At 41.8% G+C, this 144,179-nt stretch overlaps 3 protein-coding genes across 4 annotated transcripts; all 3 read right to left on the bottom strand.

The window, feature by feature from the left end:
• Nucleotides 1–455: 455 nt before the first annotated feature.
• ACAT1 (acetyl-CoA acetyltransferase 1) lies at nt 456–21,789 on the bottom strand. Its single transcript, XM_063444911.1, has 12 exons — nt 21,674–21,789; nt 12,050–12,097; nt 11,632–11,749; nt 11,388–11,483; nt 10,538–10,638; nt 9,966–10,109; nt 6,590–6,740; nt 5,488–5,583; nt 4,779–4,892; nt 2,393–2,457; nt 1,616–1,773; nt 456–831 (listed from the first exon to the last, which is right to left on the bottom strand). Exons 1-12 carry the CDS (start codon nt 21,722–21,724, stop codon nt 711–713), a joined length of 1,263 nt encoding a protein of 420 aa, XP_063300981.1. The 5' UTR covers nt 21,725–21,789; the 3' UTR covers nt 456–710.
• Nucleotides 21,790–29,258: 7,469 nt separating this feature from the next.
• CUL5 (cullin 5) lies at nt 29,259–79,951 on the bottom strand. Of its 2 annotated transcripts, XM_063430170.1 has the most exons (20): nt 79,875–79,951; nt 63,289–63,398; nt 56,463–56,562; nt 55,226–55,402; nt 54,965–55,106; nt 52,717–52,862; nt 52,557–52,637; nt 45,475–45,568; nt 45,248–45,378; nt 44,449–44,556; nt 43,563–43,627; nt 40,868–41,000; nt 39,860–39,991; nt 39,180–39,303; nt 37,787–37,840; nt 37,433–37,608; nt 36,456–36,617; nt 35,001–35,119; nt 33,273–33,396; nt 29,259–31,866 (listed from the first exon to the last, which is right to left on the bottom strand). In XM_063430170.1, the coding sequence occupies exons 1-20, from the start codon at nt 79,893–79,895 to the stop codon at nt 31,672–31,674; spliced, it is 2,394 nt and encodes a 797-aa protein (XP_063286240.1). In that variant the 5' UTR covers nt 79,896–79,951; the 3' UTR covers nt 29,259–31,671. The 2 variants fall into 2 exon arrangements, with proteins under 2 accessions (XP_063286240.1, XP_063286249.1); XM_063430179.1 differs by lacking the exon at nt 37,787–37,840.
• A 21,088-nt stretch (nt 79,952–101,039) lies between these two features.
• On the bottom strand, nt 101,040–110,245 carry LOC134571662 (uncharacterized). Its single transcript, XM_063430158.1, has 3 exons — nt 109,729–110,245; nt 103,968–105,107; nt 101,040–101,820 (listed from the first exon to the last, which is right to left on the bottom strand). The coding sequence occupies exons 2-3, from the start codon at nt 105,076–105,078 to the stop codon at nt 101,234–101,236; spliced, it is 1,698 nt and encodes a 565-aa protein (XP_063286228.1). The 5' UTR covers nt 105,079–105,107; nt 109,729–110,245; the 3' UTR covers nt 101,040–101,233.
• Nucleotides 110,246–144,179: the final 33,934 nt, after the last annotated feature.

The following is a 144,179-nucleotide window of genomic DNA, read 5'->3' on the forward strand; positions in this document are numbered from 1 at the left end:
ACTGTCTTATTAGTCTTTTGTCACATACACACACACACACACACACACAAAAAAAATCATAGTGGAGAAGATATATGGTCCTCAAAAATAAAATGGTAATTGATACAATTAGGGTTATTCACCAAACCAGTAATTAATGGCACTAACAAGGGCATTTCAAATTTTAGACAAAAAGCCACAGCCAAAATTCTCTTTTCATTTCCTAACAAATCACTGTTTTGCAAATAACCCTGTTAGTTTGCAATGTGAACAGAGAAGAAACGAATGCTCAACTAAATTCTTATAAAACAGATCATGGACTCAAAAGATTTCTTCCAAAAATCAGGTTTACTGTGCGCTATTACAAAATAATGTTCAAAGGATCAAATCATTCTAAGGAAACATTAAAAGAATGGTTTGTCTGCCATCAGTTCTTAAATAATGTATGATGATGGTGTACGGATTAGAAAACACAATTATTATTTTTTTTTTAAAAACCCTTGAAAAGATCTTGACTTGAGATGCCCTTGCAGCAGAGAAGATGCAATATAGCAGCGATAGGTTTGCAGCGCAGACGTTTTGGTAGTGTAGATAAACCCTTGTAGAGCAGACATGTTATGAAAACAAACACAGCTTTATCCACTCAAAAAAAGTTGTAATGAACTGACAAGTGTAGAGGTTGTGACCGCACTCATTTGTAGAAGATTTCAGAAAGTCTTTAGCGATGAACTCTACAGCTTCTCAATCAGGATCGCAGAGGCTCCACCTCCACCATTGCAAATCGAAGCAAGTCCAAACTGCCCTTTCTTCAAGGCATGGGCCATGTGACCGACAATTCTCGCTCCAGACATCCTAGAGAGGCAGACAGGAGACAGAGTGTCATTAATTAACCACATACAGGTCAGGCAAACCTGCTTTACGGTGGCCTGATTAACTGCTGGCAACATCTGGACTGTTAGTCCTTTGCGGTAGATAAAGATGGAGAAAAATTCTGTTATGTGGATTGGGTACCCAACACCACTAAAAGAGAAGAGTGCTTAAAAATCACAGGGTCACTAAACAATCAGAATATACACCAGCAAAAAGGCACAAAAAAAAAATGATATGCTGGGTTCACAGGTGCTGAGAAATTTTAATGTGGAGAAAACAAAACACACAAATAATTTGAAAAAGTGCCCTATATCAATGTACAATGCCCCAAACACTACAGTTACACTTACCCTGTATAATAAACCCACAACCGGCCATCAATCGCTGTCCTCACACCCCAAGTAGGAAGATATGATCATTAGCATCTCTGGGATAAAAGTTATCCCTCTATGCACGTCTCATTGTGCACATATACAATTGTTTTGTGGGTCATTGCTGGGGCCACCCAGTATACTACACACAAAGACCAGCACTTCTTACAAACCCATCCCTGCAGTGGGATGCACACTAAGCAATCTCACAGTGTATGACTTATTCTAAAAGCTACATGCTGAATATTTGTTGATTGTCCTTTTTTATGATTTACTTTGCGTTTTATTTCAGTTAGTACCAAATACCATCCGCAAGGGTTCTCCCAAAGGCGCATGATTGCTTGTGCAATTTAGAACCAAATCTATAGCTTTATAAATTTATATGATTCCCTTACCCTATGGGATGCCCAAGGGAGACAGCTCCTCCATTAATGTTGACTTTAGTTGGGTCAATTTCCAGCATTTTAATATTGGCAAGGACAACAACACTAAAAGCCTCATTGATCTCCCACATGGCAATGTCTTCTTTCTTCAAACCTGCATATTCCAGAACCTCAGAAACAAAGAGAAGCCAAGGATATTTTACACAGGAACATGTACGGTAGCGGAATTTGATACAGGTTAAACCGTTACTTCGTTACATATATACATACACTGAACAAAATTATAAACGCAACACTTGTTTCTGTCCCCATTTTTCATGAGCTGAACTCAAAGATCTAAGACTTTTTCTATTTACACAAAAGGCCTGTGTCTCCCAAATAGTGTTCACAAATCTGTCTAAATCTGTGTTAGTGAGCACTTCTCCTTTGCCAAGATAATCCATCCACCTCACAGGTGTGGCATATCAAGATGCTGATTAGACAGCATGATTATTGCACAGGTGTGCCCTAGACTGGACACAATACATTTTATCGGCCATTTGAGTGCCCAGTCCCCCAATCGATCTAAATCACTCTGCAACAAAGCAATATCCTGCTCACATTTTATTATTTTACTGGGTTTTACCGAAACATTCCCTTCAATGCCTATTTCAAGATGTAGTTAAATACCTTAATACGAGGTGCAGATACAATTAGGAGCTAGGAAGTTCCATTTAGTCTGAAGACACACATAGCAGTTTCAATGTACTCTCCAAAGCCACTTTTATCATTAAACAAGCTTCTTCTTACCTTGGGAACAGCGTAGGCAGGAGCGATTGGGAAATCAATAGGGTCTACAGCAGAGTCTGCAAAAGCTGTTCAATAGAAAATATACATTTAAATAAAGTATGTACCCTACCTCATAGTGTTACTGCTGGAATATTTATCGGGTTATTCACTAAAGTGAAAATTCAAAACAAACTTCAAATTTAAGGCCAGAGTAGTCAAACTGAAAGCATAGCACACTTAGAGAATTTTTCCCTTTCAGCTATTTTGACCTTCTCATTTTAGTACATAATCCTGTTAATATTAATTGCTACTATTCCATTAGTGACTACACAGTCAAAATCAGTTTGTCTTAGTTGCCCTAGTTATGCAACAAGTCGTGGACAACTAAATTTAAACTAACTTGGCCGTGCACTTATAATCCATTTGGGGTTATTCTCAGTGAATACCCTAGAACAGGCATAGGCAACCTTTGGCACTCCAGATGTTTTGGACTACACCTCCTATCATGCTTTGCCAGTATTATGGGTGTAAGAGCATTATGGGGGACGTAGTCCACAACATCTGGAGTGTCCAAAGGTTGCCTATCCCTGCACTAGAATAACAAAGTATACAGCAATAAAACAAACGTCTGTGCCTATTGCATTTAAACCTGCCGAGTGGGCTAAGGTGCTGACATCAGCAGAATTAGAATGTAGGTAAGTATAAAACAAAGTATAGTACTTGACATTGGTACCATAAGCAGGGCTATACCATACATATTCACTATATTTTGCTTTGGGCTTATACTGCTATTGGGACATCCAAGTGTTTTATAAAGGTTTCTTTAATATTAAGCATTAATTTATCATTCATCCATTTCACTGATCAGCTCCTAGATACCTTGCACTGTATTATATAGTGTATTTTGCATTGTTTTTAAAGGTTTTGGTGAATCCCTTTTTCTTTTCCAGTTTTAGAGCTACTCCCTTTTGCCTTATTCCCTCTTTTTTCTGTATATTCTAACTCTGAATATCAGGATATTTGCAGTCTAAGGAAAAAACAGGGCTCTGTCAAGGCAGATTGTCTTCAGATCTGCTCACAAGATGCTCCAGTTATAAAACCCAGGATGGAGTGAGTGCCCACAATGAGGTAGCAGTGTTGTGGAATTATTAGGCCCCATAAATTTTTGTCTTAGGCTTCATGATTCAAGTTTTATAAGAATGCTTTGTTAGTAGAAATTGTGTGTCAGCGGAAATGTTAGGTTCCTGTTGAGTGAAACATTGTAGCAGCTAGTCTTAATAAAATGTGAAGTTACTAAAAGCCTTGAGAACTAACCTTGAGACTAACGTGCCAACTACTCAAAATGGCTGCCAAAGCCCCCCTCCCATCGAGTGAACTCCTCGTGCTAACAAGATGGTGCTGGAATCCGGAGGAGAACTTCATGACGACAGTAATGACATAAGATGGTACACCCAGTAGGGAGGGAATTTAACTAACCACTTAACACCTAAACCAATTAATAATGTTTACTTGTTGTTATCTTGAATTCTATAGTGATGTAATTATGCCTTTATAAAGGGTCTGCGCACCCACTTTTTAACTGATGCCATTACATTTCCTGAAGTTCTTTCATTAACCTGAACCTCGTGTCTCAGTGTGAATTTACTTCTGCGTGCACGCAACTTTATTATTCCTAATTTGGACAGGAACAGATAGTCATTCAAACTTATTGGTTTGTATAAAAGAATCCACTACAATTGTGGGGACTGAAGCTCTAAGCTTAAAGGGGAAAGTGAACCCCTTTTGCTGTATCAGTGATGAATGAAGCAAAGCAAAATAGAGATTTTTCATTTCACATAAAATGTTGCCACCAGCACTCACTGAAATTTGTTCTTTTAAACTGAACTCTGACATGTCAGGCTATGCGTTCTAACCCACACATGACTTTCTCTATTCAAATTCCACATGTGAACTAGAATAAGATTTAACTGGTGACAGACTCACAGCTTATTCACTAAAGGGTTCACATGTAAAGAGCTGGATGATATATTAATGGTCATTGTGTGAAAAATAAAATAATATATATATACACGTTTATTTTTTACACTGTGTGCCTGTCCTGGCACAACCAGAACACGTGCAGATTAATTAAACTCCTGAAGGGCCATGTGTGCAGCGGTTTTCAATTATTATTTCAGCCATAGAGAACGAATGACTTGTTACTCTCCTATATACGTAGAGTCGCACCCACCAGATATTTCCTTCCTATGTGTGTTTTAATAGAAAATGGCTGTCAGGAGTGTGCTGAAAACTCAGCACTATAGAAAGAGTAGCTTATTGATGGCTACAGTGGCTCGTGTCAGAAGACAGTGCTAAACGTTACACAATGTGTAAGAAATATATATATAAAAAAAATTAAAATACAAACCTACAATTCTTGCTAGCGGCTTAACATTCAGTTTATGAGCTGCATCTGAAGTCATCAGAACTAAAGCAGCAGCCCCATCATTTAACGTGCTGGCGTTAGCCGCTGTAACAGTCCCTGAAAGCACACATACAAATCACGAGTTTAACAGAGACACCAATGGATATAAACTTACAGCTTAATGTGACAAGATAGCACGCTCCGTGGGTGTATGCATGCTAGAAAATAAATACATTTTCTAAAACAGAACAGATTCAGATTTCAGTAAGAAGTTTGGGGGTGAGGGTATTATAGGGGGAATTCGTCACGTAATGACAGAAGCCTAACATTCTTCTTAAAACTAAATTGTGTTTGATGGTTTAAATATATTCAGTCGAGATCCCATAAACAATGTGTAAATCCAAATATGTTTTTGTAGGACTGTTAGTAAGGTTTTATTTTTTGGGTTACATTTTAAATACTCTTACCAGTTGAGAAGTCAAGAATTAAATTTGTCATCTGCTGTGTGGTCCTGGTTTATAAGACAGTTCGAGACGCAAAAGCTAACACAGCCCCTACCCAATTCCCCTGGGTCTGCCAGCCTGGCACTGTCTGATAGTCACATGGAATGTTGACTAATACGTAGAGGGCAAAAGTAAACTAGAACAATCAATGTTGTGGCTGTTGGCAATGAAGCATATTGAACATATTCACCTTTGACAATACAGCTTACCGTTGTCTTTTTGAAAAACGGTCCTGAGTTTTGGAACTTTACTGAAGTCAACCCGTTTATATTCTTCATCTTCTTGCACGATAATATCTGGTTTCCCTATAAGAGACATGTCAATATAGATTTACAAATCCCCATCATACACTTGTTCTCTAGGATAGCCTTGTGCATTTTTATTTATACATTTCTATGAAAGCGTAATGGTCTCTGCCTGTCCAGTGTCTCTCTTACATCCTTGTTGACTATTTGCATATGAATAGACTCATGAATATTAGTCTTGAAGAAGAAGAAAAAAATGTCACAGAGTACGGCTTTAAAATGTGACAGGGAAACGGCTTTAAAATGTGACAGGGAAACGGCTTTAAAATGTGACAGGGAAACGGCTTTAAAATGTGACAGGGAAACGGCTTTAAAATGTGACAGGGAAACGGCTTTAAAATGTGACAGGGAAACGGCTTTAAAATGTGACAGGGAAACGGCTTTAAAATGTGACAGGGAAACGGCTTTAAAATGTGACAGGGAAACGGCTTTAAAATGTGACAGGGAAACGGCTTTAAAATGTGACAGGGAAACGGCTTTAAAATGTGACAGGGAAACGGCTTTAAAATGTGACAGGGAAACGGCTTTAAAATGTGACAGGGAAACGGCTTTAAAATGTGACAGGGAAACGGCTTTAAAATGTGACAGGGAAACGGCTTTAAAATGTGACCGGGAAACGGCTTTAAAATGTGACCGGAAACGGCTTTATGCTGTGGGTATTGTAGTATGGTTGGGAGGAGGGATAATAATGGCAGAGGTTAAGTCTGACAACAGGATAAACCCATGTTCGCATTATATGGAATGAGCAGCTGCTCTCTCATTAGACCCTCTCTCGGGCGCAGTCTGAATTCCTCACTGGGAAATTAATGTTGACGGTGTTTTCCCAGAGAAGCAGCGTATATCATCCTGGTGGCCATCTGCTGCCCCTCAGTAGTTTCACCCTTAAAAACTTTGATGTATGCCAATACCGAGTGGCTCTCACAACCCAACTTTCTATATAAAATATATACACAATGAATGAGGCAGGCTGAGTACAAACACGGAACACACAATGTCCTTTACGTACCTTTCTGTGAAATGGTAACAGGGGTGATTTCGTTTGCAAGTAACCCAGAATCCCAGGCGGCTTTACTTCTGGTGTAAGAGCTAATGGCATAACGATCTTGTTCTTCTCGTGGAATGCTGAGCTTCTTAGCTGTGTTCTCGGCACAGTTCCCCTGTACAGATAATATTGAGGCAGTTTTCTTTAAGTAAACTGCTGTAAATTTAGGTCCTATAGCTTTAGTCACTTATTTGCTTCCTCGTTTCAGAAGACCTCACCGCAGAAGATGCAAAACTTGCAGCAAATGCAGAAACGGCTTTATTAATTGTATCTTACGTTTTTTTGCAAGCAAATTTTATCTACATAAAGCATAGAAAAATATATGGTAATCTCCAGCTGTGAGTGTCCCTTTATGCTCCTATTATTCTTGGAGGACCAGCCTTCCTTCTGCTATGTTGGAGTAATCGACACTATAGACCTATTTAGACTGGAAGCTTTGTAAACGAGTAATATACTAAGTCATGCATGCCTTTCTTAACATACCTAATATTGTGTATATGGGGACAACAATGTCCTAAATAGCACCAGCTACGTTCTTACAGTTAAAAATAAGATCAAACGCTAACAATATTTACAATAACCTTGGGAGTTTATACACTAAACAACAAATGGCGGCGACACGAAAACCAGAATGACTAAATTGAAGTTAAAATAGGCAAGCTATGACTAAAGATTATTAGCACAATTATCCAAATCAGCAATTTTTGCTTTCAAAAGTGTTTCTCGGGGGCGGGGCCTGGGCTTCATGGCGGCTGGACGTGCATCGTGGGAGCTCCGAGCTCAACTTGCTAATCGAGATGAATTAAAAGCACTCCAGCCAGGATACACAGAAACACAAGACACCTAAATCGACTTACCCCAGAAGCCAGCCGAGGTGCGCCCCCCGGGTCTGCCGCCCGTGGGTGCACGGAGCGTCCGACGGGAGTGAGGCCTAGTAGTATCGCCGGACGGGTGAGGCGGCCGATCCCCCGCTCTGCGCGACCTAGTGCCCTCCCAAACGTACAATACAGCCCTGCTCCCCACCCTGGACCGGTGGGGGAGATCCCGGTCCGCCCCAGCTTGTACCAAAACCGGTGGGGGTTAACCCGGTCCCCACTGAACGGACCTGCCCCTGTTCCAAGCGCTTAATGCCCGATCGGCGAACAACGCACCACACAAGATGGCGGATGACAATGCCACTAAGGTGCAGGGCAGACAATGGACCCAAGGCCAAAACCAAACCGCAAACCACATTGAGCAACAGCCTGACGAAAACTATCGGTGCCCCATAGAGCGATTCCTGCAGAGGCTTGATGAGCATCTCCAGCACTTCTGGGAAGCTCTTGACAACCACAGAGCCAGATTGCCACCTCAAACACCGGTGGACGTACAGGGGGGTGAGAGCCGGGAGACGAAGGGTGCCCCCTCGGGCCTAACCAACACCCGCATATAGACACCTCCTACGGGCCTACCCGGGCTGAGGGCCATCAGGTGTGTAACCCCAAGACATCGGCCACACCGACGGAGGGCGCCCCGCCGCAGGCGGCGGTACATCATCAGAGCCCCCTGCCATTCCCGATCCAGGGGGGGCCCGGACCATCAAGGTTCCCGGGTCCGTGGACCAGAGATGTCGGCCCATATGCAGGCCCGGGGCTACAGGGAGTCTCCTCACCGCCCCCAATGTGCCGCCACCTCTGACTGTTACCAGGCAGAAGAAACCACGGAGCCCAGAGAGAGCAGGACGCCACTCGGTTCCATGTACAGTAGGTGCAGCAGAGCACCCTCTGGGGGACCCAACAGCTACTCCCAGGTGGTACCCAGACGGGGGGTAGGGTGAAGAGCCTCAGCAAAAGACACAGCCTACATACCTGCCGCCGACCGCCTGCTACCCCAAGGGACTACCAAAAACCAACTGATACCCAAGCCCCAGAGGAGACAACCCAAGACCCACTGGGACTATCTCATGTACTTTCGGAATCATCTTCTAACCTAGCTTGTTTCACGCTATGACTTTTATGATGCTCTACATTACAAGATGTGCCACTAAACATATAGTTGCCTTGTGATAAGTGTAAGTGTAAGCTTTTAGTAAACTCACAAATGTCAATATAGAAAAAGTATAAATTAATTTTCTCCTTTTCCTTTTACTACTTCTGTAGTTTCTCATGGGTTAACCCCTATACGAGTGTATCCCCTAAACTTCCATCCTACTGCTTTTGTTCTTCTAATCCTTACAGGGTTTCAATACCCACCTCCTTAAGGGAGCATCACTATTCAGTTATTTTACTGATTAAAATGACTTCATACCTTCGCCCACAAAATACTCACTTGATTTAGCAAGAAATGTCAGTACTGTGCTCTGGCTAAGGGTACGAGTTTCCTGATTCTGTTAACTTTGTTAAGCCTTTGCTTTACTTTAGTCAAGATAATCAGAATGTTAGCCACAGAATGTAACCGTTAGTATCTAACCGAGGCTACAAACAATCCAGCGCACAAAAGCAAAACTGATAGCAAGTTAAAAAAGTTAAAACTGTTGTGTTATTATTCCCACTTAAGATTAGCCGAGTCTTCTCCACTCCAGTTTATTCACAATTAATACTATGTCAGAGACATCCCAGTTGCATGCACTTTTCGCGCTTACCCAACGTGGACTATATATTGTAACTTAACCTACCATAAGCGAGGACTTTGCTTCCTAGTTAAACAAGTTATATCTATTCTATTGTTGCATAATACTCGACAGGCCTTATAGGAAGCCTAGCATATTACAACCTTCATTAATTGTTATACCAGATCCTGTGTGACTTCTCATATTTCTAAGCCTAACCTCGTTTTATACAAGTCCAACCTAGCTTGCTTAAAATGTTTACACTAATGTTTATCCTAGCCTGTAATCGTATAGGCTTTTTGTGCAAAGCTGTTTTTTTTTCCCTCTAGTAACGTAACCTGTGCACTGACTCTCATGTCACGCTCTTGTTACACAATTAGCATGTACTTAACTGAACAGCCCTGTTTATATTATGTTTGTATAGTACAGGTTCTTCCCTCTTTGTCACTCTTCTAACATCTCTTCCCTGACATGTGCATCTTACTAACTCACTTACCTAAACGAGAACATAAACTGTATACACTATAGAACTCATTAACCTAAAAATTTGTGCTGTTTTACATATGCCATGATAATGTCTTTCACCAATGTCATTGTTGTACTTGCTCATGCTGTCGTGGCTGTGCAAGCTCTTTTGTTATAATATGCACAACAAAAATAAAGAATTAAAAAAAAAAAAAAAAAAAGTGTTTCTCAATTTGTTTTTCAGTGACTAAACCTTTGTATCTCACACGCACTACGGTTAAAACATACCATATGGAATTTGTTGTACACATCAGTCAGGCCATCTTTCACAATAAGGTCTTCCAGCTTCACTCCTCCGTAGGGTGTTGCTCCTCTGCTCATGCAGTAAGGCACGTTGGACATGCTCTCCATTCCTCCAGCAACCATCACATCCTGTCCCAACAAAATACCCAAAAGAATCAGTACTCAAACCGTTATTCCATTGTGGCTTTTGGGAATATCCAGTATATATTAAAATGATCTTATAATAAATGCATTAATGTTCATATCTGACCCCATAAACTATTTTTCAAGAAAATGACAAATATAGAGTGTAGGTATAGTTGAAGTGAACGTTTAGAATACATGGCATTCCATTTAATTATTTATACAATTTTAAATAGAAGGTGAAGAATTAACTAGACTTTACAGGCACTTAGAGGTAGCATACTGGGATAAATATCAACGTTATGGAGAGATTTAAGTAGTATTCCAAGTAACAAAGCCTTATAGCCAACTGGTTTCTCTAACTTTCTGACACACTGTTTACTAAAATGTTATTCTAAATTGCCAGGAAAAGTAGTAAAGTACAGATTGATAACCTGATTTCCACACATGAGGTTCTGTGCTGCCAACATAATGGATTTCATTCCTGAAGCACATACTTTGTTGATGGTGGTAGTAGGTGTTGAAATTGGCAGGCCTACAATAAAAGACGGGCACAGTGAGTACAGTGTAAGACGCAAAACTGATATAAGTACATGTTCAAAGCTCAGTGTTCGGAGCCGGGAAATATTGACACGCAAGCGTGAGGTTTCCAGTAATACAACAATTAATCGGTTTACAGTAGACATTTAAAAATAGGAACGTTTCTATTAGGGCATTTGAGACACGTGACAAATTCACAATCTGGTTTTTATTTAGCAGTGCAATGGTGCCTTTAATTAGTCATGAGCTATTATAGCACTGGAATAAATGATTGTGGAGGATTAATTATGCAATTCACTGTTCAATGTTCTTTTTTACATTGTGCTTGAACTCTGTACAGAAAGCTCGGGGCACAAACAAAAAATTAAATACTACTTTGAAAACCGGTAATTGTATCCCTAAGTAGTACCCTGATGTGTGTCACATTCCTAGGCTTCCATTTCTGGTGCATAAAAAGCCAAGCTTTGTTTCTCAAAAACAAATACATAAAATAACTTTGCAAACCGTCCCTTTAATCCTGTATTTCCAGTAATAAACAGCTAGCCGAGGACATTTAGAAAGGTTTCATTTCTCCCTGGACTGTGACCGCTAAAAGAAGGTGAAAATATATAAACTTTATTTTAAATGCTGTTCTGTTTTGTTCTTTGACTTATTTATTTTTCTATTTGCAGAGCCACTCTAAGACACCATACTAAAGTTTGATTCTGTTTAATTATCAATTTGCCAAGTATTTGCATAAAGCACCTGCTCCAAGTGTTGCTTGGCGTGTGGGGGCTTGTCCTTGTCCTGCTTGGATCACGTTGCCCATATATACTTCTTTCACTTCTTCTGCGGGAATACCTTTAAAACGAAAGAGTTAAATTAATAGTCCTTGCAGCAATATTACCTCCAGGTGTAAGAGTACAGCAGTCATACTCCCAGAAAGGTCAGAACAAGACTTCATACATAGTGAATGATCTTGCCAAGTGTATTGTAAACGCGAACATACCTGCTCTCTCAACTGCAGCTTTGATGGCTATAGAGCCAAGTTTGGTTCCAGGTAATGATGACAAGGACCCTTGAAATGACCCAATCGGGGTCCTTACTGCGCTTGCTATTACCACTTCCTAGTCCGGCAAATGACAAAAAAAAAAATTAAATATTATATATATATTTATTAGAAGATTATTAACATAAACAAAAATCCATAAAGAGTTACAGACATAATGTTCCAACTATGACCTTGTCCTAAAGGAACAGTAACTAACCTTGGCACAGAATTAATGCCATGGGGGTGGGGGGTGGTGGGGGGAAAGCACACACACAATTTTTATGAACAAATTCATAAGAATATTTCTACATTCTAAAAATATAGATATAAAATGACATAGTTGAATGGTAGGAACTCTCTCATGCTATATACTTACATTAATAGTGCGTTGGGATGCATAGCCTCTGTGTGCATATTTTAATGCCTGCGTAGAAAAACACAAGTAACAAAGATGTCACCCTCGAAATAGTTGAGTCACACCCCCACCCACCCCCCAAAAAAAAAAATGTCGATACTGTGATTATGGAAGATTTTAATTCTAAGACTTGCTCATTGACCAAACTGTACAAAAAGGACAAAAGTAATCTATATAAACCTGCTGAAGTAGAATGAATAATAAAGAGGCAGAATTGTCAGCCTAGAATGTGTTTTATCAAATTTCAGAGATACATGTAAAACAGATGCTGGTGCTCTGTAACCAAGCCAGTCAAGAAAATAATGTGGTTGTACACTGGTCTTAGCGCAATGAATAGAGCTTCCGGCTCTCACCAAGCTGTAGTGGAGACGGGGAGCAGTGCCCAGCAGACTGTGAGTAAGACGTCAAAATGGTTTTACTCCTTTCTATAGGGGTACCAGTGGTATGGGCATATGGGTGTTAAATGGTCAATTTGCATGTAAACAGGTTAATGTGAGCTAGAATTGTATTAGTTTTCTGTAATTTCCCTTTCTATGCAAGCTGAACACTTTTACACACTTGTACTGATGATCTATATAAACATTTGTAGTTAGTTTAGTGAATACAAGACCAGTCAGCTCTGAGAATCTTCTCTAGGTATCCGAGAATCAGAATTGCCTTGTAAAAAGCAAAATAGGTTTGTTTTTTTAAATCAGATGGAGCAGGTTTTTTTTTTTTTAATTAGTTTAGGATTTTAAACTCATACGTACATAGGAAGGTTAACTTTAAATGTTACTTTAGAAATGTATCAGCATTTATGAATTACTAGTCTGTACAAGGGGTCTTCTATAGAAACAATTTGGATCATTCTTTTTGATCTCTATGGATAGATAACTCATCTGTGATTATTATGTTGTTGTTGTTTTTTTTTTGTGAATTCCCTTACTGCCCTTTTCTGAAAACATTGTTATGTAATTGCTTATTCTTGCTTTATAACAGAATAGGAAACTTGACTACACACAAAACATTGGAGTTTAATGCACTAGCTCAAGTCCAATAGGAAAAATTGATTTCCAGCATCTTGATTGGGGCAGGAAAGGTGAACATTTTAACCCAAGAGCATGCTACGTACAGAATCAAACTTGTCAATAAGATACAATGAGGTTATGTGTAAAGAGCATTTTTTGAATGCATCTATTTTTCACATTTTTAGATCAATAACCTATCATTGGGGGGTTAGAGTCTGACCGCCATGCTGAGCAGTCGCATCAACCCAAAGCTCAAACTTCGACTTTAAGCCCCTAATCCTGTGATTTCACCGGGCAGCTCGGGCTAATTGCATACTACATGCCTCAGCACTCCCATGGGAGCACCAGCAAGGAACTGCAGACACTTCTGGCACAGCTTGCGGCCTCAGTGGTGGCGTGGGAGAAGCGGCCGATCTCCCTGTCCTTTGTTCCCCCAAACCGGAGCCTGAATCAATCGCAGACCACTCGGTATTCCCCCCTCCGCACAAGCTGCACATATCCTGGCACAGTAACCTGCAGCACGCCTGGAAAAGCTGACACCCACACAAAACGGCGGACGCCCAGCAACCGCATGGAGAACCCTCAAACTTCCACACGCTATTTGTACGAGCAGGAAACCCCCCCTCCCCCTGCAAATTACAAATCCTCAAAAAGGGGCCAGCATCCACCAACTACCTGACGCCTGTCGATAGAGGGCCCTCTGATATCCCAGAAGTACCTGCAGAGAAAAGCTGAGCATAAAGGCTTACCTCCCGACAATCCGCACTTCGCGGCTAACAAGAGATGGAGTCCGCTGTCGGCACCCGAGTATGGCAAGACAGTGAGGGGGAAGCCACGTCCAGATAAGTCCAATGTCCGCTACTGCCTTCCTGGCCTGGGGGCCCGAAACCGGAATACCCTGTTGCCTACCCCACATACTTGGAAGGTACAACACCACATTACAGCCTCCCGAGACCTCACTAGCAGAGCTGAGAGCACCTGGATGAGTGGCCAAAATTGGACTACCAGGACACTGTCTCCATCTGACACTAGTATGGTCAGCATGGGTATAGGGTGATAACCTGTGGCATCAAGGCAGGAGGGTCATGCTCACACTACAATTCAATCTAACTGCTGCCCTCCACACTCATCTTCCCAATGGGAAACTGTAATTAGGGTCCCTAACACTAGCTGAGCACAAGCTCCAGCATGTTTTTGTAACCATGTAGCATTGCACAAGTAATTTGCAATGACTCACTAGTTTGCCTTTCAGCTAACACACCAACCGTTGTGTACCTACTTGGCATACTAATAGCACCGCTAGACTATACTGCTCTACTTCTACATACACATAAACATTAGGCAGATACTCACACTGTTATGCCGCCAGAGTTTATTTTGCCTAATCTCACGTTAAAGCGGCACTGTCATGCCGAACTTACCTTTCCTCAATCTCTTCCTCTTGTCCGCCTCTCTCAGGATCTGTTTATTCTTTTCTTCCATTCTTCTTTAGTTTTCTTTAAAATTATAAGACAAAGTAGGGACTCTTTGCCTTATGGAGGATTCCTCCGCTTGACCAGCTCTGACCAGCGGAGGAGCAAAGTGTGCTTCATTTCCGCTGGTCAGAGCAATTTTCCCATGATCCCTAGCTTTCCTCCCAGTTCCCACAATGCTTCCTGTCAGTATTGCCGAAAGTCCTGTCACTTAGACAGAATGCCGGCAAAACTTCCGAATTGCATCCTAACAGAATGAGAAGAGTTTCTCCATTGGTGTTAGGATGCAATTCGGTACTTTGTTCGTATCGGAATTTCATTCTAATGAATGAAACTCCGATCCTATTCATTGCTGTGGCTGCATCTTGCAGCCGCTTAGTAGATAACTCCCTAATTCCCACGGTATCAGGGAGCTATCTACTAAAAGGCTGAAAGACCTGAATTGGTCTTGAAGCCAAATGTACTAATACTAAGTAAAGATTACTTAGTATTAGTAAATAATATGCCCCTACTCGCTATACCGCGAGTAGGGGCATGTCTAGTAAGCAGTGAAAACCCCCAAAAAAAACCTAATCGCCCCCCTGCGCGGGGGTTAAAGATGGGGGGGACCTACTGTCCTCCCCCCTGGCCCCCACCCCTGCGCGGTGGGTGGGGGCCCAAATAAAATAATAAGGGGGGGGGGGGACCTACTGTCCTCCCCCCCTGCGCTGTGTAGGTCCCCCCCCCTTATTATTTTATTAGGGCCCCCACCCACCGCGCAGGGGTGGGGGCCGGGGGGGAGGACAGTAGGTCCCCCCCCCTTATTGTTTTATTAGGGCCCCCACCCACCACGCAGGGGTGGGGGCCGGGGGGAGGACAGTAGGTCCCCCCCCCTTATTGTTTTATTAGGGCCCCCACCCACCACGCAGGAGTGGGGGCCGGGGGGAGGACAGTAGGTCCCCCCCCCTTATTGTTTTATTAGGGCCCCCACCCACCGCGCAGGGGTGGGGGCCGGGGGGGAGGACAGTAGGTCCCCCCCCTTATTATTTTATTAGTGCCCCCACCCACCGCGCAGGGGTGGGGGCCAGGGGGGAGGACAGTAGGTCCCCCCCCCCTTATTACCATTTATGTTTTTACAGTGAGCAGCCACAGGCTGCTCACTGTTTAGTGGACATGCCCCTACTCGCGGTATAGCGAGTAGGGGCATTGGGGAGATTTTAATCTCCCTTGTGCTATTATGGGGGTCATATTGACCCCCATAGAGTGAGGGGGGGACCTGGGGGGCTTATGAAGTGGTGGGGAGCACAGCTCCCCACCGCTTCTGTCTTTACATATTACAAGGAGGGAGCTGCACGTCGGTAGCTCCCTCCTTGTAATAAACTGATCGAACAAACGAACACTGATACACAGTGTTAGTTTGTTCGTCTGATTTTTTCTATTCATTCATTCGTCTGTCTGATGAATGAATGAATAGGTGAAATTCCCGTTCGCATGTCCAGGTGTTTCACTGGGCATGTGCGGGAATCTCACAGTCTGTGTAGTGTGGGTAGATGACGTGTCCCACAGGGACTTCACCTACCCACACAAAGATGGCGGCGCCCTGAATAAAGATCGGGGCAGAAGATACAGATTTAAAAATAGGTAATCTGGGGGGCTTAGGGGCATTTGGGGGTGACTAGGGGGTCAATTGGCGAAAAACGGGATTCGGCATGACAGTGCCGCTTTAAATATCTGGTTGATCACTTCTCCTATAATCTACAGATCTGTCTCACGTCTAGCTATAACTCTAGCCAGAATATGTTTGTCTCTCCCGATATGCTCCCCACTTTACTCAGCCTAATGTGGCACACACTAGTCTAGATGACTGTATGCTTAGCCTGATATAACCTATTGATTTAAATTGCCTTTATCTAGACAGTTCCTCCTTGTGTCAGAATATGTTATACCTAAAAAGCCATGTGGTCAAGCCAGCTTTATCTATGCTGGTTTAGTTATACTTTTGTTACTGGGCTTGACACAACTACATACCATGTTTATACTTTTGTGTTACTTAACTAAAAACAAGGCAGTTATTACTAGGAGTTTATGGTCTTAAGCTGTGATACACATATGCGATGTAATATTCCCTAACTCCTTCTCTTGTTCCTGTTACAAACAAATCTAAAGTCTCAATAAAAAAATAAAAAATAAAAAAATTGATAACCTATCATTGTACATGCATTAAAAATATAAATAAGAAATAAAATAATTAATTTACATTTTAAAAAAATAAAAAATCCACACAATTCAGAATTATTGGAATTAATCATTTTGTTGCATTAATTCCTCTATCACTGTGGCGGATTAGATAAGATTTAATTATTGCATACAAAATTGATTGTACATTTAGTTTCTCTTATTGTGTTCTTTATGTCAATAAAACCTAAATTTACAACAATATTAGCAAAACTTGAAGTGTAGGACTTGTCTCACGGCCACAACACCTGTAACTTTCTGCATTGTACATGGAATAAAAGATGTTAACATTTAGTACAGTTCTTATTGCCGGCACTCCCGTGTACACTCCACAATTTTAGTTTGGTGAATATTGTGTAGATATAAATGTAATGTCAATAAAATTCCCTTCCCCAATTTAAAAAAAAAAAAAGATCTAACTTGTGCTAGTTTTGTTTAACACTGAATCCTCGTACAACAGGCTGTTAACCTCAGGGGCTCAAATTCTGTAAAAAAAAAAAAAAAAAAAAAAAGTAAATAGGTATATTTACTCAGACTATTGGCTGCTTCCTAAAAAAGGTCTTTGACAGCAATAGAATTTTGTTATCTTGGCTGTATTACAGGTACTACACAGATCGATAGGAGATCCAGAACTGCAAGGCAAACTATGCAGAGCAGATGCCAGTACACACTGGCACACACAGATTGCATAAAGCACGGAACACACAGAATAGAGAGCACAGCAGAAACATCCGCACATGTGTTCAATTTTATCACAAGTCACAGACAGACTCAGCTAGCCGAGAGCCAAGGAACTACTGGAATTTTTCCAATGCAGAGTTCTTAAACAGAACCTTGGAAAGATTACAAACCTTTGCTGAACAGTTTGCCCCATTACTGAAAAAGAAGCCAGAAGAGGGTGTAGCAAACGCTCGCCGGTAGTAGGTCACTCTGAGTATAGAGTGATGTCCAGATCTCTGCTCATAAATACGTTAATATTAAGATCGGTTTAACCCTTTTGATAAAATGTAAAGCAAATACTAACCTTTTCTACTCATCTGTCCCTGTAAATAAGGCCTATGGATAATACTAACTGCTTTCAAGCTTCTAGCTATAGATATACCAAGGATCTGATCACAATCTAATTCTGACACACAGGTGTCAATATCAAGAAAAAAATGCTTGCCAAAAGATTAGCATTGCATACGGATGACTGCTGTAATATATATGTATATATATGTATATATGTTTAAGTCAGTTTTTCTATTACATCTGGACACATAAAATGCAAACCTCCAAACTAACACGATCAACGACAATATCACCGCACCCCTCTCTACTCTACCCACTCACACATAAACCTCTTTTCAAAGGAGGAAAATCAGGTAAGGCTATATCATGATGGGACAGACCTACGACTACGAGACATGACTCAGGATAACAAAATTAAACAGTTATCCTAAATTTTACCCAATACTTACATTACAACCAACACCTTCTACCTAAGGGCAACCGGGCACTAACAAGTTTTGAACAACTGTGCTACTCTCACTCGTTGACAAAAAAAGACACTCTCTACCATGTATACGCCGATTCGAGGGTCACAGGACTCTGTACTCCCTAAATTTACAACACGATGGGCAGACGAACTACAAACCGAAATTACACAGCAACAATGGCGATCTATCTTTTTGACAGCACACTCAGCAACTACTTCTACTACAGCTCAAGAAAGTAATTAGATCACCCGATGGCACTTTACACCTGCAAAAATTACATAATACAAAATACATAATACAACCACTGATTAATGCTGAAGATGTCACCACACTGAAGCCCACCACTCACATATTTGGTGGCAATGTCCGATAATAGCCAAATTCTGGAAGAGAATACACACTCTCATCCAAACAATTATTAGCATAAAGATCCCTTTCACGCCTACACACTTCCTCTTCCTAATGCTCCCCACAAGGCCTCAAAAAGAAGGAAACATCCCTGATCACCCACCTAATTATGGCCGCAGCACAACTAATACCCAAACAATGGAAACAAGTAAATCCCCCCTCGATCAGGGAATAGATACTGAGAGTGGAGGAGATTAAACAGATGGAGGAACAAACTTACGCTACAACCAGGAACTTTAGTAAATTCTCCCAAACATGGGAACCGTGGAATAACTTCTTAAAGTCAACTTCAAAACAGGACTATCTGGTCTACGATAACACCCAACACGTACACACACCCAGCCTTCTCACTCGATACACATCCATATCTGGGAATAGTTTCTTGTATGATCTCATAGCCACATTTGAAGGGCGCATAAAAAGTCCTTAGAACCACAATAGAGATCCTTTGACAGAAACCGTCCCCACACCTCCCACAGAAGTTAACACAAAACTAAGCTTTGCACTCACCGCAACAGCTCACCCTAGCTAAAAAATGTACTTGTTCTACACTAAATTATTGTAACCAAATTTTACTGTTTTCTACTAGCTTGGTTAAACCCAACAGTATTATGTACTACTATGTAACTTTGCACTTTGTAATGTCATCAATATATTTGTTGTTACACATGTGAATTCAAAAACAAAATTAAAATAAAAATTCAAAAAAAAAATTCAAAAAAAGGCAAAGCTATGCAATTAAGGGGAAAACAAAAAAAAAAATTAAAACACTAATCCTCTGTCCTTTAAAGTACTGGCCCAAGATTAGAAGAGTTAGAGATCAACATCTGGATATTCGGTTACTGGCGACCTATGCTCTAGTCTAGTACAATCAAACAGTGATTTCACATAGAACATATTCAGATTATTTATCCTATGTCTTGTCATGTAAACAACGAGAAATCTGCAGAATAGCATCTATATTGAGAGCAGACAATGAAATAGCTGTAATTCGGAGACTGAATAATTACATTTTAAAAAAGCAGTTGTGTCATTTAAAAAAATAAAAAAAGGGATAATTAAAGACACTGACATGTTCGAGAAGTTTGAGCAAAGAGTCTACCCAAACGGATCTCTTTACTTTACACAAACATGTTCTCAGGTGCAAAGGCTACTTATTTTGGACAATCCTAATTAAAATGCAGAGAGGCAAGGTGTCTCTAATATTACAAACCGGAGATAAAGAAGTAAATAATTACAAGATTAAAAAATAATAATAGATCTTCGTTTGAGAACTAAATGCTCATTGAAAAAAGCAGAATCAGTCGACCAATACACATAATTTTTTTTAGTTACTAAATAACTATTAATCCTGCAGAATAAATGTGGCAAACACAAAAAACAAACAAAACAAAAATCTATATTTAAAATAACTTACAAAGTTCTAATACATGGTAAATGGAATCCTATTGAGACAAAGGACACATGAGGGCATCTTGGTAACATTTGCCTGATCCGGGTCCTCACAAGGTGTCAATCCAGTTTATCTCTGCCTTAACAAAAGCATTGAAACCGTTAACCTTTCATTACACTTCAGGTCTGTTCCTCCAGCAATTACCTTCAATAATGTAAAAATATGCCAAGGTCACTGGAACATGCCAGTAAGCAGTGCCAGCCAACAGACGAGGACAAAGGGCAACTTGACCAAGCGGTCTGGGAACATATTAATAAAATTCACTTTCTGGCCTCTGCCACTATAGAAGGTGCCAGCAAGTCGATTTTATTACACATGCTCCCAGACAGTTATAAAAATGGATAGTATAAAATGTACTAAAATATTTTTTTTCTCAATGACTGCTTATAACAGAATGTTGTAACCATTTATTTGACAACACAAGGATTTACATCACAGATTGCGATGCTTACAGTGGTATTTTATACATACTGCTATGTCAGTGAGGTATAGCTGGGGGTAAACATCTGGATTACCCTTATGGGTCAGAGAGACCCTAGTCATATGCAAATGAACTAAACAGTGGTTTTATAGGACAATGGGAAAAAAATGGGGTAGGTATTGGCGTCTTCAGGCAGTTCAGTTTCCTTGCACTTAGCTAGGGAAGACAAAATGTTTCATGGGGCATTAAGCAAACTTTTCACTTTTACTCTTTTAATATAAAACAATGTAACCGTATGACTTTCAGAAGTCTCTACATTATGTGAAAACGTATGGTTTATCCTTTCAAGACGCTGGTTACTCCACATCAGCTACAGGACTAAAAGTCACCTATGCCTGAAAATATGTGTAGGGTCTTTTATTGTAATATTTGAAAAAGAGCTATTATTATTATTATTTATACCGCGCCAACAAATTCCATAGCGCTGTACAATGGGATTAAAGGATCTCTTTACACAGGAGTATCAAAGCGGGTGCAATGTTTCTAACTCAGGAAAGGGGGATCTTATTGTAGAGAACTGCTTCTTTGCTTAGCAAAGGGAGTTGGGGGAAACAACAAGCATTTGTTTAGTGTATTTTAAAACAAAATGTGTTGTTATTAAATTCAGGTTAACATGTAATAAAATAGTATTTTTTTTTATTGACAGTATATCTGTTAAAGGGAATGTGCAGAATGGATTTGTCAGGCAACCAGCTAATAATATTATTCAAGGAGTCCCTATTCAGGTAACGGGGCGAAGCATGTCAGGCAATTCGGAGTTAATTTCGGGGATTTAAATTCGGTAAGATTCAATCTATTTTTCTAAAATGACCTTTAAGGGACTGCCAAGAAACCCTCGCCAGAACATGACCACATTATTCTGCATTAACAAAATGTTAGAGAGCCACGAACATTTTAATAAAATAATTATTGGGGGGTCTTCTAGAGGGCTAGTGGATTTGCAAGGTGGCATGTGGGGGCTAGTGGCTTCCTATCCTGGCACACTGGCTCACTCAATGTATTACTGAGGCATTATGGGTAAAGGCTGGTCCCCTCCGGTATAATGAGCAGCATAGGGCTGTGGGTCACTCACCCTGGCGGAGTGGGCGAGCCTGGCAGCAGTATGGGGGGCACAGAACGCCATCTTCTACGTCTCAGCTCAGCTCAGCCCGCGCACGACGTGTACTCGAGTCACCTTCAGTCAGCGAACATAGCTTCACAGCGTCAGCCAATCAGAAGCCGAACTCGGCCCAGCCTCCCTCGCCGATTGGGTAGAACGCGCAGAGGGGGGCGGGGATAGCTGTCATTGACACGTGCGGTCTTGCGCTGCCCAAGGGAAGTAACCATAGCAGCGGGCGGCCATTTTTAGTAGGGGCATGCCAGTGAGCTGCCATGGGTACATGCAGGGTCCAATGCTTGGCTATAGTCTGCTATAAATAAATAATAGCAAAGTGAAAGCTATGTGGCCAAACCCCAAGTATGCCGGCACTGGCCTGCAAAGGGTTAATGTACTGTCATAGCCCAAACACTGTGATTTGCTACAGATTGTCCCCCTTTTTTTTTTTAGGGGTGTGAGTGGGGGCATGGCCAGGAGCGGGGCTGTGCTGAGAAATATTAGGTGACTTACTATTAATTAATGCAACTAAAATCTAATGTAGAACAAAACCAATGTATATTATTTACACAGTCTTATCTAATTTCTAAACACATTTAGTGTAGTTTAAAGACAAATTACTGAGAGTATTATTACTCTGGAGCTCTGTTATACACTCAGACCAGGCCTGGACTGGCCATCGAACAAACTAGGCAAATGTCAGGTGGGCCACGATGGCCATGGACCGAGGCCAACTGGGGAGATCCTTTCATCTCCCCTGTCGGCCCATACAGAGCCAGCTTTGCTGTAGGCTCTCAAGCCAGTGAGGAGATCAAAGATCTCCCTTACTGGCCTCCTGGCACTTAGCTCCAACAAGAGGGAAAGGGGAACCGGAAGGCTCTGGGTTCCTCTCCGGAGTGTTACTAACGCCCCACACAGCACAGTGCTTGCGAGAGGGGAAGAGAGTCAGCCTACAGCTACTGAAGATGCAGACTAAAGTACACAAGCCACTGCTGAAACACCAAGACGTGCACACAACATAGACCTTACCCATACACACCCACAATACGTCTCCACACACAGCACCCCTCACAAACTGTGCACCACTCACACAGCACCCCTTCACACACTGCATCTTTTATACTCACACTAATTCACCTTTAGACACATACTACATTACTGACCTACAAACTACACCCCTATGCACAATCTGGATCCCCTACACATGCCCAGCACCCATGAACACGCTTCATCTCTCACACACTGTTCCATTACACCTAACCCTTCACATACTAAATCCCCTACACACACTAGTTCACCTTTAGATACACACTATATCTCCTACATGCAAAAAAAACCCTGCAAATTCCATTCCATAAACAGACACGATCTACAACCCCTACACATTCACTACAGCGTCTGTGTACACAACTGTTGCATCTCCTATATACACACACACACACACTACAGCCCCTAGCCAAACATATAATACCACAAACAAAACAAAACACAACTGAAACTAAAACACAAACACCACAATCACTTCACTCTACACACGCAATCCCACAAGCCCCCGTCAAACACATTGTGACAAAGCTCCTGCCCACGAATGTTTGCCACAAACTCCTGGAGGAGTGTGGAAGCTGGCCTCCTGCCCACGGACTAAGGTCCAGGTCTGAGACCCTGTTCGGGAGTTACCCTGCCCAGCCGCTATTAGCAGCTTTCTCTTGGTGCCCCTGGTTTGGCATTTTCCATTTTCATGAATAGAACCAAACTCTAGCTCCTTGGCGGCCATTCGTATGAACAAATCCACGAATGGTCCTCAGCGGTAATTAGCTGCGAACGCTATAGAACTAATTTTGGCAGAAGAACTTTGTGGTTCCTGGTCACCTCAGCGGTATTTATCCGGGAATGTTATGAACCTGTTTTTTGGCATGAAGTGACCTTGCGGTACCTGGACAACTTGTTTTGGGGTTTTGAACCACCTAGCGACTGGCCAGGAGAGCACTTTTTGGAGGGAAGGGGTCTGAGATTAAGGGGAACAAACACTCCCTGAGAGCCAGACAGAGCACCCCATATTTTGGATGCAGGAGCTCCCGAAAGTTGACTGGCAAAAGCACCAAACATACTGGAACTATTTTGGTCTTGGACCACATGTGCGGCCGGTCAGAACTTTGCTCCTGTGGCATTTCAGCTACACTGCATGGATTTGAGCACTATTTGGACAACAGGGTCGCTCAGATCAGGGCTGTTATGGATGTATGACATGTGGAGTTATTATAGGTTTTTATTATGTTTTGGGATTCTTTTATGTTTTTATATTTTTGTGCTTGGCTCTCTGTTCCTGAGAGATAATTAGCTTACCGATCTTTAACTCAATTATCTCCCAGGCACAAAGATTCCTGGTAGGGGCTTGTATTGTATTGTTTTGAAACACCTTGCTGGGGGTCTGTTCATAAAAAGGCCAGGTTTGGCTCATAAAAATCAGTTGTTCTCCCAGAACTATGTGTCATCTAGTTACTGGAGGGGGAATGGGCTAATCCCTGCTCAGCACCTTGTTCTAGCTTGTGGAGGATTCAGCAGGGAAAGTCCTTCTAAGGACTACAGCTCCCAGGACTCTGGGAGGAAATAGAGCTAGTTCCCCTATCCTGTTCCAGGAGGAAGAGGCTCCAGGAGGATCCCATTCTAGCCACGGCGACAGGGGCAGAAGCCCTGAGGTTTTCCCAGAAGCATTGGAAGAGGGCATCCAGTCTAGACAGAGGGTCGCTGGCCGTGAAAGCATTGCATGATGAGGCCTGCCACGATTATGGGCTCACCTAGCACACTGCTGTTTGAGGTAGGGTGAGTATGTTTGTCAGCTGCTGTGGACGTGGGGACCGGGTTAAACCCCAGCAGTCCAGAGGGGGTGGGGGAGGTGATGCAGAGTTCAGCCCATGCGAATCCGCTGAGGAGTATGGCCGCCACTACCAGACCAGACCGTTCTAAGCCTCGATTTTGCAGGATTGAACTCTGCTGCTGGATAGTCAGAGTCACACCAGCAGGTATCCAGGGGGTCCCTGACCCTGTCAGGTAGCTGTAGAAGTCGATTGCACAGCAGGATCGATAATTTGCAGGAATTAGGGAGATTTAGATGGGGAGCCCTTTTGACATGCACCTGTTTATCATGACGGTCAAGCACTGTCCCCACTTGTTTTATTTTTAACAAAGGAAGACAGACTTTTTGATGGGTACACATTGCATTCTGTAAACGGTTACACATATTCAAACGGCAACCAATAATACAAAACTCCTTAGGCTGAATTAAGGAATAGTTATTCAAAACACAGATAAAATAATAGAAAGAAATAGGACACCATGTAAACTTTAATCGTTTCTTTTTATTTTGAAGGAAAATAAATTATACAACTTAAAAAATAAAATTCAAAAATGAAGCAGTACATTGCTGGACTGCCGTACAGAACTGCTACAATCTCAGACTGTACAACAGTATCCATCTGCTTGTAGTGGCACACATTCAAAATGGTTAATACTATATATATATATATATATATATATATATATATATATATATATATATATATATATATATATATATATATATATATATATATATATATATATATATATATATATATATGAAAGATCACACTCTAGAAAGTCAAGTATGCTTAGCACTCCAGACTACGTACAGTTTATGCATACAGAAAAGCATTTGTGTTGCAGTCAGCTTCACAGATGTCACTTGGGAACCACATAGAACGCTTGCATTCCCAGGTAAAATGCAGAACAGACTGTATACATATGGAATTAATCCTTCCTTAAAAACTGCCTATACCCCACCATATCAATATACTAAGAAAATTTGAACATGACACAATCTTTTTAGTGCATAACGGATAAATTGCGTCCTCATCCTCATTAATGCAAAATCCCTGCTGTTAATAGAAAACTCAATTAAAATTAATTTATAATGAGACTTCTTTGGGAGGGGAGGGAGAGGGTTGTAGAAAACTGACGACTTCCCATCTCTTTTTGGCTTAATAGTTATTTAATAATTTCCTATTTACTTTTGGGTTCACAGGAAGACTCTGGGCACCAGCATAATTTAAGTGCATTTGATTGGTTATGGCCTCATTTATGTCATTTCACTCCATTTGTAAGTCTGTTTAGTTTTGCAGCATAAACCTGTACACTTAACCACAATCATTTTTACAAAGCATCACTTCCTGTAGTTGACCAATGTGAGCTGGGCTGCTGACTTGAGCACTGTCCTCTGATTAGCTGTATAGTATTTCAAAGCTGTACTGGGAAAGAGTACTAATAATAAGAGGACAGTGATTGGCTGTGGGGTGGAGTGAGGTCAATTGCTCAGTTAAAGCTTAAGTAAAAAATATGGCTCTTACAGCCGGCATCTTCTCAGATCATCTGATGTGGCTATCTCTGAAAGGGCACAATGTATAGATTAAAGTTGTATACCTACCTGCAGGTGGCTTAGTTATCCACACAATTTTTTTTATGGTATGTCCTTATTTAGGATTTGAGTAAAAAGAAGAAATATAATAACAGAACCCAGTATTTATTAAACTCTCATTCTAATTCTGACACGTGGCAGAAATTCTTCACAAATTATGCTGCACTCCCAGTAGGTTCCGAGAGATTATTCCAAATTCAACCAGAGAATCCGGCCGGGATCAATCTACGGATTATAGCATGTGATAACGTAACGACAGCAGAGAGTGCTACCTGTATAATCTGTAGCCAGCCCATTCAAAAGAAAATCTAAAACACTTACAACTTTATATACAGAAATATCCATTCCCTGCTAATATGAAATTCTGTCAAATTCACAGTAACATTCACATGAAATCTCACTTTCCATAATGCGGAACATTAACATTTTTGTGAAACTTAACAGATAATATAGTGAATAATTGAACAGTAAACATTTTAGTTTGTTCAATTTTGTTTTGGGTCTGTTAAATCTATTTTGATCAGCCAAGCCACTAACAAGTATCCTCAAAGTAAAACTTTATTAGAAAAGTCACAACTAACTCATAATAAAGACCCTAACCCCCCCCCCCCCCCCGTTAATCTAAAACCATTTAAAAGACCAGCAGCAGCTCTGCCTTGTGTAGATCATATGACATCTCGCGAGTCATCATGTAAAAGCATAAAGGATTCAAAATTCATTAGAACTATCACTTTTCTGATAATTACACCACTGATTAAAACTTATAGTTCTGTCATATGATATAGTGTTTTATTTTAAAATGTATATTAAATATTTTGCAATTGGCACCAGAATCTTGCTTGGTCTTTGCATGGCGAAACACATTGCGAATGAGGAAAAATTTAAACATTTTCATTTTTTCTGTATATTTTCTCTTGCAGACTGTTCGATACAAAGGACAGAGCTACAACAATAACTTATAGAGAGCTAAAATGAAAAAGGTGTGGGTTTCTACCCATTGAAAAATAAACCTTTTGTAAACCTGTTCCTTTGTTGTCTAATTGCCCAAAGTAGTTTTTTTAAACTTGCCTTCTACAGCGCGTTGTCGCGTTTCAGGTACACTCACCAAATCAGAACTGATCCAGCGTCGTCATTAGTCAGCCTTGCTCTTTGTCCTGCCTCTGTTTGTGCCTTCTGTGACTGCTCTACGTCTGGCCCGGCCCCCCATGATGAAGCCGATGTGCTGGCTTCATTGCTAGCACATCAGTCCATTGAATGGAGTTTTGTCAGTCGTCATTCCTTCTTGTTCAGATGATGGCTTAGACAGGGCGGGGGCTAATAATGCTCATTATGTGTATATTGCTTGAAAAACTCATTTGCGCCATATACACAGGGTAAAAGAGCTTCACCTGCAAAAAAAGTTCTTCCTAAAACATGACGCTAAGAAATGGGCGAGAGTGCACCTGCTTTACTGCAACATGAAATAGCCAATGAGAACTACAGCGCTACGGAATTTGTTGGCGCTTTCTAAATAATGAGAACAGCCGAAACACAGCCTGTAGGCGTGTACTAAGGCAGACAACATCAGAAGAGACTCTATGCTGACAGTCACAGAAATCTATATGTTTCCTAGCGGTGTAAATTGTATTTTCAACTCCTCACAAATAAGTATTTATTAAAAACTGTACAGAGGTATATGGGATAAGGTTTGACTGCATAGAAAGAAACCAAAATTGCAATGTATAAGAATTTTCAGAGTACAGATGAGAAAAACATTTAATGATCCAAGAAAAATATCTTCATATGTAACAAATTCCATAATGGTATCAAATCTGTATATAAGCAGAAAAATGTGTGTGGGGGAAGGGGGAGTATATATAATGCACTGATCCACGGGTTACTAAACAACTGCAGGTGTTACAAAGCTAAAATACTCCATTAATAAGATCTCAATTTACATCATTCACGTGTGCAATAGTCTACGTAAAAAGGTTTACGCCAAGCACCATGACGCTTCAGTGATTTAACCTCCCCCCACTTATGTAGTCTCCTCAGCCCTCCCTATAGCAAAGGGAAATGACAGTTACTTTTAGGAAAACATATTTTTGGGTTGGAGTACCCCTTTAATGTACTTGTGTGTAGGGGTACCGATTTGTGGCAATAATGCTTCAGTTGCAAGATTTATATTTTTTGTCAAACATTTTTTCTTTTGAAAACAATCAATCAATCATGTTCTTTTGCTTTATTTTAACAGTTCAAGTGCAAACAGGCTTGTTATAAACATGAGGAATAGACTGCCATGCTACTGCCAGGTCCTTGTTCAAAAGTAGGCTTAGGACCAATGCAATGGAGCATCTGTTCACAATCCATATTGTGTCCCAGGAGTTGGGTAGGTTCGACTAAATGTTAATCCCAATGACATCTGTAATAGTAACTACTACTTAAGGACCAAATACTGTCTACAAATTATCAAAACAAAGTTCCTTAAAAGCTTTTTTCCTGAAATGATATATCCCATTCAGTTCCATGATCCATCAAACATTAAAAAAAAATTCAATCTTTGAAAATCCATCTAGAGACTTTTGGACAAAAGTCAATTTACTGAGCGATCTTGAGGGCCATTAAGATTAAACAAACTAAAAAAAAACAAAACCAACAAATACTATAGAGACTTGCCAATTATAAATAAGCAGAACATTTTATGCTGATATTAATTTACCATCAACTAAATTTTACAGTTGAGGTGCAGGTTTACGGTTTGTTAAAGGAACATTCTCAGCACCAGAACCACAACAATAGAGGTTATGTTGGCAGGAGTGCCCTGGCATCCCCCAAGTAAGTAGTCACATCGTTAGACTTCTTACCGGAGGGTCCATGAGGTTCCACTACCTGCCTCCTCATAGCACAAAGCACTTTACACCGAGCCAAGCCCAGCAGTGCAGGACTTGACTCATCGGCTGAAGCCAATAAGGGGTTAGCTCGGAGAGCGAATGGAAGCTAGCAGCAGTTTCTGGCTCTTGTGATGCAGGAAATGACATCCCCATAAGCAAATGGTTTTACTACTTACATTGAGCAGAGGCGCACTGTAGTGGTTATGGTGCTTGAGTGTTCCTCTAAGGGGTACATTTTTTGCTAATGAAGCGCTGTCCCTTAAACAGCTAGGAGGTGGCGTCCAATCAACTTTGCTACACAACAATCCATCACCGTAAATATCTCGAATTGTTTTCGCAAGCAGCTTCTGGACTGCAATATACAGAATACAGTAAGTAGCTGGTGATTCTAAAAAATATAGTCTAAAATCAACCAACAGACCAAGGATAGACAAACCAGTTCTAGTAACGTATAAACAAGTTTTGTTAGTTGTGTGAGATTTACGTGCAAACAGCAAAAATAAAAGTGCACACAGATTTAATTTATTAATATATATTTAAAGAGCGCCGTGTTGACTTTTCAATATGAATACATTATGTACATAAAATATCTACACATATATGTATATACACATACACACAGATATACACACAGTATGTGTTTATATGTATACATATATTTGTGTGTGTGCGCGCGCAAGTATATGTATAGATAAATACACACGTGTATAGATCTATATATTAATATATATGCTATATGTACATAGAACACATACATACATATAAACACAGTTTCTTTGTGATGGCAGTCCCCGTTGTATAAAAGGCGTTTGCTGTGTATTGTAGCATCACTTCTAAAATGACTAATGAAAAAAGTAAAAATATTTTTTTTTCATAAAGGTGCAGCATATGGGTGTATGAAATGGACCATTTAACTCTGTGTTTGTTTTTATACCCAGCTCCTTAAGGATATGGGGTATGAGGATTTCATATGAAATTGTATCTAGACGCACAAAACAATAATGTATTATTTTCAACTGGAAAATATTAAAGAGATAGTCACCTAAACAGTGCTTATGCTGGCAATAGATTTAATTTGACATTAAATCTCTTGGGTCGGCCTCCCTGAATATTCATGCAGCAAAATGTGCAAACTGAAATTAAAATAGTTTAACAAACCAATGTTACAAAAAGGGACAAATATATATTAAAAAAGCCATTTCTTATTTTGCCAGTACACTGTAGGACTGTTATACATTTACACAAACAGTATTTAGGTGATCAAAACCCTTGTAATATCCAAAATGAAGTAGAAGTCATAAAATTAAAAGGTTACTTAAACTCAAAACAATCTCAGTGTTTATATAATGAAAAAAAAATTCTTAATCTTTTATAAAGCAAACCAGTAATTTGCAGAATAGACTATTTTGGCAGGGGGCAGAGAGAGGAAGAAAGGTTGGACGGGATCGGTTAATTAAAAAAAAAGAAAAGTGCTGTTTTCCAACGGGCTTGCGTTATCTTTTTGAATGTTTTACAATGAACGTATGGAAAACATACTTGTGGTCAACATGTTTACTGTCACAAACCTCTAATTATGATATGCATAAAAGATTCACAACATTTACATATGAAGGATTGAGAGCTGATGTGAAATCAACACCAATACTCAACGTGATAGTGTCTTTTCTTAGGTGTCCATTTTTTTCCTTTTAAAACAAAACTACACAAAGAGCAGACTTCACCATTGCGTGGAAACGTGAAACCCCCCTGCCCATGGCTAAAATGCATTTGCATCAATCATTTACAGATAACTTGGATTGAAAAAGCTTGGAGAGTTCAATCCGCACACTGTGGTAACTATGGTTCTCGCAAACAGAGAGATCAAAAAGTAAACTTAAGATGTATTTTGTGCAATCCACTGTGGGCTTACACTGTGCCCTGCTCTGGGGTGAGCATGCAAGCCACTCACTAGTACAGCTGCTGTTGAGCCAGTTACGCCATCGTCATAGAAATCATGATGATATAGATTTAATAAAAAAAAAAAAAAAAAATTTAAAAAGAAAATCTTTTAACAAAAAAAAGTGATCTATTCAGCTGCTAGAAAGGTGTCAGGCCTCATGTAAAGATTAAAAGTTTTCTGTGCACCCGTTTCATTTCTGCATGACAGGTACATCTAGATCTCATACGGACCAATGGTGTTCCATACAGACACCAAAATGTAAGCCTTAAAGACCTTCCGGTGTCCTGATAGGGTATTCCCATTATTACTAGCAGCTTAAATTAGTATGACATTCCATGTCACAATAGGTCCTTAAAAGACCAGATTGTGATTACACTGTGAAATGTCAGAACTTAATGGGGAAAACCCAAAACACTGTTTCCGTCAAGACCAAAAAAAAAAAAAAAGAACCAAACTAAAAAAAAACAACCTAACAATAGTTCTTCAAAAAAATGTGTTTCCATTAAAACAGCATGCTGATAAAAGCAACATGGAGGAGATGCTGTCATGCTGGCAGATTGGCAAAAATACTTTAGTCTTTAGGTAAAGGTAAGGCAGGGACTGCAATATTTATGCAATATAAAAGTCTGTAAGAGTTCGCTTTCGGCATAAATATCTGAGGTGGCCTGCTCCAAGCACTCATTTCATGCTTTCGGTTTCGCTGGTTGGGGTCTCTGATTTATGCCATGTATATGAACGTGTTGATATCAGACTCATCTCTTCGTATATATTTGTGTTCTATAAGCCACTCAATCTGCTCTTTTATCATTTTCTTTTGGGGCAAGAACATGTTTTTCAAAATTTCTACAAGTTCGGTTTGAAGCTGGGCGTTTGTGATTTTCTTTCTCATCTTCATTATCTGAATGATAGCCTCCTAAATGGGGGAAGAAGTATAAGAGGATCAATAATGGAGGTGTTTCTTGCACATGTGTGGATAGTGAGAAAAAGAAAATAGATAAATAAAAAGGTGCTCAAGTAATGGTCCCTGCAAGCACTTTTCTTGTGATCAGGCCATAACTGTCACAGTTAGCAAAATAATCATTACATAAACATTTCATAGCATTTCAAGAAAAAATAAAATGCACCCAAAATAAATTGCAGGTTGTAATTGTGAAATGTTCCAGTGATTAATACAAATGAAATCAAAACAAATGCTAAACCCCTTAAATGACCACTATAGGCACCCAGACCGCTTCAGCTTAATGAAGTGGTCTGGGTGCCAGGTCCATCTAGGATTAACCCTTTCCGCTGTAAACATAGCAGTTTCAGAGAAACTGCTATGTTTACAAATGGGTTAATCCAGCCTCTAGTGGCTCTCTCATTGACAGCCGCTAGAGGCGCTTCTCACTGTGATTTTCACAGTGAGAAGACGCCAGCGTCCATAGGAAAGCATTGATAATGCTTTCCTATGGACTGACTGAATGCGCGTGCAGCTCTTGCCGTGCATGCACATTCAGCCAGGGATGTCAGAAGAGGGAGGAGAGTCCCAGCTCACTGGAAAAAAGGTAAGGGATTAACCCCTTCCTCCCCCCTTTAGGGCACTATAGTGCCGGGAAAACAAGTATGTTTTCCTGGCAATATAGTGGTCCTTTAAGGACAAAGGCAATTGTACAAGTTCTGACTAAAACCAAACCAAAATAAAACCTAGAATTTGAGCTATATGCTTGTTCAACCATAATTCACCTCTTTCATATTAACGGAACACTAGAAGGTAAGGAAAATATTATTTAGTGCCCGGAACCCACTTAAATAGTGTTAAAACTTTCCTTTATTTCAGTCCTGCACATCCCTGCTGGCGCTGAGCCCACCCCCCAGTCCGTCTCCTTGGCTGAGATCATCAGAATTTGCAATCTAAGCCAATCCAATGCTTTCCCATTTTTTGCAAATGTGTGTTAAATGGTTTATTTCCAGTTTAATATTTCCTGTACAGCAGTATCAGTGTTACTCACTTAATGTTAAATTTTGTAATCATAATTACAAAATTCAGGCTACAATTGTCACGTTGTTACTTGGACTTAATTTTGACATTGAGGCTACAGTTTGGTACAATTAGAAGTTTAGTGAATAAACCCAAGTCAAAAGGTATGAAGTAAAATTTGACAGCTTCATAAGCGTTCGTAAGGTACCACTAGAGAGAGAGAAAGTTAAATTCTGGTGCAGATCGCACTCCAGTGATGAAAATAAGTATTCTACAGCACATACCAAGAACATTTAATTTAGACAAATGTTGAGGTGAACTACACTATTAACAATTGTATTTCATGTGTTTCAATCACTCACCTGCGTTCTTAATATTCTCAGCTGCACAATGCCTTCATTTTCTTCCTCCCGCATCCTCTCAGTGGTCAGCTGCAAGCGTCCTATTAAGTTTATTTTCCCTCTTTTCTGAACTTTAGAATTTTTTCTGCCGCAAAAAAACAAAACAAAACATTTTCGATACAGCACGTTATGGTCTAATTGAGAAACCTAGGCCATATGTTACAACATAAATATAAATTTCTAGTAATCCCCTCTCACCAGTCCTGTCAATTTCCCAAAAACATAGAAGGAAAGACGAGACAGATGAGGTAAAGTAAGAGAGACAGAGATAGGAAAAGAAAGAGAGGAGGCAAAGTGAAAGACATGTTAGAAAGAAACATCACACATAGTTCAAGGACAGAGTGACACAAACAAACACAAATCCCAAGAAACTGACAGACGCACACAAAGTCCAAAAGGGAATGACATTGATGTCAACTCACAAGATGAGACCAAAACTATTATCGGTTTTACCGATATAATAGGCAGATATTCGGTATTTTCAGCAATATCGGTATCGGCCAATATAGATACCGATATTCCCGATAATACCTCCTAGGACCTCTAGGCTCATTACAAACCCGGCGGTCCTGGGGGGGGGGGTGTCGGGGGCGGGGGCAGCAGGAAGCGGTTTCTTACCTTTCTTGCAGCTCCTCCAGCTCCCCAGTGCAAATCATGCGAGTCCCGCGGCCGCAGAGCGTTGCCACGGGTTACCATGGCAATGCTCCGCATGGCACTAAGGGCCGTGAGATTTACACTGGGGAGCTGCAGGAAAGGTAAGAAACAGCATCCTGCGGGCCCCCCCCCCAGTACTTAACAAGCCACCGGACCACCAGTGAATACTATATCCCCCCTCCCTGGCAAGAAGCAGGGGGAACTAAAAATAACAAAAAACATTTAAATATAAAAAAAAAATTAAAAAAAATGCCCCCCCATTTTACACAAACTACCTCACTACACACTGCATTACATACACACATACTACACACTGACTACACAAACACACACTACATTATATATACACGCACACACACACACTAACTACATTATATACACACTACACACACTGCATTATATATACACACTTCATTATATATATACACACACACTCTGCATTCACTATATATACACACACTATACAAACACTCACTGCATTCACTATACACTCTACACAAACACACTCTGCATTCATTATACATACACACACTACACAAATACACACTGCATCCACTACACACAGCTCCCCTGTCTAAATACACTTCATCCACTACATTTGGCATGTATATTTTGTGCATTTACCTTTAGAATTAGTTTATTTTTTTCAAAATGGTAAATGTACAGAATATCGGCAAGTTATCGGCTATCGGCCTGAAAGTTCACAGATTATCGGCTCTAAAAAATCAATATCGGTCGATCCCTAACCAAAACACACACAAAACATTGATAAAGGCACAAAGCATTGACAGAGTATAAAAGTAATATACCCAGCGAGTGCATAGATCATTCGTTACAAGTTTGATTAGCACTATGTAAAGACGACAAACCACTAAACCAAAAAAAACTAATTTTTCTTCATTTATGTAGTTTCTTTGAAGGTGTCTATTCTGTGAATTATTGTCTCTACCATTAAAGTTCTAAAAATAGTTGTCAATCTTATTATTTTGATAAATATTCAACAGAAATAAATAAAAACAAGGAAAGAAATCTTACATTAAGCTGAACTCCTGGTTCACAGAGAAGAGAGTACTGTCTGTGAAGTCTTTCGGGGAGTTCACTGATGGTTCATATGATAAGACTTGCCGTTTTAGCTTTGGAAAGGCTACAAGAGACTATACAGGGACAAATAAGTTATTTTAAAAAAACACATATCCCTCTTTCTATAATAATAATAATAATAATAATAATAATAATAATAATAATAATAAAAAGGTTGAAATGCAAAACAAATAATTTGCGTATAAACAATACATCATAATCTGCTGACCTGTGTAGCTACTTAAAGTGGGCCTGTAAAAACATAAGTGGCTGACAAGCTCTGGAATATGTAAAGAATTCGATTTTAAAGTTTATATATATAAATGTAAACCCTTATAAAAGATCATTGACAAAGTAGAAGTTACGATTAAAAAATGAGTGCAATGAAATAGTTGTTATATGTTCTGAATTCTGCACCTGTCAGTCAGCAAAGACATAAGAAAAAAAAAAAAAATGAAATAATGAGGGAAATTTGTCAAACGTTTGTGTTTTGAAAAGTCGTGCCAAGAATGTAAAATCGAAAGAGTAACGAATGGTATGTTCCTGGTATTTCCACTATTGCCCAACTTGAACACAATACTGATAAATCTACACCAAAATGTCTGTTTATCCTCCTCTAAGGCAATGTAAACCTCTTGTGTGTAAGGGTTGATCTAGATTGCAATAACATTTGCCCAACTCGTTAATAATTTAAATTAAAAAAAAAAAAAAAAAAGAAGAAAAAAAAAAAAATTATTCAATGAAAAAATTAAAGAAGAGGATAAAAAAAAAAAAAACCAAAGTGAAAAAGCAGAACGGTCACGTCAAAAGAAATGACAGTTTCTCATTCACTCACCCCAGTAAATGCTATCGCAGCATTTCCAGGGTAAATAAAGTAAGAGACGCAAGTTAAAATTACATTGTTCCCATAGCTGCACGTCCGCACACTGGGTAATGATGGTGCAATTATCTAGCTAGGCATGTACGGAAAATTCTGTAAGCGTGCATGCAGGCTCAGTATTTTTTCCATCATGCAGTAACTTACGGTACGGTAGGGACCAATTTTTTTTACTTTTTTTTTGAGAAAAGCATGTGACATTGTGTACATTCCGCTTATGGTAAACATTGTCGAAGTTATGCACAGTTGGTCATTATACATCATATACATTTTTTTTTTTTTTTTTTTTTTTAAAGAAAGAACACATTTATCCCAACCAAACCTCTTAGCTATTTGGTTGTACTCAAAGTTCTGAAGAGACAGTTCCGGTTATCTTTCCTGCAATGTGGCAGAAGTATTCAGCCCACAAATAATTTTTCTTTTATTGCAACTGTGTGAACAGGCACTTATGGGAAATGCTCAATTTTCTCTGTTGACATAACAATAGGTGCATTTGGACAAGGTAGTTTGAATTTTGCTTTCTTTACACATACCCAAAGGGTCCTTCTCAGTTCTGCATCTGGTAGTTCTGTCGCTAGTTTAAGATTTTCAAAGGTGATTTTCTCCTTGGGCCTCTGGTTCCAAGCAAACAACACTGCCAGCTGGAAAGTGGTCACCTCCAAGTCATACTGACCAACCTCATTCTTAAATGTGATCTGCAACATTAAAGCAGTTTAATTGGGAATGTAACATTTTGTTTTGCATTTGTTCATTACTAGTATGGAATTACATCACAGCTATAAATAACATTAATATTTCTGTGAAACCTTAAAATGAAAAAAAAAAACTGATAAGATAAAAACCGCAGAATTTGGAGGAAGTTTTTTTAATGTTATTTTGGTCTAAAAGTTTAGATTCCTTTTCTGACAAAACGCGAGCGCACGCTTGTTGCCATCTACGAGTCATTTTCCTTTAGTTGAAAGCTTATGGAGGTACATAGTGAGTAAAATTGTTCATCTAATAATTACAGGATTAATTGAAATATATTTTAATTAAACATTAGGCTTAGAAGTAGGCAATGTAACTTGTTAAAAGGAATTGCAACATAAAATCAAGAGTGCTGCATACATCTTTAATAAAATATGGGTGTCAGTGGTCCTCTGCTATTTTGGGAAGGTTTGGAAACCAGGAAAGTGTATGCAGCCATTCATATCGCATGACGCCCAGTAATTGTAAATGTGCCCAACAAAATACTTTGCACAGGGAAGCATTAAACTAATGGAAGCTCTAATTAAATCTATGCATGCAGAGGTTTACGGCACACATTGTTGAGAACTACTCCACATACCGTCTTTCATAGAGAATATTTACCTTTCAGTTTTTTTTCCCCTCCGATGTTATAATTGTGCGCGCACGCACGCACGCGATAAACTTGCACTGGCGTTAGAAGCACAATTTCTACTGGAACATATATATTATTAAAGTAAAAACACCCTTGACTTGTTACTACGTTAACGGTGGAGAGACTCACAATGCCGTTGGACATGAGATGGTGCCAATGTAGCTTTCTACCACTATGGTTTTTCTTGTAAAATTCTTCTACTTCAGGAATGAGATCTTCAAGCTCAGTAGGAAGGGATACAAAAACCTTTTCAGAGCTGCGTGACCACGCTCCAGCATTTAAAATTTTAATATTCACAGAATCGGCTGCCAGAAAAAGAAACAAAGTTGGTGATTGCAATTCACTTGTCGACTACATAAAATTTTATCATATTCTAAAGAAAGCTATGTTTTACTTTTATAAACAGAAGTAGCAAAGCAAGCATTCAGGTAATATTGAAAACACAGTTACTATGCAATAATATAAATGGATATAAACACTAACCATTCAGCTTTCTTGGCCACAGGGAGCCAGCAAAGAAATATGCTGCTGGCCTGTCTGGAAGAAAAATGATTAAAGGGAAAAGATAGCTAAAAAAACAAGTTGATTCTAGCGCAAAATGGTAAAATGTTATAGTGATAAAACTGGAATATTCAAGGATACAGTTAAAATTTTTATGTCACTTAACTTGAAACATAGCCTAAGTTGTAGTAATATAATTTATGGATCAAATCTAAATGAGTGATTCGGTAAACCTGCCTGCTTTCTTTCACAAAGCTTATGTTTAGATATACATATATATTTTTAACTCTGTTAAACAGGGAACTGTAATGGAGTGGGGGAGGGGACACAATAGAACACACATACATACGTATGTACAAACACACACACACATACATACACACTCTATATATTAGGTACCAAAAAGACTGTGGTGAGACTGATACAACTCCCCATTGTGCAAATAGAAAGTACATTAAAGAAAAACTGTAATTAGGTTAATATTAATAAAAACATCTAAATTAAAATTATACATATATACACATATTATATTGTATCATATAGTAAATTATACCCCTTGGCACACATATATTCAAACAAACACACACACACTCTGACATTTTCAAAGCACATTGAGGAGCGTTATTTCTTGTGAAATTCACAAAACTAAACCTGCTCATGCAAACCTGAAAAGTAGAACACGATATTTGCATGCACAAAGCAAAGCTGTTCCTGGTATAGAGTTACTTTGATGTTTTTAAATTGGACTGTAGATTTTCCGTAGCCTGGGAAATACATTTCTCATCCTTGCACTTCTCCAAAGAGCATTTTACAGCAGGAATTAAACGCTACGAAATCAAGCTGCTTGTCCTGCATTTTCAAATCATAACATCATAATTTAACTTAAGAGTGAACATCATACAAGAAGCCACGTGTCATACTCCTATCTACATGAAGATGTCATTTTACATCAATAAGAGGCGATGGCTCAGAATTATCCACACTTCCTGTATAAGGCTAACATTTTAATGGTTTTGATAGTCTTTTCACCCAGAGCTTCCCGTGAACAATTCGTGCATCTGTAACAGGGCATTCCACATAAAGAAATTTAAATTTTCCAGTAAGAATAACCGTTCTACTGGATTGCTTTTTTTTTTTTTTTTTTTAAGGCCAATATCATTCACTAGTCTAGATTCCAATTTAGACAGAAAGCAGGCTCTATAATAAGGAACCAAAACAATATGCACACCTATTTCTACTAACTCAGGCAATTCGTTCAGTATTCATTGAGCTCCTATACAGTAGGCTGTTACAGTCTCGGACTGGAAGAGATCTGTAAAGGAGACTGGAAAGAGCACCAAACGGTACTCCTGTGTCATGGTGATCCAATGCATACCTGGCAAGGCCAATTTATTGTTTTTATGCATTTCTTTGAAAGCCTGGTTTAAATCTTCAGATACTTTAATGTCTTGGAACATTCTGGCAAGTTTGTTAACATAATCTGCAGGCATCCCCACTTCCTGTAAAATGTGCAAAACAGAGCATGTAACACATTAAAGCTCAACAAAAATAACTTCCAGATAAATAACAGCGTTGACATTTAAATACTGTAATAGTAAACTTTGTTTCTTGCAGTTTAAAGTATCAAACAAAATATAGTTTGATTGCCTCTTCTAGACTTCTTTGTTATTCACTCTGTGCTCTGGAGAGGCAATAAGGCACCTCTCCTTAGTAGAAGATCCAACCCTCCTCTCCACCCTCCACAACTTAATCAACAGGAGAGATGGCCATCCCACCCCTACTCGATCATTGATTCATTAATGTACTCTTTTTCAGCTCTGCACTCTCCAACTGAATTAGACTGTTAAACAGATCACTAATGTTGGCCCCCTAACGTGGATAACCCTTAAAAGCCCAACATCTGCATCTAACCTCACCATTACTCTGTCCTCTGTTTAAGTCACAGAATAAAGGTTTAAGGAGAGAGGCAAAAAAATAAAATAAAAAAATAAAAGATTCAAAACATGCAATGGCAAATTTTCCATAAATATCCCACAAAGTTATAGGTTTACTTACCCTCAGCCACTCCACCATGTTTTCTTCAATCTCACTGTCAGCAGAGATGTCTAGAATAAGACGCCTTGTAAGGTGAGCCTTATGATATCTCATGAACACATCTTTGTTCTGTACATACTTCAGCACCAGCAACTGTGAGCAACAGAAAAACTTCAGCCGCTATACTTTCACTTATACATTTAACCAATTTATGTAAGCAAATGTTCTCTTCAGTCTCGGTCTACAATATCCACGCAAGAATCACTTATTCAAAACTGTAGATTTCTCTTGCCTAGAACTGTCCACATTGTTAATGTGTCGGGTTACATTTTATTCAGACATTTTTTAATCTGGGCCAGAGCTGTGCACACGGAGAACCAAATTATTCAGAAATCTAGGTAAAAAGCTAGAATCAGAGTGTTTCAGGCAAGAACGTTTCTGTTTCTCATCTTCCACTATGTTCAATGGTAGTGACAAAATGTATTACCATTATTGACAGGGAGTTGACACCCTACTCCAGGGATTTATACTTGATAAAAGCAAGCATGCTAAATATAGGGGGTGAGTAAACAGATTACTAAAATTGTGGGAAGTGACAATTACCCTTTCAAGTCAAACAGGACTTCATCACATTGCAGTTGGACAAACACGCACTAAAGCAGTGGTATCCAAATGAGATACACCCTCAAAGGTTTAGATTAGGTTTAATTTTTTTTAATTTCCACACCTCTCCAATGCATCTTTATGGCATATAGTGGCGATAGTTGCATATGCACAATATATACACACTGCTTCTCAATGTGAAACATTTAATTGGACATCAAGCTTGATGACTATATGAGGATTGGGCAGGTATGATTATTTTGTCTCAGCAATGGAATAAAAGGTAAATATTATGTATACTATAGTATAACCATTTAATTTTTTATAAGAGGATGCCCATCAATATAAATATATGCATTGATGCTGCTAAAGAAAATAAAGAATGAAAAAACAGAACAAAATTACACTGCTCCTTTATGTACTTACTACTTCCTTCAATTTGGCTTCGATTTCTTCAGAAGTAAGCTTTTTACTGAGTGGAGTTTTTCTTAACAGCATGTCACAGTAGTTAGCAAGCAGTTCAGGACACTTGGACTCGGGCTGTGTTTTTAGCCCCACCCTTGAAAGTAAGAAGAACAGTCTTATTACAATATGAAAACGTTAAGCGCATCAGTATTAATTTAGCTGCAGGCACCTTGCGGTTTAGATGGAAACCAGACATGCATATAGATTTTATTTATAGATCACCAACAGGTGCACGTTATACATTACATTGGAAAATGGTACAGTGAGACTACCAGGATTATTTACTAAAGTGAGAATTCAAATTTCAAACCGTAGCTGAACTGAAAGCATTGATGGGTTGTGTTTTTTTTGGAAGTTCAGTTATTTTTCTCTTTTTTGTAATTCTTTATTTTCATTGTGCAAGTAGGTACATAACAGTATTCAACGCCACAACAGCGTACTTACGTATTTCTATACAAGCATAACAGTGGCAAGAGTATGTGCACATTTTTTTTTTTTTTTTTTAAACAAATAAGCAAGATCAATATAACAGTCTTAACCATGGTAAAATGTTACTGCAATGTAGTTTTGCTTGTGTGTAAATTAAGTTGCTTTGCTGTACACTACTGCAGCGTTTGAAGTGCTGGGACAGCTAAGTTAACTACAGCCTGAACCAAGAAATACTGTGCTCGCTGAGTTGTGATTAGGGGGTAGAATAAAAATGATGCTAGGAAACATGTATGGCCAACAAGGGTTAATAAAACCAGCTGGTTATCTAAGCGCACTTTCTTTAGAGGGCAAATATAATAAAGGAACACATTAGATATCACGTTTTGGCATTGAATAAACAAGCTGTGTGCCTAACATTATGCTTAAGAAAGTAGATAGTGGTGATTGTCCCTGAATATCCACAGGGCACCATATGATGTGGTTACCCAGTAGGCTGCTCAGCTGATGCCCCGCAGTGGGAGTCCGCAGGGATGCATGTGTCAGATGGCTTTTAAACAACAATGAGACAACAGGCTAAGCTTTAAGTACTCTGACTGACAGCATATGAATGATTAGCCAAGGTGAGTATTCAATACGTAAGCAGGGGTTTCACCAGCATTAAACAGTGGCATGATGCTTCTCCCAGTTTTTATAGTTCACGAGTGTAGCTAAGCAGATAGTTTGTCAGAGTGGGGTTTAGATAAAATCAAATAAAATAAAATAAAAATGCTCAGTGCCTAACCCCGCTAGATGGGCTTTGCTAGTATAGGTATACTGCGTTAGTACGCTTCGTAGTGTATCGATAGCCGACCACAAGGCGGAGCACAGATACTTTATGCTCTGTGTGTAGGCTAGGGGGCGGTGGAAACACAGGTTGGTAACACATTAATGGTACCCAAACTTTCTGAGTGCTCTGTGTGACTTTTATAATGCAATCACAGCGCAGGTTAAAGAGTGTATAAAGCTGCTGTGCCTTACTGTTGGATAGGTGTTCGAGTATCTGGGGTCTATCTAAGCCCCTGCTGACGCTTTTCCCAACTGCAAAAGGAAAAAATAATAATAAATAATAAATTCTCGGAGCTCCTGAATCTTGCGTCTGCTTGCCTCTGCTGTCAGGCTCCGCCCCCGGAAGTTCAGCTATTTTGACATTAAATTTGAAATTCACTTTGGATTCTCACTTGAGTGGCAAGCCCTGTGTATATTTTTCTAAATCCCTATAAAACACATAAGTGGTGTTTTAACAATTACATAACAGTAGAGAGGAGGTAACCGTTAACCGTGTTTGGTTGTATGTATATATTCAAACTGGCGTGGCTTAATCATCAGTAATGCATATCAACTGGAAATTCAGATCACTGAACATTCCATCTATCATTAACATTAAAAGGACATTTTAATAAACAACTTAGATACTTTGCCGTAAAAAGGGGTCTTCACTACACTGGGGCAAGCAGTGCTGGCAGAGTAAGCAGTGCATTGTGAGCAGATGCCCGGCGCATGATGAATTTTATGAGCGTGTGCCTATGTGAAACACTAAAACACAATGAAGGCTGAACTTGATGGACGCAAGTCTCTTTTCAGCCATGTAACTATATGTAGCTAAAATGTCATGGGAACCAATTTTTGGGTCTGGATTCAAAGATCAATAAAAATGGTGCAGATGATATCAGAAAAGCATATAGTTAAACATTCTCATTGTTACAGTTAAACATGAACAGTGTAATATTAGGAAAAAGGAAAAAAAAAAAACGACAAGCATTAGAAGATAGAGGAGTGGACATGAATGTTGCCCAGGGACACAATGCAGATGTTTAACCATATGAAAATGGTTAATCACTATAGGGCAATATCAGGGGACTCCAGATCCCATACCATCTTCAGTGAGATTTGGTTGTTATGGGTACGGAGTGGCCCTCTAAAACATAAATGTGTAACTTCACACTATATTCAATAAAATCTGAACAGGGGCAACCCACATTGCAATACTTAGCCTAAAATAACCAAGCCGTTAACATAGTGGAATTAAAGATTCACTTTGTTTAATTTACTTTTTACTCATTATGTAGTGGATGTACTCCTTCGTGTTTCACACAATTTCCTGGGAATATTTTACAAGATATTACAAACTGTTCCTATAGAAAAATATTTTAAACATAGTAATAAGCTGGTAGAAGAGGTTTTCCCTTACCCTTTCTGCTTCAGAGGCAACTCAAGTTTAAATATTGTTGCATCGTTCACAACAGCCTTGTATGCCTAAACAAACAAAAAAAACAAAAACACATACTGTTAATTGAGTTCTGCAAACTGAGGGCTCTGAACCAGTTCCAATTCAACAATGAAATCACTGAAGATTTCTGAAGAAATTCCAGGTTCTCCCACTTACACTCATGGCTCCATTTAATCTTTCACTAATTGCATTATTATAGTAACTTATATTCAATTTTTCTACAGAAACGTGTTATTTGATACAATCTGGACAGTGCTGGTCACTGGCTCAAAAAGTTCTCATTCATTTTGCAGTTAAAGCAGACACATATGTGGAATTACAGAGCAGAGATCACAGCCATTCCCTGAATGCCAAAATCAGTGTGATCAATGCTACATGTTGGTTATTCAACCGCTAACAAGCAGGCCTAGCGGTGGTGAGAAATCAAAATTTGCAGTACTGGAGAAGATGTGGAAGCAGGAGCTCCTAAACGACAGCCTGTGCCCCAATATTGTGCAATACAGTTCAGATTTCTTGAAGTTGTGGGCATAGAGTTAAATCTACTAAAGACAAAACCTGGCACCTTATTTTATATACATTTATTCTTTACATTAAATAATGTATATATTCCACGTAGCGAATCCTTTTAATAACCCTTTGAAAGCACTGGCACTTTGATAAATAAAAGAATGTGATTCTATTTGCTAAAGGCTCACATTTATAATAGTGCAGAAAACTGCACACAAGGAATAACAAAAAACACTTTAGTGACTTTGATACATATACAGTATTCAAGATATACCCAACTAACAAACAGGTACGAAATACATCAAAGTATAAACCAGAAAGCAAAGGGGATAAAAAATACCTTATCACGTGCTGTAAGGAATCTTGGATCATCCTGAAAAGCCTCCTTAACAAGCTTACTAAATCTGTTAAACAAGGTCAGCAATTGCTCAACATATTTCTCAGAATCCTAGGGGGAAAAGAAAGAACATTGAAAGGTTGCTTTAATAAATAAAAAATCCAGTGAAAATAAAACAAACATTTCTCACAAGAAAAATTGAATTTTAATAAAAATTAACATTTTAGGCTACTATAGATAAAAGGATATTTAACATTTACACATTGGAATGGGGTTTTTTTTCAAGCAAAATACCATCCTCAATAAAACAGAGTGGATGAAAAAACAAAAACACTGATAATTTTACCACTACAAACTTGCAAAAAAATTAATTTAAAAAAATGTACGTTCCCCAACAGTATTCAACCTTCCAATAAATCCAAATAGAAGAATGGACATAAACATTACAATTGATACAATCCAAGCATTTTCCTGGAGAGTGTGGGGAGACCTATTATTATCAAGCATGTCTTCCTACACTGTAACAGAGGATTTACTGACAACCTATTATTCAGGAATGAAAGAAGCTGGTACGAAAGCAGTAATTGTCACATTTAATAAAAATAACATCTTTAGGGGAAAAAAAACTCATGCAATCTGTGTAAAAATGTTTATTTTTTTATTTTTACTTTTGTTAATCATTCAGCAATTGGTAGTCCCTCCAATTGCTGTATGAAAAGAACTATGGGAATTTAAGTCTATTAGATGGAGGACAGCGGGGAGTATGGCAACTGACATGCAAGAAAACAATGAGATTACTTACAGTAGTAATGGTTTCTGCAGCTGCTACCATGTCCGCTAATCCAGCACTGACAATGTGCTCTTCCAAATCTTTTAACATTGGCTCAATTCCATTAGGAACTTTATCCATTAGAGAGAACATTAAGTGCAACTCTGGAAAGAGATATTTCCAATCAACAATTAGAAAACAATTCATGATATAACTATATTGTACAAAATAATTACAATAAGGACACACTTTGCACGTACTTTCGGTTTCGTTGCGCTTGATCATTCCTTGGCATTCCGCTAATATAGTCTCTTTGAAGGATGTCACAAGAGCATTTACACAGCACTCCATCAACTGCAATTTGGAATTCAGAGGTTAGCACATCATCCCAACTCATTTAATGTTAATATTTTTGCTGCAGAAACCCCACAATTTATTACCAAATGGACTGCTGGGAGGTATTAAGACAGAGCGAATGACATTTTTACTCACAGTAAATGTTATTTTCCATAGGTTTGGTGGAAGTTTGGTACTAGCCTTTGGTTTTGCCTCTGCTGTATGGACAGGGAGCAGATTATCCATAACATTTAAATTGTCCTTGGTTAGAACCAAAAAAAGAAGCTACAGCCAAGACACTGAATTCACGTAAAATACATTTATTGGAATAAGTGAGGGAATGTGTACGATTAATCCAATAGACATTTAGGAGAAATCGAATTTATGGTTTTCTATAGGGATAGCAGCAGTACTAAACACGGAAATTAAGACAATATTCTTAAAGGCGAGTCTCCACATGGAACAAAAGCTTTAAATCAAATGCACTATTCTTTCAGAAATTGTAAGATGTTTTGGAATGGAAGCATGCAGAAAATCAGTTTCCAAAGAGATACTTCAACTTCTCTGGTAAATTCAGCTAGCAGATGCCTTTGAGCTTGTACAAGAATGTGATGAGCTCCAAATCAATCCCCTTTGCAGCTACAATTTCCATTTGAAAATGTGCTGTGAGACTGCAATTGTGGAACAGATTGGAGAAGTGATGGTTGATGCTCCAATATCCTTTTCTTCAGAATCTAAAACCGTTCTTTTCTAGCTCTAGTAGTTCTAACAGCCAAGCCTGTCGAGTCGAATTTTCCAAAACACCCCTTTCGAAGAGAGGCGGGGGGGAGGTGCCATAATCTAGCTCAAACTAATTTAGCATAGAGACGCAAACTTCTTCATCTATGTAGCCATCAGATCCACTTCTGGATAACAAAAATGATCTGTTACAGCTCAAAACACAAAAGGGACAATCTGCTCAGTGAATCCACCAACCAATTGTCTTTCCCTTTGATAGGGACTGTGTGACATATCAACAGTTTTGTTAATAGAGCTGCCACATCTTGAAGTCTAAGTAGATATTCGACAAAAGTTTTAGTTTTCTGGGATGGCAATGGCCACATAAGTACCAAAAATAACTGCTTTTATTTGGGCCAAAGAGGCTGGAATAATCCTGTGCTAAGATGTCTCAGCATTATCAATTGCGTCTTTTAGGCTTGAAGTCTCCCAAATTTATGTCCAGCTGAGCAGCTGGGATATCTATGTATGGTATAGCTTTTAAGTGTTTATCATCCTTTCTGATAATTAATTCTTTATTTAGGTATAGCGTTTTGAATTCTGTGAGCATCAGTTCTTTACCTTTTGTATGAAAATTAAAGACTTCAGACTTTGTTTTTGGAGCACTTTCTTATTCCTCCACTTCCCTCTACATTGACACCTATTTCACGGTCCTCAGAAGCATTTTACAAGGCTACTGAACCTGATGTTGAAAGTCCACTGGATTCCTGGTTCATATTTCAACAGGCATGTTTTTTTCTTGTTTGCTTTAAATGTGCTTAAAACTAGTTCATAAATGAGTCAATTTATTTTTTAAACATTTAGCAATGCGGTTTCCCAGCTTGTGTACCGCAAATGTAGCCTGTGATGTAGCATTGACTTTCTGCTGTTTCTTACAGGACCGTCTACCTGGTGGATTAGACACCCTAACAGAATGATTTATATACTAAATGAGACATTTAAAACTAGTTTTCTTGCCTTTATAAAGCACCCGTAGTGTGCACAGGACTTAAGGGGAGAGCACACAGCAAACAGGAAAACCCCACCTGGTGGCTTACTCTGCTTAAAGTGTTTAAATATTCAGACCAACATTAGCACTTTGAATTGTTGTGTGAATAACGGACAATTGTATGTGCAATATACTCCACAATTGTGGTGGAACACATCTCAATCCACCTGGGAGGGTGGATATGCAATGACTTTAAAACAAGCACCGGATTTGGGTTGCTGCAAACATGTGCAGCTACAAACAGCCAGGAACATCAGAACCAGTCATCAAGGAATTTAGCTAACTGGCCCTTGTAGGAACAATAAAACACAAAACTAAACATTGGGACAAACTGCTAACTAGAATAGTCAGGGATGTTTTGGAGTAGAGTGTTTTCTACTAAAGGAGGAAGAATCCCAGATGGTCCTAACCTATGTAAATAAAACATTTAGAGATAAAGTGCTGCTTGTCTATGCAATAGCAAATCCCTAGAATACTGCCACGATTCATATGAAAAATTATAAAGGTCTATTGTGGTGGGATCGACCAACACCTACAGCAGATGGGGGGCGGGGCCTGAGCTTCATGGCGGCTAGACGCGTTTTAGGAGAGCTCCACAGCTAAACGGAGTAAAAAGCGACAATATAACGACCTAGCAAGCCAAAAACGACGGATTATGCAGCACACCCTACCCAGAACCCAGCCGGGGCACCCTGACTCCCCTACCTCTTACCCAGATCAAACTTTGGTCGAGGGATCTGTCAGGGCCTGGTGCACCAACCGCGCGGGTGAGACGGCCGCTCTCCCGCGAGGCACATGGCACCGCTTCGGCAAGGGGCAACCACGGACCCGCTACCCCCCCCTTGGACCGGTGGGGGTTATCCCGGTCCCCGCTGACCAGCCACAAGACGCACCGAGAAACACGGCAATCATACCTGGGCCTACTCGAGACGCAGCTCTCCCTACAAAGATGGCGGCGGTACTCCCACCTCGTGGCGCTGAACCCACTAAACTACAGGGAGACTACTCTGATAGCATCCAGCAATCTTTGACAAGACTGGATGCCTTGTTTGACCGCTTCTGGGCCTCTTTGGAGGTGAGAACAGCCACACGACCACCCCAGTCCCAGGCGGCAACCGGGAAATCAACCGGCCCGAAGGAGTGCAAGCCTACACTAGGCCCTGACCGCATAAGAACACATCCTGGAGTCAAAACCCCGCGAAGATGCACACACCGACCGAACAGACACCGCAGGAAGAGACACCTGCGCACCAGGACCCCTTACCTCTTTCCTCCTAGAAAGGACACAGGCACCTTCAGCCGAGTCTGTACCACGGGGCAATCAGCAGCAATGGGCGGAAGAATAGCTCCGCACTGCGTCCTCACCAGATGCACAGTGAGTCCCCAGCGAGCAACTCAGCAAAACCCAGCACGGAGGCCAAAACGACACGGCACCGAGATGGCCACTGCAAGAGACTCTCCCCCAGAGCCGCCAGGCGGAGTGGGCTGACAGCCAATAATAGACACTATAATAGCGGACATTGGTCCCTTGAAAGGCTACCAAAATCTTGCCTGCATCCACTATCCCTACCTACCATTCAGCAGTGGGAGACTCTATGCAAAGGGTATAGGTTAAACCTTACCAGTTTTTTAGGGTTCACCACCTTGTCTCGCTAGGTTACTACCCACGGGTATTAACCCCTTCATGTTACTCTACTGTGAGTGTGCCCTGCACACTACTACCTTATGTTATTAAGCCCAAATGGCCCTCACATACTTCTAGTTACGGATTCACTCTTGTATTGATCATAAAAATACACAAAATGTGCAATGTATGAGAAGCCATACCACTGTTACTGTCTGTTTGTTATCCTGCTAGCACTAGCTGTTATGGTGGTACAAATTCTGCCTGTTATCTAATGCACGATTTAAATAACGCCTTTTTTATTTAATTTTTCAATTTTTAAACAATGCATGTTTATATGTATAAAACTGCCTGTGTTAAATCCTGCTTAACATACGACAACCTTAGCGCGAATGGTTGCGCAGATCAGTTAATGAGACTACCTTCCTGCAATGGCTCATATGTGGGGTTGATTGACTCCTGGCTACAATTGATACCAGCTATTTGGGCACTGCATGCATTCCAGACCCATGTTAAGACACAAGCTTTTATTTTATGCCATACTAGCACTTTTCTTTTCTGCTTAGCGCCTAATAGCATCACGAGTACTCACGTGACAGCTAATATAGAGAGCTACTTACACAACAATCCTCTACTACTCACTGACACATACAATGTCTTGTCCTCGCACTAGCATCATACTACGCTCTCTGCACAAGTGGTAAGGTGCCCGTACAGTTAACTGCGACCCAGTGTTTTTCTTTGTTTTTTTTTTTTCACAATATGAAACTTAAGTCTAAACGTTGAGCATTGCCTGTTTGTCTAGTTTCAGTTACTTGCTAAGACATATCTGCCTGTCTAATTACTAATACTGAAAAATGTGCTGATTTTCTAAATGCCATGTAGTTATTATGTTGATTTAAACTTGCTTGCTTCTGCTGTCGTGGCATTGCCGGCATCACTGTACTAAGCTGCACAACAAAAATAAAGAATTCAAAAAAAAAAAAAAAACACCTACAGCAGATAAATATAGAGCTACTTCTCACAAAGAATAAAATGAATTCTTCACTTAATTATCAAAGACGTTTTGGGGGGCGTGGCCTGACTGTGAAGCTGTACAGTCGCACATGTTATGGGCTCCTGGGCCTGAATCAGGGGCAATCTGTGCAATCCTGAACCCTAATCTACTACAAATTGCTCTGCAGAAGCTGGCGACCTGGGGGATACCCCACAAACCTAGAATCCCTGTCGGGATGACCGACCTGAGGCCTGCACCAAGCAGGGCAGGGGAGAGACGGCCGCTCTCCCGGCCCACAAACACATGCAGCACCCACAACGCAAAGCTGCCCCCCCCCCCCTCAGGACCGGTGGGGGTTATCCCGGTCCAAACAGCCTCGACCAGCGTACCTCTGTGGATCTTCCACGCAGAAACCAGCCCCAACCACGCACCATGCCTACAGGTAGCCCGCCACACAAAAATGGCGGACGTGCAGCCTGATGGAGGAGAAAGGCCAGCGGAATGCAGCCCCAGCACAAGCGACTCACTTACCATCCGCCTGAACGACCTGTTCACAGCCTTCTGGGCACGAATTATGGCCCGGCAAGTGACAGAGCAGCAGCAGAAGCAGGAGAGCAGGAGCATGGGGGGCCAACAAGACAGCGCCGACCGGAGAGGGACTGGGCCACCCTCGGGCAAAGCTTTGGTAAAGTAGCCTACAAAACGCGATGCTAGCCCATCTGGGCCGACGGCCGTTAAGGGAACAAGCCCAGTGCATCAACCACACAGGCGGAGACCGCCCCGCCGAAGGCGACGCAACAACAACACCAAGGCCTCCAGACCTGTCCCGATAGGGAAGGATCCGGACCCTAGAGGTACCCGAGTCCGTGGACACAGGATGCCGGCCGTGCTACCGGCCCGGAGCTGGAGGGCGCAACCAGACAACTCCCGGCGGACCGACTACCAACGGGAACCCCCAATGCCGCAGACACGGTTCCCACCCCAAGGAAAGGGGTGACTACACAGCAAGCAGGCGGCCAGCCCCATGCTCATCACTGAACGCTGCCCGGCCACCTATAGCCACTGACTCTGCAGGACATAATTTCTCTTCCAGATGATTTCTCTTCCATGTATGTTGGTGACTATATCTGTGCTATCTCCCTCCCAACCCCTCCACATACATAAGCTATCAGGCTTACCACCACATCAACTGAGCTGCAGCTTATACCAGCTCTACATACCACCCTTGCCTGATCCCCAAGTAAAAGCGAGCAAACACACTCACGCAATACCCACGGAGGTTCATTAATCATAATCATTATCATTTAAACCTACACACACGCATGTTTCCTAATCCTGTGATTTAATTTCTTCTCTATGTGACATAATGGAAGTTTAAGCCTGTTCCTGAACCACTGATATTTAACGTTTTCCATGTCACCGTCTCATCAGTATGTCAGTACACCTGACTACCTTTAAGCTTGCCTATAATATAGAATTGTGCATGCCATTCACATGTCCCGCTTGTAAAGCGAAATATCGAGGATGTTGTCAACCACATTTAGCATGGCACACATCATGGCTCTACTTCACAAAAATAATCATTAAAAATATACCGGATATATCCAACCTGCTGCACAAGGCATCACACTACTTGCACAATTGTAAAGAAGATATTATAGTAATGTTAAATAAATTAAAATTGATGGAAAACCTGTCATTGGAATTAAAGTGATTTTTAAAGCAGAGAAAGAAAATCGAGATTTGCCCAGAAGTTAAACTTGAGCATTTAAAGTAACTATCAGAAATACAATTACCACTTTAGGAACTGCTTGCATTCAACCTGATTAGCATTTTTTTCTATTTAACAGTCCTTCAGCATGACGAGTGTAATTGTCACACAATTTGTTAAACACATCTCCATCCCACAGCGTAAGGGAGTGCTAAAAGCCAATCACATTTCAAATTAAATAGAATTTGGAAATATCCTCAAGCAGCTCAGATTTATTTCAAATTGTAATGCAATTCCCGCAGGAATCCCTTCTCAATATTTCTCACTTTTTAAAAAAATGATTCTGCCTGTTTTCAATTACATTTTAAAACAACATTATGATTACTGTGTTCTGTAGCCATCATAGATCATCTATGTCTGCATATGCAGTTTTTTTAAGTTTTGGAAATTTTGTACTTGCACACTGTAACGTACATCATTTTTGTACAAAACACACAAACAAACAAAAAAGTCACCTTCATTGGGGGGAGAATCAGATTACTGAAATGATATTATAGCTACATTTAGTTTGGTTAGATAAAATAAAAATATGAATCATGTTTAACCCCTTAGGGACCAAACTTCTGGAATAAAAGGGAATCATAACATGTCACACGTCATGTGTCCTTAAGGGGTTAAAACAGAAGGGAGGTTTTTTTTGTTAAGGTGGCAGCAGTAAAAAAAATCAAAAAAATCATTGAGATGATAGAGACATGCAGGAAATATGTTACTCACACGTTACATGCAGAATGATTAAGGCAAGAAGAAAACCCCATTTAAAAGTTAACTTGGAATGTAGAGTTCTTTGGAGGTGTAATAAATCCAGATTGTTAGTGATAAGTACCCTGAAAAGTGTATCTGCATACCCACCGCCTGCACGGAGTTACACTCCCGCCTTGTCTCTAAATATCGAAGGGCTCTCTTTTCTTCTTCCTTTAGTTTGGCGTCTGCCTGTTAACAAAACAGAGATTACAATCTAAACTGCTGCAATATAGCCTGGTGTAAAATAGCATAAAGGTGTTGGACTTACGTATTTCATATAATTTTGAACACCATTCTGCTGCAAGTAAGATGGAGCTTGGGTTCGATAAAACCTCTCTGTTGAATCTAGATAAGCTTTTTCAAAATTATCACGATATATCTGGAGCTTGTCTTCAGGATTCGAACACAGGTTAACTACAAGCAGAAAGAGCAACATATCACAAACAGGCATATACCAACTAAGCCTTAAAGGGATACTAAACAAAATTAGCTTAATGAAGTAGTTTTGGTGTATAGATCATGCCTCTGAATTTTTTGTGCTCAATTCTCTGCCATTTAGGCTCTCATAGCTTGCATTAAAAAAAATGGTTTAATTTTGGGTCAGATATTAACTTGCTATAGAAGTTTGTAACTTCTACTATATAAATTGACCTTTAATCACACACAGGAGCTCGAAGACTTAACAGAACAGGACATAAATTATAAATTAAACAGAATGCACAATAAAGGAAGTTTAGACAATAGATCTCTCTTCATTAAAATTTATATAGCGCCATCAAATTCTGTAGCGCTGTACAATGGGCATGCAAGGAGGTGCGACAGGGGCTGCATAAACAAAGTGAATTAACTCCCATGGTCTATACACACAAACTGCTTCATTAAGTTGGTTATTTGGGTGACTACAGTGTCCCTTTAAGTTAGCTTATTTGAATTAAAGGACCACTCCATGACCTTTGAAAGCCCCCCCATATTTTCCCGGAAGAGACTTTCAGTTTTGTGTACACGCACGCACCCCATTGCATGTGCACTTCTAAACATGAATAGCTGGTCTGAAGTCTGGGAGGGAGGCAGGTAACTTCCGTTAGTTATGGGGAGCTAACGGAAGTAGGAAGGAATCGTCCCTGGCTGTTTGATTCACAGTGTTCCCTAGTTAATTTATAAAAGTGATGATTTCTTTCACCTATAACGCAAGTGTTTTTTTTGGGGGGGGGGGGGGCGGGGAGGGGGAGTGGAGTGGTCTTTAAAAGAGAAAGGACACTTAATTCATGATTATTTCTTACTGCCAATACAGTTGCAAAACCATCTGCAATGCTATGCCAAACATAAATAGACAGGGGGGGAGCATTTAAAAAACAGGGGGTGTTCCCTAGTTAATTTATAAAAGTGATGATTTCTTTCACCTATAACGCAAGTGTTTTTTTTGGGGGGGGGGGGGGGGGGGGGGGGAGAGAGAAGGATTAATTTAAAACATTAAAAGATAATGTATTGGGAGAAAAATGTGTCCGTCTAAAACTTCACCTTTATTCACATGATTATTGTTAACTACAAAAATACAGAAATAATCCAGAGGGCAGACTCTCAGGAGTCTGCCATCACTTGAGCATTGTTAATCTGCTACATCACACAGTTTGATACAATATAGAAATCGGGATACAGCTGAGTATCTACGAAAAAAAAATAACAAATAATAGTGCAATACTGTTGATAATCAAAGAGAGGTGCCCCCACTAATTGTGGAACTCACAGACTCCAAATGTTTAAGGGGCCTTAAGGTTGCCATCCCTCTGTGGGAGGTCAGGATCCTCTGTACGTTGTTCGTATTCCCGGCAGCAATCAGGAACCAGGTCAGTAGGTATAAAGAATGTATTAGCTCCAAATGTGTTAAAAAGATTAAAAAAAGCAATTAATAGGTCACTACCCACTCCCTGTTCCAATTTCTTTATATAGGGATGTTCCTGATGTCCTCCAGTGTGTGTTGGGGGCGTTGTTCATTCCCCTACCAATTGCTCTCCGTTCAGGATAGCTGCCCGGAGTACGAACAACATACAGAGGATCCTGACCTCCCACAGAGGGATGGCAACCTTAAGGCCCCTTAAACATTTGGAGTCTGAGTTCCACAATTAGTGGGGGCACCTCTCTTTGATTATCAACAGTGTTACACTATTATTTGTTATCTTTTTTCTTAGACACTCAGCTGTATCCCAATTTCTATATTGCATCATATTTATATGAGGTCACCAACAGTGAAGTGACCTTGGGAAGCTGCAATTTCAAGCTAAGTAGCTTTATCCTTGTTTTACACTGGTGTGGTGTGATGGGATAATTTGTTGTACATCCCACAGTTTGCATGGCCCTTATTACCATGGCAACTATTTTCTAGGGAAACACATCTACAATCAACGGCACTCCATTACTTTTGTAAGTTATAAAAGCGTCATTTCTTTAATTAAAAAAAAATAGTGATAATAAAAAGAAGTACAAAACAGCACACTTGAAAGACAAACAAAAACACATACCATAAGACTCTCTAACTCCAATAACAAGCTGTGAATCAAATGCCTCTCCTAAACGCTCAGCGTGCACAAGCTTCATCGCACTGTCCTGAAGACGATTTTTTATATTTGAGAAGATAGACTCATTCCAGGTATCCAGCATTAACTACAATTTGAAGAAATAAAATTGGGAGAAGCAAAAACAGAGAATTTAAACAACTCAAGCAAACAACAATTTCACTGCAGCAAAGCATTCCAGTTAACTGGTGAGCATCCCTCGCTTACCTTTCGCACAATACTGTCTTCTACATTGGATTTCTTGTTGCTGCCTTGCTTGCCCATTAAAGTAATCTCTAGCTGACAGAAGGGTTTAGGTAAGATGTCGCACTGAGTGAAAAACTTCCGCCATTCCACAATATATGCTTTAAGTAAAGCCGTGTCATCTTGATGGCTTAGTACTCTCTTTAGAAAAAGAAGAAAAAAAAAAAAAAAAAAGCGACATTAAATACTGTAGACTTAAATATACCAATATAAAGGCATGGATGATATTTAATCAACAATGTTCATATTCAACATTATACTTTAGCTGTAATCCATACAGGAGCCAAGTCTCTGTGGGTATTTGACATCCTGTAAGCATCTTTGCTCCATGGTCTGTAGACCTGAAGGTGGTTTAGTAGGGTTGACAAGAAATGCTATATCAAAAATTCTGACTTTTAAAAATGTCAACAGTGAATCAGAAAAATCTCCAGGCATTCACAGTGTTCAAGCCATAGACAAATTTATTGGCTCAAAAAGGCAAAGCAACATTTCGACTCGCTAAGAGGTCTTTGTCAAAATTTTGCCTTTTAAAAATGTCAAGTCCAATTTAATTAATTGAATAATTATATATCCATTTTTCAGTAGTAGAACAAAGGGATAGCACACACAAAAATGTCCATAGTAGGAAAAGTCTGGTCACATGAGTCAAACAGCATTTTGCCTTGTTCTCACATAAGATAAGGCTAAATAAGACCTAAAACAAGGATTACAGGAAGACTCAAACCTTTTAGAGTTTTAGCTTATTCAATCTATTCACTACAAACATTATTAGCTTGGCATTCCTACAAACAACGTATAAGCAGCATGATTCCTTTTCTTGGCTGTGAATCTCTTCATACATTTTTCAGTGCATATACCTTCATGTAAAAATGTAACTTTTACCTTGTAGACAGCCTCCTCTGCTTTCCGGTCAACCCATCTAGGAACATAAACAACGCATAGAGGTGTGATATCCACTAGAGGTGTGTTAACCCTGCAATCATAACAATGCTGTATCTACTAACAGCCATGTTTTACAGTGCAGGGTTAAATCTAAAGGGCCACGACACCAAGACCACTTCATTGAGATCATGTGGTCTGAGTGCCTTTAGTGGTCCTTTAAAATGTAAAATTATTGCTCACAACTACAATTTTAGAAGCAATACCTCTTTGCACATCTCTGTAGAGAATTAGGAGTCATAAAATAGAAAAGGCCACTTACTGCTTGAGCTTGTTTTATAAAATCAAGGATATCTTCTTTTAATGCCTGATGAATTTTTGCAGGGCCTTTGTCATCCCACAGGCAAACTGCATGCACATCCCTGGGCACAAAATAAATAAAATTACTTTGAAACTGATACTTATGACTTAACTGCAGTTAAACAGTATGTGTGAAAAACATTTTTAATAAGTTAATGCTACACAGGAGTCCATAGCAGCCTTTTCCCTTTGTGCTGAGAACCTTTTTTACATCCTTCTTCCATGGTTCATAGAACTGAAGAGGAAATTAATTGTGGTTTCTTGACTTTTGTCTACAGTTGAATAGTTGTTAATTTTTGTTATCTTATTATTTATGGAAAAAAAAAAAAAATCATAGAACAAAGCAAATTATTAAAGGGACACTATAATCACCTGAACAACTTTAGCTTAATGAAGCAGTTTTGGTGTATAGAACATGCCCCTGCAGCCTCACTGCTCAATCCTCTGCCATTTAGGAGTTAAATCCCTTTGTTTATGAACCCTAGTCACACCCCCCTGCATGTGACTTGCACAGCCTTCCATAAACACTTCCTGTAAAGAGAGCCCTATTTAGGCTTTCTTTAATGCAAGTTCTGTTTCATTAAGATTTTCTTATCCCCTGCTATGTTAATAGCTTGCTAGACCCTGCAAGAGCCTCCTGTGTGTGATTAAAGTTCAATTTAGAGATTGAGATGTGGCTAGGGCTGCATAAACAGAAACAAAGTGATTTAACTCCTAAATGACAGTGAATTGAGCAGTGAAATTGCAGGGGAATGATCTATACACTAAAACTGCTTTATTTAGCTAAAGTAATTTAGGTGACTATAGTGTTGCTTTAAGGTTTTATAAAATGCCTTTATCAATAAAAATTGGAAAAGGAGGGAGACATAAGTATGGACAGGGACACTAAAGTCTAAAGATTCAGTGGTCCTTTAACCTCTTCAGGACGGAGTCAATAGTACACGTTCTGATTAAAACAAAATGTAAACAAAACCTGGAATTTGGCGCTATATGTCTGTTCACCTCTTTCATATTAAGTGCACCCGCATTTATTATACATCATTTTGTTCAGGAGAAACAGGGCTTTAGCTTCTCAAACTATCTATATATTAAACATAACTTATTATGAATAAAATAAAATAAACTATGAGAAATTAATATTTGAAAAAAAGATTTGTAGTTCTGCCTGACATTTTAGCTGTAAATATCATGATACTGTTTGCTTTTACTGCAATAAAATGCACATATTTGTATTCAGCAATGTCTCAAGAGTAAAACAGTACCCCCCCATCAACAGATTTTACGGTGTTTTGGAAAGTTAAAGGGTCAAATATAGCCCATTCCATTTTTTTCCCATTACAATTTGCCAGATTAGTAATGTTACCTTTGAGTGTGGTAGCCCAGGAATGAGAATTACCCCCATGATGGGATACCATTTGCAAAAGTACACAACCCAAGGGATTGCAAGTGGGGTATGTCCAGTCTTTTTTAGTAGCCACTTAGTCACAAACACTGGCCAAAGTTAGCGTTCATATTTGTTTTTGTGTGAAAAAAGCAAAAAACTAATATTTTCTAGGGAAACACATCTACAATATTTAGCCAGTGTTTGTGACTAAGTGGCTACTAAAAATGTCTGGACACACCTCATTAGCAATACCTTGGGTAGTCTACTTTTGCAAATGGTATGCAATCATGGGGGTAATTCTCATTCCTGGGCTACCATAAGTTCTTAAAGGCAACATTACCAAACTGGCAAATTTCAATGTGAAAAAAATGAAATGCAAGCCTTATATTTGACTCTCTAACTTTCCAAAACACCATAAAACCTGTACATATGGGGTACTGTTATACTTGGGAGACTTCACTGAACACAAACATAAAAGTGTTTCAAAACAGTAAGACATATTACAACAATAATATCGTCAGTAAAAAAGTGGTGTTCGTGTATGAAAAATGCAAAAAACTTAACTTTTACTGAAAATAACATCGTTGTAATACAACTTATCATTTTGAAACACTAATATTTGTTTTCAGCGAAGTCTCCCGAGTAAATTAGTACCTCCCATGTACAGGTTTTATGGTGTCTTGGAAAGTTACAGGGTTAAATATAGTGCTTGCAAATTAAATTCTCTGCCCTTTCTGCATGGGTTGTCAAGCACGTCAATCAAATTTTAATTAATAAAATCACATAATTATGCTAAAAGATTACTTAAATATACACGTAGAATTGTAATATATATACATATATATTTAAATTCTACGTGTATACTTATGTAATTATATATTTATCTATACAATATATTTGCGGTTATTTGTATTTTATATATAGATATATACATAGAATGTCATTCTAAGTGTATTTTGCTACACACATATACATATATACACACACACATATATTAATAACAAAATACAGTTAGAATGAAATTACATATGTATATATAATTTATTTTAAAATATTTTATTTATTCGTGTAATTATACATATATATACACACACATATATATATATATATATATATATATATATATATAAAATATCCCATATATGTAACTTCATTCTAAGTGTATTTTAATACTAATATGTGTGCTTATTTTAATATTAAAATACATTACGTATGACGTTACATCAGGGCTCGACAAATCCCAGGCGCCAGGTCGCCTAAAAATTTTGCCCTGGCGTCTGGGATGTGCCATCTCTCTAATATAATATTGCATGCGGCCGCCCGTGGGAGCATGGTGGAGGGCGGCCGCCCGCAGGAGCATGGAGGAGGGCAGGCCTATCAGTGTGTGTGTGTGAGGGAGCCTGTCAATGTCTGTATGTATGTGTGAGCCTGTCAGAGAGTGAGTGTGTGTATGTGTTGGGCGTGCAAGCCTGTTGTCATCGTAAGAGTGTGTGTGAGCCTGTCAAGAGACTGTGTGTGTGTGAGCGAGCGAGTCTGTCAAGAGTGTGTGTGTGTGTGTCTGTCAAGAGTTTGTGCGTGTAAGCCTTTTGTCAGTGTGAGTGTGCGCATTTAGGTACCTGCCCCCTCCGATAGTTTTTACTCACCTTTCCTCCCCCTCCCCCCCCCCATTTCCTCACGCCGTGCCAGTTATCCATCTTTATGATCTCAGCTAAGCCAATGCTTTCCCTTAGGAAAGCATTGGGAGGATTTTGTGCATGCGCAGCAAATGTACTAATCCGCATCTCCTCATAGAGATGCATTAAATTAATGAATCTCTACGAGGAACATTCAGCACCTCCATGCAGAGCTTGGAGATACTGAACCTGGGTGCTGCATGTGGTGCAGTAGTGACCGTCTGAGTGACTGTCACTAGAGGTGTTACTAAGCAATAATGTAAATTCTACCTTTTCGCAAAAGAGGCAGTGTTTACACTAAAACGCCTGCAGGGACAGGCTATAGACACCAGAACAACTACATCAAGCAGTAGTGGTTCTGGTGAATATAGCGTCCCTTTAAGAATTGCATTTTCTCGTTGAAAATGACTGGCTCCTAGATTCCAAACAAATTTGTCAAGCCCTGCGTTACACATGAGCTGTCAGACAGTCCCCCTGCTGGTGGGAAAGTAAAACTAAATTAAACATGTTTAAAATCAAGTGTGTATGTGTGTATATACATATATATATATATATATATATATATATATATATATATATATATATACACACATACACAGGTAGTTCCCGACTTTACAAACTAATTGGTTCCGAAGCCTAGTTCATAAAGTGAGAGTTCATAAAGTGAGAACTAATTTCCCATAGACCGCAATGTAATAAACATGGGTTCCGTTTCTGACCAAAATATTTTTCCATTGAAAACCTTAATTATGAAGTACGAATACAAGATGAAAGCATAGCAAATACATATATGTTGTAAGCACATTAAAATAAGACATACCATATTGAAATCTTCATAAGTTATCTTCCTTCTCAACCACATGTCGCACTTGTTGAATGTAGCACTGCACTTGTTTCTGGTTCGTTTAAGACGCTCCAGGTGTCTTATCCCCTCTCCCAGCCCATCCAGGTGTCTCATTCCCCCTCCCAGCGTCTCATTACCCCCTCCCAGTGGCTCATTTCCCCTCCTAGTGTCTTATTACCCCCTCCAAGCCCTTCCAGCTGTCTGCTTCCCCCGCTCAGTGTCTCATTGGCCCCTCCAAGCCTCTCCATGTGTCCCATTCCCCCTTCCCAGCCCCATCCATGTGTCCCATTTCCCCTCCTAGCCCAATCCATGTGTCCCATTTCCCCCCTTCCCTCCCTGTCCATGTGTCTATCCTCCCTCCCCTATTGTACCTGTCAATGTGTCTCTCCTCCTTCCCATTTGTCTCCCCCTTCCCTCTTGTACCTGCCCATTTGTCTCCGCCCCCCCTTCCTTCCTATACCTGCCAATGTGCCTCTCCCCCCTCCCCTTCTTTACTTGTCCATGTGCCTCTCCTCCATCCCCTCCTTTCAGGAGTCTCTCCCCCCTCCCATCCTGTACCTGATCACCATGGTACAGTACCCGGTCTGCCAGGAAGTGCTCTCTCAGTGAGCACTTCCTGGCAGACTGCAGTCCGCTCAGCCACACTACAACAGCAGCAGGAGGGGAGCAGCTCAGCACAGCACTCCCCTCCTACTGATCACCATCATTGTTACTCACCTTTGGCCACAAACTCTGCTCCTCGGTCTGCATCCACGGAGCGCCGCCGGCACAATATATCGTCAAAATAAAATGGCGACGGGTCCGTGGAGCGTTCGTAAAGGCGGGAGTACGTAAAGCGGGAGTACGTAAAGCGGGAAATGCCTGTATATATACACATACATACATACATACATACACACACACACACACACACTTAATTTTAAACATGTTTAATTTTTTTTTACTTTCCCACCAGCAGGGGGACTGTCTGACAGCTCAGACAGTCCCCCTGCAGGCAGATCCACAGCCAGCTATAGGGGGCCATGTGATCGCTCTTTGAGAGCGATCACATGGCCCCTTTGGGCCTGATTTGCTGTGGGAGGGCTGCCTGGGCTGTCAGGCAGTCCTCCCGAAGAGGATTGCGGCGGAGGTAAGTACCATAGACCTCCAGGGATAGAAAGCCGTTACGGCGTTCTATGCCGCCGCAACGGCTTTAAAGCCCATTTAAATGGGGACAGCATAGAACGCCATAACGGGGTTAAACAAGAATCCTGCTAAAACAGTATAACAACACCATCTACACACATTTTCAAACAATGTAAGGGTTTTCTACACTAAACTCGAGATTGCAGTGAATTGAGACCAAATTACAAAATGTAGATTAAAATAGCTGTATTGGAAAAAATATATATAAATACAGAAAATAGGTGAAATGGCGCTATACAAATATGTACATAAAATCCCAGTGCGTCAAACAAACCAACCCGTGTTTTTGTCACCAAAAAACACTTACATGTACAGAATTGGATAAAAAGAAAGGAGGTTTTGCGCACACATTGGACGTATAGTAAGTTCTGAAAGATAAACAACTTTCATAGGGCAATATATACAATCCCAATAATAATGATAAAAGGAGTAATATGAAGCACTCACACTTTAGAGAGCCATATAAGTCGGCTCTCTACTTTGAAGATACGTTAAGTATTTCCAGTAAAGTGCTCTTGTGCAGATTGGTCCCACCATCAGATTTCATCTGGATATAATCAGGAACCAGGATAAGTTGAAATAAAATACTTTATTCACAATAAAAGATAAAAAAAAAACGACTAGCAATATCTTTTTTATTGTGAATAAAGTATTTTATTTCAACTTATCCTGGTTCCTGATTATATCCAGACGAAATCTGATGGTGGGACCAATCTGCACAAGAGCACTTTACTGGAAATACTTAACGTATCTTCAAAGTAGAGAGCCGACTTATATGGCTCTCTAAAGTGTGAGTGCTTCATATTACTCCTTTTATCATTATTATTGGGATTGTATATATTGCCCTATGAAAGTTGTTTATCTTTCAGAACTTACTATACGTCCAATGTGTGCGCAAAACCTCCTTTCTTTTTATCCGAAAAAATATATGCCCAACTCTGCTATAATTACAAACAGGCTATTTTAGTTTAAATTGTAAAAAATAGAATTCCAAATTAAACAATTTATTTGTAACTAAACTCTGTAGTGTACTGCAATAAAAGATATTAGCCTAAAGAGAAAATTAAATGCATGCAATTACATAATTGTCAGTTCATCACATTTGTATTATTTTAGGAAGCTTAGCACACGTTGGCACAGGGCTCGACAAATCCCAGGTCGCCATGGTGACTTAAAATGGTGTCCTGGCGCCTGGGTTTTGACAGCCCGACCCCTCGGAGGCAGGAGGCATGGTGAGAGTGGAGGCGGGCAGGCTGGCATTATGAGAGCGGAGACGGGCCAACATCGTGAGAGTGTGTGCCAGTATGTCTCTGCAAGTTTGTCTGTGTGTGTGTGTCAGCCAGAATGCCTGTAACAGTGTGTGTGTGTGTGTGTGTGTGTGCCTGTCAGTGATTTTGTGTTTGTTAGTATGTGTCAAATCAGCAAGTGTGTGCGCTTGTCAGTGAGTGTGTCTGTTTAGGTGACTACCCCCCTTTCAATCACATGGGAAATGTGTTTTTACTCTTCTCTAGGTGCAATGGGCCACTTGACTGGATTTACCCCCCCCCCCCAGGCCTAAGGCTGCCAACCCTCCCTTGATTTGGGATACAGATATTTATCTAAATCCTATAAAACTACATTTGCACAGGAAAAAAAAAAAAAAAAAAGTCTGTATTACCAAATACAAAATAAACTGGAAACATTGGACAGAATTTTCACTTACGAAAACAAGTCAAACCATTGCTGCTTTGTGACAGATTCTTGTCTTAACAGCTTCAAAACTATGGGCCGCATGGAATCCCATTTGTCCTCAAATTGAAGGGAACCTTTATTCTGTAAGTAAAAAGGTAACATAATCAGAAATCAGCAAAACATAAGTAATGAAATTCCTCAGTTTCATGGTCCAGTTATTGTAACATTCAGTGGACCCTGTAAAACATTTTTTAAAACCAAGTTAAAAAATCAACATGTTAAATATAAAATAAAAATCAAAGGCATTTTCTTTCATGTCAGTTCCAACTAACTTTACTTTTCCAATGACTTATTTTTGGATAATTTGCAATAGATTTCAAACTGACCTGCACTAACTTTTTTTTTTTTTTTTTACCAAGAAAATTATTATTTTTTACCCTCCCCCCCAAAAAAATCCCATAACACGCAGAGAGGGTTCAGAAAACCAACAAATAAAAATACACACACACACGAAACTCTAGTGCAAAATAGTAAATACATTATAGCTCCAATATTCTCATAAACTTGTGGTTAAATGGTCTACCAAAAAGGCCAATTGCAAATGGGAGGCCAAGCGCACAAGGTATGCCACTTTGGGGCATTAATTAATCGTAAGTTAAAATGTGTCCTTCAACCATAAATGTGACCTTGGCAGAGTTAGTCACTGTCAAAATTGTTAATCGTGGAATAGGCTGTTCTCTCTAAAACTCAAACAATGATTTGAAAAACACTGGCAAAATAAAAATGCTGAGTATTGCTGGGTTCAGAGTATGACACTAATTTCTGAATTAGCCAATATCATGATTACAACAATGGAAAACAAAACATACATTGGGGAGTGTAACCATTCCTTTTTATTTGCTTTTAAAATGTCAAATTGAAGTAATTGTATTGAAGTAAATACTCTAGGCTGGTGTCTATCTGCTGCAACCATGTACTTTTTTGTGGCAGTTTTTGGTTTTGTAACTGCTATTAAAGTGCCAGCATACAACACTTTATTTATTTTTTATTAGCTTTACAAACAGCATTTCACTTGCAAATGAAGCCAATCTATTTTCAGTTCATCTTCTGTAGCTGCACTTTTTGTTGGATATTATAAGCAAAATACAGAGCAGCCACCAAAAATGTATTTTTATATATCTTAATCATACATGTATGACCATGTGTCCTAAAAACCCCTAACAATACAATCAGCAAAAATGAAAAAAGTTTGAGATAATGCTTTAACAAACATATTGTAAATATATCAGAATTGCTTTAATCACTAAAATCAGGCTAAATGGCTCTGCAGTGAGCTTAAACACTGGTTTTGTGACAATATAACAACTCACTATACTATACACCCCTAAAGCACTTCAGCTGTCTGAAGAGCTTTGGTTTGAAGAATGTGTTCTCTTTTTCCCCCCAGTCTACAAAAATAGACATTTGTTACATCCCCCTTGTTCATCACATTCAAACTTACTTCCATTTTTTTTTATTTTTATAGCTCAGTAGAGGCAACAATTGCCGAGAGCACCTGTCTTGAGAAGACTTCTAATTGAACTGTAATTGGGTAGTCTGAAATTGGACAGTCACATAAATTCAAGGCTGGGTTAGAAGGGGAGGGCTTTCCAAGGCTGCAGATACAGATTTTCAGCTTTTTCACACTGTTTTTTTTTTTTTTTTTTTTAACAAATAACCAAGTAAAAAAAAAAGCACAATTAACTACACGCATGCTTTCATTGGGGTATATCTAAGAAACAGTGTTTTTTTTTGTTATTTTTTATTTGGGTAGTGGAGTGTCCCTTTAATATGCCCGGTGTATTCGGTCCTGTCTGCATACCACTAAAGCATAGAAACACCGAAACACCTATTTTATCAATGATTCATATGTTCTAACTGGTCTAAAAGATACCCTGTACAACTGGGGTAATTGGCAGGAAGCTCTGCAGCTACGGTGAAACACCAGATGTCATGATGGTACCCAACGTTCAAAGAAAATGATTAAGTTAAAAGTTGCTTGATCAACAGGAAGTTGTAGTTCCAAACTTATTGGAGACTTACTTTTTATCGGTCATTGATCCACAGTTTGAGCAATCAACATTATATTTAGAGACCAAATGACATACCAGGTATGTCATGATATAATGGGCTTTGCCTAGCTCGTGTTTAAAACATCTCCCCAGACCAAAGAGACTGTTTCCGTTAGGAGAGCAATCGTAGCTCCTTTCTTGACCACACTGGCATGCTGCTGCTCAATGCAGACTTCCAAACTAAACATATTCTCCATACACTCCAACCAGCATCTTTGAACTTTTGAGCACACTACCCGTAGCAAAAGTTGGTCTATTGTAGGGCTTGACAAATATGCTTGGAATCTAGGAGCCAGCTAAGAAAATTAGGAACAATGTTGTTCTACATCAAAAATGCAATTCTTAAAGGGACACTATAGTTGCCAAAACCACTCCAGCTTAATGTAGTTGTTCTGAAGTCTATATCCTGTCCTTGCATGCTTTTCAGAAAAAAAGGAAGTGGTTACATTGCTGCCTAGTAACACCTGTAGTGTCTGTGTAGAATATTACTATGTTCCTATTTATAGTAGGCATGGAGTCTAATGGGTTAAAAATAACAGATGGCACGTTGCTATGTTGTACCATGAGAACTCTGGAATGTAGTAATGGGGGGTCTTGTCCTTATATGGCCAGAGCTATTCAAAAGGTCTGACATCATTATGGTCATATCTATATAGAATAGTGTACAAAGGACCACAAAGTCTTGCTGTTGCTTGCTGCTTGAGGTTAATGTCCAGCTGTTCTCCAACTATGTAGAGTCTAACTCTCCCTTCAGGAGTCCAGCAATTGCCATATGCTGTTGAATATCCATTATCTTGTTACACCCTTTATGGTTTTAGTATGTATCAGCAACTGTTAGAATAAACCTAAAGAAACCGTAAGTCATATTGCGAATTAGTACTTTTGGTTAATATAGTTTAAATTCACACTATAGTCACCTGAACAACTTTAGCTTAATGAAGCCGTTTTGGTGTATAGAACATGCCCCTGCAGCCTCACTGCTAAATCCTCTGCCATTTAGGAGTTAAATCCCTTTGTTTATGAACCCTAGTCACACCTCCCTGCATGTGACTTGCACAGCCTTCCATAAACACTTCCTGTAAAGAGAGCCCTATTTAGGCTCTTTATTGCAAGTTCTGTTTACCGTATTTATCGGCGTATAACACGCACCTTTTCTCCCTGAAAATAGGGGGCAAATGATGTGTGCGTGTTATACGCCGATATACCATATTTTTCGCTCCATAAGATGCACTTTTTCCCCTCAGAAGTGAGGGGAAATGGCTGTGCGTCTTAGGAGCGAATGTGAAGGTTTACTTACCTGTCTTGAACTGTGGGCCGGTGTTCAGCGCGCAACGCGGTACTGGAACTTCAATTTCAGGTTCCGGTTTCCAGCGGGACTGAAAGGAAGTGTGCACACTTCCTTTCATTCCAGCCGGAAACCGGAACCTGAAATTGAAGTTCCTGTACCGCGGTGTGCGCTGTGAAGCTGGCCCACGCTTCAAGACAGGTAGAATACTATGGAAAGGGGGGAGAATACTATGGAAAGGGGGGAGAATACTATGGAAAGGGGGGAGAATACTATGGGAGGGGGTGAAATTTCCTTCTTAAAATGAGGTGCGTGTTATACGCCGATAAATCCGGTAATTAAGATTTTCTTATCCCCTGCTATGTTAATAGCTTGCTAAACCCTGCAAGAGCCTCCTGTATGTGATTAAAGTTCAATTTAGAGATTGAGATCCAATTACCGTATATACTCGAGTATAAGCCGACCCGAATATAAGCCGAGGCCCCTAATTTTACCCCCCAAAACTGGGAAAACTTATTGACTCGAGTATAAGACTAGGGTGGGAAATGCAGCAGCTACTGGTAAATTTCTAAATAAAATTAAATCCTAAAAAAATTACCGTATATTAATAGAATATTTATTTACAGTGTGTGTGTATATAATGAATGCAGTGCGTGTGTGCGAGTGCAGTGTGCGTGTGTGCGAGTGCAGTGTGCGTGTGTGCGAGTGCAGTGTGCGTGTGTGCGAGTGCAGTGTGCGTGTGTGCGAGTGCAGTGTGCGTGTGTGCGAGTGCAGTGTGCGTGTGTGCGAGTGCAGTGTGCGTGTGTGCGAGTGCAGTGTGCGTGTGTGCGAGTGCAGTGTGCGTGTGTGCGAGTGCAGTGTGCGTGTGTGCGAGTGCAGTGTGCGTGTGTGCGAGTGCAGTGTGCGTGTGTGCGAGTGCAGTGTGCGTGTGTGCGAGTGCAGTGTGCGTGTGTGCGAGTGCAGTGTGCGTGTGTGCGAGTGCAGTGTGCGTGTGTGCGAGTGCAGTGTGCGTGTGTGCGAGTGCAGTGTGCGTGTGTGCGAGTGCAGTGTGCGTGTGTGCGAGTGCAGTGTGCGTGTGTGCGAGTGCGAGTGCAGTGTGCGTGTGTGCGAGTGCAGTGTGCGTGTGTGCGAGTGCGAGTGCAGTGTGCGTGTGTGCGAGTGCAGTGTGCGTGTGTGCGAGTGCAGTGTGCGTGTGTGCGAGTGCAGTGTGCGTGTGTGCGAGTGCAGTGTGCGTGTGTGCGAGTGCAGTGTGCGTGTGTGCGAGTGCAGTGTGCGTGTGTGCGAGTGCAGTGTGCGTGTGTGCGAGTGCAGTGTGCGTGTGTGCGAGTGCAGTGTGCGTGTGTGCGAGTGCAGTGTGCGTGTGTGCGAGTGCAGTGTGCGTGCGAGTGCAGTGTGCGTGTGTGCGAGTGCAGTGTGCGTGTGTGAGTGCAGTGCGTGCGCGAGTGCAGTGCGTGCGCGAGTGCAGTGCGTGCGCGAGTGCAGTGCGTGCGCGAGTGCAGTGCGTGCGCGAGTGCAGTGCGTGCGCGAGTGCAGTGCGTGCGCGAGTGCAGTGCGTGCGCGAGTGCAGTGCGTGCGCGAGTGCAGTGCGTGCGCGAGTGCAGTGCGTGCGCGAGTGCAGTGCGTGCGCGTGTGCATGAGTGCAGTGTGTGCATGAGTGCAGTGTGTGCATGAGTGCAGTGTGTGTATGAGTGCAGTGTGTGTATATGAATGCAGTGTGAGTGTGTGTGATGCAGTGTGAGTGTGTATGTGTTGGGGGTGGGCATTTTGATTATTGTTATTTTAATCATTTTTTTTGTTATATTATTTATTTATTTTATTAATTATTATTTTAATTTTGTTTTGTTAGATTGTTATTTAATTTAATTATATTTTTTTTATTTTATTATTATTATAATATATTTTTTTTCGTCCCCCCTCCCTGCTTGATATATGGCAGGGAGGGGGGCTCTCCTTCCCTGGTGGTCCAGTGGGATTGGTAGTTCAGTGGGGGGGAGAGGGAGGGGGGCTGCAGAGATGTTACTTACCTGTCCTGCAGCTCCTGTCAGCTCTCTCCTCCTCCGCGCCGTCCGTTCAGCTCTTCTGTCAGCTCACACTGTAAGTCTCGCGAGAGGCGCGGCTCTCGCGAGATTTACACTGGGAGCTGACCGATGTGCTGAACGGACGGCGCGGAGGAGGAGGGAGCTGACAGGAGCTGCAGGACAGGTAAGTAACATCTCTGCCAGCCCCCCTCTCCCCCAGTCTGTATTATGGCAATGCAAATTGCCATAATACATACTAATGACTCGAGTATAAGCCGAGTTGGGGTTTTTCAGCACAAAAAATGTGCTGAAAAACTCGGCTTATACTCGAGTATATACGGTATTTAAGGTAAATTACATCTGTTTGAAAGTGAAACCAAATTTTTTTTTCCATGCAGGCTCTGTCAGTCATAGCCAGGGGAGGTGTGGCTAGGGCTGCATAAACAGAAACAAAGTGATTTAACTCCTAAATGACAGTGAATTGAGCAGTGAAATTGCAGGGGAATGATCTATACACTAAAACTGCTTCATTTAGCTAATGTAATTTAGGTGACTATAGTGTTCCTTTAATATTAACCTGGTGAGCCTTTAATCCAAGAAGATATACACATAAAATACTTATTTCAATAGCCAGGAATATCATACAGAAAACTATTTTATTACACTCCGTCCCTCAGATGACCTCTAGAAATGCTTCCTGGGTCAGGGCTGCACAGTGTGCAGCACCTAAGTTAATGCTCGCCATAGCGATGCATTGATTCAGTGCATCTCTATGAGGAAATGTTGACTAGCACAGCATGGCAATAGTCTCCCAATGATTTCCTATGGGGAAGTATTGAATTGCCTGAGATCATCATGATTGATCTCAGCCATGGGTTATGGGGGGCGCCAGCTGTGGATCGGCTTTCCCTGGGGTTCAGTGGGGCTGCTGTAATCTCCCTGCTCTGCTCCCCTGTACATTTAGTGATGCTGGGGCTGGAGTGACATTATATTCCATCTCCATGCATCACTGGTGGACAAGAGAGGGAGCAATGCAGGGAGATTACAGTTCTCACACCGCCTCCGCACTCAGTCAGCTGCATGCCTGCCTCCTTCAGCTCTCCATGAGCTGCCTGCCAGTCACCTGGGGGGCTGAATGGGTTCACAAACCTCAGGCGTCAAGACAAAATGTCCTTGTCGCCATGGCGACCTGCCGCCTAGGATTTGTCGAGCCATGGTCTATTATCAATATACATATCTTGTCAGTTCAGTAGAGTGCTATATTAAAGGACTACTCCACACCCCAAAAGCACTTTAGCTTATTGAAGTGCTTTATGTATGAGGAGTACCCTTATTTAACCTCAATTTATAAAAGTGCTGATTTCTCATGGAAATCAGCACTTTTATAAATTAACCGAATGCGTGTGCATTCGGCAGTGTGCGCATGTGCACAAGCCGGCAAACAACTGCATACACAAGGATATCAAGTCACAGGCTTTTCAATGACTTGTGTTGTGGTCCTTTAAAGGGACAATAAGCAATGAAACTAAAATCTTGGTCCAGTTGGTATGATGCAGAGAAAAGGTTGGCAAACTTCTTTTCATAGCACTGTTATCTTTGTGGTTAATGCCTTGTATTGCTTGAACATTCCTTACTAACTTTAGTAGTTTGTGAAATAGCTTGATATAGAAAGGAAGCAAGTGGATTTGCCATTAAGGAGTTAAATCACTTTTGTTTCTGTTTATGCAGCCCTAACCACACCTCCATGAAAATGAAAAAATAAATAAAGGTTTAATTTTCAATCAGATATTAACTTTGTGATGGAGCTCAGAGTGTCTCGGTAAAGGGTCACTCTCTTTCAGGGCTGAATATATGGAGTGATCACAGATGACTCACCTAAACACTAAGACTTAGTAAGGAGTGAATGGAGAACAAGAAACTATTTTATACACACACAACTCAAGGTGGTCCATGGCTCAAACAATGTTAATCCCAACATGGTGCCTCTGAGCCTGGGAGATAACTATATCAGTAACCGCTAAATGACTCAAATAACTACGTCTTACATCTCTCCGCCTCCTTTTGGCAAAAAAGTGCCCGTCACACTCACAGTGTTGAATTGACAATCGGTTAAAGTTTTAGCTGACCGCAGTTGATTTCCAATATAATGGAGAGTTCCATGTAGCCAGCCTGAATGATAACTAGGAGAATCGTGGCTTTCCCTGCGAGGCTCAGCTACCGGTTGGATTGAAGTGAAGATGTTTTTCTGGGCTGTGCCTGGTGAAGGACAGGGGGAAAACCAGTGAGTATGACTAGCTTCTACGTAAGAAACTGTGGCGAATGTTTCGTGCTTAGTGGCAGAACTGCAGTTGTCTCAAATTTGCTTTAGAGGTTTTTAATCAACTGGACTGTTAATTGAAATGTAATCACACACACAGGAGTCTCCTGCAGGTTCTAGAAGGTTATAAACAGAGCAAGAGATAAATTCTAAATGAAACAATGTGCAATAAAGGAAGTTTAAACATTAGATATCACTTTAGAGGAAGTGTTTAGGAAGGTTGTGTAAATCACATGGTGTGATAAGGGCTGTAAACAAAAGTGATTTAACTCCTAAATGGCAGAGAATTGAGCAGTGAAACAGCAAGGCATGAGATGTACACCAAAACGGTTTCATTAAGCTAAAGTTGTTTTGGTGCCTGTAGTGTCCCTTTAATGCTGAATTATTAATACAGTTGAGGAGGGTCAGTTATGTGAAATTGCTGCTAAAAAGTTTAAAATAACACTGGATAACAGTGCCCGGGACTATAATCAGCACGCAGTAGTTATTATGCTGCCTAATATACTGCACACACACTATGTGAAAGGTATTTAACCCCTTAAGGACGAAACTTCTGGAATAAAAGGGAATCATGACATGTCACACATGTCATGTGTCCGTAAGGGGTTAAAAGGACCACTATAGTCACCCAGACCACTTCAGCTCCCTCAGGCGCGGAGCAGTGATGCCGGAGCCGGAATATGACATCATTCCGGCTCCGGCATCACTAAGAGGTGCGCGAGGTAGGTGAACAGGAGGATCACTGATCCCTTGTCACCTCCACTATGAGCCTGCCTGCCCATGTGTCTGCCAGCCCAGCAAACAGCAGCCCCACTGGACCCAAGGGAAGAAGCCATCAAAATGTAAGCAAATAATAAAAAAAAAGTTGTGAGTGTGTCAGTGTATGTGTTTGTTAGTGTGCCTCTTAGTGAGAGTGTTAGTGTGTGTCTGATAGTGAGAGTGTGTGTGTGTGTGTCTGACAGTGAGAGTGTGTGTGTGTGTGTGTGTGTTTGTTAGTGAGAGTGAGTGTGTCAGTGAGAGTTTGTGTGTTAGTGGGTGTCCGTTGGTGAGTGTTAGTATGTCTGTTAGTGAGCGTGTGTGTGTCTGTTAGTGAGAGTGTGTGTGTCTGTTAGTGAATGTGTATGTCTGTTAGCGAATGTGTGTCTCTCACACTGAGTGTATATGTGTCTCTCAGTGAGTGTGTATGTGTGTTTGTCAGTGTGCGTCTGTCAGTGAGTGTGTATGTGTATCTGTCAGTGAATGTATGTGTCAGTGTGTCTGTCGGTGAATGTGAGTGTGTGTGTCTCTCTGTCAGTGAGTGTGTATGTTTCAGTGAAAGTGTGTGTTGGTTAAACAGTGTGTGTGTGACAATGACTGTGTATCTGTCAGTGAGTGTATGTCAGTGTATGCATCAGTGAAGGTGTGTGTCAGGCACAGAGCGTGTTGGCTTTTAACAGGAAGTGAAATTTAGAAGGGGGGTGTCTGAGCTTTGTCATTTACTAAGTTACAGCTTGAGTGCAGGGACATAATTTGTATATATATATATATATATATATATATATATATATATATATATACTGAACAAAATCATATAGGGAAGAGACAAACAAAAAGGCTATGGCGGGGAAAACATTGTGATTGAAAACCCCTTCCACCTGAAGTCTGTGGATAGTTAATACAACGTTTAACAAAAATCTGCACACCAGTCAAGCCATAAAACTGCTATGTTTACATTGCAGGGTTAATCCAGTCTCTAGTGGCTGCCTTCGTGACAGCCGCTAGAGGCGTTTCCCCGACGCTCAATGCGAAACACACATTGAGCATGCAAAACGTCCATAGGAAAGCATTGAGAAATGATTTCCTATGGGCGTTTTTATTGCGCGCGCGGCTCTAGCGGCGCATGCGGCTCCACTTGGGAGCCAACGTCGGAGGGAGAGGAGAGGTCCCAGCACTAGATAAAGGTAAGTGGCTGAAGGGTTATATAGTGCCAAGAAAAAGAGTTTGTTTTCCTGACACTATAGTGGTCCTTTAATAAAGTAAATGAAGATGGGATGAAATTAGGTAAACTAAAAAGATGATTTGGAACGTATCCCTAAATAACAAATTTGGGGCAACAATAGAAAACAGCAGGAATTCACTTGGCTTCCCAGATAATTGTTAAATCTTTAGAACTTTATCCTGAATTGTACTTCAGAAATAATATTAATAATAAAATAAATATATATATATATATTTTTTTTTTTCTCATAATGATGAAGAATCTTTACCAAAACACACACACATATATACACACACACATATATTGCATAAGCCTGCCACAACAACGTCAATGTACCCCAAAGAAACCTCTTGATTTCATATATATCAAACATAAGGACACATTTTGAAGCAATGACAAAATCAGACAAAAAATGACAAAATATGCACATAATTTTCAAATAAGATGGTTTTGCAGAAATAATTATTTTGACCTACATATTTAGGGTTGCATGTCGTTTAAGGAACACCATATATGTCTAGTACAAAAATAGTCATGCAGAGCTGCTATGTGCTCTTCTCTAAATAGATATGAAGCCGCATGCTTACAAACAGCATTTTTATGTGAGCACATCATGTATTTAGTGAACCTGTTAACGTTTGGAGGGTGTTTAGAAATTACACACATAAAAACAAAATCACAAATTTCAACAGTTAACTACATTCTGCTTCTAGCTATTGGAACAGCAGTGTGTTTATCCCAAATGTCTGTGGAGCAGGAAATATATATAGTATATACACACTGATGTTACCTATACATTACCTAATGTTTCTATCCACTACCTAAAGCACCAGAGAATTGAGTAGTAAGACCGAAGGGGCATGAGCTATACACCTAAATCACTTTATTAAAGGATCACTTTATTAAAGCGGTTTACCTGACACTATAGTACCCTGAGGGTGCTCCCACCCTCAGGGCCCCCCTCCAGTGGCGCTGAAGGGGTTAAAACCCCTTCAGCAGCTTACCTTATTCCAGCGCTGGGCTCCCTCGGCGCTGGTGACCTCTCCTCCCCTACCGGCGTCAGCGGAGCCGAATGCGCCGCGCATTCAAGCTGTTAATAGGAAAGCATTTCTCGATGCTTTCCTATGTACGCTCTGCGCGATGGAGGCATAATATGCCTCCCGCGTCGCAGATGCGCCTCTAGTGGCCGTCCGGAAGACAGGCACTAGAGGCTGGCTTAATCCCAAATGTAAACATAGCAGGTTTGCACCTGAAGGGTTAAAACCTGAGGGACCTGGCACCCAGACCACTTCATTGAGCTGAAGGTGTCTGGGTGACTATAGTGTCCCTTTAAGCTTAAGTTGTTTTGTGTTCATAGTGACCCTTTAACACAATAAATTGGATTGCTGGTCAATGGAAAAAAAGAATAGGTGTGCTGGTACCTTCTGATATTTGGTTGCTTCACTGCTACTGGCAAAACCAGGGTTAATTGTGTACCCTTCATTTGTTGAAAAGGCAGATTTAAAAAAAAAAAAAAAAAAAAAGAAAGGTATTTAATATATACATATGCACGTCAAACCTGTATTAATGGAGAAAATACATCTAGTAATTGTGTATTACTGAAAATAAGGCTACATCGCCTTAGACATAACTATCCAATAACTTTTTTTTTTTTTTAATTTCTTTTATTCCTTTATTTCTAAAAAGACAAAAATGGTCCAGGGATGCAAATACATGTCATTCTACAAAGATGAATGGGAATGTAATCAAGAATAAACTGCACATTTGTTGCTTAGTTCAAAGTGTATGCAACATACACACACAGCACACCCAATGTGTTCTCACATAGAATAAATATTGTAGTGAGTGAGCAGCTTAACACGCTCTGCAATAGACACAAAAAGTGGGGGTTTTTTGCACACCCACAAACAAATTTTGCTGGATGCTGATCTAATCGGTAAATCATTGACCAAGAGTAGAAACATATAATGTTATGGCAGATAAGAACCATTAAGCCCATCTAGTCTCCCCAATTTTCTAAATATGTGCATTAGTACCTCATCTTAAAGGGACTCTCCACTGCCGGTTCCTGCCTCTCTCCCTCCCACCCCCCATCCCATGCTGCTAAAGGAGTTAAAACCCCTTTAAAATCACTTACCTGAATCCAGCGCCGATGTCCCTCGGCGCTGGGTCAGGCTCCACCCACGTGCCTCCCACGCCAACGTCTGCCGGCGGGGGAGACCTAATGTGCATGCGCGGAAATTATTCAATGCTTTCCGATAAGGATTCTGGCGAAACTGGAGGTCCTCATGCATAGCGCGAGGAAGTCCAGCGTCGTTTAAAACACTTTTTGTGTTCTAAGAACACGGAAGTCCCTCTAGTAGCTGTCTAATAAACAGCCACTAGAGGAGGACTTAACCATGCTAGGTAATTATTGCAGTATATAAAAACTGCAATAATTACCCTTGCAGGGCTAAGGGTGGTGGGAGTTGGCACCCAGACCACTCCAATGGGCAGAAGTGGTCTGGGTGCCTGGAGTGTCCCTTTAAGTCTAGGATAGCGTTATGCCTATCCCACGCATGCTTAAACTCCCTCACTGTGTTAACCTCTACCACTTGAGCTGTAAGGCTATTCCATGCATCAACTATCCTCTCAGTAAAGTAATACTTCCTGAAATAATTTTTAAACCTTTGCCCCTCTTAAAAGAGTATATGGAATATGCACAGAGATTACGATCACACTATGTTCAGCATTTCATATTACAACACTGCACATGCAGACTCCAAGCAAGCACCATGACCACTTAAAAACACTAAAGTGGTCTATTCTTGCCCATAACTGGAGATTTCCACCACAGTGAGTAACCCCACAGTAAATGAGAACAAATTAAGCTGAAAAGTATTTAATTTGCAAACAAGGTTGATGACAACTTAAAAAAAATTACTAGGCTAATAAATGCATAGTATTTAATATACATGAATAATGTATTTAAAAAAACAAAAATAAAATATATTTGACATATGCAGCGAATGGTGATAAGAACAAACTGTTAAGATATATGGCACCAGCTGGGCAGTTGCCAATCACATGCATTTCATAGAAAAGCATGACTTAAGTGACAGCTATTAACTAAACCAACCCAGTATTTCTTAAAGAGAAGAAATTGATGTAAATCAGTGAGCCAGGCAGTGAGTTGAAAAAAGAACAGCACATCTCCCAACATGTCAAGGGAACAAACAGAGGCACTTTATTTTTAGGTATGTGAGTGGAGATGTGCCCATGGGCAGGCTATCCGAGACATTTTAGATGACTTGCCAATAACAATTAACAACTAAAATGTAATTAAGAACAGAATCTTCTTTACACATACTAATTTCTAAGCACAATTATTGAAGTTTAAAGGGACACAATAGTCACCAAAATAACTACAGCTTAAAGGAACACTATAGTCACCTAAATTACTTTAGCTAAATAAAGCAGTTTTAGTGTATAGATCATTCCCCTGCAATTTCACTGCTCAATTCACTGTCATTTAGGAGTTAAATCACTTTGTTTCTGTTTATGCAGCCCTAGCCACACCTCCCCTGGCTATGATTGACAGAGCCTGCATGGAAAAAAAAACCTGGTTTCACTTTCAAACAGATGTAATTTACCTTTAAAAATGGTATCTCAATCTCTAAATTGAACGTTAACCACATACAGGAGGCTTTTCCAGGGCCTAGCAAGCTATTAACATAGCAGGGGATAAGAAAATCTTAAAGGACCACTCTAGGCACCCAGACCACTTCAGCTTAATGAAGTGGTCTGGGTGCCAGGTCCCTCTAGGATTAACCCTTTTTTTTTTAATAAACATAGCAGTTTATACTGAGGGTTAATCCAGCCTCCAAAACCTCTAGTGGCTGTCTCATTGACAGCCGCTAGAGGCGCTTGCGTGCTTCTCACTGTGAAAATCATAGTGAGAGCACGCAAGCGTCCATTGGAAAGCATTGTAAATGACCAGCTGAATGCGAGCGCGGCATGCGCATTCAGCCGATGAAGTCGCAAGGAAGAAGGAGAGGAGGAGGAAAGCTCCCCGCCCGGCGCTGGAGAAAGAGGTAAGTTTAACCCCTTCCTCCCCCCAGAGCCCGGCGGGAGTGGGTCCCTGAGGGTGGGGGCACCCTCAGGGCACTTTAGTGCCAGGAAAACGAGTATGTTTTCCTGGCACTAGAGTGGTCCTTTAATTAAACAGAACTTGCAATAAGGAAAGCCTTAATAGGGCTCTCTTTACAGGAAGTGTTTATGGAAGGCTGTGCAAGTCACATGCAGGGGTGTGTGACTAGGGTTTATAAACAAAGGGATTTAACTCCTAAATGGCAGAAGATTGAGCAGTGAGGCTGCAGGGGCATGTTCTATACACCAAAACTGCTTCATTAAGCTAAAGTTGTTCAGGTGACTATAGTGTCCCTTTAATGTAATTGACCTGGTTAATATAGTGTGTCCCTGCAAGCATTTTAACATACACTCCCTTTTCAGAGAATTGCTCCTTAGGGACACCTCCAGTGGCAGTCAGACAGCCACTAAAGATGCTTTATGAGTCAGTGATGCACAATGTTCAGTGTCTCCACGCTTTGCATGGAGATGCTGAACATTCCTCATAGAGATTAATTGATTTTTATTAGTGATAATGCAGAAGGTCTTGATGGTAAGGTATGTCTTTTTGCTGATGATACAAAGATATGCAACAGGGTTGATGTTCCAGGATAGATAAGCCAAATGGCAAATAATTTAGCTAAACTATAAAAATGGTCAGAGTTGTGGCAGATGACATTTACTGTGGATAAGTGCAAGATAATGCAATGCAAGGTAATAGCAGTAGAAAGAAGGAAGTGCCCATGCCATTGTACAGAACACTGGTGAGACCTCACTTGGAGTATTGTATGCAGTACTGGAGACCATATCTCCAGAAGGATATTGATACTTTAGAGAGTTCAGAGAAGGGCTACTAAACTGATTCATGCATTACAGGATAAAACCTTACAAGGATAGGTTTAAAGGATCTTAACATGTATAGCTTGGAGGAAAGACAGGTGGTGGTGGTGGTGGGGGGGGGGGGGGGGATATGATAGAAACATTTAAATACATTCTTATCTGCCATCACATTCTATGTTTTTATAATTCAAAGCATCTCTATGAGGAGATGTTGACTGATTAAAGTGGCATTTCGCTCTGTCCCTGAACCACCTCCTTGGATAAGATCATAATTGACAATCTCAGCCAATCCAATGCTTTCCTAGAAGGAAGTAGAATGCAACTTTGTATTCCTATCACTATAGTATCCCTTTTAAAGGGGGCAATGGAGGCCTAGATAGTGTTTTGAATACCACAGGCTCAGGAATAAATGTTTGTATTCCTGACTCCTGACCCTATATTGGTTACCTAAAACCTCATTGCTTTGGAGCTCTGCTATACACTCAAGACACAGCAACAATATCAGCTGCTAGAAAATAGCGACAAAGGGACTTATGCCCAAAGTAGGGACTGTCTGTCCTAAATAGGGAAAACTGGGATAGAAGAGTATGGGACATGTTGGATCAGACTGTATACATAGCTTAGACTAGCAGGAGTAATAACAGTGAAATACCTGCAAGAGGAAAAGCTGTGTGTTCACTGTCAACATGCTGTCCAAGCGGACATCGAACACCAAAGTTACACAAATTCTTCAATTTCTGGTTGGTTGAGGCCACCAGCTGAAGGTGCAGCCCCACAGATTAGCCATTACCATTACAATAACAAAACACTGCACAAACAGGGTCCACAGATAACAGCCATGTCATCATTAATTTATGGTGGTTTTGGTGTGGCATGGGTTACCTACCGTGTGTGAATGAACTCAAATGAGTGTGTGAAAAGGAGTGTGCAGAGTGTGTGAAAACTAACAAGGATCTACAAGTACTATAGCCACTACAACACCACTGTCGTTCCACTCCCACATTAGCAAGATTTGAGCAGCAGTCTATGCTGCGGGTGCCTCAGGACCCTTGGACTGCTCAAACCGCTTAAAATCATTTACACTAGAAACCCAAGGGGATGGCACATAGTGGTTTTGGATGGCACATAGTGGTTTTGGTACCTAGACTGCCTATAACAATTAATCGGGTCTTTCAAAGTGTATTTTAAACAATTGCATCACTATTAAGCATTAGTGTTTTCTCTTCATTATATGCATGTACAACCCCCCCCCCCCCCACAATGCAATTAGATCTTGCCAGAAGGACAGCAGCATTTTTTTAAGTGAGTGTCAGAGTTTGTAGGCTGACCTGACACAAAAGGGGGGCACAGATGGCCAAACACTCCAGTTGTTGTAAAATGCAAGTCACAGGAAGCCCTGTTCTCATTCACAGTCTACACTAAGGTTGGTGTCAGTTGTCTTTAAAATACCTTTTTTTTCCCTTTCAAAAAAATAAAGAAATTGCCCCAAAAATGTAAATGATTCCAAGTAAAGCAGTGGCACCCCAGCTTCTCAGAGCTCCCATTTCCCATGATTTTCTACCAGCCATGTTTATTGAACAGAATCCGGTTACAATACTAGAGCTTTATCAGCCAGACAAGGGCTGGTGACCCTCCAGCTGCAGTGAACTACGTTTCCCATGATGCTCTGCCAGCCACTTCATTACAGGGTCACAGACAGTATGCTGGAGCTAGGGGCGATGCCAGGTGACAGCCAGCTGCCGGGGACCAGTAGGCAGGGCACAGACTAGCCCCGTGTGGCCGGTATCCGCCGGCCGGGGCCGGTATGTCACACAGGAAAGCTCCGAGCACAGCAATGGCAGCGCTGGGTCTCGCCAGCCTTCCTCGAGATTCAGAGGGATCCCGCCGCGAGTCCGGCCCCCGGGGGCCGTGTGGGTAACGAGGGGAGAGCGACAGAGAGTGGGGGGGGGAGGGAACCTTACCTTCAAAAGATTAGATGCCATGTTCCCTCAACTTGTCCTCCCGCGAGATCTTCCCTCCCAAACCCCGCGAGACCTCAGTCGCTCCGTCCGCCCCCCTCCTCACGTGATCTTCCCTCCCAAACACCGCGAGAACACACTTCCCTCCTCAATCCCCGCGAGATCCGGTGTTGGCGCGCTGGGAGCTCCGTTATAGCATTGCGGCGGAGAGGGGGGCTGATGGTTGATGGGACTGATTTTTATTTATTTTTTTTCTTAAATTTAAATATATGAATTTTAAAAATTAATGCTTTCAATTATTTTTTACAGCTTTCGTGCTGTGTTTCTGCTCATGGTTACGTGGGTCCAGTCTGACCTGTTAATTTATTTTTATTTATTTTTTCTTCATTATCAAATTAGATTTTTGTCTGTTATCTAATCAATATCAATAACATTGAAATGGTTCTGTTTTTGCTGGGATCTGAAATGTATAGATTTTTTTTTTCCAAATTTCATAGTTTTGATGTACAGTGATATAAATTGTTTTGTGAAAGTGCACAGTTTATTTTAAGCCATTCACTTATTTTTCTTATTTTTTTTATGTGTTAAGCCGTCAGTTAAATTAAATGTCTTTCAGTTTTGTAAATGGGGTTTGATGGATGTAAAAAATCCATTATATGGAAAATTGAATGTGAAGTCCAAATGGATTTAACTCCTAAATGGCAGAGGATTGAACAGTGAGGCTGCAGGGGCATGTTCTATACACCAAAACTGCTTCATTAAGCTAAAGTTGTTCAGGTGACTATAGTGTCCCTTTAATGCTTACTTCAGGGATGTACGATTGGAGATAGGAGCTGCTTTAGACCAGATTTTATTGGGGTTTATTTTTTTTTTTAACAAGATGTCCCATGCTTTTATTGTGATTTTTGTTGATGGAAACATATTGATGAAATTTGGTCTTTAAGATGGAGGAAGCCAAATTGTTGTTAACCCCTTAATGACGGACCAGTCATGCTAGGGAAGCATTTAATGACTGACCTGGTCCGTCATGCGCTAAAATTAACCCCAGATCACCGTGGTGCTGGTGATCGCGGGGTTAACACTGTTGCTGGGTACCTCAGTCAGTAGCAGACCAGCAACAGCAGATCGTGATGTCCCAGCGCATGTAATCGCTGTGACAGTCAATCACAGCGGTCACAATGCTGCTGGGATATCAGATCCGCCTCCCTCAACCAATGATTACAATCGGCATATGGGGGGAGTTGACCTGTCCGATCAACTGATGCAACCGTATTTGATCATGCGAAAGACCAGAGCATGGTATAAAAAAATGGGCATATATATAATGCAGACTACAATCCACAATGCCTTTTGTAATTTTTTAAAAATGCGAATGCTGAGCTTAAATGCTCATTTCTGGGCTGCTTGAGTGCCACAAAGGGCAATCAATGGAGCCTAGCAAAATAATGGAGGCAGGTCACTTCTGCTTCAGGATTCCATCAGCCACAAAAAAGAAAACGCCCCAGAAAAGGTGCAGGGTGTCTTACAAGAGGGGAGTAAGAGCCGAGACCAGTTACTACTGCCCTGATTGCCCCTAACACCCCGGCATATAAATACTGAAATGGACAGGTCTCCTAAATGGCACTGTAGCTTCACGAAATAGTGCCAAAGACATTCATTGGGGGTATTATTTTACTTAGAAGATTTAGCGGAGCATAATTTTGAGGCTTTGATCATAGTGTTCCAATTTAAATATACAAAATACCCAGCAAAAATGAAATCCGTATGTAAAATAAAAAAAAAATGCCAAAAATAGTTTTTGCCACTTACTTTGACATATATTAACGAAAAAATGGGGGAATGTTAAGGCACCATATGAGATACCCTGGAGTATCTAATTTTACAAATGGTAGGACTTTGTGTGTGGTTTGTTTTTTTAAACAAACTTCTATACTACCCCAAACTGAAACATAGGCCCATCAAATCTGTCTCAAAATTCTACTGTAAATATTGACATGGACAGATCTCCTGTATTGCTCTGTAGCTTCACAAAATAGTAGAAGACATACAATGGGGGTATTGTTGTACTCAGCAGATGTATCTGAACACAAAAAAAAGTTTTGTACAGGAATAGCACACACCAACTTTACGAAATACATATGAGAATATATTTGTTATAAGTGTGTGTCAAAAAAAAAAAAACCCCACACAATCTTACTCCAATATTTGGCAGAGCTTGGCGGTGAAATGGCTACGTAAAAAGTGTCAAAAAACCCTTGGGTAAATAGCCTGTGAGGTCTTCTTTATATAAATATATACTTTTGTGTGGCAATTTTGTTTTCTTTTATGGCTATTAAGCTTACAAGACAAACATTCTAAAATCGCTCCACATTAAAAGTTTATTTGACTCCTTGTATTTTGTGACCTGTAACTACCAAAAAAAAAAATTCTTAGACACATCATATATTCTGTAAATCAGAACTACTAAATTTATTTTTAATTACTTTCCTTAACCTTCACTAATTATGCACACATTATTATTGCAAAAACTGTAAAAAACAAACAATATTTTCCTTTTTTTAATAATAAGCATTTATATATGTATATATTACATCAAATTAAAGCCCTTTTTGGTGCAATAAATTAGTAAGATTCACTGTCCCCTCTGACGGGCCAGGTCAGACGAAACGCGCTCGTCAGGGGTTCATTGATTGCTGTCTCTGATCATGGTTTGACAGCATTACATTATACTTTTCCTTTAGGCATCTGGCATCCTATCCACTGACCATTAGGGTTTTCGGACAGTTCTATTAATGGGTTTTCGATGTAGGTACCCTCGAAGGCACCGAAGTGGGGGGCTTACAAGACAAGCATACCAAATTCTATAATCGCTCCACATTAAGTTTATTTTACTCCTTGTGCTTTGTGAACTGTACCTACCAAAAAAAAAACCTTAAAATCCCTGACATCATATATTCTGTAAATCAGAACAACTAAATTAACTTATTTTTAATTACTTTCCTCAACCTGCACTAATTATGCACACATTATTATTGCAAAAACTGAGGGGAATATTTTTTTTTCCTTTTATTGGCTTTTTAAAAAAAAAATCATTTATACATGTATATGTTGCATCAAATTAACCCTTAAAGGGACACTATAGGCACCTGAACAACTACAGCTTAATGTAGTTGTTCAGGTATTATCTATAGCTCCCTACAGGCAATCCAATGTAAACACTGTATTTTCAGAGAAAATACAGTGTTTACATTGATTGATAGACGGCCACGCAGGGCCCTAAAAAGGCCCTGTACACGTCAGACGTATTAAAATACGTCTGACGTGTTCAGGAGAGAGAAGGCACTGTGTGCGCGCCTTCTCTCTCCAGCCTGTCAGCGGAGGAGGGGGGCGGGCAAAGACCGCAAGCTGAGCTGTCACTCAGCTTGCGGCCGCGCGCATGCGCGGTAGTGCGCTCAGGACTTCAGAGGGCGGCATGAATGCCACCCTCTGAAGTATGTGCGCATGTGCGGCAAAGCCGCGCATGCACACAAGGGAGCAATGACGCTTCCAAATGGAAGCGTCTGATTGCTCCCTGCTCGCGCCCGCCTATTTCGTCATTTTGACGAAATAGGGGGCGAGGCTCCCGGCGCTGGAACCAGGTAAGTAAAATCTCTTCCCTGGAGAGTCCCTTTAAGGACTGGACTGTTTTTGCGATGTACATTTGCGACCAGGCCTCTTTTTACATTTTTGTGGTGTTTGTGTTTAGCTGTAATTTTCCGCTCTCTCATTTACTGTTCCTATACAAATTATATGTTGTTTTTTTCAGGACAAAAAGGCTTTCTTTACATACCATTATTTATATAATCTCATAATCTCATGTAATTTAATTTAAAAAAAAAAATGAAAAAAATAAGTTTTTTTACTTTTACTTGAAAAATCTTTTACTCATCTACAAAAGCGGAAAAAAAACCTGCTAAATAGATTCGAAATTTTGTCCTGAGTTTTAAAATATCCAGTGTTTACATGCTTTTTTGCTTTTTTTTTTTTTTTGCAAGTTATAGGGCTATAGGTACAAGTAGGATATTGTGGTTTCAAAACATAAATTTTTTTCAAATGTATTAATAGTGACATTGTAGCACTATTATCTGTCAAAATTCTCTGAATAACACCCCACATGTACATATTTTTTTTAAAGTAGACAACCCAGGGTATTCAATATGGGGTATGTCCAGTCTTTTTTAGTAGCCACCTAGTCGCAAACACTGGCCAAAGTTAGCGTTCATATTTGTGAGTGAAAAAGTAAAAAACTAAATTGAACGCTAATTTTGGCCAGTGTTTGTGACTAAGTGGCTACTAAAAAAGACTGGACATACCCCATTTGCAATACCTTGGGTTGTCTTATTTTGCAAATGGTATGCCATCATGGGGGTAATTCTCATTCCTGGGCTACCATACGCTCTCAAAGGCAACGTAACCAACCTGACCATTCAATGTAAAAATATTTGACCCATATATTTGACCCTGTAACTTTCAAAAACGCTATAAAATCTGTACATGGGGGTACTGTTAAACTCGGGAGACTTTGCTGAACACAAATATTAGTGTTTCAAAACAGGAAAACGTATCACAACAATTATATCATCAGTAAAAGTGCTGTTTGTGTGTGAAAATTTGAAAAAAGTCACTTTCACTGACAATATCATCGCGGTGATAGGTTTTACTGTTTGGAATCACTAATATTTGTGTTCAGCAAAGTCTCCCGAGTAAAACGGTACCCCACATGTACAGGTTTTAGGGTGTCTTAGAAAGTTACAGGGTAAAATACAGTGCTAGCAAATTAAATTCTCTGCAATTTCGGCCTGGGTTGGCAGGCAGGTCCTTCAAATTGCAATTAATAAAATTATTTAATTATGTAAAAATATTACATAAATACGCACGTAGAATTTAAATATATATGCACATTTATATATTTGAAGTCTACGTGTATATTTATATAATTATTTATGTAATTTTGTATATAAACAAATGTATATTTCGTATTATTTTTATTTATTTATATATACATAGATATATATACAATTTCATTCTAAGTGTATTTCGATATAAATGTATATATTTTAATATCAAAATACAGTTAGAATACAATTTCATATAGATATATAATTTTTTTTTAATTTTTTATTATTTTTAAACAAAGTTATTTAATTTACTTATTTGTATTTTATAATAATATATATATATATATATACACAATATACCGTATTTATCGGCGTATAACACGCACGTTTTCTCCCTGAAAATAGGGGGGAAATGATGTGTGCGTGTTATACGCCGATATACCATATTTACTTACCTGTCTTGAAGCGTGGGCCGGTGTTCAGTGCGCACCGCGGTACTGGAACTTCAATTTCAGGTTCCAGGTTTCCAGCGGGAACCTGAAATTGAAGTTCCAGTACCGCGGTGCGCGCTGTGAAGCCGGCCCACGCTTCAAGACAGGTAAGTAATTATGGGACAAGGGGAGGGAAAGTGCACTAGGGGACACTATGGGAAGGGGGGGGGGGGGGAATACTATGGGAGGGGGGAGGGGAGAATACTATGGAAAAAGGGGGGAACGCTATGGGATGAGGGGGAGAATACTATGGAAAGAGGGGGAACACTATGGGAGGGGGTGGAGAATACTATGAAAAGGGGGGGGGGAACACTATGGGATGAGGGGAGGGAATACTATGGGAGGGGGGGGGAATTTCCTTCTTAAAATGAGGTGCGTGTTATACGCCGATAAATACGGTATATAGTTATTATATATACGTTTGTAATTTAATTATAAGTGTATTTTTATATTAATATATGTACATATTAATATAAAAATACACAGTATGATATTATATATATGATATATAGACATATTATATCTATATAATATTATATATATGATATATAGACATATTATATCTATATAATATATATCAATAGAGCTTGGTTGCTTCATCTAAGTGTTGCTTCTAAGTGTGTGGGTGGTTGGAGATATTCTGGAGATAAACTGGAGGTAATCCGAGGTATTCAGGAGGATAAATAAAAAGTTAAGGTTTGTTTGATTTAAATTATTCACCTCATTGGAATGGCAGACTTAGTTCAGTGTAATAGTTGCTTTGCATTTGTTTCACGTTCCACTTTTTGGAGGTTTGGTTGTTGTCTAATCTGTAGACAGTTCTCTATTTTGCGGCAGGAGATTGTATTTTTGAAGTCTGAGATTTGTAAATTATCTGGTAAACAAACTCAGGCTGGAACTGCTGCAAAGCCACTGCCGCAGAGACATACTAGGAATGGCAGATGGATTACTGTAGGATCTGGTAGACTTGGAGTTGTGGATAAAAGGCATATTGCACAGTCTGTTGCTCTACATAATTCATTTTCTGCACTTTCAGAGTGTAGTGGTGTCGTGCAGAGAGGCACTGAGGCTAGTGGTGTCGTGCAGAGAGGCACTGAGGCTAGTGGTGTCGTGCAGAGAGGCACTGAGGCTAGTGGTGTCGTGCAGAGAGGCACTGAGGCTAGTGGTGTCGTGCAGAGAGGCACTGAGGCTAGTGGTGTCGTGCAGAGAGGCACTGAGGCTAGTGGTGTCGTGCAGAGAGGCACTGAGGCTAGTGGTGTCGTGCAGAGAGGCACTGAGGCTAGTGGTGTCGTGCAGAGAGGCACTGAGGCTAGTGGTGTCGTGCAGAGAGGCACTGAGGCTAGTGGTGTCGTGCAGAGAGGCACTGAGGCTAGTGGTGTCGTGCAGAGAGGCACTGAGGCTAGTGGTGTCGTGCAGAGAGGCACTGAGGCTAGTGGTGTCGTGCAGAGAGGCACTGAGGCTAGTGGTGTCGTGCAGAGAGGCACTGAGGCTAGTGGTGTCGTGCAGAGAGGCACTGAGGCTAGTGGTGTCGTGCAGAGAGGCACTGAGGCTAGTGGTGTCGTGCAGAGAGGCACTGAGGCTAGTGGTGTCGTGCAGAGAGGCACTGAGGCTAGTGGTGTCGTGCAGAGAGGCACTGAGGCTAGTGGTGTCGTGCAGAGAGGCACTGAGGCTAGTGGTGTCGTGCAGAGAGGCACTGAGGCTAGTGGTGTCGTGCAGAGAGGCACTGAGGCTAGTGGTGTCGTGCAGAGAGGCACTGAGGCTAGTGGTGTCGTGCAGAGAGGCACTGAGGCTAGTGGTGTCGTGCAGAGAGGCACTGAGGCTAGTGGTGTCGTGCAGAGAGGCACTGAGGCTAGTGGTGTCGTGCAGAGAGGCACTGAGGCTAGTGGTGTCGTGCAGAGAGGCACTGAGGCTAGTGGTGTCGTGCAGAGAGGCACTGAGGCTAGTGGTGTCGTGCAGAGAGGCACTGAGGCTAGTGGTGTCGTGCAGAGAGGCACTGAGGCTAGTGGTGTCGTGCAGAGAGGCACTGAGGCTAGTGGTGTCGTGCAGAGAGGCACTGAGGCTAGTGGTGTCGTGCAGAGAGGCACTGAGGCTAGTGGTGTCGTGCAGAGAGGCACTGAGGCTAGTGGTGTCGTGCAGAGAGGCACTGAGGCTAGTGGTGTCGTGCAGAGAGGCACTGAGGCTAGTGGTGTCGTGCAGAGAGGCACTGAGGCTAGTGGTGTCGTGCAGAGAGGCACTGAGGCTAGTGGTGTCGTGCAGAGAGGCACTGAGGCTAGTGGTGTCGTGCAGAGAGGCACTGAGGCTAGTGGTGTCGTGCAGAGAGGCACTGAGGCTAGTGGTGTCGTGCAGAGAGGCACTGAGGCTAGTGGTGTCGTGCAGAGAGGCACTGAGGCTAGAGGTGTTGTGCAGAGAGGCACTGAGGCTAGAGGTGTTGTGCAGAGAGGCACTGAGGCTAGAGGTGTTGTGCAGAGAGGCACTGAGGCTAGTGGTGTTGTGCAGAGAGGCACTGAGGCTAGTGGTGTTGTGCAGAGAGGCACTGAGGCTAGTGGTGTTGTGCAGAGAGGCACTGAGGCTAGTGGTGTTGTGCAGAGAGGCACTGAGGCTAGTGGTGTTGTGAAGAGAGGCACTGAGGCTAGTGGTGTTGTGCAGAGAGGCACTGAGGCTAGTGGTGTTGTGCAGAGAGGCACTGAGGCTAGTGGTGTTGTGCAGAGAGGCTTGAAGACTATGGTGAGGCCTAATAGAAAGCAGTTGTTGGTGGGGGATTCCATCATAAGAGGTGTGGAGATGGACAATGGTGGTCTTGTGAGGTGTCTTCCCGGAGCTACTGCTCACAGAGACAGGAGACGTATCGGTAATATTGTTAAGCAAGCAAAGCAGGAAGGGGAATTGGATGTACTTGTCCATTTAGGGACAAATGACTTGGCTTGCAATGAGGTTTCAGAGGTTAAGGAAGTTTTTAGTGTTTTTGCCAAAGATATACGGCAGGTTGCTTCCACATTGTCATTCTCTGAAGTTCTGCCTGTGCATAACACTCAGAATGACAGGCGGATGCGTATTAGGGACTTTAACTTGTGGCTTGGTGAATGGTGTCGGGAGCAAGGATTTGGCTTTATTGCTCATGGTAGCTCTGTTTGGAATGGAAATAAACTGTACAAAAAAGATGGTTTGCATCTTTCTCAAAAGGGAACAAATGTTCTCAGTGAGCAGTTCAGAGGTTTTGCAAGGATGTATTTAAACTAGGAGGGGGGGGGGGGGCAAAAGGGTGATAAAACATCAATCCAATTGTCCCCCAAAACAAGGACAGAAGGTGCCTGTAGCAAGTGTGTTAAAAAATGATAAGCTTAGAGTCATGTCTACAAATGCTCGCAGTTTAGGGAATAAGATCCATGAACTTGTGGCAATAATGGCAACTGATAGTGTAGATTTAGTCGCTGTTACTGAGACATGGTATAATGAGAAAAATGACTGGGACATAGCAATACCAGGGTACTCTTTATATAGAAAAGACAGGGAAGGCAAGAAAGGGGTAGGGGTGGCCCTGTATGTAAAGAATAGCATAACATCTAGCCTAATAAAGGTTAGTGAGGCGAACATAGAGTCAGTTTGGGTTACGTTAGAATTTGGTAATCACACAGTAACTCGTGTAGGTGTGATTTATAGGCCCCAGGACAAATTGAAGAGTTAGATAATCTACTAGTTGAAGAAATAGCTAAAATGACAATGAAGGGGGAAGTTATCATCATGGGTGACTTTAATCTTCCTGATATAAATTGGAAAACAAAAATAGCTACTTGTGCCAGGAGCACACATATTCTAAACTCCCTACTGGGATTGTCTCTAAAACAAGTCATTGAGGAGCCAACTCGTGAAGAGGCCATACTAGATTTAGTGTTAACAAATGGAGATTTGGTATCAGATATTACTGTAGGTGAAAGTTTAGGATCCAGTGATCATCAGTCAGTGTGGTTTAATATAAGAAGTGACTGAGTCACACCACACAAAAACAAAAGTTTTAGACTTTAGAAAAACAGACTTTTCCAAAATTAGAATATGTGTAAAGGAGTCATTATCAGACTGGAGCAATTTAAATGGAGTCCAAAAGAAATGGGATTATTTAAAAGTTGCACTACTGAAGGCAACAGAAAATTGCATTAGGCTTGTCAGTAAAAGCAAAAAATTCAAGAAACCACTGTGGTACTCCACAGATGTAGCCAAAATAGTAAAAAACTAAAAGTTAGCATTTAGTAATTATAAAAAAAACTCAGAGTGAGGAAGACAGAATGACCTATAAGATTAGGCAGAAAGAGGCTAAGCAAGTTATAAGAGCTTCCAAATCACACACAGAAGAGAAAATAGCACAGTCAGTAAAAAAGGGGGACAAAACCTTTTTTAGATACATAAATGAGAAAAGAAAAGTAAAACAAGGATTAGTTAGATTAAAAAAAAAAGAAGGAAGGTATGTAGATGAGCATAAAGGTCTAGCTGACTGCCTCAATGAATATTTTTGTTCGGTATTTACAGATGAAAATGAAGGAAAGGGACCTCAGTTAAGAAAAAGGATAAATGAGTCATTTATTACACGTGAGTTTACAGAGGAAGAGGTTCTATTTCAACTGTCAAAAGTAAAGACAAGAAAGTCAATGGGACCTGATGGAATACACCCAAAGCTATTAAAAGAGCTTAGTGGTGTACTAGCAAAACCATTAACAGATTTATTTAACCAATCATTGATAACAGGAGTAGTCCCAGAAGATTGGAAGTTAGCGAATGTTGTGCCCATTCACAAGAAAGGTAATAGGGAGGAGTCGGGCAACTATAGGCCAGTAAGCCTTACTTCAGTAGTGGGGAAAGTGATGGAAACCATGTTAAAGGATAGGATTGTTGAACATCTAAAAACACATGGATTTCAAGATCAGAGACAACATGGGTTTACTTCAGGGAGATCATGCCAAACTAATCTTATTGATTTTTTTGATTGGGTAACTAAAATTATAGATCAGGGTGGTGCAGTAGACATTGCTTACCTCGATTTCAGTAAGGCTTTTGACACTGTTGCACATAGAAGGCTTATCAACAAACTACAATCTTTGAGTTTGGATTCCAATATTGTTGAATGGGTAAGGCAGTGGCTGAGTGACAGGCAACAGAGGGTTGTAGTCAATGGAGTATATTCGAAACTTGGGCTTGTCACCAGTGGGGTACCTCAGGGATCTGTACTTGGACCCATTCTCTTTAATGTTTTTATTAGTGATATTGCAGAAGGTCTTGATGGTAAGGTATGTATTTTTGCTGATGATACTAAGGTATGTAACAAGGTTGATGTTCCAGGAGGGATAAGCCAAATGGAAAATGATTTAGGTAAACTAGAAAAATGGTCAGAGTTGTGGCAACTGACATTTAATGTGAATAAATGCAAGATAATGCATCTTGGACGTAAAAACCCAAGGGCAGAGTACAGAATATTTGATAGAGTCCTAACCGCAACATCTGAGGAAAGGGATTTAGGGGTGATTATTTCAAATGACAAAGGTAGACAGTCAATGTAATAGAGCAGCAGGAAATTGTAACAGAATGTTTGGTTGTATAGGGAGAGGTATTAGCAGTAGAAAGAAGGAAGTGCCCATGCCATTGTACAGAACACTGGTGAGACCTCACTTGGAGTATTGTACGCAGTACTGGAGACCATATCTCCAGAAGGATATTGATACTTTAGAGAGAGTTCAGAGAAGGGCTACTAAACTGGTTCATGCATTACAGGATAAAAAATGAAAAGGATCTGAACATGTATAGCTTGGAGGAAAGACGGGTGGTGGTGGTGGTGGGGGATATGATAGAAACATTTAAATACATTCTTATCTGCCGTCACATTCTATGTTTTTATAATTCAAAGCATCTCTATGAGGAGATGTTGACTGATTAAAGTGGCATTTCGCTGTGTCCCTGAACCACCTCCTTGGATAAGATCATAATTGACAATCTCAGCCAAGCCAATGCTTTCCTAGAAGGAAGTAGAATGCTAGGAATGCAACTTTGTATTCCTATCACTATAGTATCCCTTTTAAAGGGGGGCAATGGAGGCCTAGATAGTGTTTTGAATACCACAGGCTCAGGAATAAATGTTTGTATTCCTGACGCTATATTGGTTACCTAAAACCTCATTGCTTTGGAGCTCTGCTATACACTCAAGACACAGCAACAATATCAGCTGAATGCTTGGTTGTATAGGGAGAGGCATTAGCAGTAGAAAGAGGGAAGTGCTCATGCCATTGTACAGAACACTGGTGAGACCTCACTTGGAGTATTGTACGCAGTACTGGAGACCGTATCTTCAGAAGGATATTTATACCTTAGAGAGAGTTCAGAGAAGGGCTACTAAACTGGTTCATGGATTGCAGGATAAAACTTACAAGGAAAGGTTAAAGGATCTTAACATGTATAGCTTGGAGGAAAGACGAGACAGGGGGGGATATGATAGAAACATTTAAATACATAAAGGGAATCAATACTGTAAAGGAGGAGACTATATTTAAAAGAAGAAAAACTACCACAACAAGAGGACATAGTCTTAAATTAGAGGGGCAAAGGTTTAAAAATAATATCCGGAAGTTTTACTTTACTGAGAGGGTAGTGGATGCATGGAATAGCCTTCCAGCTGAAGTGGTAGAGGTTAACACAGTAAAGGAGTTTAAGCATGTGTGGGATAGGCATAAGGCTATCCTAACTATAAGATAAGGCCAGGAACTAATGAAAGTATTTGGAAAATTGGGCAGACTAGATGGGCCAAATGGTTCTTATCTGCCGTCACATTCTATGTTTCTATGTTAGTAGAGGAGGAGTTAACCCTGCAAGGTAATTATTGCAGTTTATAAAAACTTCAATAATTACAGTTGCAGGGTAAAGGGGTTGTTGGCACCCAGACCACTCCAATGGGCATAAGTGGTCTGTGTGCCTGGAGTGTCCCTTTAATGGAGATTAACTTTATACACCTATTGAAAAATACTAATAAAGATCTAAGAGTGGCGCCAGTTGGAGATATCCTGGTTGGGTAGAGTAAATACTCTAAAATCCTATACTCTCTCTAAGTGGACATACCTTTTTAGGATGATCAACTTAAAAATCCCTACTTCACGGATAAAAATGATTAAGTTCTCTTTCTCCAACTTTGTTTGGAGAGGCAAAAAACCTAGGATTAAAATAAGCACGATGAGCAGCAATATAAAGACAGGAGGCCTAGGTTTTCCAAATATAGAAAAGTACTATGAAACGGGATTAATCTCCCATATTGCTACGTTACAAAAGAATAATAAAGAGGGATGGCATTGGTTAGAATCAGATATGTGTCAAAACAAAAAGTTTTGTAGTATGGAATAGTTAAGCTGTTGATTATTCAGCCTCCTTTGTATTCAAACATATAAATACCCATAGGGGAAAAAATAAAAAAATAAATTAGATATTAACAATAAGATCATGGACTTCCAGAGTATAGAAATCATCAAATCAGACATCCCAAATATGTCCTTAAAAAACTGGAAAGTAGCAAATATTGTAAATATAGGAGATCTAATAATGGATAATAATAGGATGAAAACCCTCGACTTATTATCAAGGGAATTCCATTTTTCAACTCAAGAGTCCTTTTCCTATTTAAGAGTGGAAAGTTATTTGAGGAATAAAATAATCCTTAATAAAGGAGACACATACAACTCGTTAAAATCTATATTTAATAGTAAGGAAACAAAAAATGTCAAAGAGTAAACTCTGACCAAAAACTGAGGAGGGGTTACAGGGGTAGTATAGGGCTTAACCCTCTATATATAGAAAATCAACAAAGGAAAGGAAGTGAGAGCCCCGTCTCTCACGGGGAACTTTCCTCACTTCCTTTCCTTTGTTGATTTTCTATATATAGAGGGTTAAGCCCTATACTACCCCTGTAACCCCTCCTCAGTTTTTGGTCAGAGTTTACTCTTTGACTGATAACTTATTTGTCTATATTTCTTTGGTTTCAATACCTGGGTTACTAGAGTGGTTACATTTATTTGAAGAGGAAACTATGGCAGGTTTTCTATCTAACAAATTGGACAGTAGCATCTGGTGCAAGGATGCAGACAATGTCTTTTCAAATACAAAATTAGACCCTAATGCTATGACTCCGGATATTAATAAATCTTTCAACAAACTCCAAAGTCTGTATAAAAGTCAGATTCGGACCTGCTGGGAGGTCTCCTCTCTTGAAAATTACATAAAGAGAGAAATGATACCGAGGGGCCTTAGGGTGAGGAATACTCCCTCATCTCACTCTGAGAATACTGAGCTAATGAAGGAGTGGGAGTGTGCTGCTGGAATTTGTTCTAAAACCTTTATGCATATCATTTGTAAATTTGAGCAAGACAAACTTAAGACAGTGAATGCTAGTCTCGATGAGGAGATCAGCACGATCAAACAATTCCAAAATGATCCTAATTTTGCTTTCATGGAATCCAGGCTAAAACAAAACCTGGATAAATACCAGGATATAGTAAAATTCAGGAAACATGATAAATTTTTGAGGGATTTAAATGACTATGAAACTGGGAACATCTATAAATCATTTAATCGAATAATCAGACGCACCTCAGATAATGCTTTGACATCAGACTACGACTCCTCAGATACAGACTCAGGTAGTCAAACAACTCCAGCTGAGTCCCAACCACAACCTTCCACCTCCACAATGACCCCCAATCCAAGGGGGATTCTTAAGAAAGGGGTTAATTTTTTAGCCATGGGCAATCAGGAAGAATTCCCAAGCCAACGTACAAGATACCAAACCAGGTACCCAAGGGGAGGGGGGAGAAAGAGAAGGTATTAGATGCCACCCAAAAAACAGAAACTGAGTCACAGGTCATGAATCTGTCTTCTCGTATATTGAACCAAGACCAGCTCAGGGTTCTTGGAAGGGGATTATCATTTGTACCGACCCCACCATTTGACAGATGCAGTTGGATCAAAGATCTCCACCTTTTTATTCGCAAACTGGCATTACACAAATTCCATTCAATTCAGAATGAAAAAAAGGCTAGAGATCTTGGATTCACGACCAAAGACTATCAGTGCCTGACTACCCTTCTCTCTCTCCTGGACGAGAACGACCCAAGTATCACCCACAAATATACCGACCTAAAACCTAAGAGTAGATACACACCGAGCTTTGCTAGCTTCAGAAATATAGAACTTTTTCTTGAAGCAGCAAGGAACGAGATTGAAAAAATCAATTTTAAATCTCTCTCCATCCGATCAAGTGACAACCTCCAGAAAAAGGAACAGCGGGCCTTGAAATCACTCCAAGACGATAGCGATATTATTGTCAAACCAGCGGACAAGGGGGGTAATGTCGTGATAATGGACGTAAACAAATACGTTGAAATGGTGGAACGTGTGTTGGGTGACTCTGTGACCTACAAAATTATCAAATCTGACCCCACAAACGACTATCTCCAGAAATACAAAGAGATTCTGGACGACGGCCGCAGTAGAGGGTTGCTGTCTGGGGACGAATATGACTTTATCCTCAATCGTCACCCTAAGATAGCAACCTTCTACTGCCTGCCTAAGGTTCATAAAAACAAAGAGCAACCCCCTGGACGTCCAATCGTCTCAGGTGTGGATAATCTCACACAGAATGGTAGCTTGTACGTAGATAAAATTCTAAGACCCTTTGTGGAGGCCCTCCCTTCATATATTAGGGATACAAAACCATCCCTAAACAGACTATCAGAGCTTAAATTTCCATCTACAGCGAACCTCTGTAGCCTGGATGTAGAATCCCTCTATTCCTCCATCCCTCATGAGAGGGGGATTGAACATGTAGGATTCTATCTCAATCAGAGATCACGTAAAGATGACTCTCACACAACTTTTGTTTTACGCTTACTGGGTTTTATTCTGTCACATAACTATTTTTTGTTCAATTCCAAGTTCTACCACCAGGTGAGGGGTACCGCTATGGGCACGGCGTGTGCTCCATCATATGCGAACCTTCACCTGGGTTGGTGGGAACACTGGATATCTACATCTGAGAACTTGGCAGAATATTTACCCAAGATTCTATGGTGGGGTCGCTATATTGACGATGTTCTAATTGTCTGGCAGGGTACCCCCAGGAATTCTCTGATCTGGTGATTCTTCTTAACCAGAATGAAGAGAACCTGCGATTCACGTCTGAATTTGGGGGACGCTCTATTAATTTTCTAGATGTGACCATCACCATGGACGAGGGAGGCACGTTCCAATCCACACTGTATAAAAAACCAACGGCTACAAACTCGCTTCTCCACTGGAGTAGCTATCACCCGAGACCACTTAAGGAAGGCATTCCCACGGGTCAATACCTCCGTCTCCGCAGGAATTCAGCGATACTATGGACTTCAAACTCAAAGCACAACAACTCAGAGCCCATTTCAAAGCAAAGGGCTATCCGAACCGCTGCCTGAAGAGGGCGTATAAAAGGGCACTAGGGACCCAGAGAAGTACACTCCTTTGTGACCAACCCGACAAGGATACAACTACGGAAGCTGGCAAAATACGTATGATTGCGACATACGACGCAGGCTGGCCCGAAGTTAGGAAGTCTCTGGACAGATTTTGGCCTCTATTGCTAAATGATGCCCATCTTAAACACATCCTTGGCCCCCACATTGATATTACGGCCAGACGGGGACGCAACATCCGTGACATGTTGGTACCAAGTCACTTTTCTATCCCAGTACAACCAAGAGCAACCTGGCTAGGCACCCCACCCTGCGGCTCATATGGCTGCGGTAGGTGTGTTGCCTGCAGATACATCTCTAAAGGCTCAAAAACTATAAGTGACAGTACAGGGGAAGACTCCATAAAGATTAAAGATTTCTTTAATTGTAATACTAAGGGACTAGTGTACCTTTTATCATGTTCCTGCGGACAGAGGTATGTGGGCAAGACCTTCAGGGCCTTTAAAGAAAGAATCTTGGAGCATGTAAGGTCCCCAAGGAACCGCCTAGAAACACCAGTATCTAGACATTTAAAGGAACATCACCATGGTGATTCTAATAACCTCAGATTCTGTGGCCTCGAACTAGTTAAGAGGAATCAGAGACGTGGGGATTTTGACAGAATTCTCAGACAGAGAGAATCCAAATGGATATATAGGTTAAAGACACTCCAACCTGGTGGCCTCAATGAGGGCTTTTCTTTTGCCCCATTTATTTGATAAGTATCTTGTCTCAATACCTATCTCCTGATAGGGACCAACTGTGCAGGTCCTCTTTTGAACCATGCCTTTCCTTCTGTATATACCACTCTTCTATTGTACATATTAAATCTAGTTTATAACATTTGATTGAACTATTTTAATTTATTTTCTTACTGATACACAATTTATTGTTGATCATGAATTTTGCCTCTCCTCTTTTACCTGTGCGCCTCCAATAGACGATACCAGGAGTAATAACCTACCTTACACATCCGCCATCCCCTTTTGTAATTAACCCTTGGGATGACTGATGAGGCTAAGACGCTATATACAGTCTCTGTCTTATTATGATAGAGACTATTGTTGTCCAATAGCAGAGATGATTTGGCCGATAGGATTCCGATTGGGGAATCATACTCATGTTTTCAGTCTTTTCTACAAAGACTAAAGCCAATTCCCTCTAGGACTCAAGTGCTCTTGAGATTGCCAAAAGTAACCCCTTGTACGAGGCTGACCCACTCTTTATTAGAAGTGGATCAGCCTTCTCTAGAGGACCAATCGTTCTGCTCGATGACTAAGTCCAGGCGCATGCGCATACTGAAGGACATATACCTAAGACTAAGTCCCTGCGCATGCGCTGGGATCCGGACACGGACATGCGCATCCCCTTAGTGGAATAATCGTTGATCCGGAGACTAAGTCCAGGCGCATGCCTGGAAGAATACTTACATGTATAAAAAAAAGCAAAGTCCTCGCGCATGCGCCAATAACTAAGTACGGACATGCGCATACCGCCAGCTGTAATTAAGCATATTCGGCTGGCGGTCACTTATGAACCCCACCCCCTTCTTAACAGGTAGGGATTTCTGGGTATTTAAGGGATGCAAGGAGAGGCTCAGTATGCACTATTTGCCCTTGAGAAAGGCGGTTAGACCGCCGAAACGCGCGTTGGGCAGCTTGATTTACTGCTTTTTGAAATGATCCTGTAATTGGATAAACTTCTGCCGACTGCCTTGACAGCTTGTTGGATACCCCGCAGTCTAAGAGATATAATAGAGTGATTATCATGACTGAGTTAGGAGCCTTTACGGCGATTTAGCCTTCTGTTTAGCTCTGTTTAGACTCAGCCATTTTCATACCTTTTTTTTTTCCTCTATTTCCTATCTCCCTATCCTTTCGATTTATTATCCTTTGATTGCATTAGATAGACCAGGCATTTTTTATACTGGCAATAAATAAGCATATACTCCTTAGGATTATCGGAAGGTATAGGGAAACCTAGAACTGCTTTAAGTAGGAGAATCCGACGTTCTCTTTCTTTGTCTCCTGGCACGTAACAGTTACAAATAGGCTGTAGCTCCGTGGGAGGTTCTGTCAGCAACTATGTTTCTTCACTGTTGCAATTTTGTCTCGATGTTTCATAAACTAATTGCATCTGTGTGAAGGTTGTTGCTGCTCCTACCCCATAAGGTTCTCTGCCGTACTGTTTTGCCAATGTACCATTGCAGTCGCATTTTTTCATTTTTTACTTTTTAATCCTCACATTTTGGGGTGATACACTAGGTGTGTTTGTTTGATATTATTTGTGTTCTATTAAAGTTTTTGTTATTTTTAGTTTTAACTGCTTTGACATTTAAATTGGGGGTAGCGGTCGTGAGATTAAGAGCCCCGTCTCTCACGGGAAACTTTCCTCACTTCCTTTCCTTTGTTGAAACAAAAAATGTATTCTCTAAATGTGTGAAATTATTAGATTCTAGAAAAAAAGACTATCCCTCCGCAATTAAGAGTTGGGAAAAAGTCCTGGACATTAGTACAGACAAAGAAGAATGGTTTGCTGCAATAGCCAAGACAAATAAGCATGTTCACTGCCTCTCCTTAAGACACTATAAAGTGATTAATAAATAGTACCATCTAAATTATCAAGAATCTCACCCCGAAAGAAAGATACATGTTGGAGATGTGGGGAGATAAAGGGAGATTATTTCCATATATGGTGGAATTGCAAAAAAGTGGCCCCTCCCTGGCAAATGGCTAAATCCATACTATGCAGGTTAGGTTATATCATAATACTATCTAGACTGGAAGTGATGCTGCTTCATTTAGGATGGCCTACTAAGAAAAAGCTAGAACAAGTGTTGATAATACACTGCCTTGTAGCGGTAAAAATTAGAATAGCTAGAAATTGGAAGAAAACACAGGCATTTTCTATGTTACATCTTATTCAACAGGTTAAATTTCAGATTCAAATGGAAATAAAGACATGGCTAAACTGGTTAGAAATATTAGAATAATAAGAGAAGGAATTATTACTGGGAACACAATAAAATGAAGTACGAAAATAGGCATAAAAGGGAAAAAGGGAGAAGAGAAAGGAAAGAAAGAGGAAGGAAAGTGGAAAGAATAGAAAATAAAAAAAATGGGGGGCAATTAGGGGAAAAGGAAGACAAAAAGAAAGGCCTGTGGATACATTTCCCAGTGACTGAATACATTTTAGTTTTTACTGTACTTGTCTAGTGTATGTTGGTATGAATGTGTTTGGAGGAGATTTTGTTTCTTCGTCTTTTTCGGTTCTCTCTTTCTGTATGATCTACTGATTTTCCAAATATTAAGGGCTCTATAGATACTGCATAAATGATAAATGTAGGAAAGCTACTTTTATCTATGTTTATAACTTAATGAAGAATAGAAACAGGTTAAGATAGGAAATAGAGAAGTATGGATAAAATCATTTATGATGACAAATATACCAAAGTCTTAAATAAAGAAGTATTCAAAACTTGTCTTAGGCTGGTATAAGTCTGAAATAAATAAATAAAAAAAAAAAAAGAGGGGGAATTTTTTTTCATTTATATGGTCTACTGTGTCTGTAACATTATGTTCTTAATGAGCATAATGTATATAAGGTTGGTCCTATACTATAGTAAGTAAGTGACTATTGGAACATAGAACACCATAATATGGACCTATATCGACCAGGACTTTGCCAAAAACCAAGATGGCCGACAGAATCAACAGGAAGTGACGTAGGTAACGTCACCTCCCCAGTGACAAAAAGAATACTAATCCAATTGATCTTCCTTGTTGAGAAGGAAAGAAAACCACGTGGGAGATCTTCCGTCAAGTAACTTCTGAGATATAAGGAATATTCGCGCAGCTATATACCGACATAATAAACCCAGAAGTGACATCACACACTATGACTAATATTGCCCAGTGACGTTAATGTTAAGGAACAGATTATCAATATCCATCAGCTGTAAGAGGTATCCCTCCCCTGAATCAAGGCTCGTGATTGGTGGTATCATGGGTGTTATTCACCACATATTTAGGGGTATTTAAGATTTAAAATGCAGCTCAGATACAAATTGAGAAAGTTGGGTCTGACCGGCGAAACGCGTTTTGGACTGTGAACCACCTGGACTTTTTTGTATGTACTTCACATGCTTTGATTTTGTTTAATACAATAAATTACACTATATATTTTTTTAATAAATTTTTTTTATTTTTTTCCTTGTAGTCCGATAAAAAGGGTTGAGGGTACAGAAAGGAAAAATGGGAGGGGTTGGAGAGTTATTGCAAATAAGCACATTCAACATATGGTATGCAACATTTACAGTATTCATATATTGATACAGTATTTTGAGTCTAGTCACATTGTTCACTATTGAAGTTTTCTATCCATGGTTGCCACAAGGTATTGAAGGTTTCGGTATGTTTTTTGGATGTGAGGGACATCCTCTGATACATATATTGGTTAAGCTTGTCTATTAGCTGAAATTTGTATGGACGTATTTGTTGCTTTCAGTGGATGGCCATTAGATTCCTAGCTGCTAATATAGTAAGCATTACTAGTTGTCTGAATTTGGTAGGTTGGGTTCTAGGTAAAGATAGGAACAACCCCCCCCCCCTCCCCCACCCACCCACCCACAATTGGGACATCACTTGAATAACATTAATTAAATTTACACTTTGGAACAAGACCTGCGAATGAATATATATATATATATATATATATATATATATATATATATATATATATATATATATATATATATATATATATATATATATATAGAAAATTCAAATAGATGGCTGCACTCACGGTTTTTTAGATATAAAAGTCCAAAGTTTATTGTAGAGTCATTTAAAAGATCAACATTTCAGTCCTTCTAAGAGGACTTTCTTCAGGATCCTGAAGAAAGTCCTCTTAGAAGGACTGAAACGTTGATCTTTTAAATGACTACAATAAACTTTGGACTTTTATATCTAAAAAACCGTGAGTGCAGCCATCTATTTGAATTTTCTGGATACACTAGCCACATTTGGCTGGCACCCGGCTACTAAGGGATGATATAGCGTGAGTGCAGGAACCATTATATATATATATATATATATATATATATATATATATATATATATATATATATATATATATATATATATATATATATATATATATATATATATATATATATATATATATATATATATATATATATATCTCCTAAAGGTGGGGGTGTATATTATATGCAGTACTATACCCACTGGAAATGACAATATATGAATAACAGAACACAAAACATAGCCACAACAGGAGTCATATTCCAAAGGATTTAACATTGTATGGGGATACCGAGATACCCCATAAACCCCCAGTTTGAAAGCCACCAATGGGCTCCAACCTACCGAATTAAACCATGTGAGTTTTGTTACTGCACTTCAAACATACCAGCTAGCAATCCTACCTACCCCCAATTTCTAATCCACCCCTGCCCCAGCTTAGAGCTTGGCTCATCTGAGCGCCCCACCCCGCAAAACCAATGCGCGCTGCAAGCCTTCCTGAAAACCCAGATTAAGGAAATCGTTCCCTATGTCAGAGAGGTGCACCCCATCATGCCTAAAATAAGCAGGAAGCATGGTTTCTAACGTACAGTGCCGTACAACTACTCCCCCTATACGTCTAACGAAAATTGACAACATCTTGTTAATCTTCCCTCGACACCTGGTCACTGCCACAGGATCACGAGCATGACGCCAACGTAAACGGGGCACCATCTCTGACCAAATTATCACTACACTCGGAGCAAGACCCATCATCCTATCCAGATCCCTCTTCATACATTTCACCAATTCCTTCTGAGGCACTTTACCTAAATCATTCCCCCCAGCATGGATTAAAAGAAAATCTGGTAACTGTCTAGAACCTAGCAGCCTGAAAATCTCAGAAGAAAGCTCCCTCCAACTAACCCCTTGAAAACCAAACCAACACAGTTGTAACAAAGGCCGTGGAAAGTTCAGCTGTTCTCCATAATGTGCAACTGTGGCTCTCTTTTGCGCCCAATGGATGTATGAGCTGCCCACCAACCAGACGACCAGACCTACAAAAGAAAGAAAACATGTTACCATAGACAGGCAGATAAATATACCAACCCAAATTTAAACCAAATGGTCCAGACCAACTTAGGACTCGAACCTCACGGATTTCCACCTTCCCACTAACATCCTCACCTGAAAAGCCCCAAGGAATGTCCCAACAAAAGCAATCATGAACAATAAAACCTCATGGTGGAGGAAACAGAGATCCGGCAGCACCCCTATTAAACTGTGAAAAAGGTCAAAAGACACTGGCCTACGGGTGTCTGGTGTTCTCTTACCTTTACGAAAACATTTCAATGTTTGATGAACTAGAAAATTCATGGTGAAGTCCTTCCAACCATTTAGCTTGAACAAAAAGGCTAAATCCCATATGCCTATCTACCACCGAAGGCATAGCTCCGGTAGAGAGCAATCTACACAAGTACCATAACAGCATATCCAACCATATCTCCGCTAAGTGGTGTCCCCCAGCACACACACGTGACTCATCCCATATCCTCCACACGTTGACAAAAGCCAACCAAGTACTAGAAGCCAAAGACTCTTTGATCAATCATACAAACAGGAGGTCCAGAGTTATCACACGTCGACTGGGCAGGCCTGACTCTTCTTCTGCGCTCCGGGAGCCGCCTCTCGAAAGCTCTCTCACAAGAAAGCGCATCGGCAATGAGATTTAAGAAACCAGGCACACGACGCGCTCGAAAAACAATATTAAGCTGCATGCAAAGCAATACAAAACGCTGCAACAAACAAATAACTGGCATGGAAGAGGCAGATAACAGATTAACCGTAGATACCATTGACATGTTGTCCATGTAGAAGATCACTTTTTGGAGGCACAGGGTCTTCACAGCTCGTTGGAAGCAAGTAATGCCACAGTAGGACACTGAGCATAAGGCAGCAACAATGTCATCATTCACTGATGACCCTTTTGGGTAGGAAATAATATGTATGAGACGGTACTTTCCAGGCTCCTTCTTAAGAACAACCCCCAATGAAGAAACACGAAGATTGGGTAGCGGAGGGTCCTCAGAGGGCCCATCCATCCTCCTTTCCCAATTTGTCCCTGAACACATCCGGAAACTCCACAACAGATTTCATGGAATTTATGGAAACGCTGATCCAAAACCCTGTCCTGAAACACAATGAAGAAGTCATTCGTAAAACCTTGCCTCAGTAGGACTGCATCTGCCTGGCTAACGTAACGGTTTAGCCAAGGCAGCATCGCGCCGACCCTCACTGGCGTCAACCCCAGTAGAAGTAGATGGCATCGCAGAACCTGGCCCACACCAGGTGACCGTCTTTCCACGTTTGAAACAGCAGTTAAGACCGTGCGCTCCACCGCACCCAGAACACTGGTGTTTAAATCTACACACGGTGCCCTACTAACACTGCCCTTCATTGAAGAGTCAGCTGAAACCTTTTTTTATGTACGGCTGACGAGACAGTGGCAGAGCCTGCGCCGGCCCTGGATTGAAAGAGTGTAGCCGCTTTTTGCACCATTTTTAACTAGATCCAGAGTGGCAGGTCCATTTGGTTCCACCGCATATCTGGATTCGCTGAGAGATGCTGCCAAAATTGTTCATTGTAGCACCACCAAGCTAATCCCCCATATGTCCGGTATGCCTCCCATACACCATCAAGGTATCAAAAAAAATTGAGAGCGCAGCTTCAAAGATTTTTCACTGAAAACGCTAGCCAAAATGCAAAAAGTGTGCAACCAATTACTTAACGACCTTGGTATCTTACTGTACCTCCGTCTCTTTTATTCCTTCTTATTAGCTTCCTCTTTTAGATTGAGATAATCCTCCAATGGGAGAAGTGAGAAAATCTCCAGAAACTCCTTTCCAGATCCTCTCTTTTAATTTCTGTTTTAAGTGACAACCGAGAGGCCCCCGCAAACGGGACTTGCATATTTTGAAACTCTGCATCCGGAATGCTACCCACCATGCCAATGCGTTCACATTCTAAATCCGTAAGCTCGGACGTCGATACCACCGCCGTGACAATTGTTCCCATACCTAACTGTGAAAAACCCTTTGCCCCGGTGCCGGAATCCCCCAAAACTCTACGTTTGATCCTGTCCTGCACTCCAATTGTCTAGAAAAACCCTAAGATCCTGTAAAAGATTCCCAGAATGATAACTCACCAGCTGAACCTCCAGGGGGTAGTGATTGTGGGGCTGCAGTCTGTTCACCATCGTCCAAGGACCCAGGAATAAACGCTAACATTCTGGGACCTGCTTCCTGGACCAGTGCCTGGTCCGTGGGAGAACATGACAAAGACCTGCAAGGAGAAGAGAAACTGGGCAGGCCATCCACATCCTCCAAGCAAGCTCCCCACCTTGAATCCCTCCTGCCTTGCCTGTCATCCTGGCCCTTATGGCCGTCACAACCTACTGACTCTTGAGTGTGTCTCCTATCTGGGGAGCTCCCGCTGTCGGACCTGGAAGCACTCCCCTTATCTTTCTGGAATGAAGCAGAAGAGGAAGGCCGCTGTCGTCCTGGCCGATCCCCCCAGGAACCCCTATCAACGCTGCGGCCCCTATCAAGTCTGCCTACGGGCCTGTGCCTGGAACGCCTGCTGCTTCTAGATCTGCGCTTAACATTCCTGCCAGTCTCCCCCAGTGACAGTACAATTGGAGATCTGACATCACGCTTCTGGATGCGGTGCGAGCTGCCCATCGGTAAGGAACTTGTCCCAATGAGCTCCCTGTCAACTCTACCAGGTGGAGACTCACTGCTGTCCCTGACCCCCAGACTAGTCCCAGCTCTGCCTGAGCGGTCAGAAGTTGTGGGAGAGCCCCCTCCCAAGTATTCCCCCTGCCTCACAAATGTGACAAAAGGACCCCCGGTGCCCGACTCACCCGGTGTAGCCTGACCGGCAACCGACTCTCTACCTCCAAGGCCTGCGGTAGGTGACGTTGCGGCCGTTCTGACATTCGCCGCCAGGAGCTGCCTCCTGTCCATAACAGGGGCTCCCTGCTCACTCGCAGCTGCACTTCTCTGCCGCTCCCGCATGCCAGGACTCCTGCTGCTCCTCAAACTGCCCTGATCCACCTCTCCGGATGCTGGTAGCCTGGGTAACGCACTCTGACTCAGACCTTGCGGCGGCCGTGTCTGCCTCGTGGGCCATCCTGCCTGTGCAGATGAAGGCCCTGGAACTGGAGCCGTCTCCAAGCACTCCCGAAGCCAGGCCAGACCCCTCTCCTGAACAGCTGAACGAAGCCTCTCCATCAGAGCCTCCACATTCGAATCCATCTGAAAGACAACGCAAACACCACACACACCTGCAGCATACAACCACAGGCAAGTATGGATGATTAAAATGGCCCCTAATCTAAAATGTCCGCTATTATATGAAACCACATAAACCCCCCACGAACCTTAACCAATAAAAACTCCTTAGCATATATGCCTGTCCCTATCTCTGTCAAGGCCCATTTCCTTAGCTTTGCTGGTCCTTGGGCTACAGGTCAGAGATTTACCCTGGTAGCTTAATGGTTTACACCCCTCCCTCCTCCTGTTTTTGTGCAGGTTAATTATAAATCTATTTAGGTTTCCATTTAACACTTCTTACCACACATATACTACATTTTCAAAATAAAATGACAATGAGTTAAGTGGTCTGAGGCAATGGTTACATTGGATTGTTATTATAGAACCGTTTACTACACCACTGAAATAAATAAGGTGTGGGATGGAGACTCAAGATGCAAGCCATTGTACTTGATTGAACATTGTTTATTGTGTATGGCATGCCTATTTGACTGGTGAATGTAAACAAGTTGTATGCCTGTAATTTTAAAAGTGATGCCCAAAAAAATAATATTGATTTACAGGAAAAAAAAAAAAAAAATACCTATTGCAGGACATTTTAAAGGAACCATAATGTAAAGTAGTATTGTTGGATCAAAAAGGGAAACACTGCAAACTCAGAATACAGGACAAAAAAAAGAATGGTTTTATGGAGCAAATCTAAAAATTATTCATATGGAGCAAATCTAAAAAATTGTGTGCACAGGAGCTTCTATTTGTTAATATCTCTTTGAGGGAGAATTGCAGGGGAGGTCTGATTTCAAAAGAGAGGTTCACTAAGTTCACATCCGTGACGAAAAATTCCATATCAATGCATTACACAGCTTCACCATAACTGAGCACAACAGAAAATAAATTAAATCTATGCTGGGCAGTGCAACAGTTAAAGCGGCACTGTCATGCCGAATTCCGTTTTTTTTTTAACCCCCCTCCCGCCTCCACTACATCCAATCGACCCCCTAGTCACCCCCAAATGCCCCTAAGCCCCCCACATTACCTCTTTTTAATTCTTTATCTTCTGCCCCGATCTATATTCAGGGCGCCGCCATCTTTGTGTGGGTAGATGAAGTCCCTGTGGGACACGTCATCTACCCACACTACACAGACTGTGAGATTCCCGCACATGCCCAGTGAAACACCTGGACATGCGAACGGGAATTTCACCTATTCAGTCATTCATCAGACAGACGAATGAATGAATAGAAAAAAAATCAGATGAACAAACTAACACTGAGTATCAGTGTTCGTTTGTTCGTTCAGTTTAATACAAGGAGGGAGCTACCGGCGTGCAGCTCCCTCCTTGTAATATGTAACTATAGAAGCGGCAGGGAGCAGAGCTCCCCACCACTTCATAAGCCCCCCAGGTCCCCCCTCACTCTATGGGGGTCAATATGACCCCCATAATAGGACAAGGGAGATTAAAATCTCCCCAATGCCTCTACTTGCGGTATTAAACAGTGAGCAGCCTGGGGCTGCTCACTGTAAAAAAAAAAAAAATGGTAATAAGTGTGGGGGGGGAGCCAATGTCCTCCCCCCCCCCGGCCCCCACCCCTGCGCGGTGGCCCTAATAAAACAATAGGGGGGGGACCTACTTTCATTAGAATGAAATTCCGATCCGATCAAAGTACCGAATTGCATCCTAACACCAATGGAGAAACAGTGCTCATTCTGTTAGGATGCAATTCGGCAGTTTTGCCGGTGTTCTGTCTAAGTGACAGGACGTTCGGCAATACTGACAGGAAGCATTGTGGGAACAGGGAGGAAAGCTAGGGATCATGGGAAAATTGCTCTGACCAGCGGAAATGAAGCACACTTTGCTCCTCCGCTGGTCAGAGCTGGTCAAGCGGAGGAATCCTCCATAAGGCAAAGAGTCCCTACTTTGTCTTATGATTTTAAAGAAAACAGGAAGAAAAGAATAACAGATCCCGAGAGAGGGGGAGAAGAGGAAGAGATTGAGGAAAGGCAAGTTCGGCATGACAGTGCCGCTTTAAAGCTGACCATGCATGTGGTATTACAGTCTGAGGAATGGATTGCTGCGAGCAAGGGTGGCCTTATGCCATTAGGCACAATGTGGAAAAAAAATAAATCTTCACAGCCCCCGCCCCGTCATACACCTTCATCCATGAATGCGTGTTTGTATATGGGATTATTACATTAATAAATCATTTTAAAATATTAATTCTCCCTTCCCAGTTGTTACCTTGCAGTGAAAGTTGGAATGCTGATCTATGGTGTTCCAGTGTGCTGGGAACCTAGTTTGTCCCTTCACCGGGTGCAGACTATAAGTAACTGCCTCATTAGCTTAGGCATTTACAGTGTCAGAGCTTGCCTGTAATAATCCACGGCAACACACTGATTGGCCAGAGCTAGGAAGACAGCTACTTATGATCTGCAGCCAGCAGAAGTGCAGACCAAAGGTGCCAGGCTGCTCAGTTACAGGCAGATAGTCACACACACACACACACACATATACACACAGGCAGCTACTTATGATCTGCAGCCAGCGGTGCCAGACTGCCTCCCCTGCATTACAGACGGGCAGACTAAGTATGTCTCACATGCTCAGTTACAGACAAACAGTCACACACACAGTTGCAATCACATACAGTATCACACTCAGGCAGACAGTCACACATGCTTCGTTACAGGCAGACACTCTCTCACACACACACACGCTCAGTTACAGGCAGACACTCTCTCACACACACACACACACGCTCAGTTACAGGCAGACACTCACACACGCTCAGTTACAGGCAGACACTCACACACACTCAGTTACAGGCAGACACTCGCTCACACACACACACACACACGCTCAGTTACAGGCAGACACTCTCTCACACACACACACGCTCAGTTACAGGCAGACACTCTCTCACACACACACTCAGTTACAGGCAGACACTCGCTCACACACACACACACACACGCTCAGTTACAGGCAGACACTCTCTCACACACACACACACGCTCAGTTACAGGCAGACACTCTCTCTCTCTCTCACACACGCTCAGTTACAGGCAGACTCTCACACACACGCTCAGTTACAGGCATACACTCACACACACGCTCAGTTACAGGCATACACTCTCTCACACACACGCTCAGTTACAGGCATACACTCTCTCTCACACACACGCTCAGTTACAGGCATACACTCTCTCTCACACACACGCTCAGTTACAGGCATACACTCTCTCTCACACACACGCTCAGTTACAGGCAGACACTCTCTCTCACACACACGCTCAGTTACAGGCAGACACTCTCTCTCACACACACGCTCAGTTACAGGCAGACACTCTCTCTCACACACACGCTCAGTTACAGGCAGACACTCTCTCTCACACACACGCTCAGTTACAGGCAGACACTCTCTCTCACACACACGCTCAGTTACAGGCAGACACTCTCTCTCACACACACGCTCAGTTACAGGCAGACACTCTCTCTCACACAAACACGCTCAGTTACAGGCAGACACTCTCTCTCACACACGCTCAGTTACAGGCAGACACTCTCTCTCACACACACGCTCAGTTACAGGCAGACACTCTCTCTCACACACACGCTCAGTTACAGGCAGACACTCTCTCTCACACAAACACGCTCAGTTACAGGCAGACACTCTCTCTCACACAAACACGCTCAGTTACAGGCAGACACTCTCTCTCACACAAACACGCTCAGTTACAGGCAGACACTCTCTCTCACACAAACACGCTCAGTTACAGGCAGACACTCTCTCTCACACAAACACGCTCAGTTACAGGCAGACACTCTCTCTCACACAAACACGCTCAGTTACAGGCAGACACTCTCTCTCACACAAACACGCTCAGTTACAGGCAGACACTCTCTCTCACCCACACACGCTCAGTTACAGGCAGACACTCTCTCTCACCCACACACGCTCAGTTACAGGCAGACACTCTCTCACACACACACGCTCAGTTACAGGCAGACACTCTCTCACACACACACGCTCAGTTACAGGCATACACTCTCTCTCACACACACGCTCAGTTACAGGCAGACACTCTCTCACACACACGCTCAGTTACAGGCAGACACTCTCACACACACACGCTCAGTTACAGGCAGACACTCTCTCACACACACACGCTCAGTTACAGGCAGACACTCTCTCACACACACACGCTCAGTTACAGGCAGACACACTCTCTCTCTCTAACACACACGCTCAGTTACAGGTAGACACTCTCTCTCTAACACACACGCTCAGTTACAGGCAGACACACACACACACAGGCAAAGATTCAGTCACACACAGACAAACAGTCACACACGGGCACGGTAAGCTCTGCCCCCGTTGCTCGGTAATTCAACTCCCACCCCAACCGCCACCTCGCTGCTCGGTAATCACCCCCACCCCGTTCACTTTTGTTTTTCCCATAGACCCGGGTGGAGAATAATTAAATCCTGGTGCCCCTGCTCCATGGCGCCCTGTGTGGCCGCACAGCTCACACACCCTTAAGGCCGGTCCTGGCTGCGTCATCCCCCTTTGCAGCAGCTCGCTGATGAGTTCTGATTTGGAACGTTCACCGGGAGAGATTAATAGAACTCACCGGTGTCCTGTTAAAGTCCGTTCTCTGCACTGATGTGAGTCCACAACCCTTCGAAGGAGCACTGAGCCTATGTGAGAAGAGGAGGAAGGGAGGATGAATGTGGCTGTCAAAAGTCCTGAAAGGTCAATAAATCATCCATGCGTCTCTCCCCTACACCTTATTCTGGAACTATTTCTGGCAGTCTCTTTACTGTCCCTTACAATCAATAAAGTCAAGTTTGCATTTTTCTAAGCAGATGTAATTAGCAAGCTTCTCTGTTTTAATTTTCTCTCTTTTTTTTTACCTCCTGCGAATACATTCTATTGATATACTATTCATTAACCATCTCAGCCTAGAAATCACATATTTTACCACCTCCATGGACAGTGTTATTATTATTTATACGTTTCAATAAATGAGAACTGAAATTTTCTACAGGAACAGATTGCTGAGAAACCTGCTAGTCGATGAGAAACAAGTTTACAATCGAGACGAGAGCATGAAAAGGTTATTACACTACCGCCTCATGTGGTACCTGTGGGACTGAAAGGAGATATATATATACACACACACACACACACACATATGTAGAGGGATGGCAAGAGAGTAGTAATAACTGCAGACCAAGTATATTGTAAATAAAAACCTGGCCACATATACTATAGCAAAGTCAGGAAAATAGGTGAGCTTACGGGACTTACTAAATCAGGAACTGTAATAAGTGTACCTAGAACTTGTTATAATGAATCTGCGTTCAACATTTTAATCCCCACCAGTTCTTTTCTAAGGTCCATTTCAAGTTCTCTTAAAAAAGAAAAAGACCCGGTTGAAGCTTTGATATTTCTGTGTAAACCCTTTTGGATAATAAAAAGGGACATTTCTGTTGCCCTTAAATGGCTAATCAATACCCATTGTTTAAAAGGAATATAGGAGGAGGAAACACGTTTTATTTGCAGGTGGTAATATAAAATATGGAGAAATAGTTATTTGATAGTAGATTCATTGTAACAGGTTTCAGTTCCACCTATTAAATTTTACTATTTTCCAAATTCTGTGCTGTGAGTACACCCCTGTTTTTCTGACTTCCCTATATCAGTATTATTTTGAACCAGGAGCATACACAGAGTACATCTATAACTGGAAGGTCAAACCATGGGGCCTCAGCTATCCCAAAACTACACATACTATATAGTTATAAAGGTATCCAAACAAACACGTGTTACCTGTAATTCTGCATTACGTCACTTATCCCAACCATAGCCCATACACAGTGATATATACTGTATCTGCACTGAGTATGTGTAATATGGTTGGGAGAAGATCAGTAATTCAGAATTACAAGGAGAGAGAGAGAGGCCCTATACACATATTGCCAGTAAATACACATATCATCAAATGTATGTATAGATTAACCCTTTCAATCCCAGAGATATTATTGTAACGGATCGACGGGCACCCCGACTGGGTACCTCCGTTGAAGGATGCTCCTAGTGCTTCCTGAGGACTCCAAGCACTGCAGCAAACACCATAACCACTGTAGACTGCTCCAGAGAGCAAGGCACAAGCTCTTACAAGAGCTTAGGAGTGATTACAGCAAGGGAATATGCCGAGCATAGCAATCCCTTGTAGCAGGTTCCCCAATTAAGAGACAGGACTCAGATTGAGGGTGAAGTAGAACTGAACTTTTATCCAAACACTCTGCTTTTATGCCCTTTCTACAACCATAGTACCACCCACAGGGTTTTGAAGTACAACCAATCAATACATACAATACACTCAGACACTCCCACACAAAATCCCCCCCTCTGCCTGTGATATAAATTACTGAACACAATGGGCTAACGTAATTATCACAGACAGGAAAATACAGTTTTGCACAATATTTCTAACTCCAAAAGTATACATCACATTCACATATACGTACATTTTCGGAATCAGCAAACTCCAAATACAAACATAAGTCAAAATCATACAAATTGGTCCAGTGGGTCAAAAGTTAGTTGGAAGTCCCTTTGTGACCGCCTACAAGCATGGCTTGGGTGTGGTAAGCCAATTATCTCCAGCATACAGAAAATAGTTATATTAACAACAGTAAAAACACATAAAAATACATAATTCCTATCATACTGAACAGAACCTCCACATTCAACCTATCCCTAGATAGCTTGGATCTGAGCGCTCACTATATCCGAACAGCGATCCGATCCCACGAACACAGTCAAATCGCCATGGGGTAAAACCATAGCAAGGGCAGATGAGAGACAGAGGAGGGGCAAAACAGCAAGTTCCAACTGGTCTAGCAGTGTCCCTGGAACAGCCCTGCTGGAGAACAATAGACAGGAAACGGGGGAGGGGCACACCTTCCCATGTATTCAAAGGGGCAGAAAAAGTGTTTCAAAATGCAATAAGCCCAAATAAGTTTCTTAAAGGGCAATACATCCCAGGGGCCATAGTCACATGGCAAGATGCTGGCAGTCTTCTCCAATGCCCAGTGGCGAGGCTGGTTTCGCCACAATTATGTTAAGTAGTCATGTAGTGTAAGGCCTTCCAGTCTCATGGGGATGGTAAAGTGGGACTGAATGGGTTAATGAAGACACAGATCAATGCAAGTGTGTGTGTATATTAACCCTTTCAGTCCCAGAGAGGTTAAATAAAGTAATTGTGTAGTACAAGCCCTTCCAGTCCCATGGGGATATTAATATGTGGGACTTAATGTATATTAAGTATTTATTGTGAAGTATTTATGTGTAAACCATTTCAGATAACAAAAAGGGGCATTTGTGTTGCCCTGAAATGGTTAATCAATACCATTGTTTAATAAGAATATAAGAGGAGGAGGAGGACGACATGTTTTATTTGCAGGTGGTAGTATAAGATATGGAGAAATATAAGATATGGAGAAGTGTTTTATTTGCAGGTGGTAATAGAAACCGTAAAATAAAAGAGAGCAGACTGGTAATTATATCTGGTTAGACAGAAATCTAGAGCTGCATTTTATTGATTGAATGTGGCTGATCAAAGTCCTGAAAGATTAGTAGATCACTCCTACTTTTTCCTGTAAAAAGCAGATAGCCTCGTTATCTATCTTACAGTTTCCCTTCTCCCTCAGTCTCACACAACCTGCGTGCGCGCTCCTGAGGGATGTACTAACACATCTTTACAGGGAAAACAACTTTAGTCCGAGTTCCAAATCCAGAACGCGGAGAGTGAGGGCACGCTGGCAATGCCGGGGAGAGCTGCGGCAGCCCTCACATTACTATATAGAGGGAGCAGGCAGGGAACCAGTGACACTCCCCTCCACACAGGACTATTACAGCAAAGTGGCAAATTGGGACAAGAATAACTCAAAACTTCTCTCCCAACTCCGCAACCAGGGGGACTCTATTGTTGTTTTTAGACACTGCCACTATTTTATTTAATTCTTGTGACTTCTAAACATTCTATTTCCTGTCCTCCGAAAGGACAGGGTCCTCCTACTCACTGGATAGGAACTAGTCTCAACCATTTTTTAAGTGAGTGTCAGAGTTTGTAGGCTGGCCTGACACAAAAGGGGGGCACAGATGGCCAAACACTCCAGTTGTTGTAAAATGCAAGTCACAGGAAGCCCTGTTCTCATTCACAGTCTACACTAAGGTTGTTGTTTTTTTTGTGGGGTTTTTAAAAGAAAAAAACAACAACAAAATAAATTGCCCCAAAATGTAAATGATTCCAAGTCCAGCAGTGGCACCCCAGCTTCTCAGAGCTCCCATTTCCCATGATTTTCTACCAGCCATGTTTATTGAACAGAATCCGGTTACAATACTAGAGCTTTATCAGCCAGACAAGGGCTGGTGACCCTCCAGCTGCAGTGAACTACGTTTCCCATGATGCTCTGCCAGACAGTTCATTACAGGGTCACAGACAGTATGCTGGAGCTAGGGGCGATGCCAGGTGACAGCCAGCTGCCGGGGACCAGCAGGCAGGGCACAGACTAGCCCCGTGTGGCCGGTATCCGCCGGCCGGGGCCGGTATGTCACACAGGAAAGCTCCGAGCACAGCAATGGCAGCGCTGGGTCTCGCCAGCCTGCCTCGAGATTCAGAGGGATCCCGCCGCGAGTCCGGCCCCCGGGGGCCGTTTGGGTAACGGGGGAAGAGCGACAGAGAGAGCGGGGGGGGAGGAGGGAACCTTACCTTCTAGATGGCACGTTACCTGAAAGTTGTCCTCCCGCGAGATCTTCCCTCCCAAACACCGCGAGACCTCAGTCCCGCGAGATCTGGTGTTGGCGCGCTTGGAGCTCCTTTATAGCATTGCGCGGTTGGCGGAGGGGGGCTGTGAGAGAAGAGGAGGGGTGATGGTGTCTGAGGGGGGCTGTGAGAGGAGAGGGGGGGGGTGATGGTGTCTGAGGGGGGCTGTGAGAGGAGGAGGAGGAGGGGGGGTGATGGTGTCTGAGGGTGGGCTGTGAGAGGAGAGAGGGGAGTGATGGTGTCTGAGGGTGGGCTGTGAGAGGAGAGAGGGGGTGATGGTGTCTGAGGGTGGGCTGTGAGAGGAGAGAGGGGGTGATGGTGTATGAGGGTGGGCTGTGAGAGGAGAGAGGAGGGTGATCGTGTCTGAGGGGGGCTGTGAGAGGAGAGGGGGGTTTTGGTTGTGTTTGTCCGTGAATAACGGGTGATTCCTGTCATAATATTCAAGTATGAGCCGTTTTATCCCAGTAGGGCCATTACTCCTCTCACCACAGGGAATTGTATCGGTTTATACGCAGTGCCCGCCTGTTATCACCCTCTGTCTAGCCCAGGGGTAGGCAACCTACGGCACTAGTGCCATGCACGGCACTCGAGGTGTCTTTGCACGGCACTCAAGGCTGCTAGAGACAAACAGGCTCTGGCCTATCAGGAGTCCCAGTAAAACTTCAGGTATCTGCTAATCCGAAAAGGTGGTGAAGGACAATCCTCAATTTATGCATTGCAGCACATAGAGTAAGTGATCTCAGATCACTTCCTCCCAGCACTTGTGAATGGGAATCCACACAATAGTAGAACAGCTCACAGTTGCAGCTCCTGTCCTTGACCTGTACCTGGCAAGCCTGGTCCCCAGTGGACCCCAGGGAAGACACCACACTGCTAGATATACACAGAAATGCAGAATAACCCTCCCCACATACAAATAATACGGACAGCCCACACACAAACATACACATAATCCGCACAAATGCAACACCAGTAGCAATCCACATACATGCACACAATCCCACATGCAGCCTCTCACATGCAATACCTCAAACAGCCCCCACACACACTACCAAACACACAATGTGACATATCCATCCACACACACAATTCCACAAGCAGCCCCCATACACAACTCACATTCATATGTATCATACACAATCCATAAACTACTCATGAACATATACAATATAATAGCTAATATACGCAGGGCCGTCTTTAACGCGGGGCAAACTGGGCAGCTGCACAGTGAGCCCCGCTGGCCTCAACTATTTCTAACACCTGGCTGGTAATCCGCACACTAAGGAGGCCCACTGGGTGGCCCGAGCACAAAGGGCCACCCGGTGGGCTTCTGTCAGCAGGGGCCCGGTCGCGCTGAGGCGCTTAACAGCGCGAGCGGGTCCCTTGCTTTTTGGCAGCAGGCTGGGAGGAAGTGACGGACACGCATCACTTCCACCCACAAAGAGAGGAGCGCGCGGGAAAGAAGAGTAGGCAGAGTGGAGGGGGGCTGGCCGAGAGAGCCAGACCCCAACTCCCAACACCTTCTGCCACCAGCAGGTTTTTTATTTTGTGTGTGTCAGTATATCTGTGTGTGTGTATGTCTGTCAGTGTGTGTTAGTATGTCTGTGTGTGTGTGTGTCAGTATATCTGTGTGTGTATGTGTGTCAGTATGTCTGTGTGTCTGACAGTAAATCTGTGTCAGTATATCTGTGTGTGTGTATCAGTATGTCTGTGTGTGTCAGTATGTCTGTATCTGTGTGTGTGTGTATATCTCTGTGTGCGTGTATATGTGCATACATCTCAGCATTCACACACTAACACTACACACAAATCACCCCTGCATTCAAATTTCAACACTACGTACAAACACGTCTGTGTTACACACTAAAATCATATGTAAATACAACCTTGCATTCAAAAACCAACACTACACAAATACATGCTTGCAATCATGCCAACACCACACACAAACATATTCCATACAAAAACCTGTTTACATTCAAACACACAAAAACTGCTTAGTGCTTAATACAGACCTGGAAACATGGGTTAATGGTAGAGCCCCAGCTGTTAATGCATTTCTGGAGTTGCGCGACAGATGCGGATCTACCTTTTAATCACCCGTGCAACAGGGAGGCCCAATAAAATTCTTGCACCTCTCTACTTTAGGTCTGCCACTGCGTTGAGGTGGAGGACGTGATTGCACGCCTGGGGAGGGGGGACAGGGTCCAGGGGGCCCAAGCAAATGCTTTGCCCAAGGTCCAGTCAATATTAAAGACGGCCCTGCATATACGCACAAATACAACGATACAAAGCAATTACAGTAAAAATAACACAAGCAGAATATGACAGCATACACACCTCAATTAAAAAAAATAGGACCGGCACGCTACGGGACATCACAATCTTATATTGGCACAGTGCTGCTAAAAGGTTGCCTACCCCTGGTCTAGCCTGACTGAGTGAGAGCACATTTATAATGGCCTTTACAAGCCTCATAAAGGTTATACTGTTTTATTTATTTTATTTCAAAGGTCATTCAGTAATCCTTCCATTGCTGGACACCGCGTTGTTGCTGTGATTGCTCTAAATAGTGCTGTAGTACTATTATCTCTCTTTATTTATGGGACTGATTTTTATTTATTTTTCTTAATTTTAAATATATAAATTAAAAAATTAATGCTTTAAATTATTTTTACAGCTTTCGTGCTGTTTCTGATCATGGTTACGTGTGTCTAGTCTGACCTGTTAATTATTTTATTTTTTCATGTTTACTATCTAGAATGGAATACAGAACCTCCTTAACGCCTGCAAAGTCACTCGTTTTCCAATATCTGGTCATGGTGGTAGTTGCAGTAATTAGAATATGACTTAGCATTATTATTTGGTAGGCGAGTTGGCAGTTTTTTAAAAGAAATTGGATCAGTAATTGTATATATTAATTTGTGAATTGATTTTCAATATCAGCCAACCCTGGGACACATCCACAATATGTGACACAATGAGCCCACATGCTTACACCTCCTCCAACATTTGTCCGAATAAGATAATTTAAATTTATGTAGCTTAGAGGGGGTGAGATACCAACAATGACTGATTTTGTAGTGAGACTCTAATGCCTCGCTTCCACTGAGCGGTTCGTTATGGTACGCTATTTTGAGCGTTTCCATTATGAAAGTGGCCCATACAACCGAACCAATCCGCACCATTCCTGACCCCCCTTCAGATGTAGGGCCATAGAAAATGGTACGGTTAGGGCGGAGCTACTGGTGTCACGCTATACAAACCATTGATTGGCAGACAGGAAAACGCCAATGCGCACGACAAATGACACGCTAGGCATTTGGTCTAAACCTCGCATGCCCCCTGGCGGTCCGACTTGCGGTGGAAACGCTCACCTGAATAGGCTGGACAATTCTAGTGTTCAATGTTTTTTATTATTGGAAAAATTCCTTTTCAATTACACTGTTATATAAACAAACAAAGACATTACCATCGAATATTTCATACAAATATATACATACAACTACAAAAGATTATGATGTAATCTAGGTAACCTACATTATATACCTTACCCAGATGGAATCAAAACATAACATAACATAAGAAACATTTACAATACTTGGGAGTAGCAGGAAGCAGTAGAAATTAGCGAGTTATCTAGGACGATCTTTAAACTTAGATATCATATTGTTAATATAATGAGTATATTTTCTATCGATATTGTAATATAGAACTCCTCTTTCCAATTCGAGCTCTAATTATTATATGGGGGCTGTGTCCTATATATTTTACACATCTGGTATCCGGATGGGTAGCATTAAACAATATTTAAATAAGACAGGAAAAGAAGGGAAACAATCAGATCAAGTGAAACAGTCTTTGATTTTGGATAACCAATTATCTAAGTGATGTATATGCTTTCTGTCATTGTTGGAGAAAGCAACTCCTCTTTCCATTTCGAGCTGGTATAATAATTGGGTTATAAACTGTCTATTATCAGGTGTATGAGTTTGTTTCCAAGATCTTGCTATTAATATCTTCGCCGCTATAAAAGAATGTATAGTTAATATTAGCTGATCTTTTAGGAGTCTACCCTATCTCAGGTGAAGTAAACCCGTATGTGGGTATTTTTTAACTTTAATATTAAAGAACTCTAAAAAAAGAGTAGATTGAATCCCAGAAGGTAGAAATTTTTGGGCAGCTCCACCATACATGTAACATATCCCCTTCATACTTGTGACATCTCCAGCATAGAGACGAATTTGATGTGGATATTTTGGCTAATCTCATTGGTACTAAGTACCACCTATGATAAACTTTAAAAAAAGTTTCTATTAAGTTTAGACAATGTATATGTTTTCTCAGTATTTTCATGGGTGTACACCAGACCTTATCAGTCAATACTATGTTGAGATCTTTTTCCCATTGTTTTTTCGCCGTGGGGTAAATATCTGAATAAACTTGTCTGATCAGATCTGTAGCCAAGGAACATATCGATTTTGTTGTTTCTTTCTCAAAAATCTTATATACTAAGTTATTTAAACCGCTATCTCTTTTTAATAGAGATTCATTTATAAATCCTCTAGCTCTAAAGTAAGAGAATATCTCTGTGTCAGGGAGGTTTAATTTTAATTTAAGATCGTTAAATGGCAGCAGCTTTTTATTTTGAAGGAGATCTTTGACATAAATCTCCCTTTCAGATCTCCATTTAGCGAGATTCATATCGGGGATAGTCCTTTCAATGACTCCTTCAATTATCTTAGTTGATATCTTGAGTAATTTTTTAATTCGTTGCCATTCTCCGATCAAGTGGGATACAATCATAGAATTGGCTTGCATTAAATGTGTATTATAATTAGTTCTATCATCCCAAATCATAAGCGAAAGATCTTTCTCATTTATCCTTATTGATTCTATCTGATACTGATGTGGAATTATTAAAAATCTTTATTGTACTTGTATTGAATTATTGTACTAACTCCATTTTAACTTCATACTGTGACTTCGTCCTCCATTTTGTCCCCCTAACCTGACTTCTTCAATCCTCCATTTTGTCTTCATGACTTAACTTGTTCATTTTAAAACTACATTACGTGACTGAACTTCTCAACCCAATTAATACAGTAGACAAAGACTGTGTTTCCTTCAAGGACAAGTACCAGGAGGTGCTGGCTACTCCTTAAGACTTGCTGGCTACTCCTTAAAGCTTGTAAGATAGTACAGTTTGAAGGCCACAGAACACAGTAGTAATGAAATGTTCTATTCATAAGAGACCTTGCACCTGGACATAAAGCCTGATATAATTGACCGTGTAAAATGACGCTTAGGACCCCCTTGTCCCCCACCCGTGTCCAGAATAATCCCACCTCTGATGGGTGGGCACGGGACTAACCTCTTAATTTTACTAACCAATAGGTAAGACACTAACTCCGTCACTTAACAATTAATCCAATTGATGATGTTTATTTGCTGATATTCTAATAATCAATGATGACGCAAAATGCCTCTTAAAAGGGCCTGCGCGCCCGCTTTTTCTTCACTTGCCAATAAACTTTCTCGAAGTTATTTTAACCTGAACCTCGTGTGTCAGACTTAATTACTTCAGCGTATATACGCAATTTAATTTATTGATTTGGACAGGAACAGATAGACTTTGAACATTTTGGTTTACTTTCAAAAAGTACCATAACAACTTGGCGCCCAACGTGGGGCATCGGGCTATGTCCGGCCGGCGAGCCGTCCTAAGGAAGACAAGGGTGGACGGAGGAATCCAGGGGGAAGGAAGGGAGATTGATCACCTCCAGATACACGGTAGAGACTTCTGCAGAGCCACCGGTACGTTCCGGCCCCTTTGATTGACCCGTCCACGTGTCTGTGACTGCTTTCCGGGAGGACATCAAAGACAGGTAATATCTTGCCCGGTGTCTCGTTACTCACTTGTTTACCTGCATTTTAGTCTATCTGTTGCCTGGGTGTGTTTGAATTGTTTGCCTGTTTCCCCATTTTGAGATAAAGGGGGGGTGGACCTGCAGGGGATTTGCCTGGGGTTCTGTCTTGCTTGTTTTCCCCTTTTTGGGATAAAGGGGGGTGGACCTGAGGGGACTTGCCTGGGTCTTCAGTTTGTCTGTCTATCTGTTTGTATTTTACCTCTTTTGGGATAAAGGGGGGTGGACCTGAGGGGATTTGCCTGGGTCTTCTGTTGCCTGTTTTACTCCTTTTAGGAACCACTGTGCTGTGGTTGTAGGGAAAAAGGGGGGTTGACCTGTGGATGTGTTCCTGGGGGTCATCTTTTCCTGTTTAACTCTTTTAGGAGCCTCGTGGCTGGGGCTGTAGGGAAAAAGAGGTGTGTTGGATCTGTGGAGATTGTGTAGACTCATAGTTTCCTGGGGATCCTTCTTGTGTCACTTTGATAGCCTAGCTAGCTTCTCTGTGCACGTTACTCTGCTTGCAGAGTGGTGGTACCCTCCAGCTTTGAGCGCTGAGCTGGAGCCATTCCAATTTTTATTTTGTGGTGTGTGAATTCGGGCAGGCATTGCTGTCTTCATCACCACGGAGTAGTGGGACTTATAAAGTGGGTCTTTATAGGGGCACTACAAGGGTGAGGGTAGCGCAGACACTACGAGTGGGCTGCTGTGACGAGGGAGGCATATGGATTTCGGACCGGTGTTAGTTGTTATCCTTGGCCGTTGGTAGTAAGATACTACGGGATTGAGGGAGGTGACTTTGGAGTAAGCACACGAGTAAAGGAAAGGAATTACTGTTGATTTCATTTGAATTGTGATGCATGCACTGTATTTCAACTGTATTGTTGTCTTGTTTGTTTAATAGGAGTCTCATGAACTCCTGTGTCTGTCTCTAAGGATTTTCCTTGCCTTTCATCTTTTCTGTACTTCCTATATTATTATACTATCCACTCCCATTCCTCTTGAAGGAGAAGTGATTGGTCACACACTTCTCACCTCGCTCCAATCCGTGTCTACCACCCCGGGTAGGCGGATTCAGTGACTAGTCTACGTTTTGGGAAGACGCACCTGAGAAAGTTTTGCGGTTCTCGGGTGGCAGTCGAGCATTGTAGACGTTCTTGTTCCGTTTTCCTTCTCTCTCCCTATATCTAGGACGCTGGTATAGGGGTAAAGGGATTATGGGGCAGGATTTAAGCAAGCCCAATAAGGGCTGGTTAGCATGTGATTTGGTAGAAAACAGAGAGGGTGAGGAGATGGTTAAAGGTGTTGTAAAGATTGCAAAAGTATGTAAAATTACTGTACCAACGGGTGGAAGATTGCAACCAGAAAGTTGGCGTAAGTTACTGGCAGAAATGAAAGGCAAGCTTACAGATAATGGTTTATTAAAGACTGCTGAAGCATGGTACAGAGTAGCAAAGGCTATTCAGCTAGAAGGTTGGGTTGAGGAAGAAATAAATCACAAGGGTGTGAAATTGTTTGTGTATCATCAGAATTGCGTTGCTGGGGTCTACCCTCAGCCAGCGCCCCAAAGTGGCGCACAGGGGACGTCTATCCCCAAGGTTCAGTCAGCAGTAGGTGATAGCCAGCTGACTATGTTCCCCGCCCCCAATCCTCCTAACACTCATCCCGCCACCTCCCCTGTTTGCCCGGTCCTGAATTCTGATGGATCTTTCTTTTCCCCCTCCCCGTCCCTAACATTCCCATCATCCTCGTCCATCCCTACGCTACCTGCTGTACCTCCCACTAACATTTCATCTGCCATTCCTTCCCTACGCTCCCTCTCCGTTCATGACCCCCTCCCCTCCTCATCCGCCCAACTAACCACCTCCTCCACCCTCGCCCCGACTCCTCCCCCTCCCATCTCCACCCCAGTCCAATACCCCACCTCCTTCCCCTCCCCAGCCTGGCCCTACCCCTTCCCGTATCCCATGACTCTGCCCTATCCCGGATATCCACTACCCCTTCCCCAAGCCACTCCCCAGGTCCCGGTCATGCCCAGTCCGACACAGTCTGCCCCGGATGTGCCCTCTTCCAACATGGCCGCCGCTTCTTCCCTTAACCCTAATGTAGCACCTTCTCCGGCCACCAATATGGCGGCCCCCAGTTCGGCCCTGATGCCGGTAATCCCCGGTGACTACCTATCCCCAGGTCATGACTCACTAGCCACCCCTGCATCTGGGGCTCGTTCCCAACCACCGATCCTTTCACCTCATTCGGGCCCTGCACCACGCAAAAGAGCCAATATCATAGAATTCGATGATGACGAGATGGACAGGGTGTCCCATGTCTCATCGGAGCTTGCCGCGGGAGCCCCAACTCACCGTTCTATCGATGACCCTTTTGGCCACAAGGGTCGGGGAGAACAGGCCCCTTCTAAATATGTTGCCTTTAACCCCACTCAAGCTAGCGCATTAATGAAATCGCTCCCCGACCCAGAAAAACAGCCTATGCCTTTTTACCGAGGGATAGTTCAAATTCAAAAGACTTATTCCGCCGCATGGCGTGATCTACTCAGCATTTGTGCTATTAAAGCAGGGGATGCCTATTGGCCAAGTATGGCCCGTCACCTCAGTACAGATCTGCTTTCCAGTGATGTTGATTACCCCTCCGGGGTAACCTTTTGCACCCAATTAAGAGAATGGGCTAAGGACAAACTTGCAGATCAGGCTGCTGGCCTTACTGATGTTGTTCAAGAAAAAGGAGAATCAGTGGAAAAGTTTCATGCAAGACTGTATCAAATGTTCACAGATTTGGGGTTTGATCTTACTGACAAAATTCATTCACAAATGCTGTCAGGTGCGTTTGTCCAAGGCGTTAAAGACTCTATACGCAAGGGAATTATTGCTGCACGCCCTGAATATAAGGTTGTTCCCCTGGATACCCTGCTTTTAGTCGCTAGGGGCCTAGAATCTGCCCAGACCCCCAAAAGGCCAAGCTCTGCTCCTCTTATGGTATCACGCAGTATCCCTGTTCCCAGGGGCACCAGACCAGAGGATAGCTTCTGCTTTAATTGCAAAGCTAAAGGTCATTTTAAAAGTGATTGCCCGGAACCCAAAAGAGAGATAAGAAAGCCATCTAGACCTGCCCCGGTCACTAAGACCGAAAAAGGGGTCCCAATAGTTGAGGAACCCGATGAATAGGAAACTGGCAAGCCTGTGTCTGTAACCCCTGTAATGGCAGTGTCTACAGGGGATAAGGGGGGGCCACTTGCCACAGTGACTTTGCCCATTGAAGGCCACCCCACCACATTTCTAGTTGACACAGGTGCAGCCCGTAGTGTTCTACGAGAACAAGACTTGCCAGACCCATCTTTTCTGTCAAATATTGATGTCTCTTGTGTTGGAGTGGATGGCCAACCGAGACATAGCCCTCTAACAACTCCACTACGAGTTGGTTCTAGCCTGCTCGCTCGCTTTGTAGTATCCTCCACATGCCCAATTAACCTGTTAGGTGCTGATGTTCTCTCACGCCTGCAAGCATCCATCACCTTTACCCCGGATGGGCAGGTAGAAATGTTTACACCTCTGTCTGTATCAGACACTTCAGCCCTATGCTCTTTGCCTCTGATGCTGCATTTAGAAAAACCCCGTGAGGAGACAGCAGAATTAAGGTCCAATTTCCCAGAGGAATTAAAAACACAGGTGCCCGCAAAGTTATGGTCCTCAGGCCCAGAGGACATAGGTCACCTAAATGTTCCCCCTGTGGTGGTAAAGCTTATTTCAGGAGCTAAATTACCAAGAAAACCACAATATCCATTAAAACCAGCACAGTCTGCTGCAATTTCTGTCCACATTAAGGCACTCTTGGAGAAGGGTGCCCTTGTCAAATGTAAATCTGAATGCAACACCCCGTTATTTCCTGTGAAAAAGAAAACTCCGAAGGGTGAGCCAGAGAAGTACAGGATGGTTCAGGATCTCCGTGCTGTTAATGAAGCTACAGTCCTGGACACCCCTCTTGTACCAAATCCTCATACTCTGCTCTCTGGAGTCCCACCATCTGCAAAATTCTTCACAGTTATTGACCTAGCAAATGCTTTTTTCAGTGTCCCACTGGACCCATCCTGCCAATATCTGTTTGCTTTCACCCATGAGATGCAACAGTATACCTGGACTGTCATGCCCCAAGGGGCACAAAATTCACCAAGTCAATTTGCAAAGGCCATGGCCACCATCCTTGACCCATGGCAAGCCGAGCACCCAGAAGTTGTTCTGCTTCAGTATGTGGATGATTTGCTGCTCTGTGGAGATGACATACCCACTACCGAAGAATGCTCAATTAGTCTGCTTTGTTATTTGGCAGAACAAGGATGCAAAGCTTCGCTCATCAAGCTACAGTTCTGCCAACCTTCAGTAATTTTCCTTGGACACTGCCTATCTCAAGGTACCAGACATCTTACTCGGGACCGGGTAAGAGCTGTGCTGGATATTCCGCCTCCAAGGACTTCTAAGTCTCTTCATGCCTTCCTAGGCCTCATTTCCTACTGCAGAGCATGGATCCCAGAAGCCTCTCTGCTCATGCAACCTCTCTATGACGCACTTAAGTCTGACCCTTTCTGTTTAACTAAAGAAGCTATGGACAATTTTAATGCTCTCAAACGAGCCATTGCTTCCGCTCCTGCCTTGGGCCTACCTGACTACTCCAAAACTTTCAAATTGTTTGTCTCTGAAAGACAAGGCCACGCAACAGGAGTGCTCACCCAAACTAATGACTTAAGAGGCCGCCAGAGGCCTATTGGATATTTCTCATGTCAACTGGACATTGTGGCCAGAGGGACTCCTTCCTGTCTCAGGGCTGTTTTTGCTGCGAGAGAACTCATAGAGAAGACCTCAGACCTGGTCCTTGGCCACCCTCTGGTTGTTTTGGCCCCTCATGACATCTCTGCCATCATCAACCAAGTCCAGCTCAAGCACGTGTCTCCAGCCAGACACCTGCGCTTACAGTGTCATCTTCTTTTGCCTGACAACATTTCCATCCAAAGATGTCAGGTACTTAATCCGTCCACTCTTCTTCCACTCCCTGAGGGGGGTATCTACTATGGATTTATCACAGATGAAACCTACATTCACCTGCTCTGTGGATGTATCAAGAAAGTCATGCATCCACATTTGACATTTTATGAAGGTGAAAAACCTCTCTGTGAAGGCCCAGATCACGCCTTCTGCACCACGTGGTACAAACCAAACATTACCCCTGAACCTTGCTATGAAGATGAGCTTTACCACCGGACCGATGTAAAGCTTACTGCACAAGACTTCTATTGTGACTCTGACGGCAATAGTATGGTCTTGATCCAGCTACCTCAACAACTTAACTACCTTTACCGTCATTGGGATACTGCTATCCCACATATTCCTGTTACCAAGTTGAAGACAAGGTCATGGAATGATCTTGGGCCCATGGCAAAACTATGGGCCACCATGAATGAAGAACAGCTACAGGAAAATGGTATTGTCAAATACCCAACAACTGACCTTCTAGAAGCATGGCCACGCCATTTCCTGGAAAAGGAATTTCAAGATCTGGTCATAAAGAATGATTATGACCCAGAAACACCTCATGACTGTTTTGAACAGATGAAAATGGAAACAGTGCACTTACCAACTGTGCATGAGAACCCATTACCAGATCCGGATTTTACCCTGTTTGTGGACGGCTCAAGATATGCTGATGAAGAAGGAAGATATCATACAGGATATGCCGTAACCACAACAGATGAAGTTATCAAATCATCATCCTTACCACCAGCAATGTCTGCACAAGAAGCTGAATTACAGGCTCTGACTTCAGCATGCAAAATTTCCGAAGGAAAACGTGCCAACATCTATACAGATTCAAGATATGCTCTAGGCGTGGCACATGACTTCGGCCTAATTTGGAAGACTAGAGGATTTCTTACCACCGCCGGTACACCAGTCAAACACAGCACTGCAATCAAGGAGCTAATGGATGCCCTCCTACTCCCCAAAGAAGTGGCCGTTTTGAAAGTAAAGGCCCATGGGAAATTGGATACAGATGAAGCAAAGGGCAACCATTTGGCTGATCAGGCTGCTAAGTTAGCGGCCAGGGATTTGCAGGAAGTGGATGAAGAAGTGTCCGGACAAGAAGAAGAAGTCCCTATTTTTGCCCTGCAAACTCTTCCTACTGATTTGCGAATTTTACAAGAACAGCAAGCTGCAGTCACTCCTGAAGAAATCCAGAAATGGAAAAAGAAAGGAGCTGTCCAAAAGGACGGAATATATTACAACAACTTCAAATTTTGTCTTCCCAGAAATTTGTATCCAGCAGTTGTCCAATGGGCACATGGGCCTGCACACCTGTCAAAGGAATTGATGGCCGCCCTCATACAGAAGTATTATGAAGCACCTGGAATCACAACATTGATCAATAGCTTCTGCAAGGCCTGTGTCATTTGTGCAAAATGCAATCCAGGAAGACCAGTTAAAGTACCTGCGAAACACCTGGCAAAGCCCATGTACCCCTTCCAGCGGATTCAAATTGACCACATCCAAATGCCCAAGAGTGGGCCCCATGAATATGCACTAGTAATAGTGGACATGTTCTCAGGCTGGCCAGAAGCCTACCCAGTGGCCAATATCACTGCAAAAACAACCGCAAAGCGCCTACTTACAGATATTGTATGTAGATTCGGACTCCCAGAAGTTATTGAGAGTGATCAAGGCCCAGCCTTTACAGCAACTGTGACTAAAGAAATTTGGACTGCTCTAGGGGTGACTCTAGCCTTCCATACCCCTTACCACCCACAAAGTAGTGGTAAAGTGGAGCGCATGAATGGCACCCTAAAAACTAGAATGTTAAAAATGTCACAAGAAATAAAGATGCCCTGGCCAGAAAGCCTACCAATAGCTCTATTTAGTGTTAGGCACACACCTAGAGGGAAGCATTCACTGTCCCCATATGAGGTTCTATTTGGGACAGCACCCAGACTAGGTTGTTATTATCCGCAGCAGTTGCAACTCCAATCAGATGTTTTGGTAGACTATGTAACTGAACTTGCAAATGTCCTAAACAAAATACATGCCCAAGTCTTCTCTTCAATTCCAGATCCCGAATTGGATACAGGTTCCCATAACCTACTTCCCGGAGATTGGGTCCTGGTCAAGAAGTTTGTGCGGAAAAATACCCTGGAACCGAGATTTGACGGTCCATTCCAAGTTCTCCTGATTACCGCAACCTCCGTCAAATTGGCCGGTAGGCCAAATTGGATCCACGCTTCCCACTGCAAGAAATCTCCTGCCCCAGAGGAAGCGAATATCGCACAAACATGTATCTCTGGTACATCTTCTCCTTAATTAGCCTTATGAAGGCCCAGCAAGTAGCCATTACCAAAGACATTAGTGGGTACACCTTCTGGTATAATTCATCATGCACCCAGGTGGCTACTTATACCTTTGACTACTGTGATATTGTAGAATGCCCATTTCCCACACCACAAATCCAGAGCATCTATAGAGATATCCCTCATTCGAAAGACCCATATGTTTGTGTAGTTGACAAACAATGGGGGCACAATTGTGATCACTGGGGGGCGGCGGGATGGAATGCCGGACCTGCTTGGGGTTACAAACCAAAAAGTGCCGTATCTAAAGTAGATGATCATGGTAGATCCCTTCTCCAGAGGATGACTTTGAGAAAGCCCGGGGGGAGTACACCAATGAAATTAATTCTTAATATTGAGCATCCAAGCCCAACGGATGCAGACCAGTATGTGATGGGGATGTATTGGAAAAAGGGTTCCTATAAAAAGTTAGGGCATTTCTACCTTAAAGATATGTGCAACTCTTCTGAGTGGCAAGGGGCCACTCATATGGTCCCTAACCCATTAAAACCTCATATCCAGACCTTTCAAGACATGATGGCCATTGCTAACCCCACTTTTGAAGATACCATGGCCGCTGAAACAGGTTTTAATGATGTAAACTTATGGTTAGAATGGATGAAATATAATGCTAATAAGCATAATAGAACTGCATGTTACGTGTGTGGCGGTGCCCGGCCTCACCTAGGTACCGTACCTTTAATCCTACCTGTAGATATAGAAGAATGTATTTTAAGCCTTTTTGCCTATCACTATAATTTTAACAGGTCCATATGTATTGCATGGACAAAGGAGTATCCTCTCCTAGCCAACGATGTCAAACCCCCTGATGGTATTACCGTATATAAAGGTAATTACACTTGCTATGCCATGTACGATGGTATTGGTAAATTTGTGGGTAACTTTTCCAAAGGTTATTGTGCTACATACAGAACTGTCCCTGTACGCTTGCTGCAACACCATACTAGGTCACTAGGAGACATTTACTGGTTGTGTGGGGATTTACAGCTGAGATCCAGAATGGACACGGAATGGTGGGGAGAGTGTACTTTGACTAAGGCCATCATGCCTATACATATTATTTCTGACACACACCTCAACACCCATGAGTTCAGCCACACCAAGGTTAAACGTGACGCCCCAGTGAAAGGAAGTTTTGATCCTCATGTATATATTGATGCCATTGGAGTGCCCAGGGGGGTGCCCAATGAGTTTAAAGCTAGGGATGAAGTTGCTGCAGGATTTGAATCAATTTTTACCATAGTTACCGCAAACAAGAATCTAAATTGGATAAATTACATTTATTATAATCAACAGCGTTTTGTCAATTACACCAGAGACGCCCTCCAGGGGTTGGCCGAACAGTTACAGGCCACATCCCAAATGACTTTTCAGAATAGGATGGCCCTAGATATGATCTTAGCCGAAAAAGGAGGGGTTTGTAAGATTTTGCCCGACACTATGACATGTTGTACCTACATCCCAGAAAACACAGGCCCTAATGGTAAAGTCACACTAGCTATAGAAAAATTAAATGACCTGTCTGAAGAGTTAAAAAGGAATTCTGGGATAAAAGATCCCTGGGAAAGATGGTTTGGTTGGATGACAGGATGGCAAAAGGCTTTAATGCAGATTGGTATGGCTATACTAATTTTTCTTTTTATTTTTGCTCTTCTCTTTTGTTGTGTCCTCCCATGTCTGAGAAAATCCCTCATGAAGACTGTTGACCAAGCGGCACCCGCTTTTACCCATCTCGAAGTTGATGACCAAGAATTTCAAGACATCAACTCACCCTGTCTGCCGCTGCAAATTATCCCCTTTGTTGATAAAGTGCAGGAATTCTAGTCAGGGACTAGATTAGGGACAGCATCTGTCAGTGAATGGTAAAGGCCCCATGTGGAGAAGTGGTGGGTTAGCTGCCATGGGATACCCTTGGGTGTGAAGCGTTCGAGAGCCATACTGACGGATGGTTAGCCTATTAGGGTCAGATCTAGGGACAGCCTTGCACTTTGCATTAACATCTAGCTAGCGGCCACGGGGTTTCTGTGCCTTTGGGTTAACACGTCTTCTGATACTAACATAATAAAGTTTTATCTCTTAGAATCTAACATTTCATAGGGGGGACTGATGTGGAATTATTAAAAATCTTTATTGTACTTGTATTGAATTATTGTACTAACTCCATTTTAACTTCATACTGTGACTTCGTCCTCCATTTTGTCCCCCTAACCTGACTTCTTCAATCCTCCATTTTGTCTTCATGACTTAACTTGTTCATTTTAAAACTACATTACGTGACTGAACTTCTCAACCCAATTAATACAGTAGACAAAGACTGTGTTTCCTTCAAGGACAAGTACCAGGAGGTGCTGGCTACTCCTTAAGACTTGCTGGCTACTCCTTAAAGCTTGTAAGATAGTACAGTTTGAAGGCCACAGAACACAGTAGTAATGAAATGTTCTATTCATAAGAGACCTTGCACCTGGACATAAAGCCTGATATAATTGACCGTGTAAAATGACGCTTAGGACCCCCTTGTCCCCCACCCGTGTCCAGAATAATCCCACCTCTGATGGGTGGGCACGGGACTAACCTCTTAATTTTACTAACCAATAGGTAAGACACTAACTCCGTCACTTAACAATTAATCCAATTGATGATGTTTATTTGCTGATATTCTAATAATCAATGATGACGCAAAATGCCTCTTAAAAGGGCCTGCGCGCCCGCTTTTTCTTCACTTGCCAATAAACTTTCTCGAAGTTATTTTAACCTGAACCTCGTGTGTCAGACTTAATTACTTCAGCGTATATACGCAATTTAATTTATTGATTTGGACAGGAACAGATAGACTTTGAACATTTTGGTTTACTTTCAAAAAGTACCATAACAATACCATGGTTGTTTTCTTGAATCAGAGCTCTGAAACGTATGTATATGGGAAATTATATTAGCACTATATATATATCTTTGATTAGTGGGAAGGCCATTCATCCTTGATTAATTTTTTTTGTTAAAATTTGAGATTTTATCCTTGGTGTTTTCCCTTTCCAGATAAAATTAGAAAAAGAATGTTGGAGCATGTCCAACCATGGTTTTGGAACTTTCAGTGGGATCATATTGAACAAACAAGTCCATTTGGGAATAACATATGCTTTTACTGTGTTAACTCTTTCCCACCATGAAATTTCCAAGGGGCGCCAATCCCTTAGAATCATATTAGTATGTTTAAGTAGTTCTAGAAAATTAATTTCTGATATATTCTGAGGATTCGTCGTAACCACAATTCTCAAATATTGAAACTCTTTTTTTAGTCCAATGAAAATTATATTTCTCTTGGAGAGAGGTTAAAATACGAGAATTTATATTAATTGTTAGAGCTATTGTTTTATGGAGATTTATCTTATAGTTGGACACATCCTCATATTTCTTAATCTCTTTCATTAAATTAAAGAGAGAAATCTCCGGGTCTGTTATTGAGATCAATACATCATCTGCGTATAGGCATATCTTAGCTTCTACGTCTTTAATTATCACGCCTCTTATTCCCTGATTTTCTCTGATAGATATAGCTAGCGGTTCGATTGAGAGAACGTACAACAGGGGTGACAATGGGCATCCCTGTCTTGTTCCGTTGTTGATATCGAACCATTCTGAGCATATATCATATCCTATTATTCTCGCAGATGGACCTTTATATAGAGCCTTGATCGCCAATGCGATCCATCCCTCAAAACCGAATGCACTCAAGACGCCATTCATGTAACCCTATCCGACCCTGTCGAAAGCCTTCTCTGCATCAATCGACAGGGTCAGAAGGGGCGTGCCCGTTAAATGAGCATATTCAAATAAATCGATAATTCTGCGAGAATTATCACTCGCATGGCGACCTCTAACAAACCCTATTTGATCTATGTGTATTAATTCAGGGAGTATTAAATTGATTCTATTGGCTAGTATTACTGCATACAATTTAATATCTATGTTTATTAAAGAGATCGGCCTATAATTTGTTATTTCTGTTGGTGCTTTATTAGGTTTCAAAATAGGTTTTATATTGGCTCTCAATAATTCCTGAGTTATTTTACCAGAAGAGGCCATCTCATTAAACGTTGCAGTCATGTTGGGAGCTATAGCTTTTTAAAATAATTTAAAAAATAGATTTGAGAATCCATCCGGACCCGGAGCTTTTGATGATTGTAAATTATTTATAGCTTCTTCTACTTCTAACTGTGTTATTTTTTGGTTTAATTTTTCTTTTTGAATCAAAGTGATTTTAGGAATTTTAATTTTATTTAAGTAGTTTTCTATTGCGTGCTCTGTAGGTGTATGTTGGAGGTTATATAATTTTTCATAATATTTCTTATCGTCGATAATTTTATAGATCTTATTTTCCATTTTGTTTTTTTTAAGTCGATCGGTCAGTAATTTGTTTATTTTATTACTTCGATAATAAAATTTAGTTTTAAGTCGTTTCAAATTACATTCTATTCTTTCAAGAATCTTTTGATTTATCATGTTTTTATATTTTTTTAATCTGATTAATTGTATCTTGTGACAATTTTTTATTATTTTGAGCTTGTAGTTTATATAATTGTAAATAAAGTTCAGATATTGGCACCCCCCTCATTTTTTTTTCGTAGCTCGCGAGCTTTATAAAATATCCTCTAGTGACTGCTTTATATGTACACCATACGTTTTGATTAGATGTTGTTTCAGGGAGATTTTCCTTAAAAAAACAATTCTGAAAGATTCTTTATGTATTCAATATTTCGTTTTTTTACTAATAAAAAATCATTCAGTTTCCATGGCAAAAAATCTTTCTTCCTATTTTCTTTAAATTCTAATATAAGAAGATCATGATCTGACCATGTATTAATTTCAATTTTGATTGTTTTTAATCGTTTCAAAAGATCCAAGTCTCCCCAACACATATCTATCCTTGCTGAAGTTTTATGTGCCAATGAAGTATGGGTATAGTTACGTTCATTGGGATGGAAAATTCTCCATAAATCAAAAATATCGTTTTTTTTTGCCAGATTGTTTAAGCAAGCTGCTTGGTTAGCTAGGTTTCCATCTATGCATTGACCAAGTTTTACTTGTTTATCTAATTTAGGGTCTGCTACACAGTTGAAATCACCCGCTATCAGCAGTATTCCTTTACGAATTGTTTCTACTCTTCTCATTATTTTCGCTAAGTATCTAATTGGGGCTTTATTTGGTAAATAGATATTAAGTAAAGTATATTGAATCTCATTTATCTTTCCTATCCATATAATAAATCTCCCTTCTATATCACTTTCAGAATAATCACATGAATAATTAATCAGATTGGAAAACAGTATTGCAACCCCCCCTTTTTTTTTTATTTGATCTGAAGCTTCAGCAATAATTTTAAACTTTTTATAGTTCCAATAATGGTTATCTTGTTTTTTCCAATGGGTTTCTTGGATAAAGAAAATTTGAGCTTTTTCTTTTAATAAGGTATTATATAAATAAGCTCTTTTATTTGGAGAGTTGAGTCCCTGAACATTAATTGATATCAGTTTTAGCATTTTTAGTAATTAATTTCCAGCCGAACCCCTGTAAATTAACAATTTCCACTGACCCTTCCGTTTTCAACCAAGTATATATACACATACATTTAAAAACAAACAACAAATAACTCAAGATGCTAAAAAGCATCATACCTATATAGATACTGCCTGTTGTGCAGCACCTACATATTGGAATACAAAAGATTACAACATCAAAGTATCATATAGATACCCACAGGGAGGGAGTCCTTATTGGAGATGATAAGGGACAATATATCGAAATAGAGAGAAGAGATGTGACCTTAAAGGGACACTATAGTCACCTGAACAACTTCAGCTTAATGAGGTTGTTCAGGTGAGTGCTACAGCTACCCGGAGCCTTTTTCTTGTAAGCACTGTATTTTCTGAGAAAATGCAGTGTTTACATTGGAAGCTTGGAACACCTCTTGTTGCAGTCAATCAGACGGCCACCAGAGGGACTTCCGAGTTCAGAGGCCCTAAAAAGGCCTCTCGTCCGATGCATTCTGGGTGAATACATCAGACGGGCTATCAGCACACAAAGCACTGTGAACGCGCTTTGTGTGCTGATAGCCTGTCAGCACTGCTGTGGGCGTGGCTTCAGCTGACAGCTGAAGCCCGAACCCACAGGGACGCTAAATGTCCACAATAGTGGTTGAAGGGGGGGGGGGAGACCTACTCTCCTTCCCCCCCCCCTCCCAGTCCCCACCGCTGTGCGGCGGGTGGGGGCCCTAAAATTATCAATAAGGGGGGACCTACTGTCCCCCCCCGGCCCCCACCCCTGTGTGGCGGGTGGGGGCCCTAAAATTATCAATGAGGGGGGGGACCTACTGTCCCCCCCCGACCCCCACCCGCCGCTCAGGGGGGGGGACCTACTGCCCCCCCCACCCCCACCCCTGTGCGGCGGGTGGGGGCCCTAAAATTATCGATAAGGGGGGGACCTACTGTCCCCCCCCGGTCCCCACCCCTGTGCGGCGGGTGGGGGCCCTAAAATGATCAATAAGGGGGGGACCTATTGTCCCCCCCGGCCCCCACCCCTGAGCGGTGGGTGGGGGCCCTAAAATTATCAATAAGGGGGGACCTATTGTCCCCCCCGGCCCCCACCCCTGAGCGGTGGGTGGGGGCACTAAATACAAAGGGGGGGGACCCTAGTTAACCCTCCCCCCCCAAAAAAAAATTTATCTCCCTACCTACCCCCCTCACCCTAAAAATAATGAGGGGGGGAACATTAACTAAAAACCTGTAAAAAAAAAAAAAAGAGAGATAAAAAAAACTTACCTTTCGATGTTTTCTTTCTTCTAAAATCTTCTTTCTTCAGCCCCAAAAAAGGCCAAATGAAAATCCATAATAACCGACGCAATAAAAAAAAAAACGAGCGCAAAAAAAACAATCCATGTTCACCCATTGAGGGCTCTGCGCAGACTGAGCTCCGCAGGGCGGGGGAAGGCTTATAAAGCCTTGCCCCGCCCTGCAATTAGGCTAAGAACACTCTGATTGGCTGGTTTAAGCCAATCAGAGTGCTCTTTGTCATTTTACAAGCGTGGGAAAGTTCTTTGGAATTTTCCCACGCTTGTAAAATGACACAGAGCACTGTGATTGGATGGATTTCAAGCCATCCAATCACAGTGCTCTTTGTCATTTTACAAGCGTGGGAAAGTTCTTTGGAATTTTCCCACGCTTGTAAAATGACACAGAGCACTGTGATTGGATAGATTTCAAGCCATCCAATCACAGTGCTCTTTGTAATTTTACAAGCGTGGGAAAGTTCTTTGGAATTTTCCCACGCTTGTAAAATGACACAGAGCACTATGATTGGATAGATTTCAAGCCATCCAATCACAGTGCTCTGTGTCATTTTACAAGCGTGGGAAAGTTCTTTGGAATTTTCCCACGCTTGTAAAATGACACAGAGCACTGTGATTGGATAGATTTCAAGCCATCCAATCACAGTGCTCTTTGTAATTTTACAAGCGTGGGAAAGTTCTTTGGAATTTTCCCACGATTGTAAAATGACACAGAGCACTGTGATTGGATAGATTTCAAGCCATCCAATCACAGTGCTTTGTGTCATTTTACAAGAGTGGGAAAGTTCATTGGAATTTTCCCACGCTTGTAAAATGACACAGAGCACTGTGATTGAATGGATTTCAAGCCATCCAATCACAGTGCTCTGTGTTATTTTACAAGCGTGGGAAAATTTCAAAGAACTTTCCCACGCTTGTAAAATGACAAAGAGCACTCTGATGCTCTGATGCTGGCTTAAACCCACCAATCAGAGTGTTCTTAGCCTAATTGCAGGGCGGGGCAAGGCTTTATAAGCCTTCCCCCGCCCTGCGGAGCTCAGTCTGCACGGAGCCCTCCATGGGTGAACATGGATTGTTTTTTTTGCGCTCGTTTTTTTTTTTTTTTTTTTAATTGCGTCGGTTATTATGGATTTTTATTTGGCCTTTTTTGGGGCTGAAGAAAGAAGATTTTAGAAGAAAGAAAACATCGAATGGTAAGTTGTTTTTATCTCTTTTTTTTTTTTTTTTACTGGTTTTTAGTTAATGGTCCCCCCTCATTATTTTTAGGGTGAGGGGGGTAGGTAGGGATATATTTTTTGGGTGGGGGGGGGGAAGGGTTAACTAGGGTCCCCCCCCTTTGCATTTAGGGCCCCCACCCACCGCTCAGGGGTGGGGGCCGGGGGGGACAATAGGTCCCCCCTTATTGATAATTTTAGGGCCCCCACCCGCCGCACAGGGGTGGGGGCCGGGGGGGGGGACAGTAGGCATTCCGCGCACATGCGCGGTATAGCGCTGACTATCTTCATAGGGCGGCATTCAATGCCGCTCTATGAAGAACGCGATTGGTGCAGCGCGAAGCCGCGCATGCGCACCACATCGCGATGACGCTTCTCTGTGAGAAGCGTCCTATTGGGCCCCGCGATTTCGTCATTTTGAGAGCTCGGCGCTGGAACGGAGGTAAGTTTTTAATATAAAAACACCTCGAAAATTATTTTTAATAAATGAAAGTATATATAAAAGCAAGAAGGAAGGCTGGGGGACCTGTCTTTCTTGCTTTTATATGGTGACTATAGAGTCCCTTTAACTTTAAAAAATACTTTCACACGCTATATTTCATTAACTTATCATGCAGAGTTTCCAATGGTATTGTCAGGGTATTTATATCGGCAGACATTTGTGCTATGATAGAAATACAAAGTGTATATTCTGAAGTCATTGCTAAACAGACCAGACTCCATTTTGTTATTCTCAAGTTAACAAAGACACAACATTTCTTTCCTTTCTCTATTGCTGACCGTTTAGCCAGAGCTGAATGGAATGTGTATATAAACAAACCAAATAGATAAGACATTGAGAATGGGGGTAGACAGACTGTCTAATTAATAATGGAATATAATAAATTCTATTCCCAGACTTAGGTGACAGAGGAGATTAAACAATTAAATTTTACTTTCGATATTGTACAACTTCCCATTATAGTTTAAGGTGAAACTTAGTTCACAAACTATCAATTTTAGGAATTACTACAGAAAATGGAGACGCATAGTCTGGATAAGTCCGAAGAAATCCCTTTGATCTGACAGAAGATTTGAGTTAGGGCAAACATAAAGATAACGTAAATGACATCAAAAATAGCCACCAGGAAAAGTTAACTCTTTCCTGGATAGGTATGTGTAGTGGAACAATACTGCCATCTAGAGTCTGAATATTAAATTGGTTACCTAGAAGGGAACCACACCCCACATTTGTGATTGGCTATCACCTAAGGAATTTTTCCCTTTAAAAAGTTAAGACAAGGGAAGAGAGGGAGATTCAGAACGATTCAAAGATTGAAGAGAGACACATTACGACACTCTGGGGATTCAGAGAGATCCAGGCAGAATCGGGCGACCAGAGTAACCAAGAAACTCTCATACTCCATGCAGAGAAAGAGATCTATGACATTTAGCTACCTGAGGATATCTGATGAGAAAATATCTACTTAACTGGTAAATATACAGACAATTAATTAATTAAAATTAATTAAAATTAATAGCATGATATATGACTGGATAAATCGTGATTAGATCTCATATTTAGAAATCGTAATTATTAAAGAATATATATATGGTTATAGCATCCCATCTGCAGCTGGGATTAATATAGCCATTAATGTATTTGTGTGATTAATATCACGTTAGCATATCATGACCATTTATCCAGCTGTATTGATTGGCTCTAAAATAAAATAAAATATCTGTTTAGGCAAATTAATAAAATATCAGCTAATATAACATAGTAGATTTCTCTCATTTGATTAAATCAAGGAAATGGTTGATGACTGGTTAAATGTTATTTATTAAAATTACATAGGAGTAGATCTTAACTACTTAGGAGGCCTAACCAGCATTGAAAGGGTTACTTCTGCCAGAAAGTTTTACTGCAGCTCTAAGGAATGCTCTGTCTCCTTTCCTTTGCTGTAAAGAAAGAGTCGTAAATCAGTCTTGACAGCTAATGGAGTCTATGCTGTACTAACCAGGAAGTAAATGGCCTATTGTACTGCATATACGATTTTATACTGAATATTCATTGATTATTGCCATATTGTATTACATATTCATGTTATGCTCGAATTCCATTGATTATTATCATGCATGTTGCTCATCATTATTATTTAAATTGTTAAGAAATAAATACCTATTTTTATAACAATTTGTGATTTTTAATTACCGGTATATGGTTATACATTTCACTTATAACGATAAACGTTCTTAGGGATCTGAGAATTGAAATCGTGGGCAATTCTCTCTGTTTACAAATATTATCCCATAAATATCCCCACAAATTGGAGGCACTGTCGCTGAGATCGTTTAAGTTGAAATTATATTCCATATACAATAATATTTGTGTAATTCATGCAATATTAATCTTAATATAGAAAAGAGTTTTGTATTGAGATTAAATCACTGTATAAAATATGGCCAGCGGCAGCGATACATCTGTAACAGATAATACTGAAATAATTGAAGACTTTAGAAAACATGCTTTAATCAATATTCATACACATATGAAAAATTATTTAAGCTATGACGTTTGGTTAAAGAGCGTAGAATGGGATGCTAAACGGACGCTTATGACTGATGAACACATACTGAAACAACTTAAAGTAATTGCTGAACAAAAGAACATAGAGAAAAAGATGGGGTACATAATACACTCCTGGCCTTTCTTTATGACAGCACTTCTTAAGGCATTAGATGAAAACAAGGTATTGAATACCAAACTGGACACGTACAGTGAACAATTTGGCATTCAAGATGGGAAATACCAAGATTTACTTGCTGAGCATAAAACTCGTCAGGCTGATCATGAAAAAGAAATGGCAGCTTTGATGGATAAATATGCACAGGAAATAAATCAGCTCAAAATGCAATTGGATAAATATGAAAAGGATAGCCAGGAATCAGGCAGTGAGGGTGATAGCCATCATTCTGTGCCAAAAAGTTGCACAAAAATGAAAGAAAAGACTATCTATAAATCCCCTCCTTGTCATGATTTTCCCACACCAGACCAGGTTTTCATAAAACAGTCTGTAAGGAATGAGGTGAGTAATTCAGGAATATCACCTGTGAAACAGAATTCTCCATCTCCTGGCATTGCCAAACAACCTTGGCAATCTTGGGCAGAACAGTTTGAAAAAGCTGTCTTGGCCAAACTTGAGAGGGAGAGTCCAGTTCAAGGTGATAGGAATGAAAACAGACATGGTTCTGTACACTGGCAGGATTCTGATGCTGATCAGAATTGTGACAGTGAACAAGAAGCTCAGAGTGATGGGAGTGAAAGTGATTGCACTGTCCACTCTGAAGGCCATGTGACTGATATGCCATCTGCACTGTTGTACGGATCTAATTCCTCTTCGGCAGACAGATCGCATAGACGCTCAAACAGAAACAGAAGTCGTAAATCAACGACGCCTGTTTATGAATCGCCAAAGGTTGTTAAGTTCCTTAGAGCAGCGGTTCCCAAAGTGTGGGTCGCGACCCACTGGTGGGTCGCAGGGCGATTCCCAGTGGGTCGCGCTGACCCACACATCCAGGGCCGCCGGCAGTCAGGCAGACTGACACCAGGAGGGAGCCCGGCGGTTTGCCCTGTATGCCGACCGGGCTCCCTCCAATCAGTCTGCCCAGCAGCTCCGGTCTGCAGCTCCGCCGGGTGCAGAGCTGCAGACTGTGTGATAGAAGTCTCGCGAGCTCCCAGAGCGTTACCATGGCAACACTCAGGGAGCTCGCGAGATTTTTATTACACTGTCTGCAGCTCTGCACCCGGCGGAGCTCAGACCGGAGAGTTACCCCACTGGACCACCAGGGAATTAAATTAAGGTAGGACACAGCCCCCAAATCCTGACCCCTAATGTAAATAATTTTCTCCCTACCCCCCCCCCAAACTGTAACCCCTTCACTCCCTGCCCCTTCCCCTCCCCACCCTGTAACCCCTTCACTCCCTGCCCCCTCCCCACCCTGTAACCCCTCAACTCCCTGCCCCCCCAACTGTAACCCCTTCACTCACTGCCCCCCTCCCCACCCTGTAACCCCTTCACTCCCTGCCCCCTCCCCACCCTGTAACCCCTTCACTCACTGCCCCCCTCCCCACCCTGTAACCCCTTCACTCCCTGCCCCCCTCCCCACCCTGTAACCCCTTCACTCCCTACCCCCCCAACTGTAACCCCTTCACTCCCTGCCCCCTCCCCACCCTGTAACCCCTTCACTCCCTGCCCCCCCAACTGTAACCCCTTCACTCACTGCCCCCCTCCCCACCCTGTAACCCCTCCACTCCCTGCCCCTTCCCCACCCTGTAACCCCTTCACTCCCTGCCCCCTCCCCACCCTGTAACCCCTTCACTCCCTACCCCCCCCAACTGTAACCCCTTCACTCCCTGCCCCCCCAACTGTAACCCCTTCACTCACTGCCCCCCTCCCCACCCTGTAACCCCTCCACTCCCTGCCCCTTCCCCACCCTGTAACCCCTTCACTCCCTGCCCCCTCCCCACCCTGTAACCCCTTCACTCACTGCCCCCTCCCCACCCTGTAACCCCTTCACTCCCTGCCCCCTCCCCACCCTGTAACCCCTTCACTCCCTGCCCCCTCCCCACCCTGTAACCCCTTCACTCCCTGCCCCCTCCCCACCCTGTAACCCCTCCACTCCCTGCCCCTTCCCCACCCTGTAACCCCTTCACTCCCTGCCCCCTCCCCACCCTGTAACCCCTTCACTCACTGCCCCCTCCCCACCCTGTAACCCCTTCACTCCCTGCCCCCTCCCCACCCTGTAACCCCTTCACTCCCTGCCCCCTCCCCACCCTGTAACCCCTTCACTCCCTGCCCCCTCCCCACCCTGTAACCCCTTCACTCCCTGCCCCCCTCTCCCCACTGTAACCCCTGCCCCCCACACTAACGCCTGCTCTCCCTGCTCCCCCACTGTAACCCATTTTCTTCCTGCCCCCCCCCACTGTAGCCTTCTCTCCCCCTGCCCCCCCCACTGTAGCCCTCTCTCCCCCTGCCCCCCACTGTAGCCCTCTCTCCCCCTGCCCCCCACTGTAGCCCTCTCTCCCCCTGCCCCCCCACTGTAGCCCCCTCTGCCCCCACTGTAGCCCTTTCTCCCCCTGCCCCCTACACTGTAGCCCTTTCTCCCCCTGCCCGCTACACTATAGCCCTTTCACTCCCCTGCCCACCCACTGTAACACTTTCTCCCCCTGCCCGCCGCCCACTGTAACCCTTTTTCACCCTGCCCCCCTACACTGTTACCTGCACACACACTCCCTACCACACGGTCACCCTCACCTGTCTCTGCGTGTATGTGTATGAGTCTCCTTTTGTGTCAGTGTGTGTGTATTTGTGTGTCAGTGTGTATCTGTTTACATGAGTGTATGTGTATCTGTGTGTAGGAAAATAAGTGTAATTGTGTGTGTATCGCTGTGTCAGTATGTGTATGTGTGTGTCTCTGTATGTGTGTATTTGTGTGTCTCTGTATGTGTATAAACTGCACACATACTCTATGCAAAAAAACATGCTTACATCCAAACACACATTGTGTATATGTATATTTTATATACACAATATACACACACTGCATCCACTACACACGCACTGCAATCAAACGCAAACATTACATACAAACACACCCATGTATTAAAACACCAAAATGATATACGAACACCCCTTCATTCAAACACCGACACTACACACAAAAAGCACACCTACATTTAAAGTCCAGCACTACATTCAAACACCCCTGCGTTCAGACGCAAACATTACAAACAAGTACACCACTACATTCCAATGGCAACAGTACATACAAATACTCCCATACATGCACACACATACTTAAAGGACCACTTCAGCTTAATTAAGTGGTCTGGGTGCCAGGTCCATCTAGGATTAACCCTGCCTGCTGTAAACATAGCAGTTTCAGATAAATTGCTATGTTTACAAATGGGTTAATCCAGCCTCTAGTGGCTGACTCATTGACAGCTGCTAGAGGCGCTTCAGCGCTTCTTACTGTGATTTTCACAGTGAGAAGACACCAGCGTCCATAGGAAAGCATTGAAAATGCTTTCCTATGGACTGGCTATATGCGCGCACGGCTCTTGCCGCGCATGCGCATTCAGCCGATGACGGCTAAAGGAGGAGAGTCCCCAGCGCCAAGGGAGCCCGGCGCTGGAGAAAGGTGAGTTTTTAACCTCCTTTCTCTCCCTTCAGCCTGGCGGGAATGGGACCCTGAGGGTGGGGGCACCCTCGGGGCACTTTAGTGCCAGGAAAACGAGTTTGTTTTCCTGGCACTATAGTGGTCCTTTAATACACAAACATGCTTACATTTAAACGCTCAAACACTGCTCACAAATATAACCCTGCAACGATGGACAAATGGTAGATTCCCAGCAGGCATAGCATTGTTGAAGTTCTCCGACAGGTGGAGATCTACCTTTTGGCCACAATTGCACTAGAGGGGGCCCCAGAAAGCATACTTGCACCAGGGCTCTCTCTACATTAGTTCCACCACTGGGATAATCAATGTGAGGGGCCTGGATGAGCAGGACACAACGTCTGATTCTGACTGAGTCTGTGAGTAAGCAGTTGTATGCCTCTAAAACTGATTGCCATGATGTGCAAAGTTTCTGCCCCTAAAACTCCATGATATATCAACATTATGCATCTAAAACTGCCATGATATGCCAAATTATGCATCTAAAACTGCCATGATATGCCAATTGTATGCTTTTAAAGCTGATTGCCATGGAGTGCCAATTTAATGCATCTGACTGTTTGCCAATTGTATGCCTCTGAAGCTGATTGCCATGATGTGCCAAGTTTGTGCATCTAAAAGTGATTGCCATGATATGCCAAGTTTATGCATCTAAAGCTGATTGCCATGGTGTGCCAAGTTTATGCATCTAAAGCTGATTGCCATGGTGTGCCAAGTTTATGCATCTAAAGCTGATTGCCATGGTGTGCCAAGTTTATGCATCTAAAGCTGATTGCCATGGTGTGCCAAGTTTATGCATCTAAAGCTGATTGCCATGGTGTGCCAAGTTTATGCATCTAAAGCTGATTGCCATGGTGTGCCAAGTTTATGTATTTAAAGCTGCCCTGATGTTCCAATTGTATGCCTCTAAACCTGGTTGCCATAGTGTTCCATTTGTAAGCCTCTAAAACTGATTGCACGGGTGTGCCAATTTTATGCACCTAAAGTTGCCATGATGTGCCAAGTTTATACATGTAAAACTGATTGCCATAATGTACCAATTTTATGCATCTAAAGCTGCCATAATGTTCCAATTGTATGCCTGTAAAGCTGATTGCCATGGTGTGCCAATTGTAAGCCTCTAAAGCTGATTGCCATGGTATGCCAACTGTATGCCTCTAAAGCGGATTGCTATAGTGTGCCAATTGTATGCCTCTTAAGCTGTTTGCCATGGTGTGCCAGATTTATGCCTCTAAAAGCAATTGCCATGGTGTACATCTAAAGCGGATTGCTATGGTGTGCCAATTGTATGCCTCTAAAGCGGATTGTCTTGGTGTTCACTTTTTAAAATATGCATTAAAAAAAGCAAGTGGGGGGGGGCGGGGCCGAACCGCCGAGCTGAGCGGTCGCAAGAGAGACCAGCTCCTGCAACTTACAAACCTTTAAGCATGAAAAACACGAAAATCAACCTAAATACAGACCGACAGCATTGGACCTCAGTGCTGAGGGGTCACTGGATCCAGGGCGAGACTGGCTTCCCGAGCTTCAGTCCCTTGGAGGTGAGACCTTCGACGACCCAGTTGAGGCCTACTCCGGCGGTGAGAGGGGTGGACGGCCGCTGCCCCTCTATCCTACCTAATGGTGCCCAGCCTGAGACCCAGACCCGGGGGGACCCGGCCCCGTTCCCCCCCCTATGGACCGGTGGGGGTGATCCCGGTCCTCACCCAGAGGCTATGTGTCCAGGGCCCAACAACACCACCACCCTCGAGTGCCCGGACGCAGCACATAAGATGGCGGATGCCATGTGCTCCGGATTCAGCGGAGAGACCTGCTCTTCCACCGAGCTCTCAACAATCAGCGAGATGCCCAGGAGGACTGATGAGTCCGTGGCTTTCCCACCCCACACCGCAGCCCTGCAGGCGATCTCTTACCTGTCCACTACGCAAGCCAAGTCAACGGCGAGCAGCGACGGAAACCAAGCCGGACCGATAATGGCTGCAGGGCTGGAGGCACGGGACATCGCACAGCAATTACCCCCGCCGGCGACTACCAAACCTGCCGCCATGCAAGGTACTCCTACAGCAGGACTGACCATACACGCACCCTTGGGACTTGCTGCAGCAAGAACTGGAAGCACAAATAAAAGGCGCATAGTCCCACCTAAGATGGCGGCCGCCTCAAGTGCATCGGGCCCACTATCCCACAGCGTGTCGGAGCTTGATCGCATCTTTACGGCTTTCTGGACCAAGATAACTCACAGATTACCCAGTGCCACGCAAGAGCGGATACCCGCGGACATACCCCAGCGACCACAAGACAAAGGAGATGCGCGGGAGGTCGGGCCAGCAAAGCAAGCAGTGGGCCAAACACCAAAGCGAAGGCTTAAAGGAGGCACGGATGGTGTCCCCTCTCCTCGGCTACCCCGCAAACCTCGAAAGCAGCACTCTACTCGACCTACCCGGATCAATCAGCGCAACAGCGCGTTTGGCGCGAAGCATGAAACCAGGACTCTCCTTGTACAGACAGCTCAGTCGGGGAAGCCTTGGGTAAAGAGCCAGGATGACCCTCAGGAGCACGGGCGGGATACACGAAGACCTCAGGCTACTCTGTGGGACCCTGCTGAACCAGTGAAAGGTGTGGGCTGACTGCATGGACTCTCTTTCGGGCCCTGGGCCGCAGTCTGGGTGGACACAGTC

Source organism: Pelobates fuscus, chromosome 1, assembly GCF_036172605.1.
Source record: "Pelobates fuscus isolate aPelFus1 chromosome 1, aPelFus1.pri, whole genome shotgun sequence".
Classification (NCBI taxonomy): Eukaryota; Metazoa; Chordata; class Amphibia; order Anura; family Pelobatidae; genus Pelobates; species Pelobates fuscus.

Coding starts and splice junctions, on each gene's coding strand:
- ACAT1 (XM_063444911.1), bottom strand. CDS start 21,724: ATGGCGTTCTGTGCCCCCCATACTGCTGCCAGGCTCGCCCACTCCGCC. Junction 12,098..21,673: donor GGCTCGCCCACTCCGCCAGG/GTGAGTGACCCA, acceptor TTTTCTACGCAG/GCATTAAAATATGCACACAG. Junction 1,774..2,392: donor CTGCCTACGCTGTTCCCAAG/GTAAGAAGAAGC, acceptor TTTGTTTCTGAG/GTTCTGGAATATGCAGGTTT.
- CUL5 (XM_063430170.1), bottom strand. CDS start 79,895: ATGGCATCTAATCTTTTGAAG. Junction 52,638..52,716: donor TTCAAAATTATATGAAATAC/GTAAGTCCAACA, acceptor TTTTGTTAACAG/GCAGACGCCAAACTAAAGGA. Junction 41,001..43,562: donor TTGCCTCTGAAGCAGAAAGG/GTAAGGGAAAAC, acceptor CTTACTTTCAAG/GGTGGGGCTAAAAACACAGC.
- LOC134571662 (XM_063430158.1), bottom strand. CDS start 105,078: ATGGATTCGAATGTGGAGGCTCTGATGGAGAGGCTTCGTTCAGCTGTT. Junction 101,821..103,967: donor ACCCCCTGGAGGTTCAGCTG/GTGAGTTATCAT, acceptor TTTCTTTTGTAG/GTCTGGTCGTCTGGTTGGTG.